This window comes from Apodemus sylvaticus, chromosome 23 (genome assembly GCF_947179515.1).
Source record: "Apodemus sylvaticus chromosome 23, mApoSyl1.1, whole genome shotgun sequence".
Lineage (NCBI taxonomy): Eukaryota > Metazoa > Chordata > Mammalia > Rodentia > Muridae > Apodemus > Apodemus sylvaticus.
This window is the reverse complement of record NC_067494.1, coordinates 27911717-28055895: the sequence shown is the minus strand read 5'-3', so window position 1 is coordinate 28055895 and position 144179 is coordinate 27911717. Positions and strand designations below refer to the sequence as shown.

The following is a 144179-nucleotide window of genomic DNA, read 5'->3' as shown; positions in this document are numbered from 1 at the left end:
AGCCTGGAGAGCGGTTGACAGGCAAAAACGAAGTGTGCAGTTGAGCAACAGAAACATCCTAGAAGTCAAACCGACAGATTTTCAGCAAGCTGAAAACACTTCAGATGAAGACATCTGTAATTATCTCTATATAATTATATCTATAATTATATAATATATAGATATAATATGCTATAGATGCATTATGCAATTATCTATAATTTGGAGAAGAGAAGAGATGGAGAAACTGCTGATGCAAACAGACTTTGAATCAGAGGTTGGCAAACTTTTTCTGCAAAGGACCAGATTGTAAAAGTTTTAGGCTCGTGAGCCCTACTCTCTCTGTTGCCACTCCTCAACCTTGTCATTGGAGCGAGAAAGCAGACACAACCAACATGGAAACCAGTAGCTGTGGATACATCCCCCTATGTAAGTGTGGACGCCAAGATTTGAACTTCATATCATTTTAGAAGACAAAATAGTATTCCTTTTTTTCTTTTTTTTATTCGATATATTTTTATTTACATTTCAAATGATTTCCTCTTTTCTAGACCCCCACTCCCCAAAAGTCCCATCAGCCCCTTTCCCACCGAACCCTTCCCACTTCCCTGTTCTGGTTTTGCCTTATACTGCTACACTGAGTCTTTCCAGAACAAGAGGCCACTCCTCCGTTCTTCTTGTACCTCATTTGATGTGTAGATTATGTTTTGGGTATTCCAGTTTTCTAGGTTAACACCCACTTATTAGTGAGTGCATACCATGATTCATCTTTTGAGTCTGGGTTACCTCACTTAGTATGATGTTCTCCAGCTCCATCCATTTGCCTAAGAATTTCATGAATTTATTGTTTCTAATGACTGAAAAATAGTATTCTTTAAAAAAAAATGTGTAGGGATGACATCAACAAAAAGGTAAACTAGCTGGTTCCGTGAGCCCTAGCAAAATCTGACCAGATCAACTTTGTCAGAACTCTGGAAAATCATAAGATGTTTGTAACAATCAAAAATTTGAGGGTTTGGCGAGATGGCTCAGTGCGTTAAGTGCCTGCCACACAAGCATGAGGGCCTGAGTGCCCACCGCTGGACAATAATCAGATCACTGGAACTCATTGGTCAGTCTAGACCATTTGTGAATTCTGGAGGGGCTGGCCAGCCTAGACCATCGATGAGCTCTGGAGTGGCTGACCAGCCTAGACCATCCATGAGCTCTGGAGTGGCTGGCCAGCCTAGACCATCTGTGAACTCTAGATTCAGAGTTCCAAAATATGTATTAGACAGCAATAGAGGAAGAAAACAAACAATTACTTCTGTCCTACATCTACATGCATGCGCAATTATATGCACACATGCAGACATGCATGAATATATACATCCACAACAAAGAGACAGACACACACACACACAGGGAGAAGGAGAGAAACAGGCAGAGAGGGGGATATAAATACAGACAGCTAATCAGGACAAATTTTAAATTATAAAAATTATGATTCCTTGCAAGTAAATTTAGATTATAGAAAGCCTTATAGTGCCTCTGTTGGCCTTTTTCCTGGCCCTCCTCAGTACAGCAGTGGCATTTAAGAGGTAACCCTGCATGACACCGTGGGTTGTTCACTACCTGGTTTGTGAGAGCAACTAGACCTAAGCTGATTTTGTTTGCTTAGAGCAGATAACCTACCTAAAAGATTTATAGAAGCCATTTGCTCTGTTTCACCAATGTGGAATATTCTCACGTGGAAACAGAAACATTGCTCAAAAACCTTGTGATGAAAACAGGCAAGAGCACAGAGTTGAATTAAACAATAGAAGAGTCAGCTACAGATTTGGAATTAAAAGATGGAGAAAGTTGCTTTGGGAAATAAACGCACTAAAGCACCCACAAGAACAGGAAATTTAGAAGCATTTTTGTCTATGGGGGGCGGGATGCATATTTAAAAGACCTTTGACTGACATCAACATTTTCAGGGATAGAGAGTGAGTGCTGAATCAGCATTGTCTTGTAAAGTTACCTGCATGCCCCAGGAAGAAAGTGCTCAAAGACAAGGAGAGATTCTTTTCTTTTTTACCTTTCCTTCCTCCTTCCTCCCTTGTCTTCTGCTTCTTTTGTTTTATTTTTTCATTCTTTCTTTTTTGAATTGTTGTTTTCCATTCTACCATTCAAGAAAACTACCAAGATAAGTGAACATAAACCAAGGAAATATTACATACACCCATAAATAATACAGGTGCTACAAAATGTTCAGGGAAAACCTTACTAAGAAAACAAGCAGCTGTAATCCACTAACAACTACTAGATTAAATCCCAAGCAAGAATTTGGAAGCATCCAACATCTAGAAGTACCATGTTTAATATTGAATATTTCGTATTTGTTAGGATTCTGTCTAAGCTCCACCCCACAGTTACACAGCAATAGCCAGGTATGCCTCTCCCCACAGTAACCTAGCAACAGCCAGGTAGCCCTGGCCTACTATAAAAAAGGCTGCTTATCCCTCTCCTCTCTCTCTCTCATCTCTCTTACATCTCTTATTCTCTCTTAGCCTCTCTCTTGCCCCCTCTTGGGCTCTCCTCCCCTCCCCCTTTTCTCCACATGGTCATGGCCCGCCTCTACTTCTCTCCTCAATCTCTTTCTCTGACTTTCTCTGCCTCTACTACCCCCTTAACTCCCATTCCATGCCCTGAATAAACTCTATTCTGTACTAAACCGGCATGCATCTGGCCCCTCAGGGGGAAGGGATGCCTTGGCATGGGCCCGCTGAGGCACTCCCTTCCCCTACACTGCAGTATACCATATTCTCACACCTCTTTCTCTTTTTATGATCACAACAATATTCACAACAGAAATCACAATCTTATATGGGGAAATGTATGATCTAATTGCAGGAGAATACATAGAAACAGCCCGGAAAAGGACACTCATTGGACTTACTGGACAAACATGTTACAGCTCCTTTTATTAAACATGTTTAAGGAACTAAGCAAAGCAGATTAAAGAAAATAGAACCACGCTGTCTCACAAAATGAGACTATTAACAGATACTCAGATTACAAATAGGAACCAAAGAAATCTGGAACTGTATAACTGAAATTTTAAAAATTTACAAGCGTTTCATTGTAGACTGAATGGGCAGTAGAACCCATCAGCAAACTTCAAAATAGATCATTTGAAATTATTAAGTTTTGGAATATAAAGTAAAACTGAATATTAATAAACAATGATTCATAGGCTTATTGGATTCTACCCAGTGTGTGAGCTAGTAAATAATGGGCAATAGTCAGACGAGAGATAAAAGAACATAAAAATAAGAACAGGGATCCATCCCATGAAACAGCATTAGGCAGCCAATAATGGAGAAGAAAGAATCATTCAGAAGCACCAAAATGGGAAGGAAACGTCATTTACGGAGAATCCTGAAGACACTAGAAAGGGATTTCTTATAGGAGATGATGAAATTGCTAGTCTAAAGAACAGAATGGAAGAAGACATAATGCATAGGAATGTTTGAATCAAGGAAGCGGAAGGCATAAATGATGAAAAGTAGAACATATTGCTAAAGGGAATTAAATCTAAACCAGTCAGAGAGAAGCCCGCATTCCTGTATTGGAAGATTGGCAGTGTAACCCTAAGGAACGTGCAGCTTTAATGAGACCACTACTAAAATCCAACAGACTTCTTTATCGTCTTAACTGAAGGTTGAAAGACAATAAGTAAATAAATAAATAAATAAATAAATTGAAATGCGAAATGGAATTTCTGGGGGCAAAATTTTACACCAGACTATGCCATGCAAAGCTATGGGGTGATGGCTCAATGACAGATTTGTGAATTAATGGAATAGAACCAAGAGTGTAGAAATAAGTGCTACTACCTAAATGATTTTCAGAAAAAAAAATACACCTGCCTGATAGAAAATACTGAGATCTGATAGAATATACTGAATATATTCTTCACAAAAGATGAAATTGAATCACCTACCTCACAATGAATGCAAAAGCCATTCAGTTGGATCCATGGCTCGAATTCAAGGCATAAAGCTATAAAACAAGAGAGAAAACACAAGGGCAAGTCTACTTCACCTTGAACTGCACATTGGATTCTTAGAGATAATGATACAAAAGACATGAATAATAAAGTAAGATCGGGAAATGTCACTTGATTAAAATTAGAAATTTATGATACACAACCACCTAGAGAATGGTAGAGAATATTTTCCGATCGTATATTTGAATAGTACCTTTTACTCAGAATTATCATAAGAACTCCTAAATCAAAAATAAGAAAACAGCTATTAAAAAGTAGGCAGAGCTGAACAAAAAACCAAAAAGACATGCTAATAGCCAAAAGTACATTAAAACACACACACAAATGTTTAATCCAAGCAGTCATGGGTGACATGCAAATTATAAACTGTAAAATACCACTTTGTAGCCCAAACAGTGTTTTTGTTTTTTTTATCTAATGAGAAATAACAACTCTTAGTGATAATGTGGTGAAATGGGAATTCAGAATTGTTGGCAAGAATGTAAAATAGTGTGGCCACTTTGAAAAGCAGTCTGGCAGGTATTCCATAAGTTACACATAAAATTACCATATGACCCAGCCATTTCACCACTAGGAAAATATCCAAAGAATTAAAATTATCAGTATGAATATTCATAGCACAGCTACTCATAGTAGCAATTCCCTTCCTTTCCCCCAGCAGAAGAAACCGAAACCAGAAGAGGTCAATATAGGTTCTATTGCTGAATCTAATCACCTAATAGCCAGCAATAGTCTTAAAATAATACGGGGTCAGTGGCAGTGGTTGATTATGTCCCTGAATCCTAGCAGAAGGCCTGGGAGGAGTTGATGAAATGGCTCACAAGAAAGCTGAAATTCTACTGAAGCAGAGGCCAATGGAGAAAAACACAGTTAGACAAGGATCTAACTGAGAGTGGGGTCTGTGCAAGCTGTGGCACCATTCCATGCCTTAGCAATCCAAATGGAAGTTCTGAAAAAAGAAAACTGCAAAAATCGTAACTGGTTAGAACCGGTACAGAAATAGTCACATCCCTGGATGGAGATGGAAACACAAATCCAGATAAAAGATAAAAAAGATTAACCACACACAACTGAGCATTTAAAATTATTACCTATACATTATAAAGCTTTGAAGGAAGAAAAAATTAGTAACATATAGGAAAACATCCTACCCCTAAAGGGACTTAAGATGACTAAGGTTAAGAATGAGCCAAAAGGAGAGAGACCATCCTGAGTCTCGCATGGGAGAAGGAACATGAATGAAGTCCTTCTCAAGGTGTCTAGGGTGTGCTGAAAGCTGAGGATGCAGGAGGAATATAGATGAAACCATTTCTTTATTCCACACCTCCTTATAATCACAAAGCAATGGTGGTCGTCAGTCAGTAAAAGGAAGGACGCGTTGGACTGACCAGCCACCACGGCAGGCACCCAGCTGCCTTCTGGTGGCAAACACTAACATCTCTATTCCCTACTCTCTTCCATTTTACTTATTCATTCACCTTTTTTTGAGGCAAGATCTGACTGTATAGCCCAGTTATCACTGAACTCAGCAATCTCCCCGCCTCTGCCTAAACACAGGTGGGTTTTCAGGCATAGGCCACATCTGGCCTCCACCATTATTGTATATATAAAGTCAACTGTTCAATGAAGAATTACCAAAAACACAAGCCTACCCCCATAAAAAAGGGTTTTTGTTTGTTTGTTTGTTTTTTCTTTTTTTTTTAATTGGTCTACTGTCTAGAGATAAGGGGGAAACCATACAGAGGTTTTCTGTAAATGAAGACTTTATACCAATAGTCTAATGACTAACACATGAAAGGTTCTCCCTCTTTTTCTCCTTCTCCTTTCCTGCCCTCCCTCCCCAGCTTTCTCTTCATACTTTGTCAATTTACTACAATTTGCTACAAAATGAACTCCAACTATGATTTACTTACCTAAGGCCTAAAATAGCCAGTCAGTGATTGACACCTCCAAAACCATGAGCCATGATATAAACCTTTTTTTCTCCCTTAAAAGTTCATTATACCAGGCATTTTGTTATAGTAATAGAAAGCTAAAAAGATTTCTATTAAAAACAGATGAGAACTTTACATTGGGGGAAGGAGCAAAGCTAATGTTCATGTTAGAATACCAGAGCACTTGTGTAGTTTACTCACGATCCAGGGTTCAATCCACATTGTCAAAGACTGAATTGAAAAGGATATGAAAATATCACCATGAATGTCAAACGTTATTTATTCAGCTTCTCAATGGAAAGGACACCTAGCACAGGATTTTGGGTAAAAGGAGTGGGACTTGTGCATACTACCAAAGGTCTTTTCACTTAGAATATTTGACTCCTGGAGGGCCAAGGGGAAAGGGACCAAAATGCATTATTTGATAGCAAAACGCACCACCAATGGGGAAAACACAGCTTAGGAGAGAGGACTGAAGCTAGGGAAGAAAATCAAACTGATTTCTTGTGGATAGGCAGACTTGGGTGGACTGCCTGCTATTTCCCTGACTGTGTATCCCTGAGCAGTACAATTTAGTTTTGTTTGCTTGTTTTGGGGATTCTCAGGTCTCAGTTCTATCAAGTTGAATAGGCGGCTCCAGGATCTATAAAAAAAAAAAAGACAAGAAAGTCTCTAAGGGACTGGGGCGCTGCAACTGGCTGTGTTTTCCCCATGCCTGTAATTTTGCTCTGCTTTGGTTTTGCCAATTACACATTTAAACATAGAAATGTCCCACTAAAGAAAGCAGTGTCAGTATCTACATTGTTTTTAATGACTCGTTACTAAGTATCTTAATTCATGGCCAGGTCCTTGTATAATTATTGATTTCACACTGGAGCTCTATCACACTATTTAAATCTCTCTCTCTCTCTCTCTCTCTCTCTCTCTCTCTCTCTCTCTCTCCTACTCCCTCCCTGTCCCCCTCTCTCCCTCTCTCTCTCCCTCCATCTTTCCATCTCCCCCTCCCTCTCTCCTCCTCTCCTCCAAGTACTCAGACTTTATCTCTTTATCTCAACATAGGGCATGATCATAAGGCATAATCTACATGTTAGACCATCAAAGCAAATGCTCATCAATTCATTCATTGAAATCACATTTATTTAAAGCCTGCTTTAATATATAGTCCTACCTTTCCCCAGTAGTCATTGACTATCAAACCATGTTTTCTGGTTTTAATCAGTTGAACTTAGTGAACTAGAAATAGCAAGCAAGCTGGCATTTAACTCTAAACAAAAGCAGCAGATCAGGGCTACTTCCTAAATTAGATTATACACTGAGTAAACAGTACACATGGCTCTCCTTCGAAGGAAGAAATGACAATGGCCAGGAGGAAATGCCAGCTTGCTTGTGATTTCATTAATAATCTTGACACTCAGTTGCAAACTTAGGAGCCGTGCTAAAACAAAAAGTCTGTTTTTCCCCTCAAACTCAAAAAAAAAAAAAAAGACAGTAATTTCGACAGGTGATAGATTTCTTGTCCTAACCTAAATGGTGCTGGGTTTCACACCTCTCTTTTCTTTGAACATTGATCACTGCCTCCTCTACAGGACTGATGATGAGAGGGTTGTCTATAGCAGTCCCTTGGGGCACTCAGGGAAAAGCTCTGTCCAGTGTTATTACTGAAAACCATATTTTTGAGAAAACATTTACCTTGATAACAAAGCTAAACCCGTGACTGATGAATACAAGCATAGAAAAAATAATGCATGCTCCATAGATGAATTATTTCTCTGAGACTGACTTTCTTGAGTGTTTAGGATCACTCATATCAGTTCACCCACACTGATTCCCCTAATTGTTATAGGCCTTGACACCTGGCTCTTAGCCCGCACTTGTTTTCAATTCTGAGCTGCTTTTAATATAAGTTTTCTATTGTAGATTTTTGAGTCTCAAGATAAAATGACTCAGTTCATGCACACTTATATACGCATGCCATGACAACTGTGCATTTGCAATACAAACATGACAAAAATCACATCCGTGAAAATAGGTCACAGGTGAATTCATTGACTTTTAAGACAAAATTTCTGCCATAAACCAGCATAAAATCTCCTCCATCAACTTTTTTTATTTCTCTGGAACTACTCTTTTACTAGCATATATTATATAAAAGAATCTAGAATTTTTTGGAAGTTTTAGTTGTTATAACAGTCTTGTTTTTTAAAAAATAATATTATTAAGTTGAATTTTTGAGTTTTATATCTGATTAAAAGACCATAATCCTCATCCAAACTCAGATGATGACTGAAATTCTAAAATCAAGAGGTAGTTGTTTTCCAAAACCTTTTCCTTCATCTTTTTTCTCTTCTTTATGTTTGTTCCTCCATGAACCATCTGAAGAAATAGGGGAAGATATACTAGAATTGCAGCTTAGGGCCAAGTCTAAGATGTAACTCAATTCTATAGTTACAACTCAATAACCAAGAAGTTATTGAAGTTTGTATGGCATTTGGAAACATGATTCATACAATCCCATTCTGCTATAGATTCTTAGACATGTAGTTTGTATAGAAAACACAGGAAAAAGATAAGAAATAATATGGGTATATCTGAGCCCCCAACAGAATGCAATCAAAGTAACTCCAAATTTAATCACCACTGACTCCTTTACTTTGCATAATAAGTAGTAAGCATTGCTGGACTCGTTAGAGTATTGAAATCAAAGTATCCCACACAATGAACAACTCTGACCCAACAGAGAAAAAGCTTACACTATAACAAGTACTTTCTATGAGTTCAATGGGTGTCTTGTCTTTATGATATGGAAGATTCAATAACTCAGAATGCAAGTAGAAATCATTCAGGAAAATTAACTTCAATCCTCTTCTTACACAGAGCACAGCCTTCATGTCATTCTCTAGATAAAGAGCTATAAGCAGTCAACAAATGAGTGGAGAGAGAGAAAATTAGTCTTCCCCAGGTGCAATCCTCCCCCACATCTGATTGGTTATAAAATACTAAGTGGTCAGCCTTAGAAGTATATTCAGGCACATATTGAAAGGACTTGAGAGGTTGTTTTCATGTTTGCTCATTTGTACATATGTAACAACAATAATTTTTTTTAAAGGATGTTGTGAATTTGGGAAAGAACTTCATGAGATGAACACGAGAGGTAAAGAAAGGAAGAAAGATGAAGGACTTATGAAATTATTTTTAACTTTAAAAAAAGGACATCAACCCACTCACAAAACCTTCAACCCAAAATTTGTCCTACCTTACAGGATAAACAGGGATGCAGAGATTGAAGGAACAGCCAACCAATGACTGCCCCAACTCATTAAATGTGAGAGAGCCACCCGCTGACACTACCTATGATACTCCTCTATGCTTGAAGACAGGAACCTTGCGTAACTGTCTCCTGAGAGGCTTAATTCAGCAGTAGATGGAAACAGATATAGAGACCCACAGCCAAACATCAGCTGGAGCTTCGGCAGTCTTGTGGAAGAGTGGGGGACAGAATTGAGCAAGCTAGAGTGGTCAACAACACCACAAGAAGACCCAAGGAGTCACAAGAAGACTGGCCTGGGCCCATGGGAGCTCACAGAGGCTGAACTACCCAACCAAAGAGCACGCAGGGGCTAGACACAGGCTCACCACACATATAGCAGATGTGTAGCTTGGTCTTCATGTGGGTCTCCTAACAATTAGAGTGGAACCTGTCTCTACTTCTGTTGCCTCCTATCGGATTCCTTTCCCCTAACTTTCTGCCTGGCTGGGCCTCAGTGGGCAAAGATGTTCTTAGTCCTGCTGGGATTGGATGCCTCAGGCCCAGGTGATATCCAAAAGGGGCTCCTCCTTTTCTGAGGAGAAGGGGAGGAGATGATGGGGAGATGAATTTGTTAGGGTAGGGCTGGGAAGAGAGGGGAAAGGTGCCTGTGATCGTGACATAAAATGAGTAAATAAATAATGAAAATAAAAGGAAATCAGGCAAATGTTTAGTAAATAATTTATTATCAAGTTATTGAATATCTAGTTCTTATGCTGGAAGATACAGATTTAATTTTAAATGAAATAAGGGTACAAAGGTTACTACAAATAGAACCATTAGAGTTTCATTAACCTTCAGAGTTAGAAGTAAAAGAAATACATAAAAAGAATCCTGTAATTTAAACATCTGTCTTTGCACAGATTCAGAGAACTCTGGAAGCACTGGGAGAAATCACTGCACGTCTCTAATTCCTACTTTTAAAAAAAAACGCTCTTCAGATAATTTCAGTAAAGTCTTTTAGAATAGTTTGAAGCAACAGTTTTATGTTATGTATATTTTCAAGGGGGAAGGATTACTAAAACTAAATTGAGTCTGTGGTGATGAAGAAAAGAGCAATAGAGTTAGTAATTCATTACTGTAAGACAATGTTAGGTCGAGTTCTTTCCAATATTTTATTGAGCGTTTACATTTATAGTCCACTTCTTTCTAACAAATTCCACTCCTCTATCCTCGTATTTATCTTGTAGGAAAATAAAGTAACATATTCCTATGTCCTGATATTTCATTAGTCTTCTCTTCATGATACATTACAGCCAGAAAATCAAGCTTTGTTTTCTTTTGTTATACTGATTAAATATAATGGACATCCACAGGTATAATTTCCAGAACATAGCGTTCTCTCTCCCTACCATGGGAACTATACTAGTTGTCTGGTCCTTTCATAGTCTACTCTAGCTATTGCTGCTCAAAGGAAATGATTAGTCTCTTGTTGGGGATTCTATCTTTTTAGGGAGAAATGAAATACATGTTTGTTGATATAAGTTCAAGTTACTTTGTTTCCCATAGGTATTTGGAGACATATATTCCTCAACGCTATTATTCTCAGGCTAAGTTTGATGACATTTCAAAAAATGTAATTGGAATTTTCTTTCTGTTACCTCTAAGGAATCATTAGATGATATATCACAGACTAAATGAGCTCATTTAAAAGAAAAGCTCCAGTATTCCATTTATTGTTATTCTCAAAGTGGTTGCCAAGTGATATTTTCCTTTTTGTGTTTTCAATACAGAAATGACATATATTCAAATTCCTTTTTATGGCTGCACAATACACAAATGACATATATTCAATTTTTTTCCCTGTTTTTTAACTGGCATCTTAAGCAACCAAACACAATAAACTAATCATAATGCTGCAGACATGAGTGGAATTGTCAGTTAGACACTGTTCCTTTATATTCATCTTTTGTCACATCTCTGAAAACATTCTGCCATTTTCTAGAGACATGACTAGCAAGTTCTTGATCCTGGGCCTGTCCCTTACATAAGCAGCTGGATACCTGCGACTTTGTTCATCCTTGTTGATATATTTTCTCCAATCCCTGAGATTCTCACATTATTCTGGATGTCATCACTTACACTCCCTTCTGCCTTTAGCCACATCCATGTTTCTTACATTTGCCTAAAACAAGTGGGTGTGTTTTTTTTAAATCCTACATTGCTATGCCAGTATAAATGGTAGTTCACATGATTATTGTTATTATTGTTGTTAATTCAATAATAAAAACTGAGTGTGAATATATGCCAGGTACTTTTCTAAGGCTGGGTTTCAAAAGTGAACAAATTACATGAAAGGCTCTGGTTTCTTTCTGTTAGGAAGAAACAGAAAATAAACATTAAGCAGAATAATGAAGCTTGTTATATGTCATTGTACCACTGAGACAAGCAGCCTTGCAGGTAAGGGCACAAAGAAGGCAACAACTAAGGAGGGAGAAGTTATTTGAAATCGATGGGCTTCCTTGAGATGGATTTGAACAGAGACCTTATAGAGATATGAGAAACAAAGTTGCCTTGAGAGTGTATGCACTGTGGAGTATACTGCAGAGGGAACCTATACCTAAAGGCCCTATGGTTTTGAAGGACCTCGTATAATGGAAAACCCACCAGGACATCATCTTGTCTGGAATCGCATCAATGAGGGAGAGCAGCAGCCGTAGGAGCAGAAAGGAATCAGAGAATTAGTTTACATAAGCCATGCAACCCAGAGGGACATGTGCTTTAGTCTACAAAACACAAAACATTTTGTGCAGAAGAAAGACATCATCTGACCTATGGCTTAATGGGATGACTCTGGCTGTTTGGGAAAGACTGTGCTATGGGGGAGACAGGAATGGAAAGTCAGCTGGCAGCCAGAGGTGGGGGATTGCACATGCTGTGAATAGAGACAACGTAGCCTTCTGAAGAAGTGATATGGGGTAAATTTTGACAAATTAATAATGAAAATGACTCCAAGAGTTTTGGCTTCACCAGGAATTTTCAGAAGACTATAACCCTCAAAAATGATTCCTACTGGAGAGATGCTTTCAATTGCCTCATTTCCAGGTCTAATGCATTTTAACTCATCCTTAGCTTGCTTTACATCATCAAAAATGCAACAAGGAAAAGAATGATTCTTTAAACACATAAGAAAAGATACTTAAGTGTTGAACATTCCAGAATACCAGAAAGGAATGAAGCAGAAGCCTCCCCATCCCCCACTTGACACAGCCTACCTCTGTTTTACCCAGAATTGGAGTCCAACGTTTCTGTGGTTTTTTTTATCCTTTCTTCTTTTTCTTGTGTTTTTTTATTATTATTATTATTAATCTTTGTTTGAGTAGTTGTTGGTTGGTTGGTTGGTTGGTTGGTTGGTTGGTTGGTTGGTTGACTGGCTGGTTGGCTGGTTGGCTGGTTGGCTGGTTGGTTGGTTCATTGGTTGGTTGGTTGGTTGGTTTTGGTGTGGGATTTGGGGTTTGGGTTTGAGACAGGCTCTCTGTATGTATCCCAGGCTAGTTTAACCTCCTACCTCCCAAATTAGATTATGGACTTGCACCACCACGCTTTTAGAACTTTTCTTTAAAATCCCAACTAGCATTACAACATTCATGAGCTAAAATCATATATCTTTTAAATGGATGTCAGCCAACAACTTCATTCACACTTCAGAAAAGTTGGAGAAATACTGAGAGATACAGCCTGTTTAGCCGTTCTTTAAAAATCAGTAACCTGAGAGTCACAGGGCTAGAGATTTGCCCAGGATTATAAGAATCACTGGGATAAAGAATGACACTAGGATTCAGGCCTCCTGGCTTCTAGATCACAACTTGTTATAGATATATTTGCCTAAGAACCCTACCTGGGACAGTAGTGATGCTAAAGATGGGAGTTACTTCAAGCTTACAGGTATGAATCAAACTAAATATGGTGAAACACACTTATAAGCTAGCACTCAGGAAACTGAGCCAAATTCATCACTATCCTGAACTACATGGTGAGCTCAAGGCCAGCATAAACTGTAGAACAAGACCCGTTCTCCAGAACATAAAAGGGAAGAAAGAAAAGACAAAAAGATAATAAGTAATAAGGGGGCAATCCCACGTGAAGTCACCCCATCTCTGTGTGTGTTCTTATCTCACTAGTACAAGAACTTCTCCCTCATTCTTAACTTTTCTAACACATTTACCTTTGTACCTCTTCTCCCAGCAAGTCTCAACTCTTTTCTCTGAATAAGAGACAAAGCTTCACCACTGAGCCTAGATCTTTCCCCTTCTCCTGCCTCTCTGTATCACTTCTGACCAACTCCATGTGTAGAAAGTTTAAAAAAAAAGTTAAGAAAGAAAGAAAGAAAGAACAAAGAAGGAAAGAAGGAAGGAAGGAAAGAAAGAGAAAGAAAGAAGGAAGGAAGGAGAGAGAGAGAGAGAGAGAGAGAGAAAGAAAGAAAGAAAGAAAGAAAGAAAGAAAGAAAGAAAGAAAGAAAGAAAGAAAGAAAGAAAGAAAGAAAGAAAGAAAGAAAGAAAGAAAGAAAGAAAGAAAGAAAAGGAAAGGAAAAAAGGAAATTTGGGGACAGGGGGTACCTAAGTCCCAGTAAATAAATAAATAAGTAGCATTTGTAATGGTGTAGGACCACAACAGCAGCTATAAGGGCATCCTTCAGAGACAGAGCTAGGGGAGCAGATGCCCTGAATCCTGTAGGTTATTTTCACACTGTGCTCACTTCCAATGATTTTATTATTGTCATTTGGTTTTCAGAAGAATGATTCTTTGATCTTGTAGGTTTCAATCTCTTCTTCTCAGTGCGATTTGAAACCTGTTGCAAGAAGCAATCAGGATGAAGACACGCAGCATGTTTCTCCAAAGCCTGGGGCTAACCCTTTTCCTCTGAGAATTAGTCTCAAAGCATCACATGCCCTCAAGAAATGGAAGGATATTAAATTGCAGATACAAAAGTAGATTAAATTATTACATTGAGAATTTGACATCTTCTACAAATGGCTGATATTACCAAATTTAAAACTCTGAAGTAAGCCAACAGTGATAACACATGCCTTTAATCCCAGCACTCAGAAGGCAGAGGCAGGTGGATCTCTATAAATTCAAGGCCAGCCTAGACTATAGAGCAAGTTCCAGGACAGGCTGGACTACACAAAGAAGAAAAAACAAGTAACAAAATCAAAAACCTCTGAAATACCTTAAAACAATGAAACATTTTTGTTTTTACAAAATTATACTTCTCTTTAATTAGAATGAAAGCATATGGCACAAAAAAACTATATGTAAAATTTATTTACATCTAAAGAAAATATGATTTTTTTTTCTTTTTTGAGCTAAGGTCTCACCATGTAGTCCTAACTGACTTGGAACTTCCTATGCCGATGATGATGGCTCAAAGTCACAGATCTCTACCTGCCTCTTCCCCAGAGTGCTGGTATTAAAGACATGTTCAACTAAACATACAGATTTTTCTATCATTCATTTAGAAATTTTACATTTAAAAAGTACCTTGTAGACCCAGTAGTCACTACAAAAATATTCCATTAAATCATATTTAAAATCTCATGATAAAAGAAAGAAAGAGGAGGATGAAAATTTTAAGTAATTAAATGGTCTTTAAGGCAGAGATACTTCAGTCAATCAGTGGTGTTTCCGAAAGGCACATCTGTATTCAACTGGCTGGAACACATTCATAAATATTCTAGCCCACACAAGACAGTGTCTTTTGTAATCAGTGTAATGATCACTGATACTTGGGTTTTATTTTAAGTAGTTGATTAAATATTTCATTTCTGCCAACATATCCATTATAAGTAATCTATCATAATGAGGTGAATTCATGCTTTTTAGGTTAATTACAATATATTTCATTCAAATAAGAAGAAACTGAATAATTGTTCTGCACAGGAGAAAATACACATCAAATCAATAGAACTCCTTGATCATATTTTTGTGAGAACAGGGAAAATATCACTTCACACCCCTTTGTAAAATATGGAAAAACCATATTTGTTCTAGATATTTGGAGCTGGCAAAACATTCTGCTGTGCTGTTTTGCTTGTACATGAGTTCTTGTATGTGAGTAATTTTTCTTCAGAGAATCAAAATAGAGGTTAAAGATGTGGCTCCAGAGACTGATTCCCAGATGTAATTTCAAATTTTCCACATATGAGCCATATACGGTTCATAGAGTTGTTTCCTAGTATGTACAATCTCTGCCCACCACCACATATCCCAAGTGTTGTAATGCATGACTTTAAACCCAAAGTATAGGAAATAGAAACACAAAGATAAAAAATTCAAGTCCATTCTCAGCTACATCAAGAGTTTAAAGCCAGCTTGGGCTACACCTTGTATTTTGAAAAAAGAAAGTATCAAAGTATAATTAGAAATATGATAGCTATTTTATTTCAAATAACTAATTATAAGATTAAAAACTTGCTATGTATATGTGAGGGAGAGCATGTGTACCTGCGATTTCAAGGACCTGCAGAGTCCAGAAGAGGGTATAGGTCTCCTGGAGCTGGAGTTACAAGTTGTGATCTTTCCAGCCTGGGTTCTGGGAATCAAACTTGGGTCCTCTGCAAGAGCATCATGTACTCCTAAACAGGAAGCCACTCTTTGGCCACATTAGATTTTTTTGTGATAAGAGCTATTAAAACTTCCCCAAATATCACTTTGCAGTTTTGGAATTCTTAGCCTATCTAACTATTGAGAATCAATAGAAGCTAACTTGTTTGAAGTCTATAGCATAGTTCTGGAAATTTGTTAATTGCCTACCCTTCATCCCAAGGGTATCAGGCCTGCTCCTTCATCATTTCTGTTTCTTGTCTACATTGTCTTTTAGGGTGATCTTGGTCAGATTCATATTGATGACATAGGACTTGGAGCATGGTTCCCTTACCATGCTTCTCTTCTTGGTCCTCATGATTTTATGTTTTACCGATTGTCTAGGAGGGTCATTATCATCTGAGAACTTTCTAGAATTGCTATTTTTCTAGAGTTCATACTCAAAGGATTTTAGAAATAATAGGAATGAGACGAGATCCAGCCACTGGTCTTTTAGTAAACATATCACCTAATGGTGTGTACTAGTGTGTTCGAATATGTGTGGGTGAACAGGTATACCTATTATCTTAGGGTTTCCATTTCTGTAAGATGCACCATGACCAAAGCAATTGTTATAAGGGAAAACACTTAACTGGGGCTGGCTTACAGGTTCAGAGGTTCAGGTCATTATCATCACGGAGGGAAACATGGCAGCATCCAGGCAAGCATAATGCTGTAGGAGCCAAGAGCTCTACATCTTGATCAGAAGGCAGCCAGAAGAACACCGACTCTTCTGAATTGGGTGGGGCTTGAGCACTAGGAGCCCTCAAAGCCCACCTACATAGTGACACACTTCCTCCAACAAGGCCACACCCACTCCAACAAGGCCACACCTCCTAATAGTGCCACTCTCTAGGCCAAGCCTATTCAAACCATCACACCATGTATATTTCTAAATATCCTTGAAATATTCCTGTGGGTGTTTTTACAAGTGATCACACTCAATACATGGCAAGGTGATTCATTTTTCTCGTTCACATATTTTTAGCATATGACTTTGCCATTGGCCGACTCACTGAAGTTCAAAACTTATATTATTCTTGCCTCCTCATTCTAGAACAATATCCTGTCAACTTTGGTTCCCAAATGTATTTTCAATTCTTCTACTTCTCTCCCTCCATCTTCTAAAGTGTTCTAGAGTTAGGTTTTCTCCTCTGATCCACTTATCAAATGACAGCCATAATGACTATTTTTATAATATCATTCTCTGATATAAAACATTGTTAACATGTGTTATCTTTGAATTGCTCATAGAATAAAATTCAATTGTCATACCATGCCCTACATAAAATCTGGCTTACCCATAACCTTTCTTAATTCACAAGCATAATTCCTGTTGTTTCTTGAGTATGCCCCCAAACGTCTATCTAGAACTCTTGCTCTTGCAGTTTCCTATCCTTAAAATGTCTGCCCTCTAATCTTAATAGTTGGCTGATTCTTATTGCTCAATATTCCACTAAGGTGATAATTCTAGAAAAACCATTCCCTTTTCAAATGCTTTTTGCTACTATTATATAGATTCCTTACCAAACCTTTCAGCAAGATAATTATATTCTGTAATCCCCTTTCTTCCATGTCTACGTGCATGTTACTATCTCCCTCTGATACATTCTTCAATACAAAAAATTCACCCAGTTTATTTATAATCCCTGTCCCTGCATACATCTAATATGTTCTTAGAAGTAAATTTTTGTTTATGTTTATGTGTAGCATGCATATGTTATGCATGTTCACATGTGTATGTGTACACGTGCACACATTTTGCATGAGTATGCATGTATTTAATTGGGGGCTAAAGATCAACATTTAATGTTTTCGATGACCTCTGTCCATCTTAAATACTGAGATGAGTCTCTCACTGAAACTGGAGCTTGCTTTTACAGTTAGTCTGACTCAGAGTTGCATGTTTCAGGGATTCCCCATTTCTGTTTCCTAAGTACTAAAATTACAGGCTACCATGCTCACCCAGCTTTTAGTTATGTGGGTTCCAAGGATCCAAACTCTGGTCATGGTCACTTGGCCAGTACTTACGTAGTCAACCATCTGGCCAGCCTTGAACAGTGACTTTGAAATGAGCCAAGTAGTAACATTTTTGGTAATATATATATACCAAAATAAAATAAAATTAACTATATATATAATTAGCTATATAATTAACTATATATATAATTAACTATATACATATCATTTATATTATATATATAATAATTAACTTGAAACATTGGGGTAAAGGAGATATAGCCTTTATTTACAAATTTTGCTCAAACAGAGTCAAAAGAATATATGTACATGTGTGCATGCATGCATGCATGCTTGCATATATGCATATGTATACTATAAATATACACTATACACATGTGAGTCTAGGGTCATGAGCACATGAGCAGCACGAAGTAGAAAGGGTCGTGTTTTGGTTTGGTTGATGAGTTGGTTGGTATTTGTTTGGGAGTTTTTTGTTTGTTGGTGGTGGTGGTTTTTAAGGAAAAGACTGTTTCTCCCATTCTCAGCATTTCTTAGTTGCCTATAGTGTCTTCCTAGGGAAGAGTCCCTAAATTAGTTATTCAATAACCAATGATCAGGCCTCAAATCATATAAAAGCTGTAACTATATATGGAATGAGTAGGTTGTATTTAAATATTGAATATATTTAGTTGTGTGTGTGTAACAACAATTAAAGAAATAGTGGCTATAAGTTTGAAAGAGAGCAAAGGGGTGCATGGAAAGGGTTGAAGGAAGGAGAGGGAAGCGGAAAAGCAATACAATTATATTTTAATTTAAAAAGATAAGGAAAGTATAGCACAGGAACTTGGGAGGAAAATGGGGGGAGGAGACAAGGGGTGAATTCAATGGGAGGAAATGGGGGTGGATTTGATCTAAACACATCATATGCACAAAATGCATGTATGAAATTCTCCATTTAAAAAATGAAAAAAATCTAGTGAAAACATATCCTTTTACTCTCCATATCCTCTCATTTTTTTCTAGCATCGTTTGTATTTCTACTCAAACAGTATTCAAGCATTTCACCTTTCCAGTCACCTCTATAGAAGACACTCTCTTGTAACTGACTTCCTGGTCCTCTAACCCTTCTGGTTCCTTGTCTACAGTGTTCTGCATTCAAAATGCAGTTAGTAATTATACTGGTTTAAGAAAGTGTTAATAGTGGGTCCTACCCCATGAATTATGGTCTCTCCAATCACATGTAGTTGGCATGGTTCACAGTGCCAAACAAGATTTCTCTCATCTTGAAAAATAAGCACGTATATTTTTTTAATTGCAGAAATCTGAAGTTCACAGAAGTTAAGCAATTTCAGTACGGCTACACAGCCATCAAGTGTATAGTTGTAAAGACTATCCTATCTAGTAGATGAACATTTTCTATAGTGTATTAAGTAAACAAAGAATTTCTCAAATGCTAGAAAAAATAAAGTACATGAGGGTAAATAGCTAAGAAGTTCTGCAATGTGTGATCTTGAATATTATTCAATATATGGAGAGTGAGCTACTTTTACACACTGATAGTTGGAGAAAAGTTTGGAAAGTAAGTTTTGAAAGATAATAAAGAATCACTTCTAAGTATCTATCCTAGAAAAATATGTATAACTATGAAGAAAAATTATATTACAAACATGAACATCCAATATTATAGTTGTTTACAGAGAAAAGAAAAACTAAACAATCTAAATATTCATGAGACTGAAGAGGCTAAATAGATGTTGGTATATCCGTGTCTAAAACATAAAAGTAAAACAGATATTCTTTTCCACGCTCAGAGATGTCTTCAGTCTCTCTCTGCCATGTGCTTTCCCATAAGGCATTGATCCTTGCCAGCAGCATTACCAGACAATAATCACCACCACAGGCTATCCTTCCAAAATATCAGTCAGTAGGAAACAACCATGGAAAACAGGAAGACAGATTATCTCAAAGCTGTTCTTTTCCTGATCATTTCTGCTTAATAGTCTACCACCTCAAGACATAATCAGCCTTCGAATATCCAGTTCTTACTGAATAATGTCATTTCCTGTCCATTCTTCTTCAAGGCAGAATTCTTCATAGTTTTCCTGGTACTGGTCTTCCAGAAGCTTGCTCTCCTACATCAGCTCTCTCAACCTTGTGTATTCCTCTGCTGTGGGATCACCAAAGTCTTTTGAGCTGTGTGATTGGCATCCTATTTCATGTCTAAACCCTGACCATCTCTATGTGTGTTTATATCTAATATAGATCAGTAAAATAAATGATTGAGAGAAAGATGCAAATAGCAGCATAATCATCATGGCCTAAGCCAATGGAAAATACCGCAAGTAATCAAAATTGCATATAAATGTTGTTGGATGAATAGAAAAAGATCTAGCAAGATTTATTTTCCCACATAGCAACAGGATTTGGAATGACAAAAAACACCTCTCAGAAAATGGAACTGGGTTGGCATCCAAGTCAGATTTTATTTTTTGAAAAACTTTTTAAAGTAAATTAACTTTTGAAAGTAAATACATCATGAACTACTTGTAATTTTTTTTTTTACTTTTATTTCTTAAACACTACCATTGTGGATCATGCCTATGAGCCTTGCTTTGGAGAGGCTGAGGCATGAGGATAGCTATGAGTTAAAAAGCAGCTGGGTTCAATGTAAGACCTGTATCAAACAAAAACATAAAAACTATCACAAGTTAAAATCTGTTCCACTTATATAACCTATTATAGTATCAAGGTTCTCTCGGGAATAGAACCAATAGAATAAACAAAAGTTAAAAGGGGATTGATTGGACAGCTCCACATGATACCTTCTAGGTGGTTCAGCAATGTCTTTTTCCCCCCTGGAGAAACAGAGGACCAGTAGCTTTTCAGTCCACAAGACTGGATGTCTCCACAGTCTGGATCTGGGGCTGGGAGATGTTCGGAAAGTCACTGATCTTCAGTTCACATCAGAAGGCTGGAGGCAAGGGGTCCTAATATCAGTGATGGACAGCAGCAGCAGTGGGAACAAGAGGGTGCATTAACTCACAAAAAGGGTTAAATAAACTCATGAGACAGAAGCGAGGGCATACTGACAGAAAGCAAAAGGTTGGTAGATCTTTCCACTTCACTTAATGTAATCAAGAAAATACTTCACAGACATGCCCAGACATCGATCAAATGGCCATAGTTCTTCACGGGTGTGCCCATATGTTTATTCCCTATGTGGTTTTAGTCCTGATCAATACTAACCATCAAACTCTCCATCAGACACACTTAGTCTTCTATGCCCTTTTCCCCAGAACCATTTAATACTGTCTAGAAAATGCCATACCAGGACATCTTGTCTTCAAAGTTTCTGTTTGCAGCCCTTAAACACCATTCATATTTGTTCTTTATACTGATCTCTCTAGGAACTCTTAGTCATCAGTGATCTTCATGGGGGAAAATATATTATCTTATCTCAATATCTGGGATCCTAATTGGAAAACCTGGGAACATTTCAAGTCTTAGTGTCTTAGTTAGCATTTTTATTGCTGTGAAGAGACACCATGGCCATAGCCACTCTTACAAAAGGAAAGCATCAGATTAGGGCTTTCATTTCAGAGGTTTAGCCCATTATCATCACAGAAGGAAGCATGGTGGCACACAGGCAGACATGGTACTGGAGAAGTAGCTGAGAGTTTTACATCTGTATTTTCAGGCATCAGGAAGAGAGAGTGACACTGGACCTGGTTTGAGCATTTAAAAGTCAAAGCCCACCCCTAGTGACACATTTCCTCCAACAAGGTCACGTCTCCTAATACTGGCACTTGCTGAGAGCCTATGAGAGACATTTTTCTTTAAATTACCACACCTGTTTTATGGTCACATGCTATATTCAGCCATCTAGGCCCTGCTAATAGGTAGCCACTAGATATATGTTCTTCTTGAGTTCTTAAAATGTGGTTAGCTTTGATTGAGATGATATAAGTATGAAATATTGCCACATCTTGAAAATCAAAAAAATTTAAATAAAATACATTTATTTAATTAAAATATTTAAAATACATATTTTGATACATATCTTAAATAATGTAAAATACATATTTTAAAATTTTTGAATTGTAAAATAACATTCTCATTAATGGTTTCTGTGTACTTATTTGTTTGATAAAATTCAGGGCTATAGGTTAATAACATGTATTAGTAAATCCATTTTACTTTTTAATGTGCATATAAAATTATATGCACAACTAAAAAAATTATATGTACAACTCAGATTGTAATTCTATTGATCTGTACTACCTTAGATAATGTCCCTTCAAATTTGAAATGAATAATGTTCTTCCAGGTAAAAAAATTAAACAGACTAATTTTGACATTTCTTTCCCTTTCTATTCTTTCTTTTCTTTTTTTCTGTCAAATGTGCTGATGTCCATGCAACAGCCTCTCTTCAACCAATAGGAATTACTCATTCAATACAATCATGTTTATAGTCTTTGAAATCAACACTGGAATCCAGAAAATCAAGCTGAATTTATTGTGTTCGGAGTAAATATTTCTTCAGATATTACCATTGAGCAAAAGAAACAGAATTGGAGCTTAATACTTGAGTTGGTATAATGGTTCATTACAATTGTCAGCATTGTCTAGATCAGGTTGGCCTGTGGATATGCCTGTAGGGATTATCTAGGTAAGATGAACTGGATAGGAAGGCCCTTTGACTGTGGGCACCTTTACATGCTAGGCAAGGGGATCCTGTACTGTATGAGTGGAGAACTCATATGTGAGCTGACAGCAAACCTACCTACATTCAGTGCATTCATTCACTCCTCTCTGCTTCTCAACTGAGGATGCAATGTAGACCAGCTATCTAGAGCTCCTGTTGCTATTACCTGTGGACATACAGCATGACCTGGAAATATAAGCCAAAAGAAACTCCCTCCAACGTCACTTGCTTTCTATTGGAGTATTTCATCACAGTAATAGAAATGAAAGAAAGAATAGAAATCACAGAATGAACCAAGAGGTGACATCATTGTTAATGAAAAATCTGACCATGTGGCTTTACAGTCTTTGGAACTGTGGGAGAAAAGTGGAAGGGTGTGAAACTCTGAGCTAGAAAGGCTGCTGAATTCTATAAGCAACTGGATGTGCTAGTGAGTACTTGGCAGATACGAATGCTGGGGAAAACAAAAAGAGTGGAGCCCTGGCTCATGAAGTTTCAGGGATAGACCGGAACTCTATCTGAGCCGGAGTCAAGACTCAGTCACGTAATGCTTTGGCCAAGACTGTGGCTTCTTTCTGCTCATGTCCTTGGGAAGGAAGCTGAATGAGATTGAATTTAACGATAATGAATTGATTTGGGAATGTTTGTTGGCTGGTTTTTATTCACTTTACATCCAAATATTAGCATCCCCCTCCTGGTATCCCCTCACATTGATCCTCCTCCCTCATTCCCTTCTCCCCTTCTCCTCTGAGAAGGGAGAACCCTGTGTATATCTCTCTCTCTCTCTCTCTCTCTCTCTCACACACACACACACACACACACACACACACACACATCCTGTGAATCAAGTCACTTACAGGATTAAGCACATCCTCTCTCACTGAGGCCAGACAAAGCTGCCCAGTTAAAGGAATTTGCCGCCCAGGCAGGCAACAGATTCAGAGACAGCCCTGCTCCCTTTGAGAAAATCTCAAGGATACCGTGTGGTATTCAAGCAGTGCTAAAGAAGCAGCTTTACGTAAGAAAGAAACAAGCACAATTATAGAAAAACCTGCACTACACTGGCATGGAAGGAAAGGTGTCTTCTTGAAGGCAAAGCCCTAGCTCCTGCAGGCTCCATCTTGTAAGGAATCCAAATTCATTTAAAAGGAGAAAGCCTGGGAACATTTCTCTAAGGTGTGTACACAGAACCTGCCACAACTATGTTTCCAGCAATGTCTTTAAAGGCATGAAAGATGCAGGATTGTAGGAGTCCTGGAAAGTAAGCCCAGGCACTGAGTGGCAGGGTTGGAATTCCTGCAGGGAAGTTTAAGAGGCCGTTGTATGAAGCTATAGAGGTGAAGCATCAGTTACAGTGGAGAACCAGGATCATCAGAGATGCCAGTACAATGAGTCTCCACCAAGAAGAACTGCATGCATTAATGTGTACTCTGAGTAAGGGAGAACCCAAGTGTGCTGCAAATGGTGGAGCTATCCTAGCTTTTGGGGGGTCCAGTTGATTACATTATAAGCCCTGGATGCTGAATACAGAGCGTCAGATTTTGATGTGTGCCCTCCTGGATTTTGTCCTTGAGCTTTGGGTTAGATAGTTTCTCACAGTGACTCTTTCCATTTGAAATAAGAATATATTTTTATGTATGGTGGAAACACATAACCTTTTAAATTTTTATTTTATAGGACCCTACAGGTAAGATACTTTGTAATTTTTTTTTTTAAGATTTGGAGTGATTTAAATGATTTAACTGTGTCAGTAAGAGTGCGTATCTGTACACTATGTAGGTCCAGGGGTCTTTGGAGGTGAGAAGGACTGGATTCTCTAGAACTGAAGTTACAGATGGTAGTGAGTCATGATACAGACGCTGGGAAGTGAACCCAGGTCATCCTGCGCTCTTAAGTGCAGAGCCATCTCTCCATTCGCTGCTTTAATTGCCAACTTGACACACTCTAGAGTCACCTAGGAAGACAGTCTAACAGGAGAACTGCCTGGTCTGGGAGGGACTATTGTCTTGATAGTGTTAGTTTATGGAGAATGAGCTAAGATAAACGATTTCTCCTCTCAGGCACATTTACCAGGGTCTTTTATTACAGCAACAGAGATGAAACTAAGGCAGTTGGCTGTGTAAAAAAATAAAATTAAGCAATGGATAATGTGATAGCCTAAATGAGAATGGCCCTCACAGGCTCATGTCTTAGAATGCGTGATCCCTAGTCAGTGGAAAGGGTTGGGAAGGATTAGGAGGTCTGGCTTTGATGAAAAAGGTATATCCCTTAAGGAGAGTTCCCCGCCATGATGGTCATGGACTCTTATCCTCTGAAACCATGAGTACCAAATGAAACCCTTTGTTTAGATGTTGCCTTGGTCAGTATCTAAAGCACAACAATGGAAAAGTGATTAAGAAAGCTAGTATCTATTTATTTTCCCAAAGAGCCTGTAGTCTCCTAAGGAAGGGAACAATAAGTAGTAGCCAGTTCCAGTATAGTATTAAGATGTCATGATAAGCATCTAGCCTGCGTATGCAGACAAAAAGAGAAACACAGTGACTCACATTGAGAAAGTCATAGTATGCTATTCTACAGTGGTACCCACTTGACTTTGAGGGGTGGGTGGAGCATATGGGAGCTAATTGGAGCTAGGAATTCTATTCTAGAGAGATGAGGCATGTACCAATAACCTGGAAAGAGAAGTGGTGAAGGAGGAGGGTGTGTAGAGCAAATGTTCTCAGTTTAGAATTCAAAAATTATGGGCAGGCTGGCCTCAAGTTAATGGCTGTCCTCCTGCCTCAGAGTTCTGAGGGTTGTGGTAACAAAGTGTGAGCCACCCACACACTTCCTCTAAAAAACATATTTATTATGCTAAAATTTAGACCTCATATTGAAAGCTATAGGGAGCTATCGCACAGCCCTGCAGATAGTTTAATCAAGTGTTTTTCAGAAAGATAATATTAACACATAAGGTGAAATTGGGGCAGTGTACTATTTAATCTTTTGCAGTACATTGCTGGGGTCATGAGCTAGAGCAATACAAGCTATGGTGGTAAAAGTAAGTATGAAATCTCATGGTCACAATGCAGTGATCATTAATATATTGGAATACGTTACATCAAATGTGGAGAGTGGGAGAATGCAAGAAATTAAGTATTTACTGTGTTACTTAAACATATCAGGAAGTGAAGACCCCCCCCCATGAGCAAGCTATTATGAAATTTTATGAGATTGAACCAAAGACTTAAGCAAGGCCAAAAATACCCTTAATATCTATTTCTATAGCCCTGGACACTGTTTCATATTGCATCAGGTTTATTGTTACATAAATAAAAGTCTGATTAATATTAACAACCTGTGATAGTTTTACATCCTCACAGTGCTCATAAATTATCAGTGTGTCCCTTTTAAGATCCAGGTGAACAAAATCTACTTACTGTTCTTGTGCCTAAATCATAATGTCCCAAGCTTTTTCAGTTCTGAGTTAATTATTATACCTTCCTCTGTCAATACGAAAATTAACCTGAACAAAAACATCTATTATCACCTGAGACTTTTAATAGCCTGCCAGCATTATAAAAATCTTCAACTTGACATACTAACTTGTGCGAAAAGATCTACTGATAAGGTCTTGTAGCACAAGTAAGGTTATATAGAAATTTAACACACTCTACAGATTATTATTGGTATTGGCTGAGATACAGGGAGTGATTCATCTCAGCATCTTCATATAATTTAGTCAATGAACATGAATCCAAAACGCACGCAACGGAAGCATAACAAGATTAAATAAACTGATTTCATTTATCAAGTGTGTTACTTGACTGAATTCCATATATTTACAAAAAAGTGTGTTTTGGATGAATTTCATTTATATTAGGAGAGACGGTGAGTGAAAAATCTGAATGTAATAATGTGTCCAAAGATGAGAGTCTGCAAGTCTGTATGTCTGTTACTGGCATATATCTAATGTCTCTAAGGTAAATTGATAGATGCCAATGATTCAGAGGTGGAATACATGGATGATGATGGTGGTGGTGGTGGTGGTGGTGGTGTGTTGTGTGCGCGTGTGTGCGTGTGTGTGCGCGCGTGTGCATGTGCGTGCGTGTGCGTGTGCATGTGTGTGTGTGCGTGTGTGTGTGCGTGTGTGTGTGTGTGTGTGTGTGTGTGTGTGTGTGTGTGTGTACATGTGTACACGTGTGTACAGACCATACCCTCCTATGGAGTCAGAGGATGATACTTAGCATCTTCCTTTATCACTTCCTCTTATTTCTGTTTTGTTTTGTTGTTCTTTTGGGTTTTTTTTTTTTTTAAGTTTATATCCTATTCACTGCCCCTCCTCCTCTGCAGGAGTCGCCCTGGGTATCCCTCTACCCTGGCATATCAAGTCTCATTCTCTCCCACTGAGGTCAGACAAGGCAGCCCAGCTAGAAGACCCCCCCCTTATTTCTTTGAGATAATGTTTCTCATTAAATCTGGAGCTTGTTGGTTTGGGCCTAGGGTGTGGCCAGAAAGCCCCAGCAATCCTTCCGTCTCTGCTCACCTCTCTCTTTCTCTCTCTCTCTCTCTCTCTCTCTCTCTCTCTCTCTCTCTCACACACACACACACACCCTGGTGTTGGACTTAGAGGAATGAATGGGCACACTCACCTGGTTTTTACATTGGCCATATGAATCCGAATTCACAACTTCATACTTGCCAAGGAAGCCCACCAAGTCTTCTCCCCAGGCAACTTTTCTACCAGAGACAACATTTGTGCCTCAGAGGAGAATTGGCTGTGCCTGGGAAGAGACTGCAATGGTTGTACTGCTGCTGGCCTTTCGTGGGCAGCGACTAGGGATGTTCCAAACTGTTGCAATCCCCAGAACAGCTCCTTACTACCAATTGTTTTACCATAGATGTCAATAATACAAAAGTTGAAAAGATTACCAGGCACAGTTTTTTTTTTAATTTTTCTTATCTTTGATTGTTTTTTAAAAAAACTAAAAGAGTTATGCTTTATGTTACAACCAAGTGTGTGAATGGTGCAGAATACTCTTAGAGTGAGTACTTTGTTTTAAAACTGTGATTCACTATGATGAAAGTGTTGCTCAAGAACACACAGCTAGGAAAAGAAGAGAAGGCAGACTGAAGAGTTCAACTTCTGTAGCCTAACTCATTTCATTATAGTTTAAGAAATGTGCCCTTCACAGGTGGGTGTCTGTGGTCTGTGCTTCCAACAGAGGTCACGTTGTTGTCTGTGACCCGTACTACAGCAGTGGGCCATATCGGTGTCCATGATCCATGCTGCGGCTGGCTGTCATGCGCAAGTGTTATGTTGCGGTGGTATCGATGACTCCAGACTCCTGAGAATGAGAGACATTCAAAACTTGTGCAACAAACCTCCCCCAAACCCCCAAAAAAAACAGTCGAGAAGGAATCCATTGAAGAGAGTCCTTAAAAAATTGTGATGAAGATGCTGAAGAGTAGCTCTTCACAGATGATGGCTTCTGGGGGTGTGGGGGGGGATGGGAAAGGACTCAGTTATCTTTAAGAAGCTGGCCACTGCGAGTTTGCCCATGTGTCAATTAGTATATGGACAAGACAAATTATACTTGGTGGATTTTATGGATGGGGTGAGGGAGGGCACAGTGGTGGGAGAGGTGAGTGGGGAAGAATGGGAAGTGGGTATGATCTCAGTGCATTGTATTAAATTCTCAAATAATCAATAAAAATATTATGTTGGGGGAAAAAACAAGAAGCAGAAGGAGAAGAAGAAAAAGAAGAGGAAAGGGAGAATAAGAGGAAGAGGAGGAGGAATGTGCCTTTGGCTAGGAAATACCCATCATGTATTATAGACTGATAACATTTATGTTTTCTCCGGGAAGCTATTTCTGTATCCCTGATACAGAAGTCAAAAAGAGCCATAATGATACTGCTGACAAAATTACTTTGACTTCTACTTTTTAAACTCATTTTTACTTCTTCAGTTCATTTCCAGCCACTGCATTTACAGAAACCACAGAGAAGTGGGGGAAATTTAGATACACAGCTTTTATTTAAAAAAAAAAAAGATTTATTATTTTGTTGTTGTTGCTGTTGTTGAAAATAGTTTTACTCAGACTGACTCAACCAGAAGGACAGATCATGTAGTAGGATGACCTGATGCTGCTTGTATTCTAATGCTAATTTTGAGTCCCCAAGAAGGGTTACCCAGAGAAGATACTGAGTGACCCTCTCTCCAAGTTATTTCTGATTGGTCAATAAAGATGCCAACAGCCAATAGCTGAGCTGAAGAGACACAGGTGAGGTTTAGGATTTGTGGGCTTGGGGTCAGAGAGGAACCACAAGGAGAAGAAGGCACAGGAAGGGAAGAAGGAGAAGCTGCCACTATTAGGAGTCAAGAGAACATGGCCCTGAGGTCTGGCCAACAGGAGTTAACAGTAGCCCAGATGAAACATAGTAATAACTTGGGGGTTATCCTTAGGAAAGTAGATTTTAACAGCATAGAAGGTAGGCAGCTGCCCAGTTTGTGTAGTGTGTAAGGCTTATTGTAAATATAAAAGTTGTGTGTGTTTCATCCACAAACTTAAATGGCAAAGGAAGGATAGAAACCTCAGGCCAGGGTTAAATACTTTCTACAACAAGACCCGGTCAGTCGGTCCAGGTTGCTTCTTTGTGATGCACTACATGCCCTGTTCAACGTAATGTACTTTTCTTGTCTGCCATAGTTGAAATCATTGTGAAATGATATTTAATTTCATGGGTCTTTCCTTGACTATATTATTTTTCTTCCCTCCAGTAGAACTATCACTTCAAAATGAGTATTTTTTCCTCTGTTTTATGGATTAAGATGACTTTTAAGTAGTGAAAGACTCATTGACAAATTCATAATTGGAAGGATGAAGCAGCCGAGGATGAGGTGAGAGTGGAAAATTCCATAGCAACTCTATTTACAAACGACTAACAGCTTTAAAGAGCATTAATTCAGATGCATTATGCACTGTCATTTCCTAGTCATCTCCATATTTTATACACTTATGTCTGAACACATTAAAAACAAACTTCCTTGTGGTAAGGGTGATTATATCACACGGATAGTCCAGAATTTCTGTGGTATATGTTGGAAAGATATTTATTATTAACCTCATCTTTTCACAATTAAAAAGTAATTGTCAGAGTGAATGATTTGTACAAGGACTTGCACTTAAAAAGGCAAGGCGGGAACTTGAGCTGAGTTCTTCTTGTTGGGGTAATAAATGAAAGAGATTCGGGTCACAGTCTCTGTTTATATAGCTGCTGCTTTCCTGCTATGTTGGAAACATAGAACTCATGCAGACTGTGGAAATTAAAGACGGTGGTAGCATAGACTGCGATGGAACTTTCTTCCCAATACCCACTCCACTATCCCTGAAACTAAGTCCATGACTGTCTCACAGTTACAACCAAATGGCCATCAGGATCCAATAGAGATTTAGCAACCCACATATTAATGCATTTATCTTAGGCAATCACTGTGTTATGAAACCAAGGATATAGCTGCGCTTTCATTTGCTATTGTCCCAAACATTTGGGCATTAGATGCTGGCATTCCTTGGATGGCTCTGTGTCTTCTGATCATTTATATGAAGAGTTGTTTTGTTAAGATGATTGTAATTTTTAGGATAATTAGCAAAGCACAAACATTTCTTTTTTAGCTTCTTTTAGCTGGTCCAGATACATTGGGCCTTTTATTCAATTCTAAAAAAGATCTTAGAATACCATTTATAACATAACTCTCCAAGTTTTGTTTACTATGCTAAAAAATATATGCTAATAAAGAATTAGATATGGTGGTCTGAATGATAAACTTCCCCTGAACATATTCAATACTTGGTCCCCAGTTGGTGGCACTATTTGAGAACCTGGAACCTTTAGAAAGAAGCCTTGCTGGAGGAAGTGCATCACTGTGGATGCTGGGGGAAGTGCATCACTGTGGATGCTGGAGGAAGTGCATCACTGTGGGTGCTGGAGGAAGTGCATCACTGTGGGTGCTGGAGGAAGTGCATCACCGTGGATGCTGGAGGAAGTGCATCACTGTGGGTGCTGGAGGAAGTGCATCACTGTGGGTGCTGGAGGAAGTGCATCACTGTGGGTGCTGGAGGAAGTGCATCACTGTGGATGCCGGAGGAACTGCATCACTGTGGATTCTGGAGGAAGTGCATCACTGTGGGTGCTGGAGGAAGTGCATCACTGTGGATGCTGGAGGAAGGCATCACTGTGGATGCTGGAGGAAGTGCATCACTGTGGATGCTGGAGGAAGGCATCACTGTGGATGCTGGAGGAAGTGCATCACTGTGGATGCTGGAGGAAGTGCATCACTGTGGATGCTGGAGGAAGTGCATCACTGTGGGTGCTGGAGGAAGTGCATCATTGTGGGTGCTGGAGGAAGTGCATCACTGTGGATGCTGGAGGAAGTGCATCACTGTGGATGCTGGAGGAAGTGCATCACTGTGGGTGCTGGAGGAAGTGCATCATTGTGGGTGCTGGAGGAAGTACATCTCTGTGGGTGCTGGAGGAAGTGCATTACTGTGGATGCTGGAGGAAGTGCATCACTGTGGATGCTGGAGGAAGTGCATCTCTGTGGATACTGGAAGAAGTGCATCGCTGTGGATGCTGGAGGAAGTGCATCACTGTGGATGCTGGAGGAAGTGCATCACTGAGGATGCTGGGGGAAGTGCATCTCTGTGGATGCTGGAGGAAGTGCATCACTGTGGATGCTGGAGGAAGTGCATCACTGTGGATGCTGGAGGAAGTGCATCACTGTGGATGCTGGAGGAAGTGCATCACTGTGGATGCTGGAGGAAGTGCATCACTGTGGATCCTGGAGGAAGTGCATCTCTGTGGATACTGGAAAAAGTGCATCTCTGTGGATGAGTGTACTTTTAGGCATTCTAGCCTTGTCCTACTTTCTTCTCCCTCTCTACTCCACGTGCATGGATGAAATGTGATCACCCAGCTTCCTGCTCCTGGACCACAGGCTGTGCCTTCCCCACCATCACGAATTCTTGACATCTAGATCCATAAGTCAAAACAAACTCTTATAAGTTGTTTCTTGTTTGATCACAGCAACAGAACATTAACTAATGCAGTATGTTTACATTCTATTTTCTTTTCCCTTTGTTTTCATGCTAGTCTTGGCATGTCAATAGTATAAGTTAATTTTAAGAACTGGAGTTTCACTCATAACTTTGTTGCTATTGGAAACAAAGATTTGACTTCTGCAAGTTTATTTGTAGGCCTCATAAAACTGTGGTAAAATGCCTGCGATAAATTAGAAAGAAGTATGGTATATTTTGACTCACAGTTCCAAATGTTTTGGCCTGTGGTCTCTAGGCCTTGTGGTTTTGGGCTTATGACAATGCAGTCTAACACAGCAAAAGGGCATGCTAGAATTGGCCTACTCCTATCACAGTTGCCAAGAAGCAAACAGGAAGGAGTTGGGATTCCAGCAATCCCTTTCAAAGGAATGTTCTAATAACTTAACTTCCTTCTAGTAGGTTCTTCTGAAGGTTCTAGCATGCTCTCTATGCAGCAACTAAGGATAAAGCCTTCAACTCACAGGCCTTACAGAAATATTTAAGATGCAAACCACAGCACCAAGCTTCTTTTTAGCAATTCCAGAATCAATTAGAATATAAATAGGAGATTATCTGCCCAAGTGACTCCCAGCATTTGTCTTTGAATTATTTTCAGTAGAGTTGCCTGGGATAATTGGATTGTTGATTTATTTTTATTTCATCTCTGTCAATTAATAAGCAGCAAGGTGGATAGCCGGAGGTAATGGGATGGAGCTACACTAGCTTCACTCTATCCCATGTGAGATAGTTATAAGAATCTACAAGGTGTGAAGGTGGACCTGTAACCTGTCTACAAGAGTTCTGGAATCAGGACCACAAATTGGTACCTGTGTACCTCGTACACTCAGGGAACAGAGCTTCTGCATGCACTCGGTTGGCAGTGGGACACATACCAATCTTCAGAAAATATCTACTGGTCTGTTCCTCAGATTCTTATAATGCTACATGCTGCTACACAGAGGTGATTGTAAATTTCATAGACAATTTCTTTGTCTAACTGATTTTTAAGGGTGATGTTTCCATACGGGCATACAATTTTTAAATCTGGTTAACCATCTATCTCCTCAAACATTTATTATTTCCTGATAGTAAAAGCATTCAAAACACTTTCTTCCAGGTCCTTCACATGTATAGAACATGATTATTATCTGTGGTTGCCTTTCTGTGCAGTAATACACCTGAGATTTCGGCACTTATCTAAAGATAATTAAGTATTCATCCATTTTTTTTACCTTTCAGTCTCATTTTCATTCATCTTCTTTGGACTCTAAGAATTGCTGCTTAACTCTTAGGATGAGATCAATTTTTTATATTCTATTCTACATGTGAGACCATGGCCCGCTTATCATGGTCTGCCTGATTTAGTTCATTTACCAATGATCCCCTGTTCTGTTAACACTATTGCAGATGATAGGGTATTTCTGTTTATACCTGACTTCAATGTGATTCTGTTCTGTGCACTCATTGACCCCCAGTACCCAGGCTATTCCCAACACTTGACTTCTTTAAATAAAGTTAAAAAGAACATAGGAGCACAGGTATCTATCTCTTCAACATCCTGATGTCATTTCCTTTCATTATATAGCAGACCTCCTGGACCACATGCTGTATTGTTTTTAATGCTGTTTTTTTTAATATTGACTGAGATGGTTTTCATTCCCTTGAATGAGATACAAACTATTCTTCTTTCCCACATCTTCAAGCATACTTCCTAATTTAAAAAAAAAAAGTAGCCATTTTGTTTATAACCTGTATATCTCAAGGGGAGCTTGTAGTTCATTTTCTGAGTGATTAGTGATGTTGATCAGTTGTTGTTTTTAATTTTCAATTTTTTGTATGCATGTATGTCTGAGTGTGTATTTAAGGGCAGTGCCCACAGAACCCAGAAGCATCGGGTCCTCTGTGCTAGAGTTATAGGCAGTTATGAGCCACTCAGTGTGGGTGTTAGGAAAGGAACAAGGTGTCCTCTGAAAGAGCAGTTAATGCTTTTAACTGCTGAATCATTTCTCCAGCCCCTAGTGTGTTGTGATTGTAGTTTAATATACCAGAATATTTCATAATCTATTGCCTAGCCATGAGGCTCATTTTGCAACATGAATCTTTAGGATTAATGCATGTTTTAAAACTGGGTAAGGATTTTTGTTGTTTTGGTGTTTTATTCTTTGTTTTGTTTTATTGTTGGTTTGTTTTTGGTAGGAAGGCAATGAGATCTAAGACAGCCTGAGCATCATGATGATAGATAGATAGATAGATAGATAGATAGATAGATAGATAGATAGATAGATAGGCATGCAGACAGACAGACAGATAGATAGATAGATAGATAGATAGATAGATAGATAGATAGATAGATAGATAGATAGAAGGGATAAACTATCATCTGGTTTTAACAGGTAACACCACTGTTCAATTTTCAGCTATCTCTTGAATTTGGGTGGAGTCTTTCAGAATAATTTTTTATGTTTGTTTTTGTTTTTGTTTTTGTTTTTTGTTTTGGTTTGTTTTGGTTTTTCTGGACAGGGTTCTCTGTGTAGCCCTGGCTGTCCTGGAACTCACTCTGTACGCCAGGCTAGCTTTGAACTCAGAAATCCACCTGCCTTTGCCTCCCAAGTGCTGGGATTAAAGGCATGTGCCCCCACTGGCCTGCCAATTTTTTATGTTTTGATATTATATTATTAACTCCGTTCATTTCCTTTCTCCAACCCCTCCCATATACCCCTCCTTCCTCCTTTTTTCTTTCAAACTAATGGCCTCTTTTGTCATTAATTTTTCGTATATATTTTTTCCTAAATATTACCTGTTAAGTCTGTATAGTCTTTGTATGAACTTTTAAAAGGGTTAACCATTTGGTATCAGGTCCACTAGCTGGTGTGCTCTTCCCCAGGGAAGACTCCTTCTCCTCTTCTTAACATTACCTGTAGTTCTTTGCACAGTTCATGACCTTTCCCTCATCCATGTCAGTATGTCAATTGGTGTTGCTCTTGTTTAGATCATATTTAGGCAGTCATGTTGTTGAAATTTTATAAATGTAGCTTCTAACATTTCTAGGAAACACAATCACACAACAAACACTTTCTCTTGCTTTTACAATCTTTTGGCTCCCTCTTCTAAAATGGTTACTGTGCCTTAGGAACGGTTTTAGATGTATCACTCAGGAGTAGCATCAAGAACTCTATATTTTAATTGGTTATGGTTTTCTGTAATGGTCTTTGTCTTTTGCAATAAGAAGTTTCCTTGATTCCCCACCATGTAATAAGGATACATGCTCTACTATGTTCATAGCAGCCCTATTTATAATTGCCAGATGCTGGAAAGAACCCAGGTATCCCTCAACAGAAGAGTGGATGCAAAAAATGTGGTATATCTACACAATGGAGTACTATTCAGCCATTAGAAACAATGAATTCATGAAATTCTTAGCCAGATGGATGGAGCTAGAGAACATCATACTAAGTGAGGTAACCCTGACTCAAAAGGTGAATCATGGTATGTACTCACTAATAAGTGGATATTAACCTAGAAAACTGGAATACCCAAAACATAATCCACACATCAAATGAGATACAAGAAGAAAGGAAGAGTGGCCCCCTATTCTGGAAAGACTCGGTGAAGCAGTATAGGGCAAAACCAGAACGGGGAAGTGGGAAGGGGTGGGTGGGAGAACAGGGGGAGAGAAGGGGGCTTGTGGGACTTTCGGGGAGTGGGGGGTTAGAAAAGGGGAAATCATTTGAAATGTAAATAAAAAATATATCGAATAAAAAAATATTTATTAAAAAAAAAAAGAAGTTTCCTTGATGAGGAATAGAGCTACACTTATCTGTTAGTATAAGGACAGATATTTAGAATGTTGTTAGGGATTATTCTGGTTTAGTAAAGTGGGAGCTATACACTCTCTTTCAAGATCTATGACTTCATTAGCCCTGGGCAGTAGGCTAGGTTTCCAGAACAAGGCATGATTTCCCTCTTATTGTGGAAGGGGGAGTGTCTTAAGTCCAATTAGAAAGGTATTTGGTTTTTTATTTGTTTGTTATGTTTTTTTGTTTTTGTTTGTTGGTTGGTTGGTTGGTGGGTTGGTTGGTTGGTTGGTTGGTTTTTTTGAGACAGGGTTTCTCTGTTGTAGCCCTGGCTGTCCTGGCTACAAAGGCATTGATTACCACCAAGGTGGTTGTGCCACTCACTCACTATTCTACCCCAGGGCTCTTGTGCTATGCTAGTTATAATTGTGGTTCGTAGGTGACATAGATGATAGGACTGCTGGTTGCTTGCCTCCTTTGAAATTCTACATGGTATCTTCTGGTATCATGAAGATTAATTCTCTGGGTCAGTTCCAGCTCAGGGGCTTCTGGGCCCTTTGTCTGAAGTGCATAATGTCTACAACAATTGTGACCTTCCTTCCACCTCTTGGGGTAACCAAGAGTAACAGCAGTAGCATACAAGGTTTTGGGAGTCTTCTGGACAACTCTGACGAACAATTCAAAAGAGGGCTTCTCATGTCTGGATATGTGGGTTATGTTAGTCTTTGGCTCTTAGAGCGAGTAATGTTAGCCCAGAAGAGAAAGTGTGTATACACACACACACACACACACACTTATACACAGATTTACATGTATTATAGGTAATTTTGGGGGAGATAGCTAATAGTATGATTCTTTATAACCTTTCCAGACACTCTTTACTGTCATTTGCCCTCCTCTCCTTCTTCTCTTTTTATCCCTCCCCATACACACACATACTCCATAATCACAGCCCTCCCTTCCCCATCTCTCCTTTCAGATCGCATGTTCCACGCTATGCCCCTTTCTATTGGTCCCTGATCCTCAAACAGTCCACTTGTACTTTTCTGATTTCTACAGCTATTCCAGTATATGTACTCAAATCTGAAAATTTAGAGCTAGGAGCCTCTGGTGAGACAGAACATGTGGTGTTTGTCTCTCTAGGTCTCAGTTACCTCACTGAGTATATTTTCTAGTTCCATCCGTTCACCCACAAAGTTTATCATTAAGGTTTTCTTTACAACTAAGTACTATTCCATAGTGTGTCTATGCTTCATTGTCACTATCCATTCATGGGTTGAAGGACATTGGGTTCCTTCTATTTCTGAGACTACATTGGGGATGAGCATGGCTGTTAAGATGTTGCATTTTTGGGGCATAATCCAAGGTCATACACTGGGTCATACCGGGATTTATTGTTAGCTTCTTGAGTTTTCCCTAGTGATTTCCAAAGTGGCTGCACGAGTCTTCAGTCCCACAAACTGTGAATGAGGATTCTCTTCTCCCTCGCATCCTTGCCAGCTGTTTGTTGACCTTGGCCATTTTAACAGCAGTAACAAAAACTCAAAAGTTGTTTTGATTAGCATTATCTTTAGTAGCTAGTGATGACAAACATTTTTTTTCAGACATATTTTAGCCAGTTTTTATTGTTTTATAAATTCTCTTGAGAACTCTCTATTCAGGTCCCTGACCCAGTATTTTGCACAGGCCATTTTTATTTGTTTGTTTGTTTGTATTAGGAAGCTTAGACTCAAGCACTTCTTTCTTTCTCTCTCTCTCTTTCTTTCTTTCTTTCTTTCTTTCTTTCTTTCTTTCTTTCTTTCTTTCTTTCTTTCTTTTCTTTCTTTATTTCCTAGGCTTGACAAAAGCAGTGGTATTGAAATATTATAAGAAATTAGACAAATGGGTGAATTACTGAATCTACTCTTGAAACAAACGCATTTTATAGACACAATCTTACATTGGTACAGAATTTTATATATTGATACAAGCTCAAGGTTTTCATTGGTATAAATCTTTTTTATATTGAGACAAAATTTAAGATTAATTTTGTTACAGCATAATATATGTATATTTCAACCTATAAGCAGGTATTGTGCCTGTGTAACTCGTTTAAAATGCAAGGTTTAATCCCAGTCCTTTTAATAGCTATTACAAACTGTTTAGACCAATTAATAATTCAGTCAATCAAACTCATAGTTTTGTCAGATACTAGTCTGTGTTATCACAGAAATATACATACATCCTGGGTTGTACAGATAATGGATAAGTGGAGACAGGCAATGTTTACATGTTCAGATATGCTATGAATAGATAGATAATCTTCAAATCCTCACAAACTCAAGATATTTTCTATTAATTTAAGGCTTTTTTTTATTTTTACTTTGAGTCATGTCAGCTCCTGGCAGCACCCATTTAATGTGGACGAAGATGAGTATTGAAGAACTGCCACTTGGAGTTGCTCCAATTGTGGGACGCTAGCCACTAATACAAAAACAATGCTCTAACTTTATCTGAAAACAGATTGCCATCAGAAAGGACAAATGGATGCATGAAAGTCAACTGCCAAGCTCTGCCAAGCAAAGTAAGTGAGTCCTTCATAATTCCTGCTTCACAAAAGGTCTGTCAGATGGTCTGGGCCAGAGAACTGAAGACAGATGCTCCAACATTATTGAAAATATTGGAGACTATCCAAGCAGTCAACTGTATATCATTTCTATATTTTTGGAAGCTGTAACATTGTGCTTCCTGCATATTCAGGTAATATTTATTTCCTTCTCAGGCCTCTGGTGGGGTTGAAGGCTTAGCCATAGTCTTACTATAAGCTTAAGGATTTAAAAGATGTTCTAGGACAAGAAGGTAATTTTAGGAGCATAATACAAGTTAGGATAAAAATTAATTTAGATACAGAATTCTGAACTTACTAGGATAAAATAGATAATAGAATACTTTCTCCTGAGTTGCTAAATATGAGCAGACTGGATTTTTTTGAATGTACCTTTTACTTAATAATTTTCATAATAATTTCATAATTGTTCCCAGGGTATGTTATTTATTATTATAAGAGAAAGAACCTTTTTTATTTAGACAAAAAAGGGAAATTGTAGTGGTTTAGTCTATCACTATATATTATAATGCTAAATTCTATACCCAAAAGTCTAGGTCTATGAGTGTCTTCTCATGTTTACAAACTTGTGTTGTGTAAATATTGTTCCTTAATTTAAAGTACTGGTTAAATAAAATTGGCTACAGCCAATCTTACAGGTATTAGAGGTAGGTTGGATTGAATGATTGGGTTGCAGGAGACCAGGAGGAAAGCAGAAGAACAGAAAAGGAGAAAGCTGCCACGAGGTGAGAGGAAACATGAGCATGTGGCCAGGAGAAACAGTATATCACTGTGGAGGAGAAACAGTGTGGCCAGGAGAAACAGTATATCACTGTGGAGGAGAAACAGTGTGGCCAGGAGAAACAGTGTATCACTGTGGAGGAGAAACAGTGTGGAGGAGAAACAGTACACCACTGCGGAGGAGAAACAGTGTGGAGGAGAAACAGTATATCACTGTGGAGGTAGTCATGCTAGCAGAAGAGTAGACTAGGGGTAACCTCCCCCCTTTCCCCCCCAGTAATCGTCAAGGCCAAATAAAGTAACCACAATCCAAGTCTCATTTATTTGTAAGCTAGTCAGGGATAAGATTAAGTTGATCTTAATGCAGTTTGTTTGAGGGGGAGGGGCTTGTTTTACCTTTTTTTTTAATTCTAAAACATAATTTATATGTTCTGAAATTAATCTTCTGTCAGATATATAGTTGGTAAAAGTTCTCACTCATTCTGGGGGGCCAAGTATTCACTCAAAAGACTCAGCTACAGAAATTTTCTGTGTTTTGTTTTGTTTTGTTTTTAGTTTTATGGAATTCCATGTGTTTATTTTATTTATTTATTTATTTTTTGGCCTCATTTCTTGGGCAAATGGAATTCTATTCAGAACATCTTTTTTTCTATACCTATGTTCTATAGGATACTGCTTTTGTTTTTGACTAGTGGTTTTAATGTTTCACATAGCTGTTTTATTTGGAGTTAGTTTTGTACAAGGTGATACATGTGGATCTAATATGATTCTTCTGAAAGCATATATCTAGTTTTCCTAGCAGATTATTAAGGATGCTTTGTTTGTTGTTTGTGGGTTTTGTTGTTTTAGTAATGAGTTATTTTTCTTTATATATTGTGAGCTAACTTCTTGACAGAGTTGTACTTGACAATTCTTTTTTCCTATAATCATTATGATATCATGTATTTCTTGCTCTATTGGTTGTTGCATTTTGTTGTGTAGAAACCTTTTAATTTAATGTACTCTCACTAGTATATTTGTGTTCTTATTTCCTATGTTTTGGGGGGGGGGTCTTGCTTAGGAAAATTACAACCTTTGCAATTGTAGTGTACTGAAGTATTTACCCCATGTTTCCTCCTAGAAGGATCATAGTTTTCAATCCTGCTGAAAGTTGACTTCTAGGAGTTTAGATCTAAGATGAGGTGTTATGGTATACAGATATGATTGGTATAATCAAATACTACTGTTGTTCAGTATTTCAGGCTGTTAGGTATTTAATCTCATTTAAGAACCTACTGAGGAGCCCAGAAACTTGGCAGGGCTTAAAAGAAATAGAGTTAATATTTAATTTTGCTATTGCCCCAGGAAACTGACTTAACACCCTGGTTCTAGAGTCAGCATGTGCTGTTATTCTGCAGAATGGTGGCTTTGGAAAGGTTCTTCCATTCCCTGCCAAGCAGCAGTTTCTGCCAAAACTACTGTTACAGTTTTGGGGGGTATTATATTCACTTTGAAAGTGTTATGCCATTATTTTTGTAATTATAAATGTCATGCTTAAGACCTTTAGAGAAGATTAAAAAATATTTTACTTGTAGCTATCAAATTGGCATCATAAATATTATTCATTCACAGGCATCAGAAACTCATCTGCAATACTCCCGTTCCTTAAAGTTCTGAGGTAGCTGGGAAAACATGCGTTAGGAGGAGTCTTAGGGTTTCCATTCCTGTGAAGAGACACTATGACCAAGGCACCACTTATAAGGACAACATTTAATTGGGGCTGGCTTACAGGTTGAGAGGTTCAGTCCATTTTCATCATAGTAATAAGCCTAGCAATATCCAGGCAGACACAGTCCTGGAGAAGGAGCTGAGAGTTCTACATCTTAATTAGAAGGCAGCCACCAGAGACTGTGTCTTGCAGGGGGCAGAGATTGAGCACTAGGAGCTGTCAATCCCACCCCCACAGTGATGTGCTTCCTCCAACAAGGCCACACCTCTTAAGGAGAGCATTTTCCATGGGCCAAGCATATCCAAACCCCCATTTTTCTTATTTTTTATTTTTATATTCAAACCCCCATAGGAGGAAAACAAATGGTTGCACATGAACATTTGAAAATCGTGAATGGGTGGGTGGCTCATGATCCATCTTACTTCACTGATAAACACTGAATAAAATCTTCCTTTCCTTACATTCTTTTCTTAGGCAACAAACTCGTCTTCGACCTTCTCTTTGTTTTTGCCTAATTGCTTTTCAGACTCCAGACGAATAAAATCAATGATATATTATTCATGTGCCATGAATTCATGTGCAAATGTATCATTTTACGTACAAATTATAAAAATTGTTTTACCAATGATGATGAGTGGAAGGAAGACACAGCTTAAGTCTCAGTTTTCTGGCTGAGCTTGTAACAAGAGAGATGGAGAAAAAAAATGTGGACTTTTAAATAAATGTGGCCTTCAGATCACCAAGAAAAAAAAAAAACCAGTAAGTTGAAGAGTTAAAATTTAAACCTATGTAGGCTTATCCTGAGGAAAACCTGAAATTTTGAACATGAAGATTTAGTTTACAAACTTCTTGACCATATTAGAAATATAGGTAACCCTTAATACCATTGTTGTTCTGTGATTGACCTGATATCAGTCTTTTTGACAGAACCAATGACCCCTGCAGGCATCAATTTTGTAAGAGCAGATTTTTTCATCACACTCTGTTAATAGTATCTACAGTTTTTCAGTGGACTTGGATATTATAATTCACTCTGATACAGTGACATTGACCCTAATAAAAACTGTCATTTTATCTCAAGAACAAAAAGCAATTCTAAGACAAGTTGCTAGGAGAACTGACAACAAGGAGCCATCATTGGCAATTGTCAATCATGTCGGGTATCCACCTACTACCATCCTAGAGAATAGGTAAAGGGGAGAATGTGAAATAAATTTCGCTAACATTTCTATGCCGAGAAAGGAGGAGAAGTGGCCCAACATTACTCTTGTTGAAATACACAGCTCAGAATCATCAAAGAATTACTTGTCTCTTGGCTACATTTTCCATGTACTAAACTAATGGACAATTGTTGAACATTGATAAGTCACATGGCTCAGTAATAAGGCAATAGCGTAGGCAGAGGAGTCAAGATGGTCTACAACAGTCATCCTCAACCTGTGGGTTGTGACCCCACTTTCACAGGGGTCCCATATCTAATATCTTGCGTATCAGATATTTATATTACTACTACTCACTAGAGTAGCAAAGCTACTGTTATGAAGTAGCAATGAAATAATTTTATGATGGGGCGGGGCCTCACTATAGTATGAGGAACTGTATTAAGGGGTGGCGGCATCAGGAAGGTTGAGATCCACTGCTCCAGACCTTCTTGTTCAAAGAGCTAAATTATGGAAAGCCAACTAGTTACTTTGACTCTTACAATGTTCTTCAGTGCAGTGCAGATTGAACAATAGTTCATATGACTGGGAACTTCACAGAAAAAAAATCAACAGGAGAGGACTTTGCAGAATCAAAAGCTGTACAGATATCTGAGGCTCTTGTATTACCTGGCCCAAAAGGGAGATAAAATTCTGTTTCCTTACATAACGTCCTTTCAAAGAGTCTTACTCTCAAAGGCTGAATCTTTCTTTTTGAGGACAACTTAAATCATTCATTTGGAAAAAAAAAAAAAACAAGTTGAGAGTGAGAGTTAGATCTACCATGACAATGAAAATGTCTTAGTGTCCTGAGAAGGTAATGGGTCTGTCATCAGTTTAGCCATTGAGAAGAAATATGGGAACAAGCCTTCGGACGCCTTCACATTTACAGACCCAGCTCATCTTAGCACGCCGTTGTGCTATTTGTTCATGAATGGAGGATTTGTGGAGGCTCTGCATTCGGCAAGTCCACTGTTGCCATTTTCCCAACAGTATACTTTGTATCTGAGTCAAATCCAAACACTGGCCATTCTCGCAGTATTTCAAACCTTATTACCACCGTTTGTTAACATATTCTCTATGCTTGGTGATTCTTATGTTAATGTGCATTGAGATGCAATAAGAGTGACTTTAATAAAAGTATGTGATTCTGACTCTATCAACAACCAGATGTTTCCCCATCTCTCCCCCTCTCCTTTGAGCCACCTCATTATTTGAAGCAACAGTCTTGAGATTAGGATATCAAGAAATTCTGTCACAGGTCTCTCACTTCCAATTAAAAGGTCGAAATAATTAAGTTTAACTTGTGATAGGCTGAAAGTCAGGCCTCTTGCAAGAAACTAGTAGTGTAAAGGAAAAATTCTTGAAGGAAAGTTAAGTAGGTACTTTGATCATAAAAACTTCCCAAAATTATTTCAGTAAATACAAGAAATATAATAAAGAGAAGTAACTTCATTGCTGATATCAAAATCCGATAGAAGATCAAACCAGTTACATTTTTATAGCCAAAGCCTAATGCAAATCAATGTCCTGACTCACTTCTACTCAGTAAAGGCCTAGAGAGATGGGATTTGAAACTTGCAGAGGGTTTGTTCATGTGGTTTAAGGGGGAAAAGCATCCATATAATATACAGAGCCTTATTGGGGTATTGACCTTAGCCAAGGACCATCCCTGGCTTCAGGCAGGTATCTGACTTGAGGGCATAATAGGGAAATAGGTTACAGCCGGAATTTTTATCCTAGGGTGGAGTGCTCAGAGTGTACTTGACATTGGTCAAGGTGAGCTTCTCCCAGCCTAATTGAGCTTGGATTCCGGAGCTAGTCAGGATCCTGCTCCACCTAGGGTGGAGAAGCTCAGAGTGAAGGTGAAGTTCATTGTTCTTCCAGGTCTTAATTCCTGAATTAAGCAGGTGACCCACCCAGCTTTCTTAGCAAAGGATCCAAGGATGGCCAGAAGACTTCCCTGGAACTCAGCCTGGAGTCTAGGGGGAAGGGCTTGCCCAAACTGTTAAAAGGCCTGACCTCTATTAAAGTTGGGGCCTTGATGGGTAAACTATTGTCCTGGCCTCATTCTTTCCTCTCCTTCCCCATCTATCCCTCAGCTTCTGTTCCAGCAACCCAGTTCTTAGTAGCTGCAAGCAGCTACAGAATACAACAGTATAACATAAATGGATACACTGAAACAGCAAGTGGAGAAGAAACTGTAAAGCTTTATCAGGTGAAATAGAACTAAGATTATTTATGGGGTGTGAAGGCCGAGCAGTATAGACTAAATTAACCTCTTGTGGAAGAACATGCCACAGAGGACTTTCATAGCTAAGGAGAAATAAGTGAGTGGCTTCAAACTTTAATTATAGGATGACTTTCCTTTGGGGAAATAATTCAGCTGGTGACTTTGTTGGAGGTAAATACTAATGCATCCCTCTAAATGTTCTGTGGCTCTTAAAAGTGTCTTACACACTCTCCCGCTCTCCAGGGCAGATTATCTGCTTAATAAATCCAAATATTTTAAGCTCACTGTTGAGATATACTGTTCAAAAAATTTAAAAAAAAAATGCCATTTTCAAACTATTGCTTCTCATTGTTAGTGTACCCAGTCAGCCCAGAGCTTCAGGGCAGATGTCTGATGAGGCTGATACTCTTTTCACACCATGGAGAAAGGAGGCATTTTGGCTTTTAAATCTTATTATTTAGGAAATACATCCGAGGCCACTGGAGAAAGAGCTCAGAGGTTAAGCGATCACTCTATTCTTGTCGAAGAACTGAGTTCAGTTATCACGTCCTGTGGCTCAGCCTCCTCGGTCAGAGTGGAGGTCTCTTTCTTTGCAAACCAGAACTTGTTTTTAATTTTAACAATTTTCTATAGCTGCCTCCTCTACCAGCCATGAATTTGACTCAGTAGCCATCAGCTTCAAAGCAAATCCCGTGTCAGGAGAAAGGTAGTGTGCTGAGAATTCAGATAGTCATTACCATTTTTAGCAGTAAAAAAAATATTTAAACATTTTGATATTTATACTCCATTTAGACATGTTGTATACTTACTGGACCACAGTACAAAGTAAGCAATAACTTTTTGTGTATGTTAGGAAACCAGAAAAAATTTTAAGATTTTTCTTAATTGCAATATTTATCATTCTGGACTGGATCCAAACGTAGCTTAGACATGATACAACACACCTGTACTGTTTCAAAACAAGGCAGTTGAGTTATATGAAAAGTGGGGATTCACTTGTAAGATTTGAGTGTGTCCAATAAGTCGATTCTCTTGTCCATTATTAACCATCTACTAGGAGGTAAGACTCAATATTTTCATGAACAGGTGTCTCACAACAGGGAATTTCCAGAAAGCCAAATAACAAGTGAACCTTTTCCTCCTCTGAAATTAGCTCTGGTGATTACACAATTAGAAAACAAAACATTACTCCACAGAGAAAAATTTCGAAGGATATACAAAGCACTTGGTAAACACACTATTGAAATCCTCAAACGAGAAGATGTTGTTTATGTCTACTGAAGATAGAATTCTCCCTTTGGAAAAGATACTGCGAGACCAGCTTCAGCATAGCTTATAATTTCTTGGAAATGTTTAAACATTTAAAGCCTTAGTATTTTTCTTGCCAAGAATAAATTTCTCCGTGACCTCATTTCTGTGAGCTCCTTATGGAGACATCATCTCTGCCTTTTTTTTTCCCCCTTGGCAAATCGAATTCTTTTGGTTTAGTGGATTAATTGCATATTTGTTTGGGCATTATAATTTCTCAGCATCGTGAATTCCGTTTTATGTAAGTTTCTGCCCTTTTATTAAAACCACAACTCACATCATCCCTCTCTGGAGAAGAGTCCCGCCCTCTCTGTCAAGGAGCCCCGCCCCTTCATTCGGGGCCCGCCCATCCTGCATTTGCTATTACCACGGGAGGCGGGGAAAAGAGTGAGGCACAACCACCGCGAGACTTCAACGGTCTTCTACCAGGGCCTCAGCGATCGGACATGCGCAGAGATGCTTTTTGAAGCCAGCCCTGGAGAGAGGGGCGGGGCGTCCCGACCGGTCCTGCGCGTTCGCGTGGAGCGAGCGCTCCCGCTGTTCTCCTCCACTGGTGCTGTGGCTTCCGGCCCGGGTGCCCAGCTCCACCCAGCGTGCAGCGCGCGTGCGCAACTCCCGCAGGTGTGTGTGGCGACTGTGGGCCTGGGATCTGCAGCCTAGGAGGAGGGCCGAGCCTGGCGACCGGTGCTGCCCGGATAGCGGTTGAGGTAGGTCAGTGTGGGTGTGGGGTCTGGGGTAAGAGTCGCGGAGGGGACCCGGAGCTGCGTGTCAGGGAAACTCCGAGGGCTCCTGCGAAGCTCCGGGATCGGGAGCGATCGGCCGTGCGAGGCCCCGCGACTCGGTCCCAGGCGGGACGTGGGCCGAGCCCTTCTCGCGTGGGACGGGTGCTTGCTGCCCACGCTCGCGTGCCGAGGCCCTGTCACGAGCTGTCCCGCCGGCTCCCTTCTCGCGGATAACTTCGATGTGCCCCGAGGGGCCGGCCCTGCGCTGTGCCCGGGATGGTGGGGCGTGGGACTGCAGGTGGCGGAGAGGGATGCAGGGGCCGCGAAGTTAGGATGGCGATGGCGAGCTCGCAGGTACCCTCGGAGACACATGAATTACTACCTTCGTCTTCAGAACCGCCCTGGCTCCTGTGCATTGTGTGCACTTGGACGCTGCCAGTAGCGCCGGGTTGGTGAGTCTCCGGAGATGTTGGTTTATGGTTAAGGTCCCCTGTCAGAGAGGTGCAGCTTTGTTAAAGACTTGCCATTTCAACATGGTGCTTCTTAATCCACATGGCTTAAATTGATCATGGAAGGCGTTGGTTTTCCCCTACATGTTTGTCTTGACGCCTGTATTTGCCTCGGTCGCATGATTGCTACCACCTGCTACCACCGCTTTATTCTTTGTCTAAGCTTTTCCTCTTTGTCTTAGGGTTTTACTGCTGTGAACAGACACCATGACCATGGCAAGTCTTATAAAAGATACCATTTAACTGGGGGCTGGGTTACAGGTTCAGAGGTTCAGTCCTTGATCATCAAGGGGGGTGGGAGGGAAACATGACAACATCCAGGCAGACGTGATGCGGGCGATGCTTAGAACTCTGTTTTCGTCTAAAGCCTGCTAGGAGAATGCTGGCTTCCAGGCCACTACTAAGATGTGGGCGGGTCTTAAAGCGCACACTCAACAGTTACACACCTACTGCAACAAGGCTATATTATTCCAACTGGCTCAAATCTTTGAATAGTGCTACTCCCTACACTTTTAATTCATAAAACCATTGTGTGTGTGTTGTTGTTGGTTTTTTCTTCCCTTCTTTTTTCTTCCTCTTTGAAAAAGAAGGTATTTCTAAGGAATTTTGAGCTGTAGAAGGATTGAGCGAAGTTTCCTTAATGCTTTGTAAAGCTCTTTGGAATTAAGCAGTGGTGTGGGGTTAAATACAACTAACATATGAGACAGACATTTATTTCTGACTTGGTGAGAACTTTGGCTTCCTAGTGGCCAACAGGTGTAGTATTATAATTTGCTTTTTTTTTAATGGGATTGACTGGTGACTAAATTTTTCTACTAAACATGAGTGAAACTGTTACAACGTTTGAGACATGAGATCATGGTTAAGGTGTTTCTCACCTGTTAGCATTTACCTGACGATAAGCAGCTCCAGAGACCAGAGAGTTGAGGTAACAATCCATTCTGATAGGGAAGGCACGGTGGGGTGAGAGTGCTTCCTGCTGCAGCTTACTGGGGTCACCTGCTCACACCTGGGTAGATAAGAAAGCAGATCATAGGAAACAAGGCGGGTCCTCCGGGCTCAGCAACCAGTCGGGACCTCCCTGCACCTGGGCCCCATCTCAAGTTTTCAGAACCTCCCAAAACAGCATCACCAGCCAGTGATCAGTTCTGACGTGCAAACTATCAGGAGCTTTGATGGCCAAAGCACAGCAGCTATTATTTGACTTAAGTCTTCTTATCAATTTATCCCTTTTGAAGTATTCACATTATATAACCGACTTCAAGTTGTGGGTAAGGGCTACTAAGGAATATGCCTAATATCACAGGGTTATTGTTAAGATAAAGAACTGGATTAGGATGTGATGAAAGAAACGAGAATTTTCACGTAAAGGAAAGTCATAGTCTTGTGTGTGAGAGTCCTAGAAAATATCCAGTAGGAGTGAGGCCCAGCCTAGGTTTGTGCACATTTGGGCTGTAAGCCTGAATATTGCAATGTTTTTGTTTGAAAATATTTTCTCATAAAAGAAGCATTATCATCACAGCAAATGTATGTTGTTAATTCTTCTGAAGCCTGGATTTGCAATTGGTGAAGAGGCTTTAAGCAGACTTGACTATATGGGGTGTATTCTCTTAATTGTCCTGTCTTTATCCTGCCTCACATCAGCTGTTCCATTTGTCATTTAGAATTCACATTTACTAACCAAGAAAGTGACAGTGCGAAGATGAGCAGCCGAAGGAAGCGAGCTCCCCCGATGAAGGTGGATGAAGAAAGGCGGCGGCAGCTTCACTGGAGCATGCACGAGGACCTGAGGAGTGAGCCGCTCGCCTCGTCTGTTGAGGAACAGGCCTGCTCAGATGCAGACTCTTCTGACTGCATCGTCATAGATGAAGACCCTCCCGACAGTGCAGTTCACAGAGAGAAGAAGAGGCGTTCAGAGACTGTGAGCATCTTAGAATCCACCGGAAAAGAGACCCCTATGTCTGTGACGTTGAATGTTACAATTTCTCCCCATCATGTGGATCATTCCTGGAAAGCATTTCTGGGAGAGTTTGCTCTTCAGCTTCTCCCCAAAGAGAGTTTAGTTGAACATTTTTCTGAAAAGACTTTAACACTGACTCGTTCAGAGTCAAGCAGTCAGTTCCTGATCTATGTTCATTCAGAATGTAAAAATGTAGAGAAACAAGAAAATGTACTTCAGGGATCAGCCGGTGTTTGTGGCAAGGGTATTCGAGTGGAATCCTCCTTCAGTAGTGACGTGTTACAGGATTTGGCCTGGCTACAGAAGAGAAGAGGAATAAAACTCTACCAGAGGCCAGAAGGAAGTCATACAATCAAGGTACTCAGGGTCTGTGGTGGTGTGTAAGGTTCTATACTGGTAATTCATTGATGTTAACTTAGAAAGTCTCAAAATCCAGCAATAAGCCCCCCATTATTAAGTGTCAAAGAATAACTTCGTACGGGGCTTTAAATAACGGTAAGACTGCGTCTCCCTGCCAATCACTAGCCTGACTGTGCTTTCCTAGGGAGAGTCTCCTGATTTTCTCTTCCGTCTCTGCTCAGCTACCTGCTTTGGTCCTCACCATCTTGCATTATAATACCTTGTGTTTTCAAATCTCTTGTCTGTTTTGTTTCGGAAATGGTATATATATTTGAAATATGACTTAATTTAATGATTGTAAAACTTTAGTGTGACCTTGCTATTCTGACTGACAGCTTCCTATAATATGTCATTGAACTTTACCCTTTGTTTACCCTTTGTCACTTTTTTTCTTTCTTTCTTTTTTTTTTTTTTTTGGTTTTTTGGAATTGTTTTTACAAGACAGGGATTCTCTGTGTAGCCCTGGCTGTCCTGGAACTCACTTTGTAGACCAGGCTGGCCTTGAACTCAGAAATCCGCCTGCCTCTGCCTCCCCAGTGCTAGAATTACAGGCGTGTGCCACCACCGCCCGGCTGTCACTGTTTTTTTATCCAGCTTCTGAAATTCCAAAATTTGTTTCCCAAACATATTCTTTCTGTCTATGCTTTTCTTGGTATCCTCTTCCCCATCTCTGATAGTCTGTTCAGAAAGAATCTAATGGATGGATGCATAGAGAAGTTTTCTTAAGTCCCAGGCGTGGTGCTACATGTCCTTGCCCAGTGTATCTATTTTCTGTTCTTTCTTTTGGCTGCTTGTGATGATTTGTATATACTTGGTTCAGGAAGTGGCATTATTAGGAGGTGTGACCTTGTTGAAGTAGGTGTGCACTGTGGGCGTGGGCTTTAAGACACTACCTGTCTGGAAACAAATCTCCTGTGTTTGCCTTTGGAAACAAGATGTTGAACTTTCAGCTCCTCCCCCATGATGCCTGCCTGGGTGCTGCCATATTCCTGCCTTGATGATAATGGACTGACCCTCTGAACCTGTGAGCCAGCCCCAATTAAATGCTGTCCTTATAAGAGTTGCCTTGGTCTGTTCACAGCAGTAAAACCCTAAGTCACTGCTTGAAACACACTTATATTTGGCATCCTTCCTGCTTGCTAAACTGTGAAGTCTTTTTAATCTTCACTGCCTGTTAAAGCATCTGGGACCTACCAGTAAATTTGTAATTCATTTCAAGATCTGCATTCAGTAAGTTTTGTAAATATGTGCAGATCGCTCAGATGTTCTAATATCAACTTTTTATGAACTATAAACAATACCCATTCTTTTATGGCAGATTTACTAAGATTAGGTGAGATAATATAAGTGGATGTGCTTTGTAAGGAGATGATATGCCTTCATGCTAAAGGCTGAAAAATCCTAAGAAGTTGTTTCATCTTTGTGTCACTGAAATGCTTTTCTTATTTCTCAAAAGAAATTATATCAGGCTACTTGTTATTTCTGAAGAGATCTAGTATGTTTAGAGTAGAATGGCCATAGATTTATTTCAAAATAACCTAAAGAATAGAGAACATTTAAAAGCATTATACAGCAATTAACTTTTCCCTAGACAGTGGAACTCAACCATGCAATTCCCTGTCTACTGATTTTTAAGGACCAGAATTTTACTGATAGAAAGTATGAAATCATAGCCTATGAGTCTATATCCTACCCTTAAAACCATATCGTAATCTCTTCCATTCTCCCTGACCTTGATTGGGCTAAGAATGTAAATGTTTAACCCATCTCCAGGTGAACAGAATGCAAATATGTACAGTTCTGAAATGAAATCTTTGCCACTTGTTACAGTGTAATGTTGCTGGATTCTGAAAATTTCAGCAGAAGAAATGAAGGATTTCAGTCATTAGAGAATTAGACCCAGGATAATGGGAGAAATGAAGAAAATGCATTGTTTGCCATTAGATATCTTAAAAATTAAACTATTTAGGCTACCTCATAGACTTTCCATTTTAAAAATAAAACAAAAATATAAAATATAAACAAAAATTATATAAACAAAAGTTATATTTCCTAAATTTCTTTTACTCCTAAATATCATTGTCTCTACTTAAATTTGAATATTTAATCTCTTACAATTCAACAGCTGCATTGCTTTATAAGTTAAGATATTTAACATAGTCACACTCTGTTTTCTTCCACCTTTTATTTCATATTACTGTATCCATTGATAAGGATTCCCGGACATAGCCTCAGAAAACTGAGCTAGGGAGTGCTTCCTTGTGCCTTGCTTCACTGATATTCAGATAGCCAGATACAAACCAGCGTCTCGGTGGGTAGAATTGAGGTTTACATCACACTATGTTTCAGTCCCGTTTAAGGGAGTCTTTTTGTTTTCATTTTTCTAATAAATAATGCATCATAGACATTTGTAGAGTGAATGTGGAACAGACATTGTTAAAACCTTTAAAATAGTGAGTCTGGGGACTAGAGAACTGGCTCAGTGGCTGCTCTTGCCAAGAACCTGAGTTCAATTCCCGGAACCCAAATGTCATCGCCACTGTCCTTGTTTGGCCTCTGTGGTCATGTGGTCACTGCACACATGTGATACACAGACATTCATGCAGACACAAACACCATATACATAAAAAAAAAAAAAAAGAATTCAACATTTTTTTTTTAAAAATAGCAACTCTGAAAAAGCTTTTCTTGTGTCTTTATAAAGAATAGTATACACCCAGTAAAACTTTATGCATGTTAATTTTTTGTAGGTGGGAATTTACATCTTGGAAGCTGGCCTGACAAGACTAGACTTCATGAGTGATGCAAGTTCCAGAATGAAAAAGTTCAATCAGCTCATGAAGAGAGTGATGGAGAAGTTACATAATTTCATTGTTCCAGGTAATTACCAAAGTAAGATTTAAAATTGCATTTGGGGATTGCCAGTCCTTCTGCAGCTTGTACATTTAACAACCTAAAAACCAAGTAATAAAAGGAGAAATTTGAGTGTTATTTATACAATACCGTGTGACAAAATCTGAAATGCCCTTACGGAGGATACAATTTGCTTTTTTACTGTAATTGCTTAGTATTGTGCCCAGCATTCAAGAAATGTTTGCAAAATCAATATACAAAGTCAAAAGGCACTCAAAACACATCTAAACTAGTTGAATTTCTACTTATTATGTATTTGTTTCTTAGCTGTTCTACAAACATTTTATGAAGCCAGTTAATTGATTTTCTTAGCTCTTCTGCAAAAATTTTAATAGCCAGAAATTGTTGCTGGCCTTTAATCTGTTCTCCTTTGCAGTCTGATGAAGACTCTCAAGAGGTACATTCTTATAAGAACAGATGACTTTGTTGTTTGTTGGCAGGACATGGAATTCTTGGTTAGCATGCACCTAAGGGCCTCTGAATATTAGTAAATGTAGCTCAGTGGTAGAGATAAAACAGCAGAAAGCACTTGGTTCAGGACCGGTCTACCACAGACAGCCATGGGAGTGGCTGAGGGGCCCCAGCCGTGCTGCTGGAGAGGCTTGACTCCCAGATCACAGCGGAGACGTTCATGTGCTGTGTTTGCAGTAGGATGTGTAGGGTGTTCTCTTCTCCCATTCCTTTTGTTTGTTTTATTTGTTCGTTTTTTGTGTTTTACTTTTTTTCCCTTTTCCTTATGTGCTAGATGTCAAACCCAGAACTGCACGCATGTTAGGCAAGGGCTACACTTTGGAGCTATAGCCTCAGCCCTATAAATTTTCATGTTAGAGTGTTTTGAAATCTGCGTGGTTTGAACATAGTGGTACATTGATACCATAGCTCATTCTTTCAAAACTTCATAATGCTAATAATAGTGACTTTGCAAGTTAGAGATTTACAGGAAAGACAATATCTTGTTTCATAATTAGAAATGCTATCAAAGGGAAATAATTTGAAATGTAAATAAAAATATATCGAATAAAAAAACTATATTGAGTAAAAAAAAAAAAAGAAAAAAAGAAAAGAAATGCTATCAAATACATCTAGAGTATTTTTTTTAATTCTAAGAATTTCAGCCAGCTATGTTGGAGCACACCTAAACTGCCAGTGTCCAGGAAGGAAAACTTCAGGCTTAGCTATCAGTACTTGGCTACATTAATTATTTTGTTGCAATGGAATGAAATAAATGTATAATTACACTGTGTGGTTGTGATAATCCTATGTGATATTTTGTATTGAAAATAATATGTAGATTATTCAGAACACTCATAGTCATTGGGCATACTAGATGCGTTCTGTAAAACCATGTGGTTTTATGATGTGCTCTTTGAGAACATTTTAGACATAAAAATGGTTCGTTTCTTCACATTGAGAGGCTAATTCAAGTGTGTGAGGGTTTTTCATTTTGTTCAAGTTACAGTGTGAATCTTCTTCAGGGCACTTGTGTTCATCTAGTGAAATGTGAAGCCTGACATGCTTACATTAATTAATCTTTCAGCATGTCTCCTCACTAATTCCTGCTGCTACCAAAGGCCTGCCCTTTCTTCTCAGTTTGAAAAATTAATGAACCATTATCTTAATAGGAATATTTTTTTTGAAAAGTAAAAGGATTTTTTATGTTAAGATATAAAAGGAATAAAATACTTTATTAGGTACAGGTGAAATTCATGCTCAGTTTCTTGTAGTTATTAAATACTTAAAGAACAGAACATGTCAGTATCTCTGACGTTCTGCGGCAAGTACACAGGTGATTGAGAAAGCAGTTACATTACAGCCAAAGTATAAAATAGCACACGAGCGCTGAGCAGAAAATAGACGCCATGCAGCATCTGAAAGCTTTTAAAGAACGCGTAGGTGAATAGTTTTTGAGGAGGGATTTCCAGTGAGGGAATACACAGAACAGGACTGTGGAGCTGGAGGGCTGTGCAGGGTTTCCTGCAGTAAGAACTAGTGGTTAGCAAGCCTTGTGTAGCACATGCATCTGCATTCCCAGCCTTGAAGAAAACTGATCAGTGAGGCTTTTGGGTGTGAGACCAATCCAGAGAGTATTGCAGAGTGTCTAAAAAACACACAGAGTGGGAAGAGAAGGGTTTAAAAAGAAACAATTGCTTGTGGCTTATAGTGCAGATCCTGTTCTGTACCTTTGTTGGATATGCAGATGTGCTGGAAGAAGACGAGGAGGATTCAGAGAGTGAGCCAGAGGGCCAGGATATCGATGAGCTCTATCGCTTTGTGAAGCAAACACACCAGCAAGAAACACTGTCAGTCCAAGTGGATGTCCAGCACCCTGCATTGATTCCAGTCCTGAGACCTTACCAGAGAGAGGCAGTCAACTGGATGCTACAGCAAGAGCAGTTCAGAAGCACTCCTGCTGGCGGCAAGTCTAAGATGCTTAAAGCAGGGCTCTCGGGAGGGACAGTGTTGGAGAGGGTTAATAGTGGGGCATGGACCGCGGTGATGGCCAGTAATCATGCAAAAAGGGGGTGTCTGTCAAAATAGATACTACAACAATCAATATGTGACTTTCCTTAGTTTTAGGATTTTAATTAGTTCTTCCTTCAGCCTTAATGGGAATGTATGAAAGTAAGAAATAAATTTAAATCATGGTCCCTACTTACCATTTTGGAAGGTAGTAGCAGGAAGATGAGGAATTCAAGTCACCCCAGGCCATGATGTGGATTCCAGGCCTGCCTGTCTGGGCTACATGTCTTGCTGTCTCAAAAGAGAGAGGGAGAGAGGGAGAGAAAGCAGGAGGTGGGGAGAGGAAAAATCATGACTTGTTTACAAAGGATTGCTTTTAGAACTTAGTTATGTGTAAGAAACTTCCTAACTTGTCAGTAAATATTGCCAACAGACAGCAGATTTGCAAATGTGACTAACTTTCCTAGTTTATATTTATTTTGCTTGCCCCACAACATAAATAAAACCAAGAGATTCATTGCAGGGGTGTACTTTAGTAACCACTTTTGTCTGTCTGTGAGGCAGGGTCTTGGTGTAACTCTTGACTGTTTTAGAACTCAATCACTATGTAGATCAGGCTGGCCTCAGGCTCTAAGTAGAATTCATGTTTCTGCCTCCTAAGCATTGGGCTTAAAAGTGTGCATCAAAAGAGGAAATCATTTGAAATGTAAATAAAAAATATATTGAATTAAAAAAAAAGAATAGTTTTTCCATTTTAGTAAAAAAAAAAAGTGTGCATCACTGGACTGGCACTGCTTTTAACTGAGTAGACAAATTTTGAGATTTTTTACTTGACTCTGGACAATGAGTTATTAACTAGTTCTGATTTTTCCTGTATAGATTTACTTAAGTTAACTACAGATGATATTACTTACTTCTTCCAAGTATTCTAGCAACCTAATTTTTTTTTAAAGTTTTCCTTTTAGGAATTATCAGTCGGTAGACAGTGTTATTTCTTCTTGCTCTTTATCCTGTTAATACATTTGCCTTCTCCCCAAATTCCCTTCCTCATCTTTATTTCCATATCTTCTACATTCTGATTCATTCATATTCTTCCTCATTCTCTTCCTCTGTCCTGAAACCAGCATCTAACTCTGGAGTTGGATGCTCTTGATAAAGTTTCATAATCTGTATGTTTCACTGCCTGGCTCTCATTCAGTCTTTTCCTCATTATTATTTGTTTGGAAAACAGTTCTATCAGGTCCCACATATGCCATATTATTTTTTCTCTAAAATAAAATAATTTTCAGATATGTAATTTCCATAAGAAATAACTTACATACAACAAAATGCCTTGATCTTAAAGGTAATATTTGGTGCATTTTAACAAATCTGTAAGCTTGGAGTCAACCACCAGTTCTTGTCAGGCTTCCACCACAGTGACAGTATCTGAGACAATCATCTCAGAGAATCTTCGAGTGAGACGGCTCAGTGCAAGGATGGCTAGCCTGATTGCTTTGGACCCGAGGAGAGATTAGGTATTTAGAGGGAAGAAATACCTTGTTTCAGAAGTAGAGGAATGCTATCAAGTACATCTTCAACTTTTTAAAATTATAAGACTTAGCTAGGTAGGTAGAGCACACTTGAGCCACCAGTACTTGGGAAGGATTACTCCAATCTTAGATATCGGTACTTGATTATGTAATTATTGAGTTGTCGTGGCATAAAGTAAGTACCTAATTGCACATTAGTTTTGTACCGAAAATAACTCATAGACTATTCAGTGTAGTCTTAGTCATTGAGCATATTGTGTGTGTTCACAATGTTTATGGTTCGGCAATGGCATGCAGCTGAGGAGTGCTTCCTCTCATTGTAGTCTGGAAACAGAACATGTTAAGACCAGGACTAGAACTGTTAAGTGGATATCAGCCCAGAAGCTCTGAGTGCCCAAGACACAATTAACATATCAAATGATTCCCAAGAAGGAAGGAGAGGGCCCTGGAAGGCTTGATGCTGAGGGCTTATGGGACTTATGGGGATGGAACTGGGAAAGGGGAAATCATTTGGAATGTAAACAAAGAATTTAGAAAATAAAACAGATAATAATAATAATAATAATAATAAAAAGACCAGGATTAGATACAGTCCCCAAGGCCAGTCCCAGTCAGGACCAACAACGCCCTTTACTTGGGTACCATTTCCAATTTCTACTAGTTTTCAGAAAGCCCTAAAGTTAAAGTGTTGTAAGCACATAGAGACACAGAGACACATGTTCGCACGTCGCAAATGCAGAAAACCCTTCTCAGGTTAGAACCGGGGCTGTGTGTTGTTCCCCTCAGCTCTCTGTTGTGCTTTGCTCTTCTGTGTGATGACTTGCGTATGAGTCTGCGCAAAAGCAAAGGGAGCTGACAGATAGTATTAGAGGAGCATTGTGAGAGGCAGCCACGTGGCCTTTCCTGAGTGAGCCTTCTCAAGGACGCGGGTCTCCTGAGAGTATCCCACGCCGTTTTGTTTGTTTTATCTTAGTATCACTGTGACAGGAGAAAATCAAAACAAAAGCTCTTATATTTTATACTTCTCTTTAGATAACTCCCTGCACTTCTTGTGGCGAGAAATTGTTACACCTGATGGCTTAAAACTCTACTATAATCCATATACGGGCTGGTAAGGCAAAATCTTATATATTTGATTTTTTAAAAATATATACAGTAAAAAACTATGAGAATGTAACACATGCTCAGTATTGTGGAATACTAAAGTCTTGTATATTTCTACAGTTAGGATAGACTCAGAATTAAAAAGCACTTGTCATTTCTCAATGAATACAATTACCTTAATAGACTGAAGCTGATGAGCTTTCAAGACTGACAGAGATGGCTGGCGTGGTGAGGTGTGCCTTCAGTCCCAGCGCTTGGGAGCTCTGAGTTGGAGGTCTATATAGAGTTGTAGGCCAGCAAGGGCTGTGCAGTAAGATGCTACCACAGAGATGGAGAGAGAGAATAAAGGAGAGATTAGAGTTTTATCTTAAGGAATGTCATCTCTTTTATAAAGGTCAACTTTTATACTTTTAATTATCAATTTATAGATTTAAGAAACATGAGGATCTTTGAACATAATCAGTGAATCAGTATTAATTATATCATTTCTATTTTTATATTTATAAAAACCATAAAGGGAAATTACTACCTTCTAAAACATAAAATTGCCTATATTTATTCTGTGGCTGAGGACGGAAGGGTAGCACAGTGCACCTGTGAAACAGAGGACAACATGTGTTTTTGACTTCCATCATGCTTGTCACTTTTGCCTGCTTAGCCATCTTGCTAGACTGCATAATATTTCTCTTTAATTACAGATGAGATAAAATGTTGATTATGTACTAGCACCATTCTTATTTCTACAGACTTAGTCATCTGCTCAATTATTGTTTTTATTTTATTCCTGTTACATATGATTTGGAACTTTGACTTCTTTCCTCCTAAATGAAGTTTCAGTAAACTTAAAGTTTCATCCATTTCTTCAGTTCTCTTTGGGAATACTCATAAAAGACAGTATTTTATTTAAATTCTTGGGTTACATTTTCTCTTAGCATCATTCGAGATTTCCCACATGCTGGGCCACAGTTGCTTGGTGGAATCTTAGCAGATGAGATGGGTCTTGGAAAGACAGTGGAGGTTCTGGCTCTGATTCTGACACACACCCGACAAGATGTCAAGCAGGATGCTCTCACCCTTCCCGAGGTACAGAGAAATACTGCCGTGCTCCAGAGGGTGGGAACAAAGGATGTCACGAGACCTTACAGTGAACATTGAGCCTTTGCTTGGCCCTTGAGTCACCCCTACTGTGCTTGTGTGAAAATGGCTTATAGTCATGGTTGGTTACCTTCGAGTGACTGCAGAGAACGGGACTTGGGTTACCCAGTTTTCTTAAGTGCTGTAGACCAACTAGTAAGAGATTAGACAGTAGTAAGTTATCTTCCAACTAATTAGCAGAAGTTTTAAAAATAAGTTCTGTCGGTGCTTCATATATCTTGTAAACACTAAAAGGTCTATATTGTCACTGAATGAAGAACTGTCTGTTTAATTATAAACCTCAGATTCTGTTAAGTAGAACTTAAGAGATTGACTGATAGCTTAGTATTAACAGATTGTTAGATGGAATAGATTTTGTATAATATATATGAATTTTAGAGTTCACAAAATATAATTTCTTATACTTCCCAGAAGTAAATCCTGAAGCCAGCACATCCTGCTGAATTTAGCCCCCCAGTCAAAGGTAGAACTAGTTAAGAATTCCAGGAACCATCAGGCCCACATTTTAAATATTATGTAATCTATGATAAATTCATGTGTACATAATAAACCTTAGTGATTTCAATAGTAAATAGAAAAGTCTTTATGTATCATTGTATATATGTTTATACATATGTAAGTTTATATAAATACATTTTTATAAATTTATATAGCTATGATGGAGAGGTTGGAGAAAAGACTCAACAGTTAGGAGCTCTGAGCTCTGACTGCTCTTCTAGAGGACCCAGTTGCCATGGGGCAACTATCTGTAACTCTAGATCTAGTTGATGCCTCTCCCTCTTCTGGCTTCTGTGGGCACTGCATGCATGTGATATACAGACATACATGTAGACAAAATCCCCTTCTACAGGAAACAAAAGTAAATCTTATTTTTAAAAAGATACTGTATATGACTTAAAAGTATTAACAACACCTTTCAGAGAGTTTTAATTAAGTTCATTACATATTTTATTTCTGAAGTTTCATTATTTTAAATTTAATGCATCAATTCTATTTTTAACTGTGTCTTTAAAAGTTACTTTCAGAAATTCCCTACATTTAGGTAATTTAGAGAACACAAATTAAAAAATAATGGCTAGTTATAAGCACCAAAGTGAAAAATTGATATATAATGCATGACATTTAGTTATCTCCTAGTTGTATGAGTATATTCTATTTCTTTAATAGAAGGGATAATTATAATAACTCAGAATACTGAACAAAAATATTTCAACTACCAAAATTATGTATTTCAGGGAAAAGTGGTAAATTATTTCATCCCAACTCATTGTCCTAAAGGAAAAGTGAAAAATAGAGAAATCCAGGATACAGAATATGAACCAAAAGAAAAGGTTCACTGTCCTCGTAAGTGTGGTCTCTTCTCATGACTTCTTACAGTGATTTTTACTGTAGTTTATGTTATTCTTAGAAAGATCCTAATCGTAAGCACTAGGTTTTGTGTTTTTGTTTTGTTTGTTTGCTTAGTTGTTTGTATTTAACATAAGAGCATGGTTACAAGTTACATCAAAAATAAAGAATTAGTCCCAGTACTACTTGTTTAGCCTATTATATTTCAATTTCTTCAGTTTAATTTCAAGTATAGCTTTTATAATTCTTATTAGCAGATGAATTTTCTTAGAAATCATAGCATAGAATATACTAAAACATTCATGAGATTGTATTTTATAATTTGAATGATTATTGTGTCATCAAATTAATAAATTAGCCTAAATAATTCTTTGTTAAATTATTTCTACTACAGTAATTTTTCTTAATTCAAGATAAATTTTCATTAATACTCTTTAGAATACTAGCTTATATTAAGTCTTTTATTTGTACCCAGTCCCTAATAAAGATTAATATTGAATTTCACATCAATTATTTTGAGTAATTATCATATCCTTTTGACTATCCACTGTACATTTAGCTACTCGTGTGATGATCCTGACAGCTGTGAAAGAAATGAATGCGAAGAAGGGAGTTTCTATTCTTTCTATCTATAAGTATGTCAGCTCCATATTCAGATATGATGTTCAGCGGAACCGGAGCCTTCTGAAACGGATGTTGAAATGTTTAATCTTTGAAGGTCTTGTGAAACAAATCAAAGGCCATGGTTTCTCTGGGACTTTTACGTTGGGGAAGAATTACAAAGAAGATGTATTTGATAAAACAAAGAAGCAGGTAACATCATTTATTAAGTGTGTGTACTCATGTGCAACGCCTTACAGAATAAATGAATAGGTCCTGCCTTGCCACTGAAGCCTCAGAGTTTAGAGACAAAAATCAGAAAAAGTACTACGGCAGTGACTGACTTACTGTTTCTACTTTTTAAATGTGTCACAAAAGTAACAACTGTTTTAGTTACCTTTGAACCCAGAGAAGTGTGGTTGGTACAGTAGAAGTACTCAATGGAATGAACTCTAAAATAGTTTCATATACTCTTTTTTTATTCGATATATTTTTTATTTACATTTCAAATGATTTCCTTTTCTGGCTCCCCACTCCCCAAAAGTTCTATAAGCCCTCTTCCCTCCCCTGTTCCGCCATCCACCCCTTCACACTTTCCTTTTCTGGTATTCCCCTATACTGTTGCACTGAGTCTTTCCAGAACCAGGGGCCACTCCTCCGTTCCTCTTGGACATCATTTAATATGTGGATTATGTCTTGGGTATTCTAAGTTTCTAGGCTAATATCCACTTATCAGTGACTGCATACCATGATTGATCTTTTGAGACTGGATTGCCTCACTTAGTATGATGTTCTCCAGCTCCATCCATTTGTTTAAGAATTTCATAAATTCATTGTTTCTAATGGCTAAATAGTACTCCATTGTGTAAATATACCACATTTTTTGTATCCATTCCTCCGTTGAGGGACATCTGGGTTCTTTTAAGCTTCTGGCTATTATAAATAGGACTGCTATGAACATAGTGGAGCATGTGTCCTTATTGCATGCCAGGGAATCCTTTGGGTATATGCCCAGGAGTGGTATAGCAGGGTCCTCTGGAAGTGTCATGCCCAGATTTCTGAGGAACCGGACTTGACTATTGTTAAGATACTGCTACACTTACAAACTTTGCCGTCAACTTTAGAAATGTTAATGCTTCAATTTGCATATACCTATGTTCAGATGCTTCAAGTCTTTTCTATAAAGTTATCATGTTCCCAATGACACCATCCTGTAAAACTTTAATATTTTTCTATAAAACTGTTTTCATTTGGCTAGTAATTTCAATTTGCTTTTAGAAAAGTAGGCACAGAACATGTAAACATCATTAAGGAAAGAACGCTGACGACAAATCAGAGTGTGAAAGCCTTTTGCTTGCTTTCACTGGGCTACTGTGAGAGATAGTAGAGAAAATAAACAGACACACTTCATCTCTGAGCGTCCAGCCTGTGCTCAAGCAAGCACAGCAGTGAGCTGTGCTGTTGCAGTCCTGCTGCTGCAGGAGCTGGGGTCTCTCCTCAGTGCCACTGCTCTGTATTGACATCCTGTTCTTCAGTGTGCCCTCAGTTCCGATCCCATTTCCAGGGAGCTGCTGTATCACCTCCCTGTTGGTCACACTTGGACTGTATTATATGCTCTTTGTAGGCACTCAAACCATAATGACAAGAGACACACATAGAAAGGCAAAGATAAAGTCTATGTATGACAGTAGATAGTAATCAACCTTCATTTTATTTGTACTTGATGATTTGGAACTGTACGTACTCTAAATTTATTTTTGATTGATTTAAGCAGATTTTAAATCATAAAGTGTTAATAACAGGGATAGTTTACCTTTTTCTTTCTCATCAGTACTATACAGGGATCAAGTAGAACTTTTGCTTCTCTGAAGGTTATAGAGAGAGATCTTTCAGAGGATAAATTAGAATATGTTTATTACAAACAAGCCTTCTTGGGTAAAGGGGCGATTAAATTTCTTTGTAAAGCATATATGTATATAAAGTTTAGAGTTTTTTCACAAGTATAGTTTTACTGGCACATGTTAATTAAATAATACTTTTCATAGGCGGTAGGCAGTCCAAGAAAAATTGAGAAAGAATTAAGGAAATCAGTGAACAAGGATACAGATTCTGAATACCTGCCATCAAACACCTCCGATGATGATGATCCTTATTATTATTACTGTACGGCAAGAAAAAGCCGTAGTAAGTTGAAGAAGCCTGTTTTACTCACTAAAAAGGAAAAGGGTCAGTCTGTTAATCTCCATTCCCAAGTTGATGCTCCAGCTGCTGGAGACTCTACAAGTACTGATGCTCCTGTGTCAGAGAGTGCATGTGTCTCTGAAGACACACAAACCCAAGGCGTGGAAGACTGTGCTGAGTCTCCAAACCCTGCTGCCAACACTGCAAGTCTTTGTGAAACGCCTGATTACCGCTTTGAGTGTATATGTGGTGAATTTGACCAAATCGGCCGCAAGCCAAGAGTTCAGTGTCTGAAGTGTCACCTGTGGCAGCATGCGAAGTGTGTGAATTATGAGGAGAAGAATCTGAAGGTCAAGCCGTTTTACTGTCCCCACTGCCTGGTCGCAATGGACCCAGTGTCAACAAGAGCAACTCTGATCATCTCTCCAAGCTCCATTTGCCACCAGTGGGTGGACGAAATCAACCGGCATGTGAGGTCGTCATCTCTTAGAGTTTTGGTAAGGCACTGCAGCTAAAGAGGGATTAAAGCCTGTAAATTTTGGGTTCTTTGTGATAGTTTTCATCATGGCTGCACAAGGTCTAATGTAGCCCAGGATAGCTGCAAGGATTGCATTGTACTCCTGATCTTCCTGCCTATACTTCCAAGTGCTGGTATTATAGGCATGTGTACCATACCCAGCTAATTTTGAGTTCTTTGTTAATGTTTTCATACTTTTTTTTTTCAATAAACTGAACTCAAAAGGCTTGTGCATGTCAGGCAAACACTAGCCCTGAGCCATGTTACTATCATCCTTGTTGGATATTACTAAAATTATTTGTTATGATACGAGTACTAATTATACCAGAGCTTGAAGAGAATATTGAGAAGAAGAAATAGAAGAATAAACTATTTTCTTTCAACTTCCAAATTTCAGAAGTTGAGAGTATGTTGCTACTAAGCCCTTTTAAAGATTCTTGATCATCAAGATGAAAATGTATTGGTAAAGGTATTTGTGATTTCAGAGAAAGATAGAGTCCCAGGGTAGCATAGTATAATTGCAGATGCCATTTAACCTGTCACCTTATTGTCCTCTGGAGTCTTGGTTACCTCATTAAAATAATTCAGATATTTATTTGGTCCTTGGTATTTTTCAGGTGCTGTGCTCAGTTCTGAAGCAGCCTCTTTCTCATAGGCTAGAGGTTAAATTGCTATGTAGGTTAAATTAGGTGGGCAAGTACTGGACACCCAGCCACAAGATAACTGGTGGCTATCTTCCCCCCGTGCAGATAGTGTAGTTTTCTATAGTCAGCCACCGATGTGGACATGAAGACAGTGATAAGAAAAACACAGTTTCTGCCATTGAGAGCTGTTTTCTGTGTGGATAGGCTTTTCAGTCTTAGCTCCTTCAGTTTTGAGCAGGTTACTGTTTCCTCTGTGTGAGAAAGAAATAGCAGTTAATAGTATGGCTGCTGAAATTTGGAGACAGTGTTTCATACAGCATGTGCGATGGGAAGGAAGGATAGATGCCTCCTGAATGATAGCTCTGATAGCTCCGCTTCCCCGTCCCGCTGGATTCTCACCCCCGAGTCCATCACCAGCCTGCTCACATTCTTACCTTTTTCCAGTTGAAAGAGCCCTAAGCATTTGTTTGAAAACTTAACTGAAACGTTAGCTCCTCTGAGTTAACTGTCAGCTGCATGGTTGGTTGTTCATCAGTGCTGTCACAGTTGCCCTGTGATATTTCTATTCATGTTGTTTATGTCACTTGGCTCCCACACTAAAACATAACCTTTCTCCAGCCAGTTGTGCAATCTGTCTATAGTATGTGTGGCCAAAAGCAAATACAGAGAGGGCTCAGTTCAGTAGGAATATAAATAATTGAGTATTTCTTTGGCCTCTGCCAAAGTTTTCTGTAATAACTCTTGGTGCTGCTTACTTCCTAGGTATATCAAGGAGTGAAGAAAGACGGCTTCTTACAGCCTCACTTTCTGGCAGAACAAGATATAGTTATCATTACCTATGATGTTCTTCGTTCAGAACTAAACTATGTCGATATCCCACATAGCAATAGTGAAAATGGGCGCCGCCTGAGGAACCAAAAGCGCTATATGGCCATTCCCAGCCCATTGGTAGCGGTGGAGTGGTGGAGGATCTGTCTTGATGAAGCTCAGATGGTCGAATGTCCTACAGTAAAAGTAAGAGTCTCTGTAACATCTTTGCAGAGGAAGGACCGAAGGATGTGATTGGTTCAGTGATGGGAATTCAGTTAGCCCACAGTACTGATAGTGTTGGAGCATTTGTTGCTGAATACTCTTGTGTTACCAACTATATAATCCCTTGAATATACTCTAATTCTCTCAATGATATTTTGCATGGAATACTTAGATATCAGTGTGTGTATGACACAGGTCAAAACAAACTATGTTTAGGGACCTTTAAATCATTTCATCTCATTTGAAGGCTTATCATGGGTTCTCTAGTAGCCTTAGCAAATGACTAATGAAAATGACCCTTAGGTATGGATTTTTATTATAGCTCTCTCTGTGTGTTTATATGCCTCAGACAATCCTCTGTGACTCTCCACCCTGTTGTTTATGATGGTCTCTCATTACACCTGCAACTTGCTGAGTTAGCTAGATAGACTGGCTGGCTTGCCAGACTCAGTCATCCCCCTACCATCCTTTCCCAGGGCTAGGATCTAACTGCTATGCCCGTTGCTTTTCACTTTGGTGCTAAGGATCCAACTTCAGGTCCTAGTATTATATAGCAAGTACTTTATTCACTGAAAAATCTCCCAAGTTCCATGATTTATCTTTATTCTGTCTCCAGTGACCAGTCTGTAACCTGAACTGAATTGATGAATCATATCTCACAGCACAAACGCTCACCTCTATACTACAGAGTGGTGACGGGGGTGTATTCATTCAGGATGTTTTTCCTTCTCTACATGCGTGAACCAGCCCTGCATCTCTGTGTGGTTCATGCTGAGCTCCTACTAATGAGAATCATTGTGTTGGGTAATGGCTATTGAGTATGACATTCAATAGCGAGTGTGAACACTCATAAATTATAGCAGATGTATCTTACTTGGAAATGGGCTATAGTGGGCCACAAACACATACCTATTTCTGTGGGGGTTTTTTCGTATTTTTCTTTCATTAGGCTGCGGAAATGGCCCAGCGTTTGAGTGGGATCAATCGGTGGTGCATCAGTGGTACTCCAGTTCAGAGAGGATTGGAAGGTAGGTAACACAGGCAGGCTTCCACAGTCGCCGTACTGGAGGCGTTTACTCATGGGAACGTACTGCTATGCTTAGTCTGACAGAGTCCTTATTTAAGTGTATGGTTACTTGGGTATGCTCTTTATCCTTAAAGCAGTTAACTTGTAGACAGAACTAGGGTGATGCTTCAGTTTGTATTTGTGCGGAGAGACAGTGAGGACTCGCGTCGCTGTGCCCATTCCACAGTATAGATAGAGGTCTCAACTCAGTCTGAGTTCCAAAGGAGGGTTAAAACCTGAGAAGAAGGGAAAGCACGAGGGGGAGACAATCAAATTTCATATAAGGGCTGCTGAAGAAAGTGACAGCTGAGTTGACACCTGCAACACTGTTAAGTGATAGGAGATGAAAGAGTCCTCTCAAGTCGGGGAGCCAGACATGGGACGGCACTATGGCTGCAGGAAACCTGACACAAGTGTCAGTGTGGCTAAAGAACAAAGAGCTAGGGCAGTCGTGCATGCAGAGACTGATGGGGAGATACAGACAAAACCAAACGGACCTATTAGACCCTAATAGAGACCTACTTATCTTGTTTTTTTAAAATAGATTGTGAATTTTGAAAGTTTGGGAAATTGGAAACTTTAGAAAGATTTGGATACAATGTAATAAATTAATCTTATAGATAAGTTTATTTTCTAAAAGATGACTGTCATTGTAACATAAAGAATGCTTTCTCAGAGCAGAGTATGTCCTAGGATATCTGCTGTTTGGCTGCAGTAATTGATAGAGGCAGGCGATGCTAGACTGTGGGTCTAGACTAGAGTTGTCTTAGAAAAACAGAGAAAGCAGATGAGGGAAGTTAACAAGCTGTGGTATGTGTCATACATGTCTGTAAATCATGCTAGAAGAAAAGCATCTTTAGGATATAAGATTGTTAATTTGTTTCCAGCAGATATAATTAGAGGACCTCAGTTAAGTAGAACATAAACAATTGGATTGACGTGATCTGAACTATAAATCTCTGATTTCTGCAGATAAAAATATATAATTCCTATGTGCTATCAGAGTCACTTGATTCAGCTGCATAGCAAGGCTCTGTCTAAAAAGCAATTTCAACCTAAAATGTTTGTTGGCCATCCTCAAATGGTGGAATAGGTAGTTTGTTTATTTGTTTGACAGTATTATTAGTTCCTTTAGAGTCATACAATGCATTCTGATCCTATTCACCTGCCTCTCCTATTTCTTCCCCAGTTCACTCACCCACCCAGGTTTTAATCCTTCAACACAAGTTTGTTCTCCCAAATATTTGGGGATGTGGTCTAGGACTAGAGAGTGCTTAACTTAACAAGGTCTGCTCTCCCTCTCCCAGAAGGTAATGACAGCCAATGGCTCCAAGGCATATTGTGGGATTGTGTTCCCAATTCCCCTCTCCATGATGGGATTTTCTCTGGAAATTTTCATGGAATTTTAAAAAATAATTTTTGCTCCTTTTGAAGAGAGCATATATTGTGTTTTTTCAACTAATGATACATAAAAGCATAAAAAAATACACTCAGGCATGGAGAATGGAGAAATGGCACAGTAGTTAAGAGTGGGGATTCACTAAGAAGGTTCTGTGTATACTTCATTATTGCCTTACACTAGTTCCCTAGAAATGAAGTTAGTAGATGAAAGATCATTAGGGATGTTAGTTAGGTCAGAGCATGTTCTCTGCATCATGTGAGATTAGCTCCTGCTTTTATTTTTTCATGTTTTTTTCATTTAATGAGTCTTGCTTTAATGTCTTAACTAAGCAAATCTACTGAAGTTTCACTGATGTAGCTTTAGGCTTTGGAGTAAATGCAAGCTTTTATAGTAGTTCTTACATCTTAAGTGTCCCAGAAATTGAGGCAGAACCTAGAGGACAGTAGATTCTTGAAAATGTAAATTGATCTGGGATAAAATGTTTACATTCAAGAAGCTACAAAATGCTTTCTACGTCATGGTGAGTTTTGTGTGTGCTTTGTGGGTTTGTGAGTGAGCTTATGCAGACACAAATCCAGAAACAATTATCCCTGTGTCTTGTGGCTTTTCCTTTACAGATCTTTTTGGGCTGGTGGTCTTTCTTGGGATTGAACCTTATTGTGTCAAACACTGGTGGATTCGACTTCTCTATCATCCATACTGCAAGAAAAATCCTCAGCACCTGTACAGTTTTATCGCCAAGATAATGTGGAGGTCTGCTAAGAAAGACGTCATTGACCAGGTCAGTGTGCCCAACTTGTAGTGACTACAAATGTTATAAGGGAACAGAGCTGCGATGGAAGTTACAATTTCAGGCTAAATTGTTCCCAACTTCGCATTGCAGATCCAGATTCCACCTCAGACTGAGGAAATGCACTGGCTCCATTTTTCCCCGGTGGAGAGACATTTCTATCACCGTCAGCACGAGGTGTGCTGCCAGGACGCCATCGTAAAGCTCAGGAAGATCTCCGACTGGGCCCTGAAACTGAGCAGTTTGGACCGAAGGACAGTCTCCTCCATCCTGTATCCCCTGCTGAGGCTCAGGCAGGCCTGCTGCCACCCACAGGCTGTTCGAGGGGAGTTCTTGCCACTCCAGAAGAGGTTCGACCATCAGCTTACCTCTCTTGTAGGATTTATGTTGCAGTAGTGGGCAATATTTAGGCACTTTTGACTCCAGTTTTATTCAAGGACTTCTGGCTAGGTAGCAGTTAATAATTATTTATTTGTTTGTTTGTTTTAGTTTCATGGTTTTGTGTCTATGGAGCCAGCCTCATTTGTGACACTCATAAAAATTGTTTTCATTTCTTTTAAAATTTAAACTATTACAACAGGTTTTTTGGTTGTATTTTTGGTACTTTTTTTGTTTTTGTTTTGTTTTCATGACAGTTTTCTCTGTAGCTTTGGCTGCCCTAGTGCTCTTTGTGCAGACCAGGCTGGTCTCAGCCTCTCAAGTACTGGGGATAAAGGAAGGCACCCCACAGACCTGGTGCAAAGTTTTCTCTTAATAATACTTCTAGTTTTCTGCAAGAGGAATGTGCTAGCTATATTCTTTGATGTGTCCTGTTCCATAATTCTTTTTTGTGAATTGGACCACACCTTAAAAGGGAGCCCATGTTTACTACCTGGTATTATAAGAAACTCTCTTAGCTGTCAAAGAGCTGTAAAAATGATTATATTTGGGGCTTACTTTTGAGTAGATTATAGACTGTTAGAAATAGGAAAGTTGATAAATTCATATAGTATAAGCTGAACATGATAAAAGTTTTATGGATTATAGATTGCCATGGAAATAGTTTCTATTTAAAAAATAGTTTAAGACATCTCTCTAGTGGAAATGACATCGGGTTTGACTATTAGAACATCTCATTTTTTATAAACTAAAATTTGAATTTACAGTAAAGCATAAGTCTCATTAATTTGTAGTGATATGATTCTTAATAGACCCAGTCTTACATCAAATAGCTCATATTGTTCATTTCAAATAAATGCAAAATGTAAAAGAAAACAGATCAAGTAGAATACTTGCTAGATTAGTAACAGTTATGTGTAAGCCATAACTAAAACTGAAAGTGAAGGGACTGGAGAGCGTTCGGCAGTTCAGAGCGCTCTCTCTCTCTCTCTCTCTCTCTCTCTCTCACACACACACATACACACACACACACACACACACACATTTTGAAGAGTGGAGATGAAGGCTGCTGAGGAGTGGTGCCAACACTGCAGAGTACTATACCCTTTTCCGGACACTGACTTTCCTGCTGAGATAAGGCTTGGAGATTTCAATTCTGGTTTTGAAAGCTGTCTCTTCTTTTAGCACCATGACAATGGAAGAGTTGCTGACATCTTTGCAGAAGAAATGTGGAACGGAATGTGAAGAGGCCCATCGGCAACTAGTTTGTGCCCTTAACGGCTTAGCAGGCATTCACATCATTAAAGGTAGAAGGTGATTGCTTTATTATATTTGATTCTTCTAGTACATTTTGAAGAAGGTTAATTACAGAATGATGTTCTCACACACTACTGAGAGTTTAATGGGTTCAATTACATAGTCAGCACTTATGCAGAACATGCCGAAAACAGTCAGTGCACTTAAACATTTGGAAAATTTTAGGAAATTAACACAAGAACAAAGATTTCCCCCATAAGATATCTATCTTAGTCTTTTATAGTGAAAAATTAAAAACAAACAGAAAACTTAGAAATAGAAAAATGATTAAATTGTAACACATTCTTGGACATATTGTTAATTGATTTTAAAATTGATATTGTACATTTAGTTTTTATATCATAGTGTATGCCAAGAATGGTCTAGAAAGAACATGAAAAATAAAATCTCAAATCTTGCATATACAACTAAAACCATAGTTTCCAAATAGTCATAATAATTTATAGACTTAATAAGAGAATAGGCAAATATTCAATTGTAGTAGCAGGTGTTGATATCCCTTATCTAACTGCAGAACAAGCAGATACTGTTGTGTCAACACTTAACCAGTGGAAGAAAGACGGGGTGGAAGTGACCTAGTCAGCATTCACTGAACACGGCTCAGCCACAAAAGAATGTGTGCCCTTCTCAAATGCACATCTAAAGTATGAAACAAGTCAGTAAACTCGAAGATGCAAGCCTTCCAATGCTTGTTTTATTGCCCAAGTGGAATTGAACTAGCTCTCAGGCTGGTTGGGGGACTCCTGCCAGGCTTGACAACGTGAGTTCAGTCCCTGGTGCCCACGCTGGGACAGAGAGAACCCCCAAGTTAACCTCATAAGTGCTCTGTGGCATGCACCCCTCCCCCACCCCGTAAATAAATGTGATTAAAAAATAGATGCCAATAAAAGTAACTAGAAATACTTCACATATTTGACGGAGGGAGTAAAGCAGTATAAAGGGTAATTAAAAAAGAGAAGCTAGCAGGTGTCAAGAAATGAATGAGAACAAAATAACAAGATATGTGAGGCCCCGCATATCAATAATTACAGGAAATTTGAAGCAGAAAATATTTTTAAAATGTTTATAGTTGTTCGTTAATTTATAAATTAAGCTTTACTATAGGATTATGTGCATAAGAAGCTATGCATTGGGCTTAGCACTGTACGCTAGCATGCGTTTGTGTTTTCTAGTGGTGTCTTTGTCCATAGCCCTTGCAGATGAGAGGAGACCTGCTTCACAGAGTGTTGGAGGTAGGGAGCCACCTCAGGATAGAGCATTTCCTTTAGTTGTCCACAGGTAGCCCTCCTCCTCTGTACCATCAAGCACCATGACAGTTACTATTAGTCTACTCTGATGTGCAGTCATGGAGCATCTGATGGCTGTTCTAATTGTATAACAACTTAAAACATCATTTAAAGGCCTGGAGTGTTAAAGCTCCTCGCCTTGCAAGCATGAAGATCTGAGTTTGATTCCCCCAGAACATGTCTGCTGGTGTGTTGGAGCACTCTCGTAATCCAGCATTGAGGAGACAGGCCATCCAGCCTAGCTCCTGGAGAACATCAGGCCAATGAAAAGACGCCATCTCCAAAACTAATGTAGGCAGTACCTGAGCCGAGGCAGCCATCTGACATTGTTATTGGGGCCCCATACACATTTGTGTACACATGCATGTCCATCACACATATGTACCTGCACACTCATGTACAACAACAGAAAATTACTTGTTCAAAGAAATATGTAGGTTCTGTAGAATACAAAATAAGTATTCCAAGCCTCCGAGTAGCCTTCGTCATCTGTTCCTGGCATGCCAGAACCGTCCCTGATGGTGCCTCTCCCTTTCCAAGATGCCTGGGGAGAGCTAGAGTGAGCCGTTCAGACTGCGCAGAGGCAGCTCTAGCAGGGCAGAAAGATGACTGAGCTGGCCTCTGACACACAGCAAGCACATCTCCGCCTGTCCTTTAGAGCACAGTGCGGAGTAGCCCTTGCTTTGCCTCCCCAGAAGGTGTCATTCTTAGTATGAAACAGGGAAATACTGAAAACTTGAAAACCAGATCTTCCTCATCTTCCTCATGTTATGGTGTGTAATATGAAGTGATCTCAGACACTTAGTCATTTAATCTTGCTCACAGTGCAAGTTTTATTAGTAATAATTAACAGGACAAAAATACGGGTTTAGAGTGAGTCTGATAAGTTTTCCGAATATGGCACCTACAATTTTGAGAGAAGTCTGCTTCTGGGACAGGCTCTTTCAAGTAATAGTATTCATGAATTTACATTTCCTATATTTTTAATCATTTTGGTAAGTGTGATCAGTAGTAGTAGTCCAGGGATCAAGCTAAACTCCAAATTACCTGGGCATTATACTCCATTAAAAAGAGACTGAATAGGTAAACAACTCTGGTAAAGAATTTTACAGTTGAGCTTTATTTCATATCAACTTGGACAGAATTAAGCAAAAATTGAGAAAAATATGTATCATATTTATTATCAGCTTTTTACAGTGTCAACTTAATTGCATAGAGTAACTGATTAGAGTTTGGAGATTACTTTACTACAAATAAAAAAATATGCATGCTTGCCTTTGAAAATTTGTGAATACTGAATGTAATCAAAATACTTTGTGGTCATTAAAGACTTTCGTCCTGTCTGAGAAATGGTATCCTTCAACCCTTAAAGTAGGTGTCTCTCTGTAATCCGAGCAGGCCTTAAACTTGTCTGTGTGGCCTTGGCTTAACTCAAACTTGTATTCTTTCCTCACCCTCCTGAGTCACACTTGAGTTACAGCTAGAAGTGATCTTTTTCTATATGCATCTTATATTATGTGTAGGAGTTTTATGACTGCACTATTTTATTTGCATAATTGCCTGGTGATTGGGATAGTATTCCACTTTGCTTAATGAAATATTCACGTGGCTTAGTTGCTTTCTCAACACTGCTACTGCCTGACATGGTGCACACACACAGTTGGGATTCAGAATACCTGCCACAGGTTTTGTGTGTTCTCGTGCTGGGTTACAGACATGTGCCATCCCACCTGCCTCCCTCCTCATTCTATGTTGTTGTAACAAGCTCTGACAGTACGTGGATCTCTGTCCCTTGGCTTTCATCTGTTCTCCCTCTGGGGTTGATTGTTCCTTCCCTGACCTGATGTTAGGGCTGGGGTGGAACCTCTTGTTGCTCATTCTCAAGCCGTCAGGCCTGGGCAGGGTCAATGTGTAGGCTCCTGTTGGGCAATCCCATGCTGCCTTCACACGCACACGCGCGCACACACGCACACACATGCACGCACACATGCGCATGCGCGCTGCCTCCCCCCCCCCCCACACACACACACGCTGCACTGCTACTCTCTGCAGGTGGTTTCATTGCATTCCAACTCGAGTCTCTTGCCTGTAGGTGGAATTACAGTAGCCAGTGGTGCTTAGACTCTGTTTATATGGACCAGTCAGTAAGGACTGAACCTTTAAAAGAAATCTACATTTCAAATTCTAGAAACACTTTCTTATAATGTAGAAATGCGTGACATATGATAAATACTTTCAGATCCTCAGTGACTGATATTTTAAACACATGGTATTAGGAGTTTAAACACCAAGCTTTCTACAGATATTCTTTGGAAGTAAATGAGTTGGAATTCTCAAATCTAGTACAGTAACTTGGAAGTCTTAGTGCCATCAAGTGGCTGAAAATGTGTATTTCCAAGTTTGGCTTTGGCTTATATTTATAAAACTTATTGCATTTACATGAGTTTTCCACAGACAATGTATTTCTATAGACATGAACCAGATGCTATAATGAATCATTCCTAATCAGCCACTTAAATTATGGTCTAAGCTACAATGCTTCCTTTAAACGGGAATTTATTACATGATTGTTCTTTATAAATAGATAGATATTAATTGTGTCCATATGTCTGAATGGTATTTCAGTCTAAGCACTACAAAGGTTGGAGCATAAAAATGGGCACTCAAGGTTAATTGAGGTTAAAAAGGGAGATCCTGTTTCAAAAAACAATTCACTGTATGAAGATAATTGAATATTACTCCGCATTATATTAGGAAAATCATTTTCTTCCTTCTAGAACCGAATAGAAATTAGCTGAGTCCTCAGTATTGAGAAAGTATGTATTTTAGAATGCTTTCTATTATGTGTATGTATATGAGGATATATGTATTTGCATATATACATGTCTGTATACGTGAACTTAGAAAGGTGAAAGAAGAGAGAGGCAGCTCAAAATTTACAGAAGTGTACATATCTATATAACAGACTGATTTTAGTTATAAATATAACCCTAAATATTACTAAAATTACTTTAAGGTTTTTATGTTAAGGAAAGAATAACATACCTTCTTGGCAGAGAAACAGCAACATCTTTGCACCTTTTTTGTATTTGATAAATTTTCTGACATTCCATTCTAAATTGTAATGTACTAGTTTTGAGATTTTCCACAGACGACAAATAAAAGTAGATGCTTTATTTTAGCCACTAACCATGACTCCTCTCTCCTTCACCACCTTTCCCTATAGTAAGCCGACAGGACCTTGCAGCAGCATCCACTCCATCCTGCTTGTGTAATGCAGAAGCAGCTGTGGACAGCACAGACGGAGCAGAGCTGGGCTCCAGTAAAACTTTATTTATGGTTGTTAAATTTCTCATATTATAAAACATATGTTGAAGTTCTTTCAACTGTTAAAAAATGTAAAATTCGGCTTGCTGTGTAGCTCGGTGACAGTTTGTTTATCTGCCTGGCTTATACAGAGCCTGATTTTCACCCCTAGCAATCAAAGAATCAATATGTAAAGTCCTTCTAAACTGAGCAGTGACATAAACATCTAGGAGGTGAGATTTGACCCACAGGCCAGCCACTGTTGGGCAGTCTGCACTTCACTAGATCCATTTTGAAGCGCTTCCTGTGAATGCTCTCCTAAGTACATGCAGAAGCCAGCCTGAGCTTGGGCTGACGGGGCTGTGTGAGCAGAAGTGGGCGGACGGCGGAGATGTGTTCCTGCTTCCTCTGCATTTTCCTTGTTTGTTCTTGAGATGGGGATTCGCTCTAGTCCAGTGGCCTGTAACTTGCCATGTACTGCAGGCTGGCCTCAAAGACCCAGTCCTCATCCCTCATAGTGCCAACATTACAGACAGCTCCTGGTTTTTGAAGTGTTGTTTTTAAAAATTACTTCTGTCATTTTTGAGACTCTAACAGACCATTTCCCTCCTCTCGTTAAGTCCTCCTATACGCTTCCCCTTGCTCACGTTCAAAAATCACTGCTTCCTTTTTCATTAACTGTTGTTACATGCATACATGTATATGCTTACACAAATACATACGTAACTATATGTTGTCAGGATGTCTAGTGTTATAACTGTGTATTTGTCCTCACGGCTGGCCGATTGGCACTGGAGGACCTGTCGATGAACTCCTCCCTCCCAGCAGGCTTAGCTGCTCTGGGTCTCTGTGTGGCGATAACCCCCTAGTCTGTCCTCACACCCAGTGTGGCCTGCCTATTACTGTTCTTGTTTGGATTATATGGTTTTAAATGAAAATTATTTATGCCTTATACCAGGAACAAATATGTATATCAGTATGTTTATTCTTTTTTCAGAAAATTAGATGTAGATTGATCAGAGTATAATAATTCTTTTTTATTACTATTGATGACCAAAATTTGTTCTTAACTTTAAGTCATAATGAATGCTAATCGGCAACCTTTATGTCTAATAAGAGGAAGATTATTTTCTAAGCTTATTTTTTTTCACTATGGCTTTAAGTCATTATACGTATACTTTATTCCAAATGTACCTCTATAATTTGAAACACTAAAATAACCTGTGAGATAAAGGAACCATAATCGCCTTTTAAAAACTGGAATAATCCTAATATGAGGTCATGTTCTTTAATGAGAATCATATTTGGACTATTAACTAGGCGGTAGCCCCAGCACTGAAGAATCAATAATAATAACCATAATAAGAGTTAAACTTCTTAGATTAAGGGTAACTGGATAGCACTGGGAGTGCAGTGACTCGTGTCCTGTCTTCACAGGTGAGTTTGCCTTGGCCGCCGAGCTCTACAGAGAAGTGCTGCGTTCGTCTGAGGAGCACAAAGGAAAACTCAAAACTGACTCACTTCAAGTGAGTGTAGCCGGAAAAGGCTCAAGTATATATTCAACTTGTTTTACACAACACTTTTTCCAAATGCTAATGTTAAAGTAAAGGGTAACAGTGAACTGAGTCAGAACACTAGAGGGAAGAGCTGGCACTCCTTTTTAATAGTATCTTGATGATTTGTGTATATAATAAAGTTTGAAATCAACATTATTCTCTCTATGTAGGCATATAACCTACACTGGGAGATAGTATGAATTATTTGTAATTCAGAGAATAGGCTAATTTTATAATTTTTCATATATGACATCAACATATTTGTTAAATAGTTTTCATCAAAATGAAAAAAAATTAGCTAAACTAAGTAAACTGACTGAATAAACACTAAATAAACGTGACCCTTTTGATCTTCTATGCTAGACTTTTAGAGGCCTTTTAGGAGGAGATGTTTGTTTGAATTATAACTGTTTTCCCAGCATATTGTAGGTAAGATTCTAGCTAAGTGTGAGAGGTAAAGATACTCATATTAACCCTGGCAGGCCTGGGCTTGATAGCTATGGAAGTTGACCTTTCAGGCTTTAGACCTTGGTCTTCATGGGATTCAGTGGCCGGCCATTTGGAAGGAGTCAAGGGCAGGGTTGAGCAAAGGTTGTCTGAACAGCAAGGCCATAAACACGAGCGAGTGCCTAACTGCTCTAGAAAAGGGAGTAAAGACGCAAGGGGCAGGGGACAGACTGAATGCCAAAGTCTGAACTCAGTATCCAAAGATGAGTGGTGAGCTTGCCTCTTGCTTTTCATAGTTCGTCTGACGAGCAGTGTTGCTGGCTGAGTCCTGACTCGGTGCAGCCAGCCTAGTAGTGCCCTTCTGGGATAAAACGCTACACATATCTTCCCTCTAACTACTGGTACAAAACCTGGTATCTCCTCCTCTACAAGTGTACACAGAGAAGATGAAACACATACCTCTAGTATCATTTGCACATTTTTACCATTAAACCTATTAGTGCTGTGCACCATGCGATTTAAGAATCCATGTTGAAAACGGCTAAGCTATTTGAAGCAATGTAGACTCCATAGAGACACACTATAACTAATAATTTATGCCCAGATAGAATGAACCCTGAAAGTCTCAAATCATATTTTGGTACCAAATCATATTTAGCCAGAATTCTCTCCTAATAATCTTGAAGCCCTAGTTAACTCCCCAGGAAAGCATAAATTGAAACTCCTGTGACTTCATTTCAGTTCTTTTACTTCTAACCTTTAGCAAGTTGCTCACTCAGGGTCAGGACGGGAAGTAGATTGATGCGTTAACACAGAAATAGAGAGGTGTTTGCCTTCTACTAATACTAATCTTTTCAGTTTTTTCCTTCTTCCTTTAATCTCTTCAATTCCCACTTCCCCCCTTTTCATCTTCAAAGCTCGGTGTATTCAAGTGTACCTATATACTGTTTGCTCCTGAATACATAGCTGTTGTTGTAAATGGTATCAATTACTGTATTATTAATATGACCCAGTCAGCCCCTCAGTAATCCTATTGATTTATTTAATCATCTTAGCACAGCTACTAGGTGATCATCCCTAACCGATTTTTCTATGATAAATTTGACTATTTCCCAGCTGCACTCACTCCCCCAGTTACTTGTTATTTGAATCTCACCCAGGCTGCTTTTTTTCATCAATCGTCTTCAGGGGGCACTTCTTTTGGCCCCATGTTGGGCACCAATTAATGCTATTAATTAACTCTGCTGGTTTTTAATATGACCTGGCCAGCCCCTAATAGAGACATAGTCCTAATCAGCTTTAGCACAATTACTAGGCGATTATCCGTAAAACTTTTTCTTTACACTAGGCTGGTTATTACCCAGCTGTGCTCTCCAAGTTACTTGCCCGGTTATTTCTACTCCTTCAGTCTGTCCTTGGGTGCATTTCTCATGGTCACATGCTCCTGGTCCATCCCATCTAAAGGAAACCTCTTGTTTTCCCATCTTCTTTCTTCTCCCTCCCTCTCCTGTGCTCCCAACCTGAGACTTCAGCCCAGTAAACAAAACTTCGCTTACCTCTATTTCCCCAGTTATTGGCTGTAGCCAATTTTATTTAGAAGTCATAGAAGATTGGCAAGCAAAATTTATACATCATCATTTGATGCATGTGAGAATTGCTCATTGGGAGTGGAAACAGATCTTGGGAGCCAGTATTTAGCATTTGGATACATAGCAGCACCAGACCAACCCCCAATACATAGCCATGCTGCAGAAAAAAATATATATATATTTTTAATTGAAAAAAAATCATGTCATTATCATTGAAGACATTCTCTGTTCATCTTCCTTGGGAGGTGGGGGTTGGTAGGTGAATGTTACTCAAATATTTTCAAAGGAAATCTATTTGATGATATAAACTTTGAACTCCTTCTCTATATGTGGTACCGTACCGTGGACTCTGGTGTCTGCTGCATTGCATCTTAGCTTCACTTTGTGTGTTTATAGAGACTTCATGCCACACATAACTTAATGGAGCTGTTGGTAGCCAAGCACCCAGGGATACCTCCCACCCTGAGAGATGGCAAACTTGAAGAAGAGGTAAATGTTACTCTTTTCATTCTATTTATAAACGTTTACATTTTCAAATTTTATCCTTCCTCTAGTTGATAGTTCTAGTGCATAGCATTTAAATAAATGTAGCCAGCCATGTTTTCCTATGACTCTAATGTTCCAGACATCACATGGTGATTTGGAGTGGCAGGAAAAGTTGGACTCCACATTATTTTGTTTGTCTGGTGATCTACTTGCAGATATGCTGCATGGCTTATAGTTGCTACATTATTGATTTAACAAATGAAAAGGTTTTGATTTCATGGTAGGGCTATAAAGAGTATGGTTCAGAAAACAGACAAGTTACAGATGTTCTCTTTCTTTCTGTGTTTTCTTTAATAGAGTAAATGTCTCAAATTTTCAGTTCAGGTTTCATTTACTGAACGGAATGATACTATACCTTATTTTAATAGAAACTGCTGATAGCTTTCTATTCTAAGTCTCCCCAGAATTTTTGCCTTTTTTTAAGATCAAAGAGGAAGATGATGACAAAAATTGAAAGAGTAGATATGGTTGAAGTGTATTGAACCTCAAAGTAGAATTTTAATTGGAATCAGCAAGATAGAAAATGGATTTTATAAGTTTCTTTAGCCCTTTGTATTTGTTAAAATGAGTAATTTTTATTGACAAATTGCATACATTTATAGATGTATACAAATACTGTGGAGTGGGGTGGCTAATAGCATAAATTATATATCCCCATTCCCTCATGAGTTTGATTTTTATAGTAAGAATGTTTCACACCTCCTCTCAGCAGTATACTGTGACGAGTCATCGTAGTGTAGCCCTTGGATGTATTCAGTTCCCTGTCTGCAGTCCCTAGCAGCCACCATCCTCTGCTCGCATGAGCTTTACTGTTTAAATCCCACATCCAGCTGAGGTCGTGCAGCATTTGTCTTTCAGCGCTTCGATTGTTTTACTTAGAATATCATCCTCTGTGTTTGTATATGGTGTTAGGAATAACGAAAATTTTCCTTTTTTGAAAGCTGAAGGATATGCCATTGTGGTGTGTGTGTGTGTGTGTGTGTGTGTGTGTGTGTGTGTGTGTGTGCACGTTTGTGTTTTATCACTTTTTTTCATCTCTGTATGGTATCTCATGCATGCAGGTTTTCATTTGTTGGTAAGTGTGTGCGCATGACTTATGGAGGCCCAAGATTGACGTCAGGAATCCTGGGAAGGCTCTTCTGTCTCATTCTTGGAGGCAGTTTCTCTCAGTCACACACGCAGCTCCCTAATAGAGATAGTCATGCCAGTCATCTTGTTCAGGGAGCCCTTCCTCTCCGCCTTCCAAGGCTAGATTTAAGGCAAGTGCTCATGTCCACTGGCATGTATCTGAGTTTTGGAGATCTGAGCTCTGGTCTTCATACTTGTTGAGCATGAGTTGTAAACACTGAGATATCTCCTTACCTCTGTACACCATAGTTTTTATGAATTTTTTGTTCACTGTTCTTTTAAAAAGGTAAAAGATTGGTAGCAATTTTTTATACCATAACAGAATACTGGGAGGCTTAAAGAATAAATATTTCTTGCAACTATAGAAGATGAAGTCCAGAGTCAAAGTCAGTGTATGTCCTCAAACCTATGGGTTGCATTTCTCCTTCAGCTCCTCTCTTTGATTTAGGTGCCACTGTTTCCCTACTGCCTTTCGTTCATGCTTGTGTATTCCCAGTATTTCTTTCCTCACAAGGACTCCACTAGAGCATTCCTCACATGGCCTTCATGTGCTTACAGGCCTTTTGTCCACGTGCAGCACACCGAGGTTAGGACTTCTGCATACAAAATTTTGTAGGAAAAGTTTCAGTTCTAACAACTTTATTACTGTGTAAATCAAGAGTTTTATTTTTAAATGATGGCAGTTCTTAAAAGTATTGTAACAACTAAATTGGACAAGTAACTGTAAGATCTCTTGTAAAGTATTAATGTCTTTTTATCCTATAAAGAATAAGTGTTTAGGCTTTTTAAATGTGGCTTCATATCATTTTTGTTCTTTTCATTGTTTATTTGAGGAATTTCTAGAATATTTTTTATAATTCGAAATTTTACGTTTAAATCAAGGAACCTTAAATATATGGAGTGAGCACATTGTTCCTGAAATATAATACTTAATTATGATAAAGATCTCGAGTGAACGTGTGCATTGTCGTCATGTCTCTACAGGCCAAGCAGCTCCGAGAGCACTACATGACTAAGTGCAACACGGAAGTCGCCGAGGCCCAGCAGGCTTTGCAGCCTGTGCAGCAGTCCATCAGGGAGCTCCAGAGGAAGGTACTTGTCACCCGGGAGATAGATAGGTAGCATTCTGGGTCTAGTTGTTTGTTTTGTTTGAACTTTTTGTTTCCCTTCAAATTCTTAGCACCTACTTGAGTGCCTATAACACAGATATCTTAGTTACTTTTCTGTTGCTTTCACCAAACACCTTGCCCAAGACAACTTATGATAACAGTTATTTAATTGGGGTTATCCTTTTATTGGGGTTATGGTTAGATGGCAGAGCAAAGGCACAGACACTGAAACAGCCGAGAGCTCATGTCTTGATCCATATGCGTGAGGCACAGGAAGAACGTATCCTGGAAATGGAGGAAGTCTTTGGAGACCTTGAAGGTCCTGCATGAGACACCTCCTTCGAGCCATGTCTCCTAAGCCTTGCCAAATACATCTACCACATGGGACCTAGATTTGAACATAACAGCTTGTATGGTCCATTCTCACTCAGTACCACAAGAAGTGTGTTTACAGTTAATGCTGTCTGTTCCTCAAGAGGACTAGTATGTTGATGGATCTTTTATGTTGAGATTCTGTTTTCTTTTATATTATGGTGGCTTCTTTTTTATGTTGGATACATAACAGTTTGTTCTTTAGAGAAAGCATAAAGACTTCTGTAATCTCTCTTTGATTTTAACAATGTATGTTCCCACATTTAGGGTCACAGGTATTACTCTTGCAGACTAGGTACTTGACCCTTCTGAGTGTCTTTTTTTTTTTTTTTTTTTTTTTTTTTTTTTTTTTTTTTTTTGTTACCAGAGCAAAATCTAAGAAGAAAAAACACAAGTACATAGGCTTTCACTTCACAGTTCTTATCAGTTGTTCCTGTATTATGCTTCCTAATTCATTAATTACTGTCTAGTTTTACTTTTGTTATGTATTGGGTGGAATCTAGTTCAGTATTCATTGATTAGATCTAACCTTTCTTTAGTGTGTTGCCCTTTACACTTAGTTTTTATCTTGGTAAAAATCTTTTTAAAACAGCTTTGATACACAAATTTTACATAAATATCATTTGTCTAGCATATTCCAAAGGATAGTTCTCTTGTTATGAATACAAAAGAGGTATTTGCCCAATACACATAGTTTGTGTGTTTTTCTGTGTAATATAGATATATAAATATAGTATATGCACATTTATCAGTTATAATCCTGAGAACAGAATTTATCAATATTTTTTCATTTTTCATCTCCTTTCTCAGTGAATGCTAAATATATGCAGTAATTGATCAATTTTGGCCTTTTTTCCAGATACATTCTAATTCTCCTTGGTGGCTGAATGTAATCCACAGAGCAATGGAGTTTTCTGTTGATGAGGAACTTGTTCAGCGGGTGCGAAATGAAATAAGCAGTAACTACAAGCAACAAACCGACAAGCTCTCTATGTCGGAGAAGTAAGACAATAATGCAAAACTGAATCACTGTTCTCAGGTGTTGAGATCATTTAATAATAGGAGGTGTACGCAGTTCAGTGTCCCAACATGTACTTAGGAACATCTAGAGTTTACATCTTAAGTATTTAAAACAAAAATACTCAATATTAAGTCTAAAACAGAGATTGTTTTTTCTTTTAGCTTTGAAATGTTCTCCTTTTAAAGCCTTGAGGTCTGTTATTTATTGCTGTTGTTATTTTGTATGAATTTTTGTTGGCTTAAGATCTGGTCTCTAAGTAGCCCTATCCTGAACTCACTGTGTAGACTAGGATGGTCTTCAACTTGCAGATCCACCTGCCACATGCCTCTGCCCCTGTGCCCCTCTGTCCCTCTCTCTGCCCCTCTGTCTCTCTGCCTCTGCCTCCTGTGCTGTGATTAAAAGCTTATACCACTACATCTAACTTAATAACATTTTTATAACAAGAAATATGACTCTTATCCATTTTTCTTCTCAGTTTTGTTTTAGACTGTAGAGTCTACTCTCCTTAAATAGGAAAAGAATGTCAAAAGACTGTAGTCTTCTAGCCTTAGAAATCTAGGCTGTATCAGTCCCAACTTGAAAGATATTGTATCCTCTCTTTTAGGTCCCAGGAGTAGAATTACCAACCTCTTTGGCATCGTTTTGTAACAGGCATTGCATTTTATCAAACCTTGAGTACTGATAGGTCCCAGTGGGTACACTCTGAAGGAAGTCTCAGCAGAGTGTGTGAATTTGACATTTTCTTTAACACCATGACTGACACGCATTTTCTGAGGAAAGTGACTTACTTTCTTTGTGTTATATGCTGTGCTGCTGATGGAATAAGGTTCCGTGACTGCAGAGGTCTTCAGTTCTTACTTACGACACAAATGGAAGAGCTCCTTAAGTTCCAGAATCTAGTGAGGGAGGCTGTGAAGAAGCTGGAGAAGCCTCCGTCCCGTGAGGTGATCGAGTCTGCCACAGTCTGCCACCTGCGGCCAGCTCGGCTCCCGCTCAACTGGTAGGTGTCTGAGGAAGGTGGACAGGGTCCAGCTCTTCCAGGAAGACACATTGATCTCAGAAATGGTTGGTCGTAAGTGGAACCATTTTATCTTAATTCAGACATGTAGAGATGTATTTTTTAAACGAAAGCAAATCAAGGATCATGTGCTTTAAAACCATATTTTTTTAAGTGCTCCATTTGTTAGAAAAATAAAATAGAAAATGCTGGGGGGGGTTGTTTGTTTCTTTGCTTGTTTTTAGAAATATGTTATTGCTGGTGATATTTGTAAATATTTCTCTGATAATCTCTTTCAGCTGTGTCTTTTGTAAAGCTGATGAATTGTTCACAGAGTATGAATCAAAGCTATTTTCTAACACGTAAGTTCACTGATTATTACCTATGAGGAAAGGAAACATTTCAAAGAATTAAAGTCTTGATTTCGCCACTGTATTTTCTATTACGACCTTTGGTATATTTTTCCTATATTAAATCAATTTAATAATCCTTTGGCATTTAACATGCCCACTTTTTTCTTCATAGAAGCTACACCTAAGTGTTTATAAGGGACAGTCTGTAAGTATTGTAATTGAGGAGCAATTGAGAGTAGTAGTAAGATCAATACTTTGATGAATTTGAACTCAAATCCCTGACCACTGACAAGAACAAATTGCCTCTTTGACCTTCATGAAGTGAAGGTAATAACTTAACCTACAGTTAAGTATGAAATAAGAAAATATATATAACCATTTGGTAGAATGCTAGTACATACCAAGTACCCAATAAAAAGTTGTAGTGCTTGTTATTTTCTGCATCAGGAAACATATACTGTGTTGGGGTTGTTGAATGTGGCGCGTCTGTGTCCCGACTGTGGCCTTGGCTCTGCTGCCACTGGCTCTTCTTTGGTTTTTACTGCCTGGTAATGGTGGGGGCTCAGGATTCTTAGAATGTCATTTGTAGAATGAGATTTAAAGGGTTTTGTTTTCGTTGTTGTTATCAGGGATTGAGCTCGTGAAGTACTAAGCAAACCACACTCCTGTAACCTTAACATTCTTAAAGCTCAAGGGCCGCCTCTGCTACATAGTGACTAGGAGGCTAGCCTCAACTGTGAGACCCTGCCCAAACTAGAAAACAAAACAGAAAAGCAAGCACCAGATCAGTTTCAGGATTACTGTTTTTTCACGGACCGACTAGTGCTCTTACTAACGTGAAAACTACTGTGGAGTGCTGAGCTGGCGTCTGTGTCCCGCCGGCCTCGCTCATGTGCGGTGCTGTCCACTCACTGGCGGGCGGCAGTTAGAGTTACTTGGTTCTGATGTCTTTTCAGAGTCAAAGGCCAGACTGCAATCTTTGAGGAAATGATAGAGGATGAGGAAGGACTTGTGGATGATAGAGCCCCTACCACGACCAGAGGCCTGTGGGCCGTCAGTGAGACGGAGCGGTCTATGAAAGCAATATTATCATTTGCAAGATCACATAGGTTTGATGTTGAATATGTAGATGAAGGAAGTGTTTCAATGGATCTCTTCGAGGCGTGGAAGAAGGAATATAAGGTACACTGTTTTTAAGCTTTAGAAGTTAAAAACCTTTTTAGTTAACTTGAAAATCTGCTTTGGAGACTATGTCATTCTCTTTATTAAATAAAGTAACAAAAGTTATTAAGCTGACACTTGCAGTTAAAATGTAAAAATATTTAATTGTGTGTTGTATTGTAAGCTGCATCTTAACAGCTGTTTTATGAAACTAGCATTTGATTTTATTTTGTTTTGCAATGGGGAATAACAAATAGCAGTATCAACTTTGAATATTGGAAAGCATCATAAATGTCTTTCAAGTTGGAAATCGGGAAGGCATTGCAGTGGGTACAGCATAACTTGGCCTTTAGTTTTCTACTTCAGTGTTTGTTTGTATTGCATTCTAATGTGTGAGCTGTGCATCTAATATATATATTATATATTATATACATAATATATATATTAATATGGTTTTTTTTTTATTTTTTTGGATTCGGTTTTTTCGAGACAGGGTTTCTCTGTGTAGCCTTGGCTGTCCTGGAACTCGCTCTGTAGACCAGGCTGGCCTCGAACTCAGAAACCTGCCTGCCTCTGCCTCCCAAGTGCTGGGATTATAGGCGTGTGCCACCCACTGCCCAGCTAATTTTTTTTTATTAAATCAGTTTTTATATTTGTTGTATTTTGATCTATGCATATGAGATGATATCCATCTCATAGATAGGGAGGTAGAATACTTGTACATTGTATTGTCACAATTGCATGTTGCTATTTTTGTATTTTTTTTAAAAAACAAAATAAAAAGTTTGTGTTGAGAAGGTATTTTGTCTAAAATGCCAGTTCAAACATTTGATAAATTGAGGTATGATGCTTTTATAAAGGTGAAATCATTAGTTCATCATATTTGTTACAAAGGTAATGTACATGAACACAGTTCTTCATACCATACCATGGAGGAAGACAGTGTTCTGTACAATGCCTGCCATTCCTGTACTGTTTTGTGTAACCTCTCTTGCTGTGTACTCTGGGCTTAGGGGAGTGCTTATCATGCCTCTCTATCTTTGTGCATTTTTCCTTTATACCTTTGCACAAGAAATGGAAAACCAATAAGCTACTACTAGATGTATCAACTAGTATCTGCTTTAAAATATGATAGTGAAGACAGCTTGTTAAAATATATATAGTGATTGGTAACATTTTTATAAGTTTTGAAAAACTTGTGTAACCACTTATAGCATTTTTCCAGTGAAACTTGGACTTGACTTTGAAGAAGGAAGAATAAGAAAAGAATGATAATATTATGGCTTTCTAAGGAATTTGTCTGAATAAGTCTCTTGAATTGAATAGTTTGTGGTCAGTTATTTCAGAAATTTCATATCTTCAAATTATTTTGAATGTCTCTTGATTTGGATAATTTATAGTCAGTTATTTCAGAAATCTCACATTTGCAAATTATTTTGAATGTGTGAATATAATATAAAAATGTTTTAAAACAAAAACAAAGTTGTAATCACATAAATGTAGTATTTGTTCATGTAGATTTTGCCTCTCCATGAGATGGTTAGGTACTCTGTCCCTGAGACCTGCAGCAGCATTGTCCTACAGTTGTCCTGCCTCTTACATCCTCATTCCAAATTAGCTCAGGAATTGCCTTCCCTTGAAGGTTAACGAAAACATACAGGCTTCCTTGAAGTCTTTTGGTCAAAGAACATCTTGGAGATTTTGGACAATATTAATCTTGCATCTTGCTTCTGTCTTTATGTTTCCCTATCAGTTACTTCATGAGTACTGGATGACTCTGAGAAATCGTGTATCTGCTGTTGATGAACTTGCAATGGCTACAGAGAGACTAAGAGTGCGCCATCCCAAAGAGCCAAAGCCAAACCCACCTGTCCATCACATCATTGAACCACACGAGGTAGCTGAGGATCAGTCACAAGAAAGGCCCCAGTAAAAATTCAAAGTGCACAGAAGACGTAAGGCTAAAGCAGCCATGTCTTCTAGTAATAGTGAACTGTCATAAAAATGAGCAGTTTCTTTCGTCTGTGATACATGCTTAGAGCATCCACTATTTGGGTACCTTTTGTTTGCACATTATTCTGTTTGTGGATACTTTCTATGCATCAAATCAAATAGATATTCCTGGTCACTTTTAGAAGAATTTTATAGCCTCAGTTTTACCAGAATTGGAAAAACATGTTTCTTAAAAGTAACTTACAGCTTTGATTTTTGCATGTTTTTCCTTCTTGCTAATAGTAGATATTTATAATTAGTACTCTAAAAATCTCCATTTGTGTCAGGATTCAGTCAGAATTCTACCAGTCTTTCCTGTGGCATAACAAAAATATTCCCTGTGTAATTTATTTTTAACCTTTATGACTGTTAATACTTTAAACTGATTTTTTTGGTAAAACATTTAGATTATAATTTAGAAAAAGTTTAAGATAATTTTTATGCTATATGTTATCTTAAGTATGAATTGCTAGTGATGTTTTCTTCAAATGTATGTTTTAGGTTAAGTTTTCAGCACTACAAATATAATAATAAGAAGGAAATCCCCCAGCCGGGCGTGGTGGCGCACGCCTGTAATCCCAGCACTTGGGAGGCAGAGGCAGGCGGATTTCTGAGTTCGAGGCCAGCCTGGTCTACAGAGTGCGTTCCAGGACAGCCAGGACTACACAGAGAAACCCTGTCTCGAAAAACCAAAAAAAAAAAAAAAAAGAAGGAAATCCCCTCCCATTTATTTTTATTCTGATATATTACAGAAAAGGATGAAGAGTCAGGGATGGTATTTCTATATCATAAACCACTCACCCCAAGCAGTGCATAGTCTTCATCCCATGCATGAATTATTGAATACAGAAATAGAATTTAGATTGATTTTTATCCAATTTCCTATATATATCACAATGCTTCTTTTTAAAAGAACATCTTTGAAAGTCTGACTTTTGGTTAAAAAAAAAAAGTCATTGCAAACTGTTTCCAGTATTAATCTTGTAAAATTAAGTTTTAATGTACAAATGGTATTTCATAGGACAGGAAGTGAATTTGATTATTCAGAAAATGTTATGCATGTTTAATATAGTTGGACCATCTTTTTGAGAGAGAGTAAAGGGTTTGTTTGTTTCTAGGTTGAACAGAATCGTATAAAACTGGTGAATGATAAAGCTGTTGCTACATCACAGCTTCAGAAGAAACTTGGACAGCTTCTTTACCTAACAAATTTGGAGAAGGTATAGCTTTTAAAACGCTGTTTTCCCTGTACTGTATTTCAAGAAACACTACAGTAATACTTTCCACTTAAAATGTCAGTCATGTAATGAACAGTACCGGCCTTTTGTTGGTGTTAGATGAATCAAGACTACTGTTGCCTACAGTAATTGGGCAGCCCCTCTTCTAAACCTTCAGTTCAGCCTTTGCCTCTCCCTACCAGCTGCCATGATCACGAATCGTTGTATCTCCAGAACCATTTTATCCCATCTAGGAAAGTGCCTAGATGACCTGCAAAATTGTGAACAATATATGATTATTTTTAACCACTGTGTTAGAGGTGATTTGTTTTATGTGATCTGAAACAGATCAATTCTAAGATGACATAATTTATTCAACTCTCTTAAATGACTGTATAAGCTAATTTCTGGATCTTTATAAGTACGGAGTTTAAGTAGTTTAGAGTTTTGGGTTTTTATCACTACTTAGAAGTTAAAGGGTTTTTTTTTTTTTTTTAATGTTAAAAGTTTGATTAGTGAAATCAGAAAGAAAATCTTCAGCTGCCTTCAGTTTTAAAGCCTTGCTGACTACCTTGCTGACTATCTGAAACTCTTTAAAATTTTATGAGAATTTTAAGGAGGTGTGTGAAGAATCTATTGCAGTTTGTACTTTCTAGACAAAGAGGTCTCAAATCAATTATATACCAGTTATTTGTTTAGTGAGATTAAACCAGAGAATCTGAGTGGCAATGCTTAATACAGAGCTGTGCTCAGTCACAGCCTTTCCTAGGCCTGCTTTTGGCCTGCATGTGCCTAAGTGCACACTTGTACTCTAATAGCTAAGAAGCTGCTTCTTTCAAAGCTCTAAATTTAAAGTGTTTTTAAGTAATTCTCTTTTTTTTCCATTAGTCAGAGCTCCCTCAGGATTGTCTTCACCTCCTGATTCGTTTGCTTCTGTCTCCCAATGCTAGGATTACAGTTCTGTGTCACTGTAACAGTTATTAATTTATATGTCTTTACAATACAGTATAGTCTGAGAATAAAATTTCAAAATTTAGCTCTTTGTATTTGATTTTAAATTTACTTTCTATTGTAATCACAAATATAGTAGCATAGTACTACAAGCTCTGGTTAAAAAAATGGGTTTCCTTCTTTAGTTGTGTCCTGAATAAATTCCAGAAATACTAGTAGTAGTATGTAATGTGTAAAATATTAGGTGATTTTACTAATTAGATAATTCAGATTGAAATTACCAGCATATACCCCAACAAATGAATTTCAGAGCATGCATTAAATATAAAAACATAGCTAACATGTTTTGGGGTTCTTCTTATTTCCTATAGTCTCAAGACAAAACATCAGGAGGTGTTAATCCAGAACCTTGCCCAATCTGTGCTCGACAGCTGGGAAAACAGGTAAGGTTATAATAAGCATCACATTAATTCATAAAACACCTTACAGTGTATAATGCTTCTACATCTAGCTAGTCTTTCTTTGTCTTATGCGTGTATAGAAATCTAGCTAGTCTTTCTTTGTCTTATGCATGTATAGAAATAAATGCACTTTCTCATAACTGTAAAAGACTTTAGTTCTCATATTAGAGGTAGGAGCGGGCTTAGTTGACATGCTTAAGGTTACAAACACATGAACCATCTTTTTCCTAACTAAAAACTTAACTCTAGTACAACCATATCATTTTCATTAACAATGCATAGTTGTAAACATTTCTAGACATTAATTTTGACACATTAACATATTTGATAATTGAACAAAGTATAACATAACACAAGTTTAGTAGTATAGAAGCACAATGATGTAGCTCCCAACAACAGTAAGTCTCAGATCCCATCTTTAAAGTACAGATAGCTCCTAACAGAATTAAACGTGATTTTTCCTGTTTTGGAGATTGGAGAAACTAAGCAGTAGCTTGTGTATATTCGTATAAGATGCCTACAAACATGATGGCACAATTTTAGTTCAATGAGAATTTTTATTCTGACTTTTGACTTATTCCTGCTTTGTGTGGTAAATCAGCATACACAATTTCAGAATTTGAGTTGCTTTTCAACATTGAAAAATGGTCTATTTTAGACAATGGATTTATTTTCCCTATGGAATTAGACGCAGAATTAAATATATCATTTCTATGTTCTTATTAGCAATAATTGGGAATAAAGGGCCTTTTAATCCACCATTTACAGAGAAAGGTGTTCTCAAACGAGACTGTAAATCTTGAAAGCTGCTACATAATAATAGAGCAGCAGAATAAAAGTATACAATAGTGAATTATAATAATAATGTCTGGTTTAAATAAAAACAACACTATTAAAGCAAGGGATTGGGCCTTAGGGTTGTTTGGTGATTATTGTGTGTGCCTAGCATGCAGTTAGGCCTGTGTCAGGGCATTTGTAAAGTTCTGTGCTGTAGAGGCTCTGTCTCCTACGCTTCTGCTGATAATGTTAGAGGTGCTGCCGTTTGTCCTGAGCCAATTTACTGAATGTCCTATTACTCCTGCTGCTCAGTCATTTCTTCCTGTTGATAAAAAAGGTGGACCTGTCTTGCTCTCTGTACCTTATGAATTGAATTCCTGTGAAAGGAAAAAGTCTCGTGTGTCACATAAGTATCCTGCATTTCCAGTGTTCTGTGAGGTCCACGGGTACTCAATAGTGCTGCTGTGCAAAGCAAACTTGTTTGGGATGGGTCTGAAGATTCTGGTTTAAGCCTTTGATTATGTAGACGAAACTAGGGAGCTGCAAGGAAAGGGTTCCCCAATTGAAACGAAATGAACTTCTTTTTCAGAAACTATTTTAAAGCCACACTGCCTACCCCAGTTTCTTCTGCCCCCTAGTCTGAATTGTTTTCTAAGGAGATTCCTGGACCCATTTCAGAGTTCTTTCTGTCCCCTTCCAAAGGGACAGAACGTGTCCAAATCCAGGACAAACCAATCTGAGAACCTAAGAGCCATTGCCACAAAGCAGCAAACTAAGACAAATGGTCTCACAGAAGGGTCCACAAAACATTGACTGTGTCTTTCCAAACAAATCTGAAATATCATCTTATTTTCTGTATAAATGTGTTAGCAACTGAAACTGTAAGTATGTTAATAAATTATGTAGCATTGAGTATATTTTCTCCACATTGATGTTTCAGTTCTTCATTATCTGCGGTTAGAGTACTAAAGGAGTACTCTGATGTAAAAAAAAATCTGATGTTTTCTTTAAATCTGAAATGAGAACACTAGCGTCTTATAAAATAATGATAGTTGACTATTAAGGAAAATCAAGATGAAAATGCATTTCTCTTAGACTAAAAATAATTTGAAAGCATATCTTGCCATGAAGTACTTAGGAATCGCAGTTGCAAGTCATCTTTCCCTGTTTATGTGTTTACATATCTCATTGACCATTGTCACCAAGCCTGCCATGCATGTTTTTTCCAGTGGGCAGTGCTGACCTGCGGACACTGCTTCTGTAATGAATGCACTTCGATCATAATTGAACAGTACAGCGTGGGGTCTCATCGCAGCTCCATCAAGTGTGCCATCTGCCGCCAGACCACATCACACAAAGAAGTCTCCTATGTCTTCACCTCAGAGAAGGCAAACCAAGAGGATGATATCCCTGTGAAGGTAGGAAGGTCAAGGACACACCCAATCCAAGCGATGCCGCAGCAGTTAGTATCTAACCAAGGAAAGCACTAAAGACTGTTGGCACAGTGCGTGTAGAAAGCACTCTTGAGTATGTCCACACTAGCTGGAGACTTCAGCTTTATCATCCGCTCCCTTGTGGGAGAGAACTCAACACATACTAACTAATACAGTTAGCTGCAGTCCTATCCACTGAGAGCTAAAGAACTGCATTTCCCTACGGTGTGTACTGTTTCTCTTCGCTACAGTCTGTTTCAGACTAGGAATATATCTCAATGCGAGACTACTTGGCTAGCATGCCCAAGATACTGGGTCTACTATTTAACATTGAAAAAAGGTTTTTTTTAATACAAATATATAGTTGTTAAAGTTTTTGTTGTTGTTGTTTTTGTTTTTTAAGCTTTCTACTTACTTAGTCTAAACCAAGAGAAAAGCAGATGGGTTCGTAGCATTAGCTGATGTCACAGGAATGACACTGAATGTTTTAAAACACTGTGGTCTGACATTTCAGAATACAGATAAACTTGAATTTGTATGATTAACTTTTTCATGTTTTATTCAGAATAAAAAATTTCTAATTCAGAGTACAATAGAATTCACTGGACTTTCTACCCCAAATATCTTCATTTATTAAAGCACGCTTACTAGGTGTTTTCGTTCTTTATTTTTCTTACACGTGCTTTTAATTTTTTTCCTAATGAGACTTGGCCAAAAGGTAAATTAATATGTAAATTTAATGGGCATCGGGACTAGTTACATAGAGTAGACAATGGTAGTGCTACTGCTTAAAGCAGGAAATGGAGACTTCTTATTGATCCCCTGACATTCTTATATTTTAAGAATGTGTTTTCTGAGTAGATTTGAGTACAAGTTAAAATTACTGACAGAGGTAGGTGTTTGTTAGAGTGTTCTCCCTCCTAAGAAACCAACAGTTCTTATTACATGTTGAGCATCTTCTGGGTATATGCTCAGGAGTGTTATAGCTGGGTCCTCAGGTAGTGCTATGTTCATTTTTCTGAGAATCGCCAAACTGATTTCCAGAGTGGTTTTACCAGCTTGCAATCCCACCAGCGATGGAGGAGTGTTCCTCTTTCTCCACATCATCTCCAGCATTTGCTGTCCCCTGAGTTTTTTGATCTTGGCTATTCTGACTGGTGTGAAGTGGAATCTCAGAGTTGTTTTGATTTGCATATCACTGATGATTAAGGGATATCATATCAATGTTGAACATTTCTTTAGGTGTTTCTCAGCCATCTGGTATTCCTCAGTTGACAATTCTTTGTTTAGCTCTGCACCCCATTTTTTAAAACATGTAATAAGGACACATGTTCCACTATGTTCATAGCAGCCTCATTTATAATAGCCAGAAGCTGGAAAGAACCCAAATGTCCTTCAGCAGAGGAATGGAAACAGAAATTGTGGTATATATACACAATGGAGTACTATTCAGCTATTAAAAACAATTAATTCATAAAATTCTTAGGCAAATGGATGGAGCTAGAAACTATCCTGAGTGGGTAACCCAGTCACAAAAGAACACACACAAGGTAGGCAATCACTGATAAGTGGATATTAGCCCAAAAGCTTGGAATACCCAAAATACAATTCACAGACCACATGAAGCTCAAGATGAAGGAAGATCAAAGTGTGGATACTTTAATCCTTATTAGAAAGTGGATCAAAACACCCATGGCTCACAGACAACCAATAGAACGAGCATAGGGTCTCCAATGGAGCAGCTAGAGAGAGGACTCAAGGAGCTGAAGAGATTTGCAGCCCTGCAGGAGGAACAATAATACATTCCAAGCAGTACCCCCAGAGCTCCAGGGACTAAACCACTAACCAAAGAGTACACATGGAGGGACCCATGGCTCCAGCCACATATGTAGCAGAAGATGACCATTTCAGACATAAATAAGAGGAGAGGCCATTGGTCTTGTGAAGGCTCGATTCCCCAGAATAGGGGAATACAAGTCAGGAAATTAGGGGTTGGGAGTGATCAGGGGGAGGGGGGAGGGGATGGGGGGTTTTCAGTGGGGTAACCTGGAAAGGGCTTAACATTCAAAATGTAAATAAAGCAAATATCTAATAAAAAAAAAAGAAAAAGAAGCCAACAGTTCAGTTAAAGGATTGGTAGTTGCTTTTTGAGTAAACTTTAAAGTGTCACATTGCTGTCCCCAGAGGTGGAATGAATCTCCATTCGTTCTTTCCGTGCATACTTCTTAGATGCATCCTGTGCTGCAGGCAGTGTTCTAGGCCTTCCCCATGCAGTGCGCAGTCAGGATGTGCTTGCTGTGCTCACTCATTTACAGTCTGGAGGTGGGAACGAAGAGGAGCTTGAGCTACAGCAAAAGTAAAGACATTAAACAATGATTCTCTTTATAATTATGAATATTATAAAATTAAAGCCAACCTGAGCTTTTCTGATGGAATGACTGTTAAGCAACAAGATGTAAACAATGAGTGGACTGGCCAACATGGAAAAAGGGTAGACCTGATCCTCTTACCAAGAGGATGGTCCCAGACTGAAAAAGAACTCGCAGTATATACTGTGAACAGACCAAGACCAAGACAGACAAGCCTCGCACAGAAGTGAGCGGCTCAGAGCAGTAGGCCAGCCTGAAATACAGTGCAAGGGCAGGTTGAGCAGGTGCTCAGGCTCTAACCCTGGCCATGGTCTTCCTTGCTGCAGTCTAGGAAATCAGTGAGCCAGGACAGAGAAGAACAAAGGTGGAAAAACGTAGCTGTGTTTAGGAAGCCACAGCAGTTGTCTAAGATGTACTTAGGTTGGTGACAGTGGAGTCAGGAAAAGGCAGGCACCTTAGAGGGACACTAATGTAACCAAGCATTGGCAGGTATATCACGGGAGAGACCCTGAATTCTGATGGGAAAGTCAGACTGTGCATAAACCAAGACTTGTAACCAGAGGCAAGTGTAGAAATAAGTTCTCTGTTGTTTAATTGTATTCAAGATAAAAGATTCTAAAGCATGTTTAGCTCCAATAAAAGAATAGATAGGAGTCAGTAAAAAAAACTCAGCAGGTAAAGGCACTTGCTGCCTAGCCTAACAGCCTGAGTTCTTTCCTGAGACCTACAGGTGGAAGGAGAGAACAGACTCCCTAGTTGCCCTCTGACGATATGCACACTGTAACATGCATGTATGCACACATGCACACACTCACAAAAATTAAAGAGTAATCTGAAGATATAGGAAAGAAAACTAATCTGTAGTATTAGACTCTTGAAAAACAGAGTATTAGCTTATAAAAAGTGTAGATCTCATTAAATTCAAATAGTTATAGATTGGGCTATTGAGAAAACAAACTAAGTATATGTGTGTCTTTATTTGGAATGGGATAGTTTAAGTGAGGTCATGCTAGATGAGACTTGAGTGTATGTGTAGACAGCATATGATGAATGGCTCAATATGAGGTATATAATGATTTTAAATAAGGTACCCCCAAGTGTTGAGCAAATGAAAGATAGTGTTACTAAATGATACCAAGAAAAGAGTTAGAGGGGAGTTGAGTCTCCTAAGGAGAACAAGAATGCAAATTTATTTGTGTTTGGAACCAACGAAAATAATATTGATGCTCAAATGCAGAAAACAAAGGAAAATAAGCATTTTCTTTCTTTTTACTTTTTAATTAGATATTTTCTTTATTTACACTTCAAATGTCCCCTTTTTCTGGTCCCCCCCCAAAAAACTCCCTAACCCATCCCCCATCCCCCTGATCACCAATCCACCCACTCCTGCTTCCCTGTCCTGGTATTCCTCTATACTGGGGAATCAAGCCTTTTCAGGAGCAAGGGACTCTCCTCCCTTTGATGTCATTTTCTATTTTAAAAAGGGCTCCCAAGAAAGTAGTATGTTCAAAAGACAGTTAGGCTCCAATAACAGTGAAAAAGAACGTTTCCAAGTTTAAAACAATAATCTACCTACATATGTGCACTGATGATGATGATTTTTTTTCTTAAGAATTATTTATTTGTATCTATGAATATATTGTTTCTGTCTTCAGACACACCAGAAGAGGTCATTAAATCCCATTATAGATGGCTGTGAGCCACCATGTGGTTGCTGGGATTTGAACTCAGGCCCTCTGGAAGATGAGTCAGTGCTCTTAACCCCTGAACCATCTTTCCAGCCCCAGATGATTATGATCTTAAAGCACTTACTCTGCCAGTAAAACATCCAAGACTGTAAGGAGGTAAATGGGAGGGTGACACAAGTGTGAATTGTAGTACACTTTGGGAAGAATGAGTGAGGAGAGGATCATGACCTAAGGATAATGTAGTCTGTCTCTCAACTCCTGAATGAATGTGTTTTAAAACATGTGTTTAGAAGTTGCAAACGAAGTGTGTGATTGGAGCAGCCCAGAAGCCAGCCTTGATTGAGGCTTTGTGACAGGTCAGGGTTCTAGTCCTAGAATTGTCCCTGCCGGTCAGTCCCTTTTGTATTTCTCTCCCTCTTCTAAAGATGCTACCTGCTTTCCCTTCCCTTTCTGCTTTTAGTTGTGGGTGTGTCAGCAACCACAGTGGGTGATGAATAAGGTAAGGCAGCTCACCCTTACCCAGTGAAAACGTTAGTGACAGCACCAGGAGCCACCCGGAGGCACAACAGCTGCCAGGCCTTGTGCTGGGAGCTTAGGGAGGTTGGTTTAGTTGCCAGTAAACTGCGCAGCTGTGGCACTGAGTCACTGAACCATCAGACCCAACACCTGTTGGTGTGTGGCAGCTTTCCTGTACCCAGTACAGTTACGTTTGCAGCCCTATTGGGAAAGGGATGTGAGTGTGGAAATACTGCTAGGTACTCTTGCTGCTCTGTGTCTTTCATGGCTGTCTGAACACATGTATTAAACTCTCTTATTTAGAAAACTAAAAGATTAGAGACTTTAGTAAAGGTAGTTTTTTCCTACCATTGACTCAGACATGCTTACATTTCTCTTTTATCAAACATGACTAAATATTTTACATATTATATAAGCCAGTCTCATCCTCTTCCACTTTCTCACTTTAATTCTTACTACATTTGTGTTTGTTTCTGTCTGCTTTTTCTGTCACCATGTAAGTCTGCCACTTCTGCCTGTTGTTACCCGTCACCTCTTTGACTCTGTCATATTTATACTCTACTGTCTGTCCCTCGCCCTTTCAAACATCTGCTTAACATGTTTTCAGAGTCTACCCTTCTCTTCTGACTTGGTCCCTGCAACTTCTGTACATGAAGGTTGTTTTATTGTCAAATGTTGGTACTTAATAAATAATATGAATATGTAAGTTTCTATAACCTTAAAGTTTTTTATTTCACTCTTAAGTATTCATGACAAGACTTTTGTACATAGCATACAGTATGACAACATTCATAGTGCTTAATCATATAACGAGATCATATAAAAGATATTCAGAGAATGCAAAAATAGTAATAAATAGTCTTTGGTATTTTGTTTCTAAAGATATTTTTGGAAATTGGAGATTTCACAGTATAAGGCATCCTGTGGATTAAACATAGACATAAGATACTGAGATCGCCAGTATCCCTTTGGTGTATGCACTTAAATAAAAACTGTATCATCCATAGCAGCAGTGACAGTATTCCTAAGCGACCTTGGAACCTACTGGGCATGTTACAGAGTAAACAAAATTCCCCTTGCAAGTTGTGACAACTGCAAGGCATCTTGGATGCGGTGAAGTAGGCCTTCTGGCAGAGCATAGTGTCATGTGGCGTGTTCCATGTGTCCTGTTTTGGGCAAGGTTTCATATAAAGCACTTTGCTGGTGTAAACCAGCTCCAGTACTGAACAGAAGTCTTCGTTCAGAAGCTTCTAGTCAATACAAAACATTATGCATAGACAGACACAGCAAAACAGCTGCCTTGCCAGCCACCCACCACACGTGGACTATTACTTCATCATCTTCCATTCTGAGCACCTCATAACCAGCCAGTGTGCTTTTAGAGATAGGCTTTTCAGACTCCGTCTCACTGAGGTTGGACTCATTGCAGATAGGGTATGATTCAGGATCTTTGGTTTTGACAAAGCATATCTACTAACTTTAGAGAGGTCTTATGCAACTTTATAGAGAAAACATTGTATTTATATTCTAATTCCAAGACAATCAGTACAGCAATAAGATGTATAGAATTCCGGGTGTAGCATCACTGTGTATTTTCCTTCCTTCCCCCTCCTCTCAAGTTACCAAACATTGGCTTGTTCATACTCTACCATGTAATTAAACATCTGGGTAGGAAAAAAAAATTATAAAATTGTGAGTTAGCTTAAAGTAACTGTACAATAACTTCATAAATCAAATCTATACTTAATTGTATTTAAATGTGTACATCTAAATATCCCTATATGAGCTATCATATATGTTATATATCAATGTTAACTGATAAATTGAAAACGGTACTGATGTTTTCATTTAAATGAGTATACGCAGATAAAATTCTAATTGTCAAAAGAGAAAAGAAAGTTTCTATTCAATGACCCAGTTAACAGTTGTAGTTCTGAATAGTCAGTCTGTAGTTCTTTTAGTCATGCTGAAAGTTGACCACGACATACAACAAATTGGACACACAATAGAGACTAAGATGGAAAGTATAAATTACTTTTATTTACTTTTCTCTGAAAAACATAGTCCTACTTCTGTCTTAGGGAGGGTTTTACTGCTGTGAAGAGACCATCACCAAAGCTACTCTTAATAAAGGACAACATTTCATTGGAGCTGGCTTCCATTTTCTATTATCATCATGGCAGAAAGCATGTCAGCGTCCAGGCAGAAGTGGTACTGGAGAAGGAGCTGATAGTGCTGCATCTTGATAGGAAGGAAGCCAGCAGGAGACTTACTCTTCCTCACTGGGCAGAGATTTAGCACTAGGATCGCTCAGAGCCCACTTACACGGTGGCACACTTCCTCCAACTAGGCCGCACCTCCTAATAGTGGCACTTTTCATGGGCCAAGCATGTTCAAGTACCACAGTCCTTTCTGGACCATTAACACTCTTATAATGTAAACAGACATTGTTGTTGGGGTTCTCTACTGGGTCCCATCATGACACCTGGCATGCAGTAGGCACTCAGTAATTATTACATGGATGGTGATGAAATATCTACTTGATCCAAGTATGATTTTTAGCTTTTTTGCAGATAGTAACTTACTTCTGAAATAATTCTGCAAATTGTTTTAAAAACTGGATAGTGATTTTGAGGCCTAATCATATAATTATATTTTGAGCCTGGAGAGAGTTCCCATTGTGCTTTGTAAAGTAACACAGAAGCAGCCAGCAATTGTTTCTGGCATGTGCTTAGAAGTACTCTTGCTTCGTGAGCGCAGTCAGACACGCTTCAGAACTTTTCGAAGCAGCATAGGTTTTACCTTGGTGAACGGGTGTGAAAGGAAAAGACATGACAACTTGGCACGGGGCTGAAGTCGGAAAATACCAGAATAGGAACTGACTTTCTCCCGAACAGTAACAGGAGCTTTTGAACGTCCCTTTTACAAACTTGTAAGGAGAGCCACAGAGACATATCTTACCACCCAGGGCTGTGGCACTTGTTCAGGTCACTGACACGAGCATCCTTTTCCTCACTGGAATGTAGAGGAAACTAAGCTGTGTGAGCATGTCATCATTGAAGTTACATTTCTCAGGAAATCTTCAAAAACAGTAGTCTAGGACTTTTTAATTCTCAGAGTATATATATATAAGTTTTCCAAAATTATTCCTAGTAATGACTACAAGAATACAATGGTGGTGTGCTGTTTCAGATGAGAATGCCCCACATCTGGTACAGGTAAACTTACATTGTGTGGTAGATACTGATTGGGTATCTGTGGACAGGAAGAAGTATGTACAGTGACCGATAGTAGGAGACAGTGTTGGTCCAGAGGCAGCTCACTGGGGTAAATGAGCACCTGATTATATCACTGCAGTAATGCATTAAAAGTCCTAGAATGACAAACCTCCCACTTTTTTCCTTAAAACCAATTTACAGTTGATTAAAAAAATTACAGGAAGGAAGCCAGGTAGTGGTGGCGCACGCCTTTAATCCCAGCACTTGGGAGGCAGAGGCAGGCAGATTTCTGAGTTCGAGGCCAGCCTGGTCTACTGAGTTCCAGGACAGCCAGGACTACACAGAGAAAAACCAAAAAAAAAAAACAAAACAAAACAAAACAAAAAAAACCAGGAAAATGATTCTTAAATGCTTTGTAAAAATAATTAATAAAGTAATGGAAAAATAAGTATCTTGAAAATGTGATAAAGTGAAAACTGGTCGTTACCTCCATTTTTTATTTTGCTCTATTATTGTGAATAGTTTCTGATTTTAGTTCTAGGGAGAGCCTTCAATACAGACAATTACTACCTTGAGTACTAGACTAGCAGTGGTCAGAGTGCCTGGTTTTTCTTTTTAAAATACAAAGAAATTAGTATAAGTATTCTTCTCCCTCCTTCCTGTTTACTATGTTTAATTTTTTAATATGTGTAGGTATGTATATATTTTTGGAAAGATTTATTTATTTCATGTATGTGAGTAGCTATCTTCAGGCACACCAGAATAGAGCATCAGATCCCATTACAGATGGTTGTGAGCCATCATGTGGTTGCTGGAAATTTGTGGTTTAGGGAAGAAGTGGTCCAAACTCAGGACCTTTGGAAGAATAGTCAGTGCTCTTCATATAACATGCATGATAGCCATGTTTCACTATGTAACTGTAGATAAAACTGTATCTAGAAAAAAGAAGTTATATGTACAGTATTGTAATGTTAAAAGTTTTTCATCATAGAATCAAGTAGAAAGATTGAAGTTACACATCAAAGAATATCTGCCTAGGCTTCTACCACTGAGCTTTGCCTTCAGATAAGTTTTCTGTATATTAAGTGTGTAATGGGATTCTTCTAACATTTTTTTATAGGAGTGTATAATGTATTTGATCATATTCAACCCCAATCTCTCTTGTCCTCCTCCCATTCCTACTCAGCTCCTTCACAGAATGTTCTAAGCACCCAAATCTAATTTTCTTTCTAATAATCTTTCTGTTTTCTAAGGCAGCTTTACTCAGTGTTTACCTACCCATGAAATCATCATTAACAGTCTTCATTCTCTGTTAGACAGCTTCAAGAAATTTGCCAAAAAATATGAATGACCAGTTTTAGAATTCTCAGCTTTTTTCATGAATTCATTTTGCCTTTAAAGTGATATTTCCTCTACAATAGAACTTTACTAGATAGGTTTCTGGTATACTACACTATACATTTATTTTATATGCATGAAGCATCTATTAATGTATAGTAGATATAAAAATCTCTAAAAATACGGCTTCCTTATTTATGTAAGTAGTATAAACACAAATGTCATTTTTTCTGTCTGTTAATAGATCATGTTGACTTTCTCTGGTGTTCTTTAGGCCTTTTAACCTATAATTCTACAAGTGGACTTAGCAAAGTCATTGGAATTTTGTCTCTGTCTTTCTGTCTCTCTCCCTCTCCCCCTGCCTCCATCTCTCTCTCTCTCTTCCTCTGCCCCCTCTATCTTTGTCTTGTCTCTCTCTGGCTCTTTCCCTCACCTCCCTACCTACCTCCCCCTCCCCACTCTCTTCACCCCACCCTGGTGCTGTAATGGAAAGGCTGGATGCAGTGCGCTATGCTGCACAGTGAGCTCACTGTTTAGCATCATGAGTTGGCATGCCCTAATGTGACTCTCCCCCACATTATTTTCTTTTATTAGAAGTTATTTAAAATACAAAGCAATGATTTTTTTTTCTATTTGAGTAATTTTATTTATTCAAGTCAAGTCAAGTCTGTTGATACTGCAGCAAGGAGATCTTGAGTATCTTCTACTTCCTTGCCTCTCTTTTAATAAGGTATCTCAATAGATAGGAGCAGATGTTAAGGAATCAGAGTTAAATCAACTATGGTGTGTCTCTCCATTTCATGCGTGTAGTGTTTGAATATGTTTGGCCCAGGGAGTGGCACTGTTTAGAGGTGTAGTCTTAGAGTAGGTGTACCAGTGTAGGTGTGGCCTTCTTAGCTGCCTGGAACCTAGTCTTTTCCTGTTTGCCTTTGAATGAAGATGTAGAACTCTCAACTCCTGCTGCTCCCTGAATATTGGCTTTGATGATACTGGACTGAACCTCTGAACCTATAAGCCAGCACCAATTAAGGTTGTTTTTATAAGAGTTACCTTGGTCATGATGTCTGTTCATAGCAGTAACCATAACTAAGACAGAAGTTGGTATCAGGGACTGGGGTATTGCTGTGATAGGCCTGACCATGCTTTTGTTTGGAAGAATTTAGATTTGGGAACTTGATGTGGAAAGCCATCGAAATGTTTTAGGTGGGGCTTATGAGCCATCCTAGTAGGAATATGGAAGATGTTGTTGCTGTGAGTGATTTGACTGTGCAGACATGGCCCAAGAGGGTTCAGTAGAGAAGAACTTCAGGATGTGTGTGACCTAGAGGCTGTTTTTGTGGTATTTTGGTGAAGAAGGCCCTTGTCTAAAGAGTCTGCCTGAGGCTAAGATAAAGAGACTCAGATTAATTGCATTGACAATGGGGGTCTCAGAAACACCATCATAGACTGTGTTCTCTGCTTAAATCTCATAAAGAGCATTTTGAATAAGCATAGCACGCTTAGAAAGGAAAAATATAAAATATATTGTTCGAGTATTAAAGAAAGTGAACCCAGCTGAATGCTGTGTTCAAGGATATTAAATTGAATAAAGGGAGTGGTGACCTTGGGTCAAGATCCCACCCAGCTAAGGACCAGGCCTGGTGCTACACACCTTTAATCCCAGGGGACAGAGCCATGCAGATCTCTGAGTTCAAATCAATCTACCAAGCACGTTCCAGGATAGCCAAGTTTAGGCAGTGAGGGACTTGGAAAACAGAAAGCTGGTGATAGAATAAGAGGGCCATGTTCCAACCCCAGCAAGCAGTAGAACACGGCAGCTTCAGCCATGTGACCCCAGCTTTAGAGCCAAGAATAGAAGGAACTGCTTGGACAATAGATACTGGTTAACTGGAACTAAGAAATTAGCAGTGATTAAGAAGAGATCAGTATCATGTATGTGAAATCTTCTGGGAAGTGTTTTCTGAGAGCACAAAGAAACTGTGTTTCAGAGATAGCCAAGGTTGTACCTCGTGCTGCAGCTGAACTTGGTAATATGTAAGAGTCACCCAGGTGGCACCGGTTTTGAAGACCTTCATGAAGGGGTCATGAAGGGAAGAAGCTAAGGCTTTGGCACTTTGAGAGGTCATGAAAGGAAAGTCAGGACTGAAGGGGTCATGCAAAAGATTTGAGGCTTGGCACCATGGAAGATGGCCTGTTGATGAAACCTAGTTGCCATAGAAGACCCCAGCATGTTGGAGATGCCAGCACCATGCACTAACCACCAAGAACAGCAGCAGCAGAAAGAAGTCAAACATCTAGAGTGCTACAGATTGTAGATCTGGAAAATAACCCAAGCCCTTTGGAGGAGCCCAGAAGCTCATGTGTGGAACAAGAAGCTATAAAGTTGAAGTTGACTTGGAAAGCCCAAGAGCCAGAGCCTTGGGATACCTTCTGAGGAAAGCTGCTAACAGAGTGGAACCAGCCCAGGAGAGAAAACTTTGTTGCAGTCAACAAAGATGAAAAAAAGAGTTGAAGATCTGAAGACTACTTTGACATCAGACATGGAGATGCAGAGTTCGGAGTTTGCCCATCCAGTTTCCTGTATTGTTTTGGGAATTACAGTTTAGTGATTAGATGAATCTCAGAAGAGACTTTGAACTTTGGACTTCTAACATTATTGAGACTATTATAAACTATGGGGACTTTTGAAGTTAGATGTTTTAGAATTAGTTATGTTTAGGTATAGCCCCATAGGCTGGTGCTTGAGCAAGCCTAGGGGAGCCAGGGGTGAGGTGTGATTAATGTGTCTGCCCAGGGAGTAGCATTTGGAGGGGTGGCCTTGGAGTAAGTGTGTCCTGGGCATGGGCTTTAAGATGCTCTTCCTTGCTGCCTGGAAGCCAGTCTTCTCCTGTTTGCCTTTGGATGAAAATGCTTGGATGCTGCCATGCTCAAGCATTATCATGCTTGATGATAACAGACTGAACCTCTGAACATAAGTCAGCCTCAATTAAATGTTGTTTCTATAAGAGTTACCTTGGTCTTCGTGTCTGTTCACACTAGTAAAACCCTAATACATAACTATTTTTTACTATCCTTGCACTTTTCTCTCACAGAGCACCTTATCCCAGAATTGCATTAGCATAGCAGTTTTATTCTAGAACTGCTATCTATGGGAAGGATAGCCTAATTTCTAAGCTAGACACTCCCTGATTGCTTTATCTGCTTTATCGTTATGATTCTATCAGTCCACTAAACATGCAGCAGCAAATACTATTCGTTCGATCCTTTTAGCACAGTGAAATTTTTAACTCAGAATTTAAATTCCTAAGAGTTTTGTAGCAAAAACATATGACTATTCTGTTCTAATCTGATTAAAGAAAGTTAGACACACCTATTAGAGTAAGACTCTGCCTGGCATTTCTGATTCTGAGTTATGCTACACATGGGATCTAGGCCAGATTTCTTAGGTAATTCCATTTGTTGGACTTTGGTGCTGATATATCTTTCTTAATTTTTTATATGTTTACTTCCTATCCAAAAATCTAGTTTATTCTCTATTATACCTAATAGAAACATTTGAGGTCATTTCTTTATTATTAACTATTTTACTATTCTGCCTGCATCATCTCTTGAGTAGAAAAACAGAAGCAATAACTATGAGCATAATGTTAAATTAAAACCTTCGTCTCTCATCCCAGTTCATTGAAGCCAAGATATAGAATCAACCCAAGTGTCCACAAACTCATGACTGGGTAAGAAAGTGCAGTATTCTTTACTAGGGAAATGGCTCAATGGTTACAGTGCATACCACACATGAGGGCCAGAACTCAGATCCCCAGAGCCCACACAAATGCCAGGTGGGCACCGAACCTGCTTCTAATTCCAGCCTTGGAGGGTGGGGAGGGGATACCCTGAGCAGTTGGCTAGCAGCACCAGCTTTATCAGTGAACTCTGTATCTGACCGTGAGCTGTGCGTACACACTTGCAAAGAGCATGTGTTACTATTTTTTCTGTGCCCCTTTGTACTTTAGTAATCCTTTGTTTAGTGCATTTCTTTTCACTTAATGAATTACGTGTTTTAATCAAGACACATTCACAGAGGCAATGAACTTTTAACATAGCATCTGATCAGGCAAAGGACTAGCAGTGTAGCATGTGGGGTGTGGCCAGCATGGACAAAGGCCCTGGTTTAGACCCCAGCAGTATAATGAAAGCCAGCTATGCCATCCTAATTACATAACCAAGAAGATGGAAAGCATATGCCCATTAGAGTATCATTTATAACAATTTATAACTTAGATGTCTAAAAATACTCTCAAGTATGAAATGCTTCATCTTAGCCAAGAATAGTGGCCCATGCCTATGATTTCATCTGAGTCTAAAGCAGGAGAATTGGTATGCGATCAAGGCTAGCCTGGGCTACATGGTGATGTCTTGGCTACAGTTTCCTCTGGAGAGATGGAGCTGCCTAAGCACAGTTCTGACACTATATACTTGTTCTGTTTTCACATCTGTGAAGGGCCTGCAGGCTCCAAACAAGGGCCATAGATGCGGTGGTTCCAGACAGTCGTTCCCAACAGACTTTCCCCTCTATGGTTCTTGGGAAGGGAGCTTTTTCTACACAATTATTCTTTTTTTTTTTTTCTTTTTTTGGTTTTTTTGGATTTGTTTTTTTCAGGACATGGCTTCTCTGTATAGCCCTGGCTGCCCTGGAACTTGCTCTGTAGACCAGGCTGGCCTCGAACTCAGCGATCCGCCTGCCTCTGCCTCCCAGAGTGCTGGGATTACAGGCGTGTGCCACCACCACCCAGCACAATTATTCTTAATAATTGAACTGGGACTCAAATGGCTCAGAACCTATGGGGATTTTTTTGAGAACCATTGAACCATCTAATTTTGATAACAGGAAGATAAGCAGAGCTTTCCTTGCATGGAGCTAGTACCCCACTTGGAATGTTGCTTAATTTTTTTTTTCCTGTTTTCTCTTGAACTTTTAATAAGAAACAGCTCAGTAAATTAGAGGACTCATGTTTATCCTGTACTTCGATTAACGTACATTTCTTGTATGTGTTGGCATGAATCTGCATGTGGTGGGAAGAGGACAGCTTGTGGGAATTGGTTCTTTCCTTCTACCTTGGAGATTCAAAGGGCAGAACTCGGGATCTTGGGCTTGTCAGCAAGTGTGTTATGCCCTGAGCCATATCCGGTGTCGGGGCACAAAGCTTTCCAAGGTGGACATTACAGGGAGTATGAGTGGCTCCGTCTGAAGGTCTCAGTGGTCACTTTGTATTCTTCTCCTGTTTTTTCTCTTTATTATTATTTTAAATCAGTGGTATGAGATAGTATGGTCCCCTTTACCCATACTATCTAGTATGGTTAAAACACTAGTATACCATACTAGTGTTTAACTAAAAAAGTAAACACAAGATCCTTATTTTAGCATGCAGATTTTAGCCTTACTTTCTCTTTCAAAATCTTGTCTTCCCATTAAATTAGGGTATCTTTCTTTCTTGTTTACCTGGTGTTTTTTCCTTTATTTTTTTTCCCTGTAAAAACAAGAGTATTGAGAGCACTGAGGAAAGGGAGAATGCTGCTCTTGAGATCCGTTTGCATTGGTCTGTCTCCTTCCCACACCTCCATTTAGGTCATGGTAGTGTTCCTGTGTAGGGTCTGAAAAGCTGTCCCTTGATTATTTGATAGGGCTTAGGTTAAACACACTGATGATGAGTTCATCGTTTGTTTATTCCTCAGGTCTGTAGACCACTTTTCTATTTCTATATTCCTGTGATGGAATGGTTTTGAAAGATGAAAAAAAAGAGAGAAAAAAAATTCTTGTAAAGTGACTCTACTGCCTGTGTGTTAGTCGGCACCTTGTGTATTTGTCAGTGTCCATGCCATTGGTCATGCCATTGTAGAGAATCCTCCAAATCCTTCATTGGTTGAATCCTTCCATTTTCAAGGTTCCTTGAGTTTTCGTTCTTTGTATTCTTATATTTCTAACCTTAAAATATTTGAAGTGAATGGAGTAGTGAGGAAGGCTTTTTAATATACATTCTACTTCTTTATTGTAACAGAATTTAGTAACAATAAAACCTAACTACAGAGTGTTTAGTATCAATACTGGATGACTTTCTAGAATTCATTCATGTTCGATTAACTGGATGTAAATTCTCTCAGGAAATGCTTATTCTTAGATTTGGAGGACGGGGGTGGGGGGGGGGGGAGAAGCTCATGATGCCGTGTGTGTGCAGTCAGGGGCCGGCACATAGACAATGATTGTGTCCATTCTGTGGGCCCTGGGCCTGAGATCAGGTCATCAGGCTCATGCCAGCATTGCTGCTTACCCACTGAGCCAGCTAGTAAACACGTTGGTGGTAAACTCATTCATTTCTGCAGTTAGACACTAAAGAAAATTCCCAGTAAACACAAAATAAAAGGACTAATTAAACACACACACACACACACACACACACACACACACACACACTCAATTGCCCTGTTATATATAGTTTGAATGAAGTGTTTTATACCAATTTTCTTTCCTTTCTTAACTAGGATTTGTTTGGTGCTAATGTATTTTCCTCTTTGTGTTCAAAGGGTAGCCATTCTACAAAAGTGGAAGCTGTGGTCAGAACTCTGATGAAAATACAACTTAGAGATCCAGGGGCCAAAGCACTCGTTTTCTCAACGGTATAATCATTTCTATAAATTCTATAAATAATTTCATAAAATAAAGGAAAAATCAACTAGCTTTCGTCTAGTTGGTCTTCTGCCTCTACTTAATGTCTTCCTAAGAACTACTTATAAATACACTGAAATACAGCTGAGACTCAGAATTACTGTCATATTTTTTTCTGTGTCCTTATGTTTTTATATAGAGAAATGTGATAATACTTTATAAAGGCAGTTCCTATCATTATGTATTTTATTTTATATTGATGTCATTTAGAGATATTTTTGATATTTTAAAAATTAAAATCTATAACCTTCAAAGATTCATTCACAAATGAAATGACCTATATAAAAAAGTGGTAATGTACTGTTAAGTATTATTTATAAGTAATAAAATCCTAGTTTTGCATTTAGAAAGATAACCTATATCCATTAAATATACCATTGTTTTCTATTTATATTTTAATTATTTTCAGTGATGTTGTATTTTATTATATTGCCCTTCAACCAGTATTTGGTGGGAAGCGAAACTGCTGTTTGCCAGCAGCTCGTGTTGTTGGTTCTCCGCCTGAGGGTTTGGGTTTGGTTTAGCTCATTTAACTGAAATATAAAAGTTACTATGGTTTAATTATGATTTCTTCCCTTCTCAAATATTTGTCCAAAGGCTCTAACTTTTTTTTTCTCACTTTTGTGTTCTAGTGGCAAGATGTATTAGATATTATTTCAAAAGCTCTCACCGACAACAACATGGAATTTACACAAATCAGTCGCATTAAGACATTCCAGGTGTGTCAAAATTTTGCTCATATTTTTAACAGACCAGTTGCAAACTGAAAGCCCTGTTTTCTAACTATGTTTATCTTCTGCCCTGAACCCTATAAGAAGGTTTTAAGTTCTTGATTATCTATGAAATTAATATCTTAAAATAAAAAAAAAACTTGTAGATAATTTTGATATAGACAAACTAAAGATTGTCTAAAAAGACAGTTTTTTTTAAAAAGTGTTTTTGCCTTGAGATCTTTTTCTTTAATATAGGAAGAAAGGCCTTGTGGTATTTCTCTGGGATTATTTTCTATACACACACAGAAAAAAGTTCATGTGATTACAATTTTGTTTATATCAAATTCAGTACATTCACACCTATAATCTGAGACATACCACATACAAGATCAACTCAAAATGCAGTCGATTCCTGTCTCACCTCACATGAATGTCACAGTTTTCCTTTCCCCCGTTTTCCTCTCTATGCATACAGTCAGTTTTCTTGTATCACATGTACCCACTACACGCTATAAAAGCAAAAGTGTGTGTAGGATTCTCTTCTAAGTCAAGAAAAGCAACAACATTCCAGTTCCTAAAATTGGTGGGTTAACATTTAATCTTCACTACCGTGTTCATAACTGCTCTTACTTTAATTGATCTAGCTAAACTTAAAATGTACCTTTTTTCTTTTAGGAGAACCTTTCAGCATTTAAATACGATCCCCAGATCAACATTTTGCTGCTGCCCCTGCACACAGGCTCCAATGGATTAACTATCATTGAAGCCACTCATGTGCTCCTGGTGGAGCCCATACTGAACCCCGCCCACGAGCTGCAGGCCATCGGGAGAGTGCACCGGATTGGACAGACAAAGTAAGGGCTAAAATTGGCATTTGTTACCCTGTTCAGGTTATGGGAAGCTAATTCAACACTTACATTCCTTATGTTTACCATGTCCTGTCTATGTCTTCAGGACACATTCTATCTCCCTTTTGGTTTTGGGGTTTTTTTGTTTGTTTGTTTGTTTGTTTTGTTTCATTTTGTTTTGTTTTACATCTTGGACTGTTTAAAGAAAGGGTATATATTTAAATATAAGATTGATTTGTTTCTTTTACCTCATACATAGTCTGAAAATATGTATATATTATTTTTAGTATATATTTTAACTATAACCCTTCACATGAAGTCAGATGGACATTTCCCCTTTGTTACATGTCTGCATGCCCTGTGGCATGTGCACATACAGGGAGTGAACCAGTAAGTCACTGTAGTTAAAAATAGTGTGTTGTACTGCAGTATCTGAACCAACAGTCATTTTTATGTGATAGAAACTTCCTTTATTCAAATACCAGATTGTGAGTGTCTGTAACTCAGCTCTGATACCTCATGGGTATCAGAGGCCTTGAATGTTTGAAGACATATGGACACACACACAATAACAACACCCTAAGCACTTATTTAGTACTGAGCATCTAAACTGTGTCAGGCCTTATGCTACATACTGAATATTGTAATAATATAAACATAATTCCATCTAGAAACATACATAAAAGGCCACTATGTAACACAAGTTTTGTGAACAAAAACAATATGCTTTATGTCCTGAAGAAACACATTAGGCTGAAGGAGTGATTATTTTAAAGTTAGGCTAGAAAACAATTGTGGACAAGCTGCATATGTAGAAGTAAAGGGCAGATAAGCTGACATTTCCAAGGATTGTAAACACGTTGGAACTGCTGAGGTAAAACATGAGAAATAGTAAATGAAGTTTTACATGGCTCAGAAATACAGATCAATTGTTGTGTAAACTTCAGCTTTGAAACCAAATACTGCTGTAATTTTAAGTGGAAGAGACACAGATTCTGTTTTTAAATTACTTTTCTCACTGCTATGGCAAACATCAAACAAAAGCAGCTAAGGAAGGAAGGCTTTATGTGGGCTCACGGTTTTGAGAGTACAGTGGGAAATTGAGGGTGGCAGAAACGAGCAGTAGATCGTCACACTGCAGCCACAGTGAGGAAACCCTGACAGGTGAGTGCTGACTCGTAGTTTCCTTTGCCCGCATTCAGGTGGGTCTCCCTTCTACACATACAGCTTAAACCTTACCCATAGAGATGTACTGACAATTATGTTTCTACAGTAATTCCAAATCTCATCAAATTGATGATCAAGATACACTTTGCATGCTTCCAAAAAACCCTAAATACAATATGGCAAAGTAGCATAGCTATAATCAATGCCCAGTTCTAAAGTCCTTCCTGTCATTTAGAACGCAATAAAATTTAGTTTCTATGTAAATGCAGGTGTATACATGCCAGTTGTACATTTGAAAGTCAAAGGACAACTTTCAGAAGTCAGTTCTTGCCTTCCATTTTGCAGAGGCTTTTCTTGTGATTTTTGCATACTCCAAGTTAACTGGCCTCTGATTCACTGCATCTGACTTTGCTTTTTAAATTTATTTTACTTTATCATGATCAAAAGTAGCTTAAGTGGAGCAGTATAGGCAACAGTACTTGCTTTTCTTGTGATTTTTGCATACTCCAAGTTAACTGGCCTCTGATTCACTACATCTGACTTTGCTTTTTAAATTTATTTTACTTTATCATGATCAAAAGCAGCTTAAATGGAGCAGTATAGGCAACTGCTTATAAGGATTTTTTGTTCAACTCTAGTGCAACAGACACCAGTAGGATTACATAGCTTGCAGTGACCCCGCTAGGTAAGACGTGGCAGGAGCTCCCCCGCTTTCTGCCTGCCTGCCTGCCCGTGCTTTACCCATGGCTCCCCATCTGACTGTGCAGCCCATAGGAATAGGATTTTGAGAGATTTTGTTGCAGAGTAGAAGAGGAAGAAAATAAAATTAAAAATTATTTCCTTTTTGTTTTAAATTAAAAAATTAGAAAATGATTCATTTAGAAATAGGAAAAGATGGAAGAGTATGCTGAACATTTTCTCTGCTTGAGCAAGAGGAAACAGGACCTAACATTGATTGTTCTCAGGCGAGTGTGTGGCTCTGGTTATGGTTAGAAGGGCACAGCACAGTGTTTGTCCCTTTATTACAGTGGAAGAGGTGTCCTGGTTTGTTTTGTTTTTTATCCCATGTGTCCTAAATCCCACCTCTTCTCATATTCTCAAGAGCCTTCATCTTGGAATACATCACAGGAGTATGTCTGAGTGTTAATCGTTTTTAAAGAGGCACTCCCTCCTTTACAGTCTACCTGCACGCCCTCGGTCTCCTGTTCTGTCAGCCTTTCTCCTTTGGGAGCTGCCTGAGTGTAATACCACTGACATGAGACGTCGAGTGGAACCGGTGGCCTACTTTTTGCCGAGTGGTTCTTTTTATCCACCCTCCCTAGTTGTTAGTGTACCCAGTACCATGACATTAAGTAGTATGTATAGGTCGACAGCCTTCATGGGTGTGTCCCTGAACCTTGAAATTACAGTTTTATATATCTAGCTCTTCTCTGTACGTGTATCTAAGAACTATGTTCCCCAGGATATCGACTAGATATCTCGTTTGGCACCGGTAAAGCAAAGCTACACTTGTGGTGCTCTCAGCCAGCCCAAGCGTTCCTTATATGTGTAATGTGCATTTTATCATCTTTACTTGCTCAGACAGGAAAGCTAGGACTTTTCTGTATCTTATATTCAAATTATTTTAGTCTTGATTCTTGTATTTCAAAGATAACTCATCTTTTGATTACTTCTTATCCCACTGACACAAAAGCACAGTCTATCTCCTCTTGCCAGGGTGACTTCAGTTATATCTCTTCTCTTCCTCCACAGCAACCAAGCCATTTCCAAAGTACAGTCTAGTGTAAATCGAAATATGCATAACCACCAGAGCACATTCCTTTATAACTATAAAACCAAGCTCCTGATCAAATCCTCAGGACTACCATTTATGATCTGAACCCTGCCCACCTCTGACCAAGTGTCGACCTGCTGCATTTATAACACACTTGTGCCATGCTAGCCTACTATAGGCCCTGGAAACATTTTTAGCTTTTCCCAACCGTGTACTCATTCCAGTAATATATAAGAACAGTTGTGTTCTGTCTGCATGCTCTTCCTGGTCCTCCTGTGCTTAGTGCCTAATTCCCTTCTTGATTGAACTTGTCATACATAATCAATGCACGCCACTGATTTTCTCATGTGTTTTTATTTGTCTCTCTCATGAGAGTGTTAGTTCATGAGGATCACATGGGTCCCTGAGCACATTCATAAAGACCTGCCACAAGTGGGCACCAGTGGCTAATGGATGTAGCGTGTGTGTGTATAAAGTCATTTTCTACTCGTCTGTCTTAAGATGGTCTTTAAACTTACAATTATTATTTGCCTTCTAGACCTACTATTGTACATAGATTCTTAATTAAAGCAACAATAGAAGAGCGGATGCAGGCAATGCTAGAAACTGCTGGGAGGAGGTAGGTAACAGCTTACAGGTGGGGACTTCCCATCATTTGAGAGCTTTAGATCATCTCCTGGATGACAACAGAGGAAAGACATTTTATGCAAAGCATGTCCCAGTTAATGCTTTGGACAGTCTGTGTTTGTCTTAAGATAATTTAATAGGTTATAATATGCAAAATTAGCTAGCTTAGCTTTGCTGCAATCAATTACTTTTTAAATGAAATATATTGTTCTGTCTTACCTAAACTTTTGTCTGATATGTGTGAAGCTAAACAAGCATTAATGTTTTATAGGTTATGCTTACCAGTCACGGGTCAATAGGCATGTTTGAATTTACAGTCTTGACTGGTTATTTGTGTCAAATCCATAGGCATCAGAGTAGTAGAACGATCAGAACAGTCTGAACTTTAGGACATGGCCTTGCAGTCATTAAACTTCTAGCATTTGCGCAGTAATTTTCCTTTAAAGTCATCCTGAAATGAGCCAGTACCTTCGTCCCTCCCATGAGATGGACGGATTGGAAGTCATCCAAAGAGAGATGATGTGATCGCTCTTTGAAACGGATGGCATCTCCAGGGTACTTTGTAACAGAACATTCTCAAACCAGAAATTCCATACTCTGATGTAACAGGAAAGATGCCAGCCAGACAGCCATCGCAAGGGCTTTTCATCTAAACCTGAAAGATCTTTGTACTTGTTGTCACATGCTGTTGACATCAGTGATTTTTATTTCAGTTACTTAAAATAATACTGAACTTCTTTTTACAAATGGAAGGTAAATGGCGAGTTTAGAACCTGCTTGGCAACAGTTGTCAGATGATTTATTTTATGTTTTTTATTTGTTTAGATGTTTTATTAGTTGTCGTGGTTAGCACTGTGATGATTTTTATGAACAACTAATACAATGATCTCCTTAATCTTTCTTAGTAAGGTTTTTTTGTGTGTGTTTTAAGATGATGTATCTGTAAATACGGCTTTTTAAAAATCATCATTGTACAGAAGTCTTTTCCTATGTTCCTGTAACTAGTCACTTTAGCCAGTAGTTATCTAAACTTACAGTAGAGTTTATTCATGTCAGTTACTCTGTTCTTTCTGACAAAGCTTCAGAATTATTTAGGCATTTTCACTGATTTTGACAAGATGTAACAGTTACTGTCTGCTTGTGGCTCAGTGATGACTACATAAGGCAGATGTGTGCCTCACTCTATTGTCATGCATGCAGTCACTAACGCCGCCATGCCTGCCTTCTCACTGTGCCTCTGGAAATCTTGCAGCCACACAAGCTCCTCCGGAAAGCATTCTGAAGCCTCTGTGCTGACTGTGGCAGACCTGGCGGACCTGTTTACCAAAGAGAGTGAGGAGCTTGAATGAAGTGCCGTCAAATCATTCCACAGGTTTTAAGATAGGACTTAACTTTCATAGATGTAAAGCAAAGTTACAAATTCAAAACAAAAAAATCAGTAAATATTAGTAAATACTATTTTAAGTTGAATAAATTTATTTTGTTATATACTAGCCTAGTAATAATTGGCAATTGGTTCCTTTTCAGTACACCAATTTCACACCATTTACAATGAATTTTAATTTTACACTCCTACTGAAACATTTATGTTTTGTCCCACATGTGTATCTATAACTGATAAGGCAGGGGAATTAAGAAAAAAAGGAATTAACTAATTTTCCATTAGTAGATAGATGTTTGTTATAACAAGACAGAATATATAAGAAAGAAGGTAACTTAGTCTAGTTTTGTATGACCTGATGTATGCAGCCAGTGTAAATGACATTTTTGAAAGGGCCTTCAGCATCTTCAGTATATGATTCACCATTGTCTTCTCAGTAATGGTGTAAGAAAATTCTAAACTATAGTGACTAGTTATTTGCATGAGTTTAACCTGTAACACTATCATTGGAACTTTACAGTAAGTAGGACAGCTCCTAATAATAAATTGTTAGGTGGTTACTTTGTGTTTTGTTACTAAATGTTAAAATACTGAAAAATTCATTTTTCTATTATGTTTAAGCAGTATCATTGTTAGTGTTTTTAAGTGTTTTAACATTTACCTACAATGATCTCCTTAATCTTTCTTAGTAAGGTTTTTTGTGTGTGTTTTAAGATGATGTATCTGTAAATACGACTTTTTTAAAATCATCATTGTACAGAAGTCTTCCTATGTTCCTGTAACTAGTCACTTTAGCCAGTAGTTATCTAAATTTACAATAGGGTTTATTCATTTCAGTTACTTTGTCCTTAGAAACTGACTAGTGTTTGATCTTACTACAAGAATGCTGTTCACACATGCATAGAACTACAAGTGGAACTGTCTCTTCTGTGAAGATTTCATGGATGACTTTGAAATCACAAACTAAGAAGTAGCTTGTTGTATCCTAGCCTTGTGTTGGAATATAAATGTTCCTGTTTCCTTCCCTTTAGCTGTTGACGTTTTAAGTGACGACCCTCACGATTCATTAACTCCTACCTAACTGTCCAGAAAACTATACTAGAAAGAGTCCCTGGGTCTCCTTCATCCAGTGAGCTCTGGTGCTTAAGCTAAGGTGCATTTTCCTGTCCAACTTTATGGGTGACAGTTCAGCTGAAGAAGACACATTATGGGTGCTTATTCTTTCGTTGAAAGGAGATATCCATTGATTCTTTTATATGAAATTAAACATAATATTTTCACAGCTCTTTTACATTCACGAAGAGCTTTTCTGTGTATTCATATAGTTAATATTCACACCAGTCCTGTGAAGTGGATATAATTAATGTCATTCCTATCTTAAAGGTGAAGAATGCTCAGGAGGAAACTTGCCTATGATGTGTAGCAAGTAGACAAAGTAGCCCAGGCCCTGACTTGATATCTACTGTTCTTCCCCCGGATGCTGTGCTGTGCTCAGGTTCAGAAGCCTTGTGGGGATAATCTTAGAATGAGATTGGTTAAGTACTTATTTTTGTTTCCTAATATTTCATGTGCTATGTTCTGGGAAAAACAATTTGATATGCTTCAATTAAAAAAATAACATAGATATCTATACTGATCAGTATTAGAGGAAAACTACTCTTATTTATTTCAGTAAGATACCTCAATTAAATAAATATTTTAGTGGAAAATGAAATTGTATATTGTTTTATTTCTAAGGTTCAGATCATATAAACTTTGGTTTTTATTGACTCAGCTGATAGTATCAAATTGCCACTTTTACAGTATTCCATATTTTATTTATATTTGTTATTCTAAAAAATTATGATAATTCTCTTCAGAACTAATGAGTACACATATATAAACTCCATATCTTGGCTAGAAACAAAAGAAATTTTGGGTTCCTTTCTCAATAATTTTATATTCTCTGAAATGTCACAGTATGGGCACTGTGCTCGCACATGACTGAGGATACATGAAATGTCCAGTCCTTACAGTTTAAATGTATGTATGTATATTTAGGGAATTGTTTTTCAAGTAACTCCAGATGAATATACTGGGACTGAAGATATATATATGTAAATTATAAACATTCCACAAACTTTGGCATAAAATCCAAGCAACTTTACTGTGTTTATTGCAGCATCAATATTTCCCTTTCTATGTGATCTTAAGGTAAAGGACCATTTTTAGAAATTGGTCCTTTTGGGAAGTATAACAGTCTTTTTATGTGCTTAGTATGCACAAATCTCTGGATTTCAGACCCCTCCAAAAAAAATCCCTCTCACATCTTTAATAGCATGAATAATCTCAACATGGAACCAGTACTATAACAGTTCATAACAAAGGCAGCTACTTATAAATATCTAACAGGTAATAATCACTCATCAGCTGAACACCTCTTATAAGGGACAAAAGAAAAATGTCTTTCATCTCTTCTCATTTGCTAACTTTTCAAAATCAGTATGTGTGTTTATTAAGTTTACAGATACCTTATTGGAAATGCAAAACCCACCTATGTTAACCAATGACTATAATTCTACTTAACGTGACTAGAAGACATACTCAGTTTTTGTAGCATTTAGTTAATCAGAATTCCCACCACAATATGCCATTTTATATATGCAGTTACTTTGCTGTGTCTAGGTAGTTTCCTTGTAGTCATCCATTGCCTCTGGCTTTTACAGTCTTTTCATCCCCTCTTCCTGGATCCCTTGACATTGGAGGTGGGGACGTGACAAATGTCCTATTTGACAATGAGTATTCTGCAGTCTCTTATTATCTGCACCTGAGCCAGTTGTGGGTCTCTGTGTTAATCATCTACTGCATAAAGAAGTTTCTCTGATGAGGATTCATATGCATTAATTAGTAAGTATAAGAGTAAGTTTAGGGCTGGTGAGATGGCTCAGTGGTTAAGAACACTGACTGCTCTTCCAGAGGTCCTGAGCTCAATCCCCAGCAACCACATGGTGGCTCACAACCATCTGTAATGAGATCCGATGCCCTCTTCTGGTGTGCCTGAGGGGAGTGACAGTGTACTCACATAAAATAAATAAATAAATCTTTTTAAAAAAGGGGGGGGTGTAAGTTTAATATTACATCCATTTAGGAGAAATCATTCCTAGGTTACATTTCTATTAGACACCACGGACTAACAAAAGCCCGTAACAGGAACTAGTTACCTCTTTTGCACTTGATGGCCATAGAGCTCCTGCACATACATCCCAGCGTTACAGGTTATTGCCAGTGCTCCTGTTTATGCTATAGAATCCAACTGTAAGAACCCATTGCTGAGGACACTGCAAACCTGAGTCCTAAACCATGGAGAAATGAAACGGCCACTGACCTGGATGCTTCTTCCCGATGGTCATGGAAGGTGCTGTGTGTGCGGCCTAACAAGAAAAGTACTTATCTGAGTCCCAGCTGTGAACCTTATGATTGTCAACCTTTGTAATTGTTTTTATTTTAATTAAAATCTATATTACTTCCCCTCCCTCACCTCTGTCCTACCCATCCATGTTCAAGTCCACTTCCAAATTCACAGCTGCCTTCTCTTTAACAAGCATTGTTGATACATATAAATGAATGAACAGAAATATGAGCTGCTGAGTTCAGTCCAGTGTTGCTTGCCCTCGAGGGCTGCTTATCCAGTGTCCAGTACTGCTTGGTATTGGATAACCTTTTGGGAGCTCATCCCTCAGGAAGAGCAATTCTTCTCAGCAGTTGTGATTGTTTGGAGCTCTTCATAGAGGAATGGAGCCCTATGAGATTTTCCCTATTTATGTTTGGATTCAATTGTGGTTGGAATTATTCAGGTTTTGTTTTCTGTTTTATTATAGTTTGCTCTCTTGGATCAAAGTTGTATAGGAAAAAATGTAGACAAATCATGCTGAATAACATATTTCTGCCCTGTATTATTAAGTGATAAGTTCATTTCCAGAAGTACTTAACATAACTAACTTATTCCTAATTATGGATGATTTATTCCCAAATAGTGTTTATAGTAGTCTTCCCAGGATGATTCTTTTAAGATAAGGGATGCAGCAATAAATATTATATTTTTAGAAACTCAATTTTGTGTTCTCTTTTTCTTGTGTTAATGTTCTATGTGTTATACAAATAGGTGTAGGAGTAGCTATTTGATTATCATTCTTAGCTTAACCTCACTAGCTAGTTGGAGATGAAAATAAGACAGATGGTCATCAAAATAAGATTCCCATGTTGTAGAAAATATTGTAACTGAAGCCTCTCAAGTGATAACTGGCAGCCAGTTACAAGGGTGTTGTCTGAAATTGCTAATAGTCACACTCAACTGAACTAGCTTGTCATAGTTAAAATGACCAAGCAATGCGCAGATGAAGTTCTTAGGCATGAAACAAGTAAGACAATTAACTTTTAAGCACTCTCATTAGTGCTCTAGATACCTGGTACTAGAAGCCCGAGCTTCTAAAGAAACAAACAGCCTTCCAACTCCCACAGTCGTGAACATCAAAGCATCCATCTCCAGAGGGACATTGTCTTGTCCCAGAAATGCAGCCCAGGAGTGCTGATCTTTCTTCAGCATTCTGATCCTGGCTTGTCTGGCAAACTGTAAGTAAGGTTCCTGTACTATGGAATAGGCGTAAGTCAGCCTCAACCTCAGTGTTACCACATTCTGTGTTAGATTATTTTTGAGCACTGCTGTACATTAAAAAATATATCCAGGACCTCTTCCCCCTAGATTTTACCTATACCTTCCACCCCCAATTTACACCAATTAAAAATGTTCCCTAATATCTTTACAGCAGCGGCAGGTAGGGTTGAGAGGTTTTTTTTTTTTTCATCACTGATAATGAAATATTCAGAATACTGTGTAAAAAGCAGTTTAGTTGATCATAGCTAGTTTAAGTGACTTACAACAAGTATAAACTGCCCCTAACTCCCAGCTAAAGTGTTTAAACAATTGGTTTAAACAGATGGTAACAATGTTTGGGGGACATTGTAGGATCCCAAGTATCACAAATGGATCACCGAAGGCAGGCTTTTGAAGGTGATATCTGCTTCTGTCCATGGTGGACTGTGCACTCTGAGCCTTTGTCCCTTGGATTCCCTTATCTGGTCACAGCAAAAAGAAAAGTAACAAATACAATGACCCTTTGGAAAGTTTTATATTTGGCTTTAAAGTTTTGAACCCAATAACTGAAATTGCAGATGAAAGTGTGGACACTGAGTTGATGGTATTATATTTTACATTTCCGCTGTTCATTTGTAAATGGGAAGCTTTTAAAAGGATTAAAAACATGAATTTAAAATCAGTTTTGCTAATGTAAAGATTTACTAAAACTATGAAGTGATGTAGGTGTTGATTGGCTTGATTATGGAATTACTACATTATGTGTACATGTATCACAGTATTGCCCTGAGCATCTGAAATGCACAGTTTTTAGGTATCAGTTATCGTGTGTGTGTGTGTGTGTGTGTGTGTGTGTGTGTGTGTATGGAAGGGAGTGTGGTTGGTGTAAGATTTGCTCTCCGTGGACAGGTAGGTAGGGGTCTCAGTCTCACTATTACCCAGACTAATGACAAACTCCTGTGCTCATTCTTTGTACCCCAGCAGCTGCCCGAGTTCTGAGACTCCGGATTTCTGGTACTGTACACTCAAAGTTTTCAAGTATGGTTTTCAGTGATATTCTGATTAAGGGCACCACTCAGCATGACAATATCCTATTCTGTGGCCTATCAGCCAAGTCCCCTAAAAATGAAACTCAAAAGTTCTGCCCTTGTGTACTTCATAGGCTCTGCATGTGAATTTAATGCTCTGAAACTGAGGAAGACAAACGACATCTACAAGCACATTGTGGGAACACTAAAATACACCTTTACAGAATTAATATTGTGGCACTGAAAGGGCTCCACCTTCATCAAGAGGACCAAAGTAGACCTCACATCTCTGCCTTCTACGGCTAGGGTTAAATGGATGCAATGTTTTCTTTTTTTTTCTTTGCCCTCCTTTTTTTAAGTTTGTACTAATTTTTTTAATTATCTTTAATCTGTTTTTACAGTCCAGTCATTATCCCCCTCCTGGTCTGCCCACTGACAGTTTCTCATCCCACTTCTACCCCATCCCATCCCCATCCCCAAGAGAATGTCCCCACGCCCCACACACACACCACCAGGCCACCCCACTCCCTGGGGCCTCAAGTCTCAAGGGTTAGGTGCTTCTCTCACAGAGGCCAGACCAGGCAGTCCTCTGCTGTACATGTGTCAGGGACCTCATATCAGCCAGTGTGTGCTGCCTGGTTGGTGGCTCAGCGTCTGAGAGATCTCAGGGGTTAGTTCGTTGAGACTGCTGGTCTTCCTATAGGGTCACCCTCCTCAGCTTCTTCCGGCTTGTCCCTAATTCAACCACAGTGGTCCCCGACTATAGGTCTAAGTATTTGCATCTGACTCGTTCAACTGATTGCTGGGCCTCTCAGAGGACAGCCATGCTAGGCTCCTGTCTGTAAGTACACCATAGCATCAGTAATAGTGTCAGGCCTTGGAGCCTCCCCTTGACCTAGGCCTGTCACTGGACCTCCTTTCCCTTAGTCTCGTCTGCATTTTTGTCCCTGCAGTTCTTTTAGACAGGAACAATTCTGGGTCTTTTTTTTTTACTTCTCCCTCTCTTGTCCTTCATCGTTTAACAAGCATTGAGACAGTGAAGCTGACATCCCCCAGACACTTACTCATCAAAACATCCTGCCAAGGAGCATGGCATGCTAGCCTTGTCTAGAATAAACAAAAGGCTATACCAAGGCTCCTCCCCAGTGTGCATGCTCCCATTATTCACTCCAGACGCCATCATAAAGGAGTGTAACACCACTAGCACTAAAGCTTTCTCTCTGAACCTTTAAAACACAAAATGGTCTTTATCAGAGTTTTGTTAATGACTAGTATTAGAATAAAGCACCCAGCCATATTCTGTATCTTAGAAAATGTCACCACATTCTTCTGTTACTCAAGCTCCGAGCTTCTGATACTCAGCTCTGGAGTTGTCTGCTAGGTTGTTCTCTCATCCCTCACACCCATCCATCAGCCCTCAATATATACCTGTACCCCAACTAACTTCCATCACCTCATCACCTTGACAGCTACTACTTTGTCCCAGACATCCTAATTGTTCACTGGATTGTGACAGCCTCCTACAGTCTTTTTCCAGAATAGTCATCAGTTTTAAGACACATGGCAGATAATCAGATCATGTCATACCTCAGTATAAAATCCTCCCACTCACTAACGAGAACCCTAAATCCTTACAAGGGCTAGAAGGCCCTACATGATCCAGCCTTCCATTGTCTGATTCTCCTTGTCTTCTCCCACATATCCACTTGTATGCTCCATCCTCAGAATGTGTGTTACTGTGCCTCAAACATGACCAAGCACACTTCCACAAGGCATTTTAACTGGCTGTCCTTTATGCCTGAAACTCTCCCCAGACACATACTGTGCCCACTGCCCACCTTCTTTCTAGTCTCTGCCCAACAACAACTATCAGTGAGACCATTTCAGTCATAGTGCACAAAAGTGAACCTTTGATCCTCTTCCTGTCACCCTAAAGCCTCTTAGTGGTTTGATTTTATTCCTCTGCAGTCTGATATAGTCACTGTATAAATCCTTATTCCTCTGCAGTCTGATATATTCACTGTATAAGTCTTTATTCCTCTGCAGTCTGATATATTCACTGTATAAATCTTTATTCCACTGCAGTCTGATATATTCACTGCATAAATCTTTATTCCTCTGCAGTCTGATATATTCACTGTATATAAGTCTTTATTCCTCTGCAGTCTGATATATTCACTGTATAAATCTTTATTCTTCTGCAGTCTGATATATTCACTGTATAAGTCTTTATTCCTCTGCAGTCCGATATAGTCACTGTATAAATCAGCCTCCTGCAGAAATTAAACTCTGTATTTGGTCCTGAGCCATAGCCCTCCATAGTAGTCCACAGTAGAGGCTCAAGAGGTAAATGTTGGACTGTTATGTTTGGAGGGAGGATTACTGATGTGCCAAAGACTTTTAATACACTACTCAAATATCCTTATGATAATATATCTCATTTTTCTATAAAGCAGAGTGGGAGGTACATTTATGCATCTATTAAGCCCAATTATTTATGCAAGTTGTTTCTAATTAAATAATACATTTATATATTCAATACTTTATATAATCAAGACTTCAACTTCTGCTTGATTTATAATACATTTCATTGCCATCTCTGCCTTTTCTTACCTGTCTCAAACTTAGACCTTAATTTTTAAATCTTTTGAATAGATCCAGCACTACTAAGTTTGGAGGAAGAACACTTGAGTTCTGACTTCATTAGCAATATGGGTCTTATTGAGTAGGTCAGTTTGTCTCTGGACCCCCCTCGTGTAAAATAAGCATTGGGCTAGATGAGCAACTCAAAACTGTTAGCATACGTCATCATGTGTGGAAAAGACCTCAAATTAGACAAGAACTATGCCTAACTAAAGGCTTTTCCATACTCTGAGCAGATCTTCAGAATATTTGAGGAAGCTAAAATGAGAAAGAAGGAAGATTTGAATCTAAATAAATTTTTCAAGAGATATACATGCAATTAATAGAATTTAAGGAATGAAAATAATGAGGTTTTTATAAAACCAGAATCTTATTTTATAATATAATATAATATAATATAATGTAATATAATATAATATAAGAATTTTATAAAAGCCAGAATCTTAAATAAAAGGGAGGTCAGAAGACCCTTCTAAGTCCTTTCTCCCTCATCCTTGGGTATAATTGGTAACCATTCCATTTGCTTTTCCATGTATTTTGGGTATTTATTTTTTACTTTTGACATCTTACGGGACTGGACATTAAAAGTGCATATACAGCTTTTCCAAGAGCATTATTTTTACTATCCCAAGAGGAAGGAGCATGTTTTGACACAGCAAATATTTCTGTATAATTCAATAAATATTTATTATAGGTCTTAAATGTTTACTAATTTTGGCTTGTTTAAGTCTTGGGCATCTGATTATGTAATAGCATGTCATTTCATTATATAGAAGGTAAAAAGTGCTTGTACATGCAGAAAAGACGGGAAAGTTAAACTCACAGATATTCGTCAAAGGAAAGAGAGGCTTAGCCTATTCTCCTGAAATGCTGGCACTAGCTTTAGTTTACAACCTACTGATCCTTTGCTCTCCGAGGAGCCAGACTCTGCCCATCTCTTCCAGAAGTTATGCTTTACTTGTCCAGACCCTTTCCCCCTAAAACTTTTATTGAACATTACTTCTAGGCCATAAAACTCATCCTTGTGAGAGATTTCATTTGTACTTTACAACAGCCAAAGTGTTAGGTTATCTTAGGACCAGGCCAAATCCTGACTCCCACAGGGATTATATTTACCTCAGTCATTCTCCCTCCACCCTTATCTCAAGCATTGTTTCTAAGTCAACAACAAAAAATACAGACAAAACCATGTTTACTTTATAAACAGCTTCAGTGTAAACATGTCTTCAGCTTTAATGTACTCATGAGGCTGAGTTGTTACCTGAAAATGTTTTTCTAAAATTGTGAGATGCTTAAATATGGCAAAAATATATGAGCTGATGTCAGACTTTAAAAGCCCTGGCCCAACACCAGTACCTAAAAATCTGAACTGAGTTTTATTTTTTTCTTTTTGTGGATCATTTCCCTCCCTGCTGTAAAACCTGAAAGGACCCTCCACATCTCATTAAACCAACACTTCTCTGAAAAGCAGGTACGATGGTCTCATTCAGCCTTTCCCTGTTGGTACATTATTTCCTGACTCCAGGAACTTTTTCTAAAACTGCTGCTCCTACGGGAGAGTCTCATTTCCCCTGTCTATTTAAACCTCTTTTCCTCTGAAAGAACTTCTCAGTCAGAGATTCTGACTCTGAAAAGGCAAGAATTTAACCAAGATGAAAGGAAATGCAGATGTCTGTACTGTTGCCTTTTTCCTGTGCGCTCATTTACATCAGACTTCCAAGAGTTCACATCTGGCTGACTCATCCTCCTCTATCTCGGCCAGAACTGGATCTCTGATACTAGTATCCTTTTTCTTGAGTGCTGAAGACCTCAGGTCTTCATGGATGTGTGGCAAGAAGCATTCTTACTAACTGAAACGTTCCAGCCCCCAGAGGGACTCACTGAGAATTCCTGTTCTAAAAATAAAACGTTCTATAATGGTTTGTTTACTCTTAGTTGTAAATGCCTGAGGTAGGACAGAAACGTGATATGCCCATGTTCTAGTACTCAGATGATGGTAGATAAACACAAAAGTTTTGTTTGCCAAGCACTTTAAAGGATTAATACATTCATCTTTCATTGCCATCAAAATAAATACAACTTCAAAGTGTCCAAGAACTCACCTTCTAACGGGGCATAATAAAGATTGATGACACAGGCAAACACACTTTGAAGTCAAGGAAAAGTTTCCCTGAGAAATCTGGGTTAGTCAACTTAGAGAGCTTAATTCAAATAGCCTCACAACTCAGTGTTTTAAAGATAGTTAAAAGAAGCGATTTAGGTATAACCTCAACGGACCTGAACCAATAGAGTGCCTGTGCTTAGGGAAAGAAGTCAGGACACAGACAGGTACAGAGGGAAGGCTCAGAGAAAGCATAGACATCTCCAAACTAGGAAGAGAGGCCACATGAGAAACCAACATGGCTGACCTTGATCTAGCGCTCCTAGCCTTCAATATATAAGTCAGCTCTGTGGTTTGACCATGCATGCAGTTTACAATATCCCATAATGGCAACACAAGTGATCATACACAGTTATGCAAACAGTTAGCAAAGTTATTCTCTTATTTTTAGAAAACAGAAGCAAATTTCTATGGAAGGACCTATATTTGATTGTTGTCTACTGTTATCAACCATGAAAGGAGTTGGCCTGAAAAACTGTATCATGTTCTCAAAGCTAGAATTACGGAATGTTTCATTTGGGTCAAATCAAGGTGCTAGCAGGTCTCTTAGTCTCCAATATGCTCTGTGGGAAAGTGGCTTCCTGTCTCTCCCCCATCTTCAGATACTACTGAAATGCTTAGCTTCGGGCCATATCACACCAGCCAGTGTGTTTTCACAGTGTGTTGTTTCTATTTATGATCTCTCTGTGCTCCCCTATGCAATGGCATTTGTGAGTGCATTCAGGTCAGGGCCAGCCAAATTCATCTCAAATCTTTCCCTTAATCTCTTTCATATGACCCTCTCTATGTATAACAATTAGAGGTTCCATGACTAAAGACTACGTTTTGAGCTTGGTTCTGTTGGACAGTAGAAAAACCTTTGACCTCGTCGGGGTCTTGGGTCAGCAGGGTCTTGCACTTGAAGGTGCTAGTGGAGTATATTTCCTTCTCTTTCTGTAATTGCCTGAGAGCCATCAGTTGAACAGTTTGCTGTACCATGATCCCAACACACGTTTCTTTACTAGAGCCACAAAGTAACAGGCCAACCATGGACTGAGGCTCCAAAGTTGTGAACTGAAATAACCCTTTCCCCCTCATAGGTTGATTTGTCTCTGATGTTTTTTATAATCATGGAATTCTGTTTGTATTCTTTTTTAATCACTGAAAAAAAACTGAAAGAAACAATTCTGGAGAAGACAAGTCTAATGTGGCTATCCATTCAGAGGGAGCATTCCACATGGCGGAGAAGGCATAGCTACTGGAGTGGAGGGGCCCAGGACAGCAAGAGCTTAGCGCAGCAGCTTTGGAAGGATACCAAACAAGACCACAGAGCCTGTCCCAAAGCAGAGTCAGATTAAAATGCTCTAATGCTCTGTCTCATTGACATACCTCAAGGCAAGCAATACCTTGAATTCCTAAGGTTCTATGTTCACCCAAAACTGTGCCCCTCCTCTCCCACCATCAACCTGGAGACCGAGTATTCAACATTTGAGCCTGAGGGAATACATTTCATATGCAAGTTATAACACTGAGCTGATGCCTTTGGGGTTATTACCACCACACTATGAGGGGTGAATGAATTCAGATTTGGCTGCTGATACGCCTTATTAGTAATGCTTCATTACAGCTTATTTTAGCAGCAGGGAAAGATGAAGAGTGTACAGGGGAAGAAAAACAGTGACCTCAATTTGAAATTTTAGCTTTCTGTTTTTTAAAGTCGGGTTTTGTATTTGGGAACTGAAGTGTTTTGATCATAAAAAAGTAGAATACATGTTTAGCCAATCGGAATAGGGATGAAGTGTTTTAACAAACCTTTATATTCTCTGTAAGATTTTATATCATAGAAATGCTATTCTCTACCTGCCTCTGTCTGGCTTCTTACCTTAGCTAGCACAAAGGCCGGGACAAGTGGCAAGTTGATTGTGTTTTAGACAAGCTAATGTTTGTGTGGAGAAAGCACTTTTGACCTCTAAATCCCTGGTGGCACAGGGCCTAGAAAGAAAGAGGCAACTTCTAGAGTCTCCTTTAGCCTTTCTGTTCTGTAAGAGGCCTCTTCCCTGGAACCAGAAACCAAGGTGCGTGCTCATGTCCCCATTTTGCACAGCATGTGACTTCTGCACCTTTGGCTCTTTCAAATGCTACCCAAAGTGAACTTTTTGGCTATTTCGAAATGATGTCACAGGTTGTGGTTCCTGTCTTATTAGTAATGTTTGGTAGTAATAGGAATACCTGTAAGTAGTCTATAGTTTATAATACAAAGACCTTGAAGACAATTCTTTCAATGCATTAAGAACACAAACGTAGCCAGGTGGTGGTGGCGCATGCCTGTAATCCCAGCACTTGGGAGGCAGAGGCAGGTGGATTTCTGAGTTCAAGGCCAGCCTGGTCTACAGAGTGAGTTCCAGGACAGTCAGGGCTACACAGAGAAACCCTGTCTCGAAAAATCCAAATCCAAAAAACCAAAAAAACAAAAAAAGAAAAAACAAACAAAAAACCCACACAAACGTAAGACACACAGTTCTTAAGGAGCAGCCCTGTAGACTGTGACTCATGTAATCTTAAAAAATATAAGGAGGGAACAAGATGAGAGAATTACTGTTACCCCCATGTCTGACTAGGTAATTTAAGTGTTAAAAGATAACTTAAATCAGAAAAAGTGTAACAACATGACATTTAAAATTGAACACATGATTTTGTTTCAAGGGAAACAGATATCAGGGAGGAGTGAAGATGCTCAAACGGACGTGGTGTAAAGGAATGTTGAAGTTCATAGCAAGAGGAAGTCGTTCCCCACTCTGTAACCCTGCTGCTGAGCTATCAGATAACCTGAGGAAGCAGCACAGGCTGGCACCCAGTTTGGAGTTTGTCCAACTCTATCAGTGACCCACCTTCTAAGTGCTCTCTTATCCCCTTGATTATATCAGTGAGTTATCAAAAATATTGCTTTTATTATATCAAATAGTGCTACCAATAAAAGCAAAACAGAAAACAGACGTGTTCAACTACTCACTGAAAGACCTGCTTTGTCTTAACTTGAAATGCACACAGAGGCTGATCGAAAATGGTTGCGCTGAGCTCAGCTCTGAAGCCACTCCACATACCCATGCTTATGCTGAGGCCTAGCTCCTGAAATAACTAGCCTCAGACCTCGTTCCGATGCGCCTGTTCTTGGGATGGCCATTTAGATTAGGATAACCCTCCAATTTTACAGCAATCACGTTAACACTTAGCTCATCACAATGGCACTAGCACACGCTGTCAGAGCATGTTATCTCAGACAGGAAGACTTTATTTATAGGAATTTATTTGTTGTAGAGCTAGAGGCTGCAAGTCCAAGATCAGAGTCCAGCAGAGCTGAGGCCTGCAGAAAACCACTACTCTTCCATCTTCTCACATGGCCCCTCATGGGGAGAAAGAAATGAAAACCCTTTGCATCTCTTCTGAGGCACTGAGCCTACCACAAAGGCAGTACCTTCACCACCTGTTCAAAATCTGTTTGTTCCCCAAGGAATCCTGTGTTCAAGGACTGTAAGCGCAAGGCCGGAATCTGTGAACTGTGAAGGGACATCAGTCATTCCACTGCACCCCAAATATATGAACTCAGTCAAGGAGTTAACTCCAGAAACCTAACAATCAAGCGCTGGGAAAGAAAATAATCAGTCAGAACACAGTGTTGTAAACCATTGCAGTTTATAGACTTGGGACAGTTCATGGCCCTGAATATTCAGCATTAGAAGTAAAGATACTAGACTCACATTATCCATATTTTAAGTGTTATTTATTTGATAGGATAGTTTTTTTTTTGTTTTGTTTTTTTTTTGTTTTGTTTTGTTTTTCTTTTCTTCGAGGCAGGGTTTCTCTGTATAGCCCTGGCTGTCCTGGAACTCACTCTGTAGACCAGGCTAGCCTCGAACTCAGAAATCTGCCTGCCTCTGCCTCCCAAGTGCTGGGATTAAAGGCGTGCCACCACCGCCCGGCTTGATAGGCTAGTTTTATTGGGCTGAATAAAGGACAGCTCAAAGAAATAATTGTTTCAGTGTAGGCTGTCCCAAAAATGTAGGGCATCATCCAGCCTTGGTCCCTTGGGCTTCTTATTTGGGAAGAATACTCTCTCTCTCTCTCTCTCTCTCTCTCTCTCTCTCTCTCTCTCTCTCTGTGTGTGTGTTTGTGTGTGTGTGTGTGTGTGTGTGTGTGTGTGTGGTGTTGTTAAATCTTGTCATAATTCTTGAAATATTTTCAAATCATGTCAGTGAGCAGTATCATTTTTTTTATTAGATATATTCTTTATTTACATTTCAAATGTCCCCTTTCCTGGTTTCCACCCCGGAAATCTCTTATTCTTAAACTGAATGATTTATGAAATACTCTCTTCTTTGCACTAGTCACCAAGAAGTAAAATGAATTTTTTATTCAGAATCTTTTTGCAGTATACTTGGCCCAAATATAAGTAGAACTTATTAGATGACAAATGTCTCTAAAAGATAAATGTGGAGATCCCAAAATTAAGGCCTAAATCAAATAAAGGAAAGAAAGATGAGACTACAAATGGCAATCCTATGGGACTTACCTAGAGTTTTAGCACCTAGGAGAAGGAGAAGAGATTGTGTACATGTGTGCCTGTGTGTGTGGTATGTATATATGTGTGTGCATGTGTGTGTGTGTGTGGTATATACTCAGTTAACCATTATCACATTGTCACCTGATAAAATTATCCAATTTATTTTTCCAAAGTGACTGTCTTCTCGTTGTTTGTTTATTTATCTCATTTTTATAAGTCTTGGAGAATTTCATACAATGTGATCATTCCCCTTCTTTTTCTTCCTTTCAAACTGTCAAATGTATCCCCCCCCCCATTCTTATTCAAAGTCATGGCCTTTATTTCTTTAATTGAACATATAGTCCTAACTATATAAACACAACCTGTGCAGGCTGTAATAATGTTGTAGCTATGTATTGCTTTCGGGGCTGATCATTTGACATTGGATAACCACTTGGTGTCCTCTTACCTTGTGAACAGCATTTCTGCTGCTCTCAGCACCGCCAGTTGCCTGTTAGTATCTGTAGTTGAGGCCTTGGGGTTTGCCTCATTCTGAGTTAGCACTTCTGTTGGTGTCCTTTTGTTCAAGGACAATAAGGCTTTGACCATATGCACTTGTCCTCCCCCAGTCTTGCCACGCCCTTCCCTACTCATCAGACATTCTGCCCTCTTTATTTATTTTTTAAAGGTCAAAGAGTCCAAGTTTTGCTTCCCATATATTCTTGGGGTGTGGCCATGCACTGGTACTGGCCCGATCGACCAGAGGCTACACTATTAATGGAAAGTGTCCTCTCATGCTCCCAGCAGCTCTCATTGGCCCATTGTTCCTCAGCTAGGGCTGGGACTTCATTCCTGACACACCTCACCATCATGATTTTTTTCCTAGCCTAAGTTTGCATATGTCTTCTGCATGCTAGTAAAGTGTTGTGGGTTTATATGTGCAACTGCCCTGTTGTGTTCAGAACATACTTTCCTTGGAGTTACCCAACATTTTTAGCTCTTAGGGTCTTTCTCCTCCCTCTTCAGTGATCCCTGAGCCTTGGAAAGAAAGAGTACAATAAATTGTTGACACAGTAGCCTCCAGATTCTTCCCTATTTTTACAAATGGTAAGACTTACTTCATTCATATAGTCGGGTAATCTCCCGTTACATAAATATTCTCCTTTATCCATTTATACAAGAGAAGAGATGCTTAGATGATTTTCATATGTACACTGAACCAAGGGCTACAAATCTCTCTCCAATACACTTAAGTTCCTCTGGCTATATACCTAGTAGTAGAACTGTTGGGTCAAAGTGTGATTTTGCTTTTAGTAAGGAAACTGCACATTGCTTGCCCGAGTGGCTTCACCGATTCATATTCCCACCAGCAGAGTGTATCCTTGCTAAAACTCAATATCCATTATCATTTTTATAGTATGCATCCTGATGGATATGAATAACTCAGTATACTTTTGATTTTTATTTCCCTAATAACTGGTAACGCGTTAACTAGCTTTAAGACTGTAAAGAAATGCCTGCTCCTGTCATGTGTCTATTCTTAATCAGTCCTATTTATTTTTTGTTTCGTTTTGCAGTGGGGGAGTGCTTGCCCATACTTTTGGTGTCATGGCTAAGGAATAATTGCCCATACCAATGTTACAGAGTCCTTCTCCATAGTTTCTTCTAGCCATTTTACAGTTGCTCATACTTAAGTATTGACTCGATTTTAAACTGATTTTTGTATATAGTATAAAATAGTGACCTGGTTTCATTCTTTTGTATGTGGATATGCCATTTTCCTAGTATTATTTCTTGAATAGATGTGGCTTTCCCCTTATAAGTGTGTTCTGGGCAGTCATGCTAAAGATAAAATGACTGCGTAGATACAGCTTTGCCTTCAGCCTCTCTCCTATACCATGGGTCCAGGCTAGTGTCATGGTGGTATTGTGTTATTTGGATTACTGTCTTGAAATCATGAAGTGTGCTTTCCCAAGCATCTCTCTCTTTGCTCATAATCACACTGGCATTTAGATTCTTTTGTAGTTCCCAATAAATTTTAGATTTTTTCTATATTTGTAAAATGTCATTGGGATTTAAAAAAATATTTTATTTCTGTATTTTATGCATATAATGAGTAAGTACACTGTTGCTGTCTTCAGACGCACCAGAAGAGGGCATCAGATCCCATTGCCGATGGTTGTCAGCCACCATGTGGTTGCTGGGAATGAAACTCGGGACCTCTGGAAGAGCAGTCAGTCTCTTACCCGCTGAGCCATCTCTCCAGCCCTGTTATAAAGCATCTTAATTCTTTTCTTTGGGAAACAGTGAGGGCTACACAGAAAGCCCCTGTTTCAAAACAAAAACAAAACAAAAAACAAATGAAAGTTTCTTAATTTCCCTTTCTGATTGTTCTCATTGTTGGTGTACAGAAATGAACCTAACTTTTAAATATTACAATCACGTAAAGAAAGATGGTTTTACTTAATCTTTTTCCATTTGGATGCCGTTTAGTCATGCTTCTTTTGTAATCACCATAGGTAGTAGTTCTCACGCCATGTTCAATAGAAGTGGTACAACTGGATATCCTTGTCTTTAGTCTTCACCTTTTTGAGTAGAATACTAGTGTTGGCAAGTACACTATTAGTATGCTAATCGTAAGTTCTGGTTTCAGCAGGATAGGTAACTATAGTCACTAGAATTTTAATTTCAATTATAAAGGGATGATTATTGTTTAGAGATTTAACACTGGCTACACAAAAAGCTACTTGATAGCTACTTTTATCACATGGTAGCTTAGCGGGCGGCCTCCAGCTGCAGGACCTTCAGAGGCCCAGACCACGCCCATCTGAGGCTGAAGCACAGCCTCCGACTGGTCCTCTCTTCCTAGTGCAGGCCTGCTCTGAGTTAGTCACGTTCTCCTCCTGGCTAAGCCAGTGTGCTTGTCCTTAGCTTCCTCTGCGGCTGTTCCCACCTAACCCTTTCTACAGCCCCCTTTCACAGGGGCAGACCTGAATCACAGGCTGGGCCTCTCGCCGGATTCCCGTTCATCTCCATTACTTTTGTTGATTTGGTTTGGGTTTTCTTTTCTATCACTGACATTAGTCCTGATACACTTCTTATTACACTGTGGTGCCTTTTCCTTGGCATACCTGAACTGATGAAATGATACACAAATTTAGAAACAGGACTCAGGCCCATGTAAGCATAGGCCTTATCTCGACACGGTCTCCATTCACCATTAGACTGAAATAGTCTACTAAATATAAATGTATTTTGTCTACTTGTTTCCATTTATTTTTACTAAAAGCATTTGTTTTATATGGAACTCTTTTCTAGAAACAGAGGTAAATTTAGTTACTGCCTATTATTCTCCCTGACCCCACTAGCACCAAAAAAGTAAGATCCATGGTAGGTCCTGCTCCATTATGACAACCAGCACAGTAGGACTGCACAGTTCTATGTTGATGAGGACAACCAGGGCTCTTGTGTTACAGTGATAGGAAGAATAAAGAGAAATCTTCATAAATCTGGGAAATATTTGTGACTCTGTTTCATAGCATATGCTTAACCCAGTGCAGATTTGAATGGAGAAAACTATTCTGGAATTGATCTTTTGGAAGAAAGCCATATGAATTATGCTTAGGTTCTACATAAGAATATATCTAAATTCATCTTCCAATGCAATTTTCTCCAAAATTCTTTTCCTAGTTATAGGAACAACCCAAGTATTCTGATACTTATATTTTGACTTTAGTTAGATTTAATCAATCCATGGAAGCTTGAATTTTATTTGGTTTGGGAATTAAACCATAACACCCCGAAGGCATTATAAGATGTATAAAGCTAAACATGATTCTTTTCATGTGTTAACATAAGTAAGACCAGCAATGAGTGGTTAAGTAAGTTTCCAGTGCCAAGCATTGTTACCCTCTTGTTGAACAGGTCTGAAGTCCAATTAGAGAGCTGTTGGTTTGGACCAAGGTAAGCATGCTATCACTGCTCCCTCAGGGTTAATATGCCTTGCTGGTGGTCATCGATGTGGTTCATAGAAATCATAGCTGGGTAGGAATATTGATCGTCTCCCTCCTTTGGAAGTTTGGATGGTGCCTTCTAGTGCCATGGAAACTATTCCTCAGGAGTAGGCATTTAAACACAGCTTAGGGGTTGCGCTCTGTTTCTGAAGTGCCTGGTGTCTTCAGCAATAGGGACTTACCTTCCACCTCTGGGATGGTCAACAACAATAATCTGAGTGTTTGGGGAGTCCCTGGACAGCCTCCACCAACAACTCAAAAGGTGACTTCTCAGGTATAGTATTGGGGTTTTGTTAGGTGGTCAAAGTTAAAAAAATAAAAAGTAGGAAATTTGTCTACCTTGTTAGATCTCTTTTGTCTATTTAGGAAGTGTTATTAAGCCACGATCAATACTGATTTTATTATTTTCAAGTTATTCCTCATCATTTATTGAAAAAAATACTACCCAAACTGTACACAAGTTAACTCTAAATTATTCCATTTTTAAAAAAGTAACATTTCTGTGTGTCACCATGCTTGAAAACAGGCAACCTCGGGAGGTAGGAGGTGGGGGGATCCTCTTGAAAGTACCAGAGACCTGGAGGTGAGGAACTCTCAGAACTCAAAGGAAGGGACCTTAGGTGAAATGCCCTACAATGGGGAGAGGGAACGTGTAGCATCCACCTCCAGTAGAAAGACAGGACATCAAGTGGAGGGATGGAGTTGCCATCCCACAGTCAAAGCCTCTCACCCAGAATTGTCCCTGTCTGAAAGAACTGCAGGGAGAAAATGGGAGAAGAGCCTGAGGGAAAGGAGGTCCAGTGACAGGCCCAAATTAGGATCCAGCTCAAAGGGAAGCCCCAAGGCCTGAGACTATTACTGATGTGATAGTGTGCTCACAAACAGGAGTTAGCACGATTGCCCTTTGAAAGGCCCAACAAGCAGCTCAAGAATCAGACACAGATACTTACACCCAACCAAATGGACAGAAACTGGGGACCCCTGTGGTTGAATTAGGAAAAATCTAGAAGAAGCTGAGGAGGAGGATGACCCTATAGGAAGTCCAGCAGTCTCAACTAACCTGGATCCCTGAGATCTCTCAGACACTGAGCCACCAACCAGGCAGCACACACCAGCTGATATGAGACCCCCAACACATATACTAGAGGACTGCATGGTCTGGCCTCAGTGAGAGAAGGTGCACCTAACCCTCAAGAGACTTGAGGCCTCAGGGAATGGGGAGGACTCGTAAGGTGGGAACATTCTCTTGGTCACAGAGTTGGGGAGGAGGTATGGGATGAGGAACAGTCAAAGGGCAGACTGGGAGGGGGATAAAGACCGGACCGTAAAAAAAGATTAAAGAATAATTTTTAAGAAGTTATCAGTGAATTAAAACGTTATACATTAATAAAAATATTCAATGGTAACAAAAGTAAAATTTCTGTTCTAAGAACAGTTATCAATCATGTTTGCCTTTCTCGCCACTGAAAAGCTATAGGAAAGTTCTTTGCTGTTGTAAGCCTTGTTGATGATGAGCTAGACAAAAGTGACTTGGAGACTGAGGAGGAGAGCACAAGGTGTTACGAGTGACACAGATCAAGTGACAAGACACCAAAGGGGAAAATGATGAGCTGAGAAAAGGCACCAGGACTTGTGTGCTACATGCACCTCTGCTGCCTCTGAGGAGTGCTTTGCCTCTCTGGACCTCATTTTGTCTACCTCTAAACAAAGTGAGAGCTTTGTCTACCTCTAGACCTTTGTGAGAGGAAAGGCTTTGGGGTGTCCACAGATCTCTCCTGAACTGACAGAGCTACTTTCCTTGTCTACCTAGAGCTGGGGATAGTGGTGGATCCTTCAGAGGTGTAGAGTGGCCATGTAAAGAAAAACCACAAAGACAAGGCACAGAACTGGTATTGTGGCCGTGTGCTACAGTCTGTGGAAGAAAGGAACTGAACAAAACCAAGGTGTATGCCTTCTCAATCTGTAACTCTACCCTTAACATCCCAATTGTAGAGATTCCATTGAAGAGTCATGGAAGGCTTGAGGGTTACAACAGGTTTTAGTAAGAATATTCTGGGCTGGAGAGATGGCTCAGCAGTTAGGAGCACTAGCTGCTCTTCCAGAGGTCCTGAGTTCAAATCCCAGCAACCACATGGTGGCTCACAACCACCCATAATGAGATCTGATGCCCTCTTCTGGGGTGTCTGAAGACAGCTAATATACTCATATACATAAAAATAAGTAAATAAATCTTTAAAAAAAAGAATATTCTTAATTTTATCCATTATGCTTTTACACATGTTTTCCAAATATATTTAATATATTTGATTTATCAGAACTTTTATTTTTGGAACCATTATTTTAAACACCTAAGATAGAAAGTCTTAAATTCTGGGATCATATAATCTAGTGTTCTCTATTTAATCTGGAAAACATGTTATTTTTATGATTGATGGCAGCTGCCATTATTTTCCTAACTTTGAAGATAAATCTATGTTCAAGCCATAACACATGAAAGACGTGAAGATACAAAATTTTGATGATATAGATTGATAATTTTATCAGAGAACCAATGTAAGTTTTCTGTTGTACTCCAATTTGCTGCCTAAAATGGCCCAGTCTAACAAGAGTTCCATCATCTTTCTCTTGATGCCAGTGGAGTGGGCTGTGTGAAGCCTGACAAGAGTGGGAAATAACCAGATGTGGAGGGAAAGGGACACGGCGTCAGAGGAAAAGAGCCTTCAAAAACTTCCCAGAGGCAAAAACAAAAACAAAAACAAAAAAACAAAACAAAACAAAGCAAAGCAAATGGCATTAAGGTTAAGTGTAAAGCTTGGATGAATGAGAACAGATTACAGAAAAAGGCATAAGTTGGCAGGTAAGTGGGACCATAACATGAGGTAAAGATGCATTCCCTAAACTTTAGTTTCCAAAGACTATTCATATATATTCCAAATCTTCATTTTACCTTTGCAGATACTAAACTGGCTGACTTTATGTCAATTTGACACAAGCTAGTGTCAAATTTTTGACACAATTGAGAAACCACCTCCATAAAATCAAGCTATAGGCAAGCGTGTGAGGCATTTTTAAAATTAATGATTAATGGGGAGGCAGTCCATTGTGGGCAGTGCCATCCCTGGCCTCATGGTTGTGGGTATATGGAAACGCAGGCTGAGCAAGCCATGAGGAGCAAGGCAGTAAGCAGCACCCATGCATGGCCTCTGCGTCAGCTCCTGCCTCCAGGTTCCACACTGTTTTAAGCTCCTGTCCTGACTTCCTTCCATGATGTACAATGATGTGGAAGCCACAGGCAAGTAAATCCATCCTTCCCGACTTGCTTTTGGTCATGGCATAGCAACTCTAACCAAGACAGATATGTATGCCCGTAGAGATCTGATAATCTCAGCCTTAATTAGAGAAGCTCCTTTTTACAATGAACTATGGTAAAGATAGAGATTTGTCATCATCTGTTTAAGGTGATGACAATAAATACATCTAAGTACTCAGACCTAAACAGAACATTCACATCAATACTTCTAAGATTTACGGAACCTTCCCTGAGGGGAAGGGGTTAGAAAGATAGAAAAAGGAGCTGAAAAATAACATTTTCTGGACATGACATAGTCATGGTCTTACAGTCGCTGTGGTTGTCTGCATCTGGCCTGCACAAGATGGTCTGAGAGCAGCCAGTCATAAAGGGAGGCTATCACATGGACCTACCACACCACTCAACTGAACTGGTAGATTCTGGGAGTAGAGCAGTTGTTAACTTCAGTCGTATGAGCTTACCAGGCTCCAATGGATAGTTAGTCACTAGGCAGTACGCAGAACCAAAACCCATAGTCACTAGGTAGTTCTGGTTAAACTCAGTGGGTCACAGGACCCAAACAAAAAAGATATGTATAGGAAATGGACTTGTTAGGGAGGAGGAGAAATGGATGGAGCTGTAAGGGGGAAGAGAGATTTTGGGGAGGTGAGAGTAATCACAACGGATTACATTCATGTATGTGGTGGCTTGAATAGGTTGGCCTCTATACAATCATTCATGTGATGTTTGGCCCATGGTGAGTGGCACTAATAAGAGATGTGGCCTCACTGGAGGAGGTGTGGCCTCACTGGAGGAGGTGTGGCCTTGTTAGAGGAGGTGTGTCACTGTGTAGGTGGGCTTCAAGGTCTCCTATGCTCAGGCTCCACCCAGTGGGAAAGATAGCCTCTTTCTGGCTGCCTGGGGAAGACAGTCCCCTTCTGCTGCCTGTGGATCAAGAAGTAGAACTGTTGGCTCCTCCAGCACCATGTCTGCCTGCACGCAGCCATGCTTCCCGCCATGATGACAATGGACTGAACCTCTACAACTATAAGCCAGCCCCGATTAAATGTCTGCCTTCATAAGTGTTACCTTGGTCATGTTGTCCCTTCACAGCAACGAAACCCTATCTAAGACAACGTGTGACACCACCAAAGAACAGATTTAGTAAGATATATATATATATATAAACATGTTTAGAAGCATATTGTCATTTTTATGAAAAGGAAACAGAGGCTTAAGATAAAGGGATTTAGTATTTCTTATCCGTGCTCTGCCTGTGCTCTTAAGACTGTCCTGTTATGACTAAAATGCTTTGGTGGTTGGCAAGGAATGGCCACAGCAAGAAAATTCACAAGCTGTCCCTAAGCCACAGATTTCAACGCCCTTCTGCATAACCCATTAGGAAATTCATCCATGGCTCTTATAAGACACAGGCTTTAGCCTTGTTTCCCAGGGGGTCGTTGGCAAAAATAAGAAGTGACTCATTTGACAGAATTAGAATCCTGGGATTTTTGCTTCTATTTTTAATGATATTAGATCCAGAGTATTTAAGTTATTAATGACAAACTTCTGAGTAAGTTAACACAGCAAGAATGCCAAACCACAGTTTCTCTGGAGTGCAAATTGCACAAAAGCTTGATCAGGTTAGGAGCAACATTATGTCTAACAGTTGAGTAGGCTTAGTGACCTAGCCATCCTCTCCCTGTAAGAGACTGGTCATGCAATATGACACGTGCTAGGCTAACTCCAAATTAAAGAAGCTTTTAAGAAACACAAATCCAATGAAATGAGTGCAGGGTCCCCAGTGGAGGAGTTGGAGAGGGACTGAAGGAGCTGAGGGGATTTGTAGCCCCATGGGAGAGCAACAGTGTCAACAGGCCAGACGCTCCCCCAAGAGTTCCCGGGGACTGGACCACCAACCAAAGAGTACACATGGAGGGACCCAGGCTCCAGCCTCATTAGTGGCAGAGGATGGCCTTGTTAGACATAATGGGAGGAGAGGCCCTTGGGCCTGAGGGGGTTCAATGCCCCAGTGTAGGGGAATGCCAAGACAGGAAGACAGAATGGGTGGGTGGGCGAGGGAACACCCTCAGAGAGGCAGGGGGAGGGGGATGGGATGGGGGTTTCTGGAGGGGAGACCTAGAAAGAGGATAACATTTGAAATATAAATAAAGAAAACATCCAATTGGAAAATATCCAATAAAGGGGCGGGGGGGCGGGGGAAGAAGAAACACAAATCTACATTGTAATTTGATCCTTTGTCAAGGGAACCTTGTTGCAGATAGATGAAACTGTTCCTTGGACACTGAAAGCCAGTATGCAGAGACAGCAGTAGTCTATCAGATACAGTCAATGATTTTAGGTCTTTAGGTTTGTTTCTTGTTGCCTGTGGTGGTTTGAATAGGTTTGTCCCTCATAGATTCAAGTGTGTCAATGGTTAGCTATAGGGACGACACTATTAGGAGGTGTGGCCTTGTTGGAGTAGGTCTGGCCTTGTTGGAGTAGGTCTGGCCTTGTTGGAGGAAGGGTGTCACTGTTTAGCTCAAGCTCTACATAGTGTGGAATTAGAGCCTCCTCCCGACTGCCTACTGAACACAGTCTCCTCCTGGCTGCCTTAAGATCAAGATGTTGAACTTTTTTTTTTTTAAGATTTATTTATTGTATGTAAGTACACTGTAGTTGTCTTCAGACACACCAGAAGAGGGCGTCATATCTCATTACAGATGGTTGTGAGCCACCATGTGGTTGCTGGGATTTGAACTCAGGACCTTCAGAAGAACAGTCAGTGCTCTTAACCACTGAGCCATCTCACCAGCCCAAGATGTTGAACTTTTGATTTCTCCACTACCATGTTTGTTGCCATGCTTCCTGCAATGAAGAGAATGGACTAAACCTCTGAAACTGTAAACCAGTACCAATGAAATGTTTGCCTTTATAAGAGTTGGTCATGGTGTCTCTTCACAGCAACGAAACCCTAACTAAGACACTGCCTTTGTGTTGGGAAAGTGCTACTGAAAAAAATGAGGGAGGAAAAAAAATGTACAAAGCAAATGTGGAACTCAGCCATGTCGACTTTCTATAGTGACCAAAACTTAGTGTGGTTCAAATGTATCATGCAAAAGGAAACAGAATCAGATTCTACCTAATTCTGTCAAAAATAAGACTGTGTGGCAGTGCATTTCACTGTAAGAGGAATAAACATTTTAGAACTTTCTCAAAGTGCATCTCAAAATCTCTTAAATCACCTTGAGCAAGCACATGCAAATGAGGGAGTGCATCTTACACACCTAGTGTGTTGGGGGCCAGCTAGGAACGGATGGAAGACAACATGCACTGTGGTTAAGCTCGGGTCTATGGCCAGGCCTGTTCACCTTTGCCTGGTCTTCACGATGCATTTGTCTCCAGCGTCTTCTAGTTGCAAATTTCAGTAAAAGCAAGTCGATCTGAATGATATTCAGCAACTTGGCTTAAACTACTGGCCATCTTGATCACTCTGGTAGAAAAATAAGACTTCTCTTGACTCACCTGACTTACATGCACACCCAGTGTAACCAAGCACAATGGACTTGCATTTTGGTGCCAGCAAAGCCTAAACAAGCACAGACCAGTTAGTGGAGTGCAGAAGAAGTTTCCAAACAATGCCCTCGTTAAGCAAAGAAAGCATGGGTGCTGATTCTGCCAGCCTACAGATATATAGGAAACTACTTCAGGGGTGGGGACGGACATTCCTGATCCTGCTCAGTCATGTAATACATTTCTGAGCATGCTCAATTCAAGCTCATAGATTTTAAAAGAGAGATGATAGTTTTAGGTGTGTTGAGTTCAAGATGATGGGAGTATAGAGTTGAAAGGTTGAGGTACAAGGCAGAGTACACAGAAATGTTTTCATCACAAAGTTTTAGCTGGAAAAAGGAAAGGGCACTCTGCAGTATTTAGTATAAAAAATTCCCTCAAAGGTATCTGTCTCCCTTAGGGGCTGTCTTAGTCACTACTGCCATGAACAAACACCATGGCAACTTGGAGAGGAAAGGGCTTGCTTCACTCACACTTCCATACAACAGTTCATCATTGAAAGCTGTGAGGGAAGGAACTCACACAGATCAGGAACCTAGAGTCAGGAGCTGAGGCAGAGGCCATGGAGGGATGCTGCTTATTGCCTTGCTCTCAATCGCTTGCTCAGCCTGCTTTCTTATAGAACCAAAGACCACCAGCCCAGGGATGGATCCATCCACCATAGGCTAGGCCCTCCCCCATTAATCACTAATTAAGAAAGTATGCTGTAGGCTTGCTGAAAGCCCTATATTATGGAGATATTTTCTCAAATGAGACTCCCTCCGTTCAGATGACTCTAATCTGTGTCAAGTTGACATAAAGCAGAAGCTGACGTCATCACCCAGAATTTGGTTGGCCTGTGAAAAGGAAGTGGTGTGATCCCCCAGAAGAGAAAAGTAATCAAGTAATCTTGAGTTTTAACGAATTAATAAATAATCAATTAAAGATTACATCTTCTCAGGAAAATAAAACATTAAGAAAAGTCTTTTTCATTAATGTATTTATTTACTTTGCATGCTGATCAAAGCTTCCCCTCCAGGGTATCTTCTCAGTCTCCCCTCTCCCCTCACTTTCCTCTATACCACTCTCTTTCTCCTCAGAGTAGGGGAGGCCTCCCCTGGTATCAGCCTGCATTGGCATAAGAAGACACAGTAGGACTAGGTGCATCTTTTATTGAGGCAAAATTAGGCAGCCCAGTTAAAGGAAAGGGACCCAAAAGCAGGCAACAGAGTCAAAGACAGCCCCTGATTAGCAATCTCACATGAAGACCAAGCTACACATCTGTTACATATCTGTAGGGGACCTTGGTCCAGCTTAAACTTGTGCTCTGGTTGGTGGTTCATTCTCAGTGAGCCCCTGTGGGCCCAGGTTAGTTGATTCTGTGGGTTTTCTTGTGGTGTCCTTGACCTCTCTGGCTCCTTCAGTCCTTTCTCCTCCTTTTCCACAAGATTCTCTAAGATCCACTTGATGTTTGGTTGTGGGTCTCTATTTGTTTCTATCAGCTATGCTGGGTGAAGCTACTCAGGTGACAGTTGTGCTAGGATCCTTCCTGTCTGCAAACATAACAGATATCATTAATAGTGTCAGGAATAGGCTCTCTCTCGTGGAATGGATCTCAAATTGGGTCAGTCATTGATTGGCCATTTCCTCAACTTCTGCTCCCTTTGTATCCCTGCAAATTTGTAGGCAGGAAAAACTGTGGGTGGAGAGTTTTGTGGTTATGTTCATGACTCTTTCTCTCCATTGGAAGCCTTCCCTGGTTATAGGAGGAGGCCATTTCAGTTCCATATGTCCTATTGCTAGGAGTCTTAGGATTACTCTCATAGATTCCTGGGAGTTTCCATTGTCCTAAATATCTAGCTTTATCTAGAGATGACCACAACCAGGTCTCTTTTCCTCCCTCCCTTCATACTTCCCTCCCTCAATCCTCTCCACACTTGATCCCTCCTGTTTCCCTTCCCTCCAGTCAACTTAATTTTTAAAAAATCTAACCCATTTTTAATGATTGTACTTAAATGTTTTAACCTCCTTTCTAGCCCATCACCCACCAGAGGTAATGGAAAAGAAAGGATATGGGGAAGCAGGGCGGTGGTGGCACACACCTGTAATCCCAGCACCCTGGGAGACAGAGGCAGGCAGATTTCTGAGTTCGAGGCCAGCCTGGTCTACAGAGTGAGTTCCAGGACAGCCAGGGCTACACAGAGAAATCCTATCTCGGAAAAAAAAACCAAAATCCCCCCCCCTCAAAAAAAAAGAAAGAAAGAAAGAAAAGAAAAGAAAGAAAGGATATGGGGAAAGTGGACCTGCTTAAAAAATGGTTCTTTGGAGCAAATCTCATCTGCATTGTCAGGAAATCATCAGGTCATCAATGGCAGCTGGATTTATTTGTAAACACTTACATACCCATAGCCCAGTTCAGTAGTGTTGGGGTAGCAGGCACAGTGGCAAGACCTAGCAGGAACAGCCATGCCTCAGCTGAATCAGCATGAGTCAGCAGGAGGGACCAGGATCAACAAGAACACCAGCGTTCTCAGCTGTGCCTCTCTCAGCAAAATGAAGATCAGCAAAGACTCGGGACCAAGAAGAGTTTAGCTATACAAACAAGCCAAGAAAGCTCCTGTCACTGCCCATTGAGCCCTTTTTCTATTCCTCCACTGGTCTAGTCTCATCAAATGTCATGCCTCTGCATGTACGTCTGTCTCAGCTAATATTACTCTGTCAATCAGCCTGAGTTTGTGGAAGTGACAAGAAGCCCCAACACACCACCAGAAGTTTTTTGGTGCCGTTTCTCTCTATGAAGTCCTGATGAATGGAGCTCAACTACACAATATAAGGCATACCAATCCACGTGTTTCCGTAGTGAAGAATCCTCCACCATTTAGCAGAACATCCTTTCACCTATGTCTGACTCAGTGAAATGAAACATTCCTTCATGAGTCCACCCTAGCCTTTTACCTGCTTTATTAGAATGTTCTTTCCCGTGTTTGCCCCAGTAAAACAGCAGCCAACACAACTGACTTTTCAAAGAACCCCAAGTTTCCACTTCACTCTCCCACCAGCTCCCTCCCTCCCTTTACCCCCCTCATACCTAATTTTTATCTCCCCTTTTCAGTGAGATTCATGAATCCTCCTTTGGGCCTTCCTTGTTACTTAGCTTCTTTGGGCCTGGTTACCCTGTACTTTATGACTAATATCCACTTATAAGTGAGTATATACCATGTCTGTCTAAAGAAAGCCCTTTTTGGAAGTCTAAATATTTTTTAAGAGGCTATCAGCTTGAGACACTGAGGGATTTGATGGAGGATAACAGGGAGTAGTTGGAAAGAAGCAAGAAATAATGTAATTCTACTTCAACTAAAAACACCAAAAAGTAAATTTAAATGTAAAAAGACAAGATGATAAAATAAGGTAGAAAGCAATAAAGGAAAGCATTCCCAGATGTGAACATGAACATGAAAGCAAGCGAGCAAACAAGCGTGAGCATGCACACGCGCACCCCCCCCACACACACACTCAGAGAGAGAGAGAGAGAGAGAGAGAGAGAGAGAGAGAGAAAACAATTTTTCAAACCCAAGTATTCAGCTCTAAAAACATGTATATACAAACACTAAATTGACTCAGTAGGTTTTATGTATGTGTGTGTGTGTGTGTGTGTGTATGTGTGTGTGTGAACACACACATGTGTGTGTGAACACACACATGTGTGTGTATAGGTAACAATAATTATGCAAAAGTGTTGTAGATAGAGATAGTTGGAAAGAATAGAAATGACATAAATTCAGGAAAATTATGTAACAAATTCTCAAAAAAAATTTAATACTAAAAATTTTTTCACACATTTGGGGAATGTTTTATGAATCTATTAGAAGGAAATGGCATATCTGTCTTGTTTCTACAGAAAATAAATTGTTTTAAAATCACAAAAGATTTTTCTTGCAACCATAAGTATGAAAATACATTTTTAGTGTAAACACAAAGGACTATGGATTAGCATATTAGCTGAAGGAACAAAAGCATCTGCTCAAGTTAGTTGACTGATGCAGCTCACAAAGACAATAATAATCAGCAAGAGAAAGACTAACACTGAGAACTAATTAAGTAGCAGATTCCTAGTTTTTAGTAAAAAAAATCATATTATATTGCCCCAAACTCTGGAGTTCATTGCTGAAAATTCCTAGAATCTTTCAGAACTTAATGTTTAACAGATATTTTTAACAAAGTGCTGAAAATACTTGTCCTTATACCTAATACAGAGGATAAAAGCTTTATCTCATTAGCATTATACAAACAGATGTTTGATCTGTTTTTCTTGTAATTGACTGTGAGAGTCTAAGCTGGGAAACAGCAGAGGATGGAGGAGTGAACAGAGGCCTTTGAGACGAGGAACAGCCAGTGCTTCATGTCAGGCCTTTAAAAAAAAAAAAAGAAAGAAAGAAAAGGAATTCATGGAAGCTGGCACAGCTACGGGTTATAAACAAAATGCCTTCCAAGCAGATTGTATAAAAGGCAGCTTACAAGTTAAACAATCCTACCCCACCCCCAGTCCTCATGAAGGAAAGCAACGATTGAAAAAGAAAACAGTCCTCATTCTTCCCCTTGTTCCTCCACTGATGACAAATACTCCCAACATTTCCCACAATCCTCTCCTCTACTGGCCCTATTACTTTTGGAAGGATAATATACCATTGATTTCTGAGGAAATTACAGGAATTCTTTTTTCTTTTTTAAACATACCATAGTGCCCCCTTTGACTTCCTTTCTGCACTAGGCTATCTCCTTACAGACAGTTATTTCCTGGGGCTGGATGTTGGACAGATGCCTGGAGAGAAGCCAACTCCTGGATGTTGGGTTTCCCTACCACCCCTCCCTGATATAGACATAATTTTGTTGAAGTATTACTTTCCTCTATTTAAATTTAATTAACTGAAACTGCTTCCTGGATCAGAAATACAGACTGGCCTGTGCATATCACTGCTTCCTCCTTAGAGCATGCTGCATATGTAGACATGGTATTATTACATTCTTGTCTTTGATTCTGAACAAAAAAACAGATACTTAGATGTAAAACAGCACATGGCCCTCTTACTCACAGAACCACTGATGGGAAACTA

General features: G+C 39.1%; 1 protein-coding gene across 3 annotated transcripts; it reads left to right on the top strand.

Annotated features, from left to right (window-relative positions):
- Positions 1-45655: 45655 nt before the first annotated feature.
- On the top strand, positions 45656-114950 carry Shprh (SNF2 histone linker PHD RING helicase). 3 transcript variants are annotated; one of them, XM_052169332.1, is made up of 31 exons: positions 45657-45856; positions 48045-48697; positions 51490-51619; positions 53850-54068; positions 56677-56755; positions 57681-57831; positions 59139-59247; positions 59810-60063; positions 61896-62528; positions 63955-64206; positions 65174-65252; positions 67310-67473; positions 67576-67832; positions 69046-69167; positions 75207-75295; positions 77758-77850; positions 80020-80127; positions 81376-81518; positions 82364-82537; positions 82834-82896; positions 83844-84069; positions 85802-85945; positions 87159-87260; positions 88580-88651; positions 90676-90864; positions 106585-106677; positions 107359-107445; positions 108115-108293; positions 111767-111847; positions 113108-113227; positions 114620-114950. In XM_052169332.1, exons 2-30 carry the CDS (start codon positions 48083-48085, stop codon positions 113202-113204), a joined length of 5004 nt encoding a protein of 1667 aa, XP_052025292.1. In that variant the 5' UTR covers positions 45657-45856; positions 48045-48082; the 3' UTR covers positions 113205-113227; positions 114620-114950. The 3 variants fall into 3 exon arrangements, with proteins under 3 accessions (XP_052025293.1, XP_052025292.1, XP_052025291.1); XM_052169331.1 differs by having other exon boundaries at positions 113108-114950; XM_052169333.1 differs by lacking the exon at positions 111767-111847 and having other exon boundaries at positions 45656-45856; positions 113108-114950.
- The last annotated feature ends 29229 nt before the right edge of the window (positions 114951-144179 follow it).

Bases quoted from the DNA above. Each gene is read 5' to 3' on its own strand.
- Shprh (XM_052169332.1), top strand. From the start codon at position 48,083: ATGAGCAGCCGAAGGAAGCGAGCTCCCCCGATGAAGGTGGATGAAGAA. The intron at 75,296-77,757 runs GTGAGTGTAGCC...GTGTGTTTATAG, and splicing joins TCAAAACTGACTCACTTCAA to AGACTTCATGCCACACATAA. The intron at 107,446-108,114 runs GTGTGTCAAAAT...TTTTTCTTTTAG, and splicing joins GTCGCATTAAGACATTCCAG to GAGAACCTTTCAGCATTTAA.